The 115,533-nt window shown below is 40.1% G+C and overlaps 1 protein-coding gene across 1 annotated transcript; it reads left to right on the plus strand.

Moving 5' to 3' along the window:
* Positions 1-28,190: 28,190 nt before the first annotated feature.
* SHB (SH2 domain containing adaptor protein B) lies at positions 28,191-89,706 on the plus strand. Its single transcript, XM_054651964.2, has 6 exons — positions 28,191-29,085; positions 41,786-41,903; positions 63,925-64,140; positions 70,240-70,411; positions 74,592-74,711; positions 83,684-89,706. Exons 1-6 carry the CDS (start codon positions 28,498-28,500, stop codon positions 83,865-83,867), a joined length of 1,398 nt encoding a protein of 465 aa, XP_054507939.1. The 5' UTR covers positions 28,191-28,497; the 3' UTR covers positions 83,868-89,706.
* The last annotated feature ends 25,827 nt before the right edge of the window (positions 89,707-115,533 follow it).

The raw sequence follows: 115,533 nt of genomic DNA on the forward strand, positions 1-115,533 counted from the left end.
CATGAAATACAGAAGTATTGAAACATCATTAGAAGTGACTGCTCTGGGAAAAGTAAAGAAGTATAAACATCTTCAAGAACAAATTCAATAACTAAAAAATGCTACAAATATTGTATTTATGGGTTTTCCGCTTGGCTCATGTGGGAACTGTGAACTTTGGAAGGCCCTGGTTCTCTCCAGCTTGAGGAGAGAGGACTGCCCATGCTTTGGTTTTCAGGGCACTTTTTACTTCTGTGGACATTGTGTACATGTTTGCTGGTAAAGCACATAGCATGATATCATCTTAATCTATGTAATATTTAATATCTACATAACATCTCGTACTACTGAGTTTATTGTAGTATGTATTAATACCTATAATGAAGTATTGGTAGGTGACAGTAACACCTACTGCCAAGCCCTGTACCCTCAGAGGAGTTGCATCATGAGAGACAAAAGCTTGTGATTATGGCTGAACATCAACAAAGAGCCATGAGATTGAAGGTGAACACCATGATCCTAAAGCCGCTGCGATCCTCTTGGCATTAGGGAGGGATTGTATGTAGAGATGACAAAGGAATCATGGTGTGATATATCACATACCATCAATTTGGGACAAAATTTTTCTGATGTTGATCAAAGTGGCCAGGCCATCTGTACTTAACTTGGAAAAGGAACTTACATAAATTATTATGTGCTCAATACCTAGCCTCCTTTTTGACTTGCTTGCCCCCTGCTCCCTTACAGCTATGCTCCTGTTATCATCTGACTGGCTACCTTTTTTTCTTAACACAGGATGATTTTTGGGAAAGGAGAAAATGGAAATTGATTACTCCCAAAGAACACAAATTTAATGTCCCATATTTATTTTGAAAATGAAAAAAAACATTGAGGTGAGTTGTCCAGGGATCCACAAGAGCCCAGGCGCTGTGCAGCCCTGTACCTCTTCTCTGTGTTTCATAAACTGAGAAGTGCCCTTTTTCACACATGATCATGTTTCACAGACTTAGTTATGGTGACAACCTTGTAGCACAATCTAGGTCAAAGTCATGTTTCACACTAAATCCTTGGGGTTTAACACTGGCTTTAATGTCAGCACAGAGCTAGGTGAGTTTTAATAACCATTTATGTATTCTCTTAACATATCACAACAGCCCATCATAAAAAAAAAAAAAGAATTTAAAGAAAAACTTCTTTAAATTATTAAATCACCAAATCATTTCTTTTAATAGGATGACAGGTCTCTAGATCTTTTTTTTCAAAGCACTAACCCTGTCTGGCCTATATTTAAATATATTAGAGAAACATTACCTATGTAGCTAACTTTGCTGGGTTTCTACACAGTGTTATCCAGAGGCTGCAGAGAGACCTGAATGGTGTGTTTTTGAGCACCTCATCACATGCTTTCACCATTCTTCCTTTCTGCCAATCAAAAATCCTTAATTAGTGTAATACATCTTTGGGAACTTAAAAAGCTAAAATAAGATCATGGTCTATTACATGTGCAGAGATTTCCATATTGAGATTTTCCTATTAACATCAAAGTTTTAGATAATACAGTGGGAATTAGTCATACAGAATAAGTCAGGTATAGAGCTTATTTCACAGTAGCACTGCTTGTACTATAGTAGAAGAATAAGGGTTTCATTGTAGTTTTGTATAACATCATTCAGAAAAAAAAAAAATGGATTTGGTCCATCTTTACTTGTGTTGGTAAAAAGCTAGAATTTCTACAAAAAGATTTTCTTAAAAGTGCCTAAAAGTTACAGGTCCTTTCCACTATAAAATATACCCAGTTTTTAGTTATAGCTTGTGAGTGATTTGTAGAAGTGAAGAACTTTAAATTGTTTCTTTTTCAGATTTTAAGTCAACTATTACCCCAATTTTGCTCTCTTTTTTTTTTAAGCAGAATAAAACATTTCTGTTATTGCTCAAAACCCTAAATATATCCTTAGAGCACCTGCAATAACCTGTATTGTGCGTTAGTTTGGTAGCTTCCATTCAACAATATCTTAAGTGAGACCTTTCCATGGGTTAAAATATGTTTGCCAGCAAACCTGCACCTTTTTAACTTTGAAGACAATCCATCTCTAAAGAATGCTTTAGGTCTTCCAGCTTTTAGACACCTGGAAATATGACTCAGGCTGTCTTTTTGCAGTTTATTTTTCTTGTGAAAGGCACAGAGATTTCATGAACAGTACAAGTGTCAGTAGACATGTAGGTTCTTTTGACCCAGTGGAAAGTCTTCAATTGTTTTTAACCAGATCTGCACATCAGAAGCAACTGCACACAGTAAAGCTTTGTAGCTGAGAAGTTGCCAGGCCTCCAGGGGCTGGAAGGAGAGGAGGGTTCATCAGTCTTGCTAAAACATGTCAGAAGTAGCACAGACTCAGGCATAGAACTGGTTTCATTTGTCTGACAACGTTAAAATACGATGAAAAAATTGTCCCAACAAATACTTGTCCCTAAAGCTTGAGCTGAGAGATAGAGAACAGGGAAGTTCTTTTTATTCACTGACTGAAATGGTTAATCCTACTGATTAATTTGTTAACTTCTTCCTGAATGTGAGGTTTTGTATTTAAAGCCAAAATTGTTTCTTTGGTGTACACACCAAAGAACAAACTTGACACCCTCATCCCCTGTCAGCAGGAACTACAGCCACTTGTAACCACTTTTTGCACAGAGTACTGTCCCAAGCAATCCATAGCACTGTGTTTGCAAAATAAATATCCTTATCTATGTGTCTGTCTATTTCTACAGGTGTAACCAGTTAAATAATTAAAGTAAATAATTTTGTGAATGGCAGAGCTAAATGAGGCATGATTGTTTTCACATATCTTATCTCATTGCAGATTCTTGCTGGAAGAAGCAGCTGCTTCCACAGAAGTGTCATTGCTATCTGCTTTGTGTTGTCTTACAACCTACCTTTCAGCAATACTTCCTAGATATACGCTCCTCTTCTCAATAGAATGTGGTTAAGTTCACACTGTTACCTTGCCTCTGCATCTGTAATGCTACATTACAGATAAAAACCCACAAGCTATTGTAAGGAAGAGTCATAACAGGTTAGAACACTGGAGCATTTTATTGTAGTATAGTGACTTCACCATAAAAGCTTTTCTTGCTTTGCTGATTTTGTTTAAGTCATAAAAGTTAATAAACTACTGTAAGCACTTTGAGGTCCTAAAATTAAGCCAGTGTATTTTTATCTTTCTCTTGGAATATTGTTAGCATGTTTGTATCTGGGTTCTAAAGACCTACATCTAGTGTTTCATTTCTTTAAAAAAGCATGTACTAGCTAGAAGCTATCATGTAGTACAAACATATCCACCACGTAGCTCAGAAGTAATTTCCCAGTTTTTGTGGCTGGAATGCTATGGGGCATGATTCAAAAGTTGCTTTTTCCACAGGAGAATTTAGGATACAGTTATGTGTGATGATTTAGGCAGATCTAACAACTTGCCGCTTCCCAAAATGGCAGAGTCCTTTTCCCCTGCTCAGTTCTTGCCTCATGTTTCACTGCTTACCTTACGCCAACTCTAATGCTTGTTATATTCCTCTACAGGCTGATTTCAGCTTTTCAGCTGCCTAATCTGGCAGAAAACTAGTTCACCAAAATAGTGGATAATTTAATTTTGGGTCACAGAGTTTTATTGGAATCTGCAAAGTATCTGGATGACAATAGCAGCCGGAGGGCTCATAAATATGCAGCTAAGCAACCTCAGCTCAGAATTCTCCTTTGCTTCCATTAATAAACTGTCTCTATGCCAGTCTGCCCCTTAGGGCTCTGTTCATCAGCTGATCCATAGATCATCCCTAGATTTGTCTCACTTTCCAGTGATTCCATTCTCAGCTCAGCTCAGGAAGCAGTCATTTCCTCTTATCCACCATAAATTGAAGCTATACAGTATTGAAAATAAACATTCTTATAAACTGAGAAAAAATGGTAGCAATTTGATTCACTAAGACAGAAGTTTTATAAAGTAGGAAGTCTGCCCAGAATAAATCCACGCTGAGCATTTTAAAACCACTTAGTATTGACAAGACTTATTTCTTCTTGAAATCAACACTAAATGACATAAACAGTAGTAAAGCAACAATGGTTATCGATTTTTGAGAGCTTCAATTACTGTTCTTAATGAATAAGATATAAACAGGATGATTAATAAATAAGATACAAGCATAAGTGTCCCATTTTTTATAACCAGGATAACACTGAAATTTAAGAAGTCATCTGTGCTCATGACTCATATCCGAAGTACTCCATTTAGCAATTGAATAGTATTACTTTCTCCTTTTCAAACTGGAGAGCTGCTGAAGAGCTATGATCTGAAATTATCAGGCACTTATCAGATGCAGTGAAAAACTAGCACTATCTATTTCACGTATTTTTATTAATGTATTTGTTAATCTTTGTCTGGTACTACAAAGTTAGTGAACCAGGCAAGTATTGAATATGAGAAATATGAGACTGATGAACCATCCAAAGTAACTTTGCTCCTGATACACTGAGTTTGGTGAACACGCCTACCCTAAGGTACTAAGCTAGTTGATGTGTTCTTGATCTTCCATAAAGCAGAAGTAAGCACAAGGTGTAGTGGAATGCTCAGTGCAAAACATCCGTATTATTACACATACCTCTCTGAAGTGTTCAGTGTTGACACCCTTAATTTGATTCTATTTGCATTCAGGCGAATGAGGGCAAAACCCCTTGCACCCGTTAAAAAGATTATAAAAGGAAATTGTGCAAAAACAGTGTGACTAATACTTCTGTAGCAAAATAGTAGTGATGCTCTCTCATAATCTTAAATTATTTAGTAAATTGTAGAACTTTTACTTGCAACAAAAATGTAGCCTTCAGTTATAGCATATGTTAAAAGATAGAGAACATACCATATGCTAAACACGGTGCACATGCCAGGGGCATCTATTAAGCCATGGTTCTCTAACTTAAACCATCTCAAGACAACAAGAAACAAAAGTCTGGCCAATGTGTTTGACCTCTAATTCAAGTATATATTCAGAAACTAGAGTTCTTTCCGTTTGCCTGTGGTGAATTTTTCAGTGGTGTATTTATTTCACTGAAAGTATATCCCCATATTGGCAGTGTTCCTTTAAGAGCAAATCTTCAAGAAAGGCAGGTAGCAAATGACTTGATAACACTGTGTTGAAGAGACACATCCTGGCTTCTGATCAAACTTTGTAATTACTCTACTAACTTTTTAAATAAAAATTGAAAACAATTTCAAGTATTAATACAATCCTTTTATTTTCTTTCTTTTAAGGAATAATGCTTAAATGGTAATGCTTTCATGCTAAATGCTAATGCTTAATTCTTAATGCTTTTAGCCCTTTTTTATTCCTGTTATCCATTCTAAGCAGTAGATTGAACTTAATGGGGCTTTTGTGCTGTTGCTTGATGGTCGTTATGTGCTATTGTGAGAAACTAGTTATAGAATAGTTGCTGATATTAAAATTATCTGTCTGCATCTGTCCTTTGAAAAGTCTCTGTTCACACATTTTATCCACAACCACATTAAGAAATACTGATTTCATGTGATTCTTCATATTAGACTAGCAGTATGTTTACAAGATTTATGCAGAGAAAGTAAATGCAGTCTGAGTAACAAAATAATGGCATGAATCCTCATGGGTAAGAAATATGATCTTACACACACAGGTATGTGAAATTTGCAGCTGATGGCAGATGGGAATGATAGTTCTAGGTGGAGTACAAAAACATTAATTTAAAATCAACTGGCCATTTGGTCAGGCTAACTTTGACCCAGTGGATGATATACATGTGCCCTGATAGACAATCCAAATAGCTGAAAAGTAACATCATTTACGGGACAGCTACCACTATCAGTTAGAAAAACTTGATATGGATTAGAAACTCATAATCCTCCCACTTCTGGCTCCAAATGCAGGGAATAATTACCAGTAGTGAAAGCACCATTAATGTACAAAACTGTTTCTGGGCATAAGACATAGTACTGAATAATGACATTTTTTCTGGAATACTTTTCAAGTATTGACAAGCCCTTGAACTAAAAAACCAAGTAATTTTGTAGTTCAGCATTCCTGAGGGGATTTATCTGAAGTTCTTATGCACTATAAAGAGGTTGGTGCTTCCTTTATTTTCTTCACATCTTTCACTGTGGTAGTTCCTTTAAGACTGAGTCATACAATAAAACAAGATATTGTTGCAGAGGAAAAAAAAAAAAAGCCACAAGAAAGAAATAGAGCATAACTTGTTTAAGAATCAAATAATAATAAAGGTCAGCCTAAGGACTCAGAGTTAACTAGTCCTGTCTACTTTTATTCCTTTATGCAATACTTTAAATATATCAGTTTTTGAAAACTTATTAGATAGACTGCAGTTCCCAAGACTGTGCATATACTGTAGTGTTAACAAGCCACACTGCTGATATGATTGGGTAGACTGATGTAGCTCAATTGGCCCCCAGTAGTTTTACAATTATTTATGAAAGCTAATGATTTAACTCCATAATTTCCAGACTGAAGACTAGCTTTCCCATTGACTCGTATGGGAGAGTAAAAAAATCGCTATCCTGAAAATTGCTATTCCTGAAAATGAAACCATGGGAATAAAACATACGACCTGCACACTTCTTGAAAGATATGCTCAGTTCTCACTCAGATAATTTCTATGCAAGTGTAGAATCTTCATCACTATGATGCAATAACATGTCTCCAGGATAGCTGCCAGCCAAGGAGAGGAGAAATAGAGCTCTACATTTCACAGTAATTTTAATTATCATAGCCAATGCTATGATAATTAAAATGCTTAATTATCATGATTTGGTGAACTAGGATAGTCCATTGCACCAGTACATTTCCAACTCAGGAGAAGGCAAGGCAAGGCAAGGCAAAGCAAGGCAATCATTCTCTAGAACAACTAACTGCTAGTATACTTAGGCAATTACTAACCTGATGTTGCAACATCCTAGCTTGTTTTCCAAAATACCCACGGCATGTCTGCACTTATCAGTCCCTATCATAATTAAAATGCCATTCTTTCTATCGTACTCTCTTCACCCATTTCATTAACCTCAAGAGCATAGGAAAACTAGACAGAAAACCTAAGCTACTGTTCAGAAACCTTGGACCAAGCTCCGAAGAATGGTGTATGGAGAACATCTCACTTGAAGCCTACAGCTTTGAACTTTTCACATTTAACCCTGAGTCATCCGCAGTGATGCAGCAACAACAGTGACCAAATAGTGGTTATAGTCACTTCAACAGTCTTAGAAAGGACATATCTATTGAAAATAGGATAGATGGTTGTGAGTAACATCCAAGAGTCTTGCAGTCCTGTTTCTGAGGAATTCACATGACTTGGATTTTAAGTGCAGCAGCCTGTTTGTGCTCACTGTTCTGATAAGTTTAGCACTCACCAGTGCTACCTTGGAAAAATATCAATTTCTTGAAGGAGGAGAACTGTGTAAAGGCTATAAGAAGGCTTGTAAGACTATGCTGTAGGTGAAATTTTCAAAGTACTTTGCATGTCTGGAGGGAATTTTACAAAACCCTCATGAATACCAGGAGATGCAGGCAGTATTAGAACAGGATGATGCTTGATAGGATGTCTGTCTGGAATGCAGAGCATGCATTTTGAAACAGCAGTGTTCTGTGAAGAGATATAACACTAGGAATATGCAATATAATCAGCACATAACAATGTCAAGGGTAGTCAACTGAACATCCAACAACTGCCTCAAATCACTGAGTTCTGATTCACAGCAGTATGTTTCAAACATAGATAATGCTTTACAACTGCCAAATGTGAAGACAAACTGCAAACAAAAAGAGTCACATTAATATGAGAAGGCTACTAAGGAGAAAAAAGTCTCCATAGGCAGCAGACAAGATGTCACTTCCATATTTAACAAAAAATACTGTGAGACGAGTGTGTGCCTGAAGAACGCTGGTATCTAATAATAGCATTGCCTCACACGATCTCTTTCTATGGCAAAGGTTTCTGGGCACACCCCATGAGGAGAAATCTGAGCTGATCATAAACAAGCGAGGCTGGGGCTGGGAAGCAGCGGGAGCATACTGCCTCCCCGAGACAGTCATCTCTATGGTACTAATGTGGCACCTGAGCTGAATTAAACTCTTGGACAAAATTCCTCAGAAGGCACTGGAGTCTTCTACAAAGGATTTTTCTTTCATCCGGATTCCCCTTCAAAAGAGTCTTGCAAACACAGGTGTTTAGCTTCTTACAAATCCAAGTGAAAAAGAAGTCAACTAGAAAGACCTTTCACATTCTTAGGCATCTGAAAGGTGTGAACTCTCTATGTATGATGAGATGGTTTTACACACACTCTTTATATGTGATGTTAGTTGGTTTTACAGTGTGTATTTGTTTGAGATTTGAACATACTTAGTTTTATTTAATTTTGCTTCGATTGCAAAAACTGCCATCCAGAAAATTCCATCCTACCAAAAAACAAGTGCCAAGCAAAGGCACAGAACTTTTTCTCCATTCAGTTTTGATAAGATACCATAAAGAAGTTGGATTAAAGAAACTTAAAAAAAAAAACCCTGAGGTTATACTAGCAAGATGAGGTGATGTCATGATATCACATCAGGGTTTTTTATATCCCCCTTTCAAATGCTGACTGATGAATTACGGCCAGAAGTACAATATTCTTAGAACAAATTAATGTGTCATGTGCCTGATAATATTGAAATATTCCTACTTGCCTAACTACTTTTGAGATCCAATTATTTGGTACATTTCATCTTATGGACAATTTCTTTAAGCTACAGAAAAAACTGTAGGCTTCAGCTTTTAAAAAAATAGGGGTACGCTGACATATGTCTTGTAGTTTATGCTTGGAAATACTGGAAGTGATAAATAGCAAAATATGAGAGGAAAACTCAGGCACTTCCTAGAACCAGCTGAGAGCTTTTAGAGTACAGTATATAGTTTGGAAAAGTATTGCTTGCCAAACTGCAATTTTCCCCCAGAATATGCTGTTAGCAATAAAATGTTAGTTGGCAAAGTGTTTTGACATCCGATGTGGAATTCCTAGATGGATTTAAAGATAAATTAATCTAATTAATTACTTTGCAGTTACAGTAGTCGTCTAAAATGCAGGTGTCTTAGGATATTTCTGCATTGGCTATTTAACTCAGCCTGAAGAAGGCAGTCTTTGTCTGTGCTGAATAAGAGGTACCAATGATTTGTTCTGTCCCTGTTAGGTTGTCCACTCTGTTCTTCTTTCTGTCGTATCACTATGGGCAGAAACTGGGGAGCAGGATAACTGGAGACAGAGAATTGTAGAACTTGGTTCAGCCATGTTCTCTGGTTTAGGACATGCCTGTAAAATACTCACAAATTACTCATCGTAAATCTAAAGAGTCACCTGATCCATCAAGATGTTACTGAGATATGGTGCTTAAATAATATATATCAGACATCATATCAATAATTTTTAACTTGGATTCAGCAGCTGGTCTGAGGCTGTTGAGATTTTTGCCCAGCTATCTGATGCTGCTAATGATGATATCTAATGATAATCCCATTGATTTACAGCCATAATCCATGGTTCTCCAGAGGCTTACAGACAACTAAATAAAGACATGTCAATCAGTGCCTGATCTGGGTCAGCTTTAGTCAAGCACCTCTACCAGAAGAACATTTTCTATCAAATACAGTAGACAAGGTAAACCATGACTTTAAAATATGTAACCACACTTGTGAGTTTTCCTTATCCTAACTTCTAAGGCTGTGCATGAGGAGAGGATGTATCTTCCTAATCAGTGACGTGTGAAAATTCGTAAGATCACAGGAGTAAAGTAAGCTTGTTTTTCTGCAAAGCAATGCTCCAGCCCATTATGGCTCTTATTTATAAGTTCTGCTCATGTCTTTTGACTACCTCGTTCTTGAGATAGGTTTTATATCAAAGAACAGAGGATGTTATCCTGTCATGCAATAGAGCGCCTACTGAGTTTTGTATAACTTTTTAATAGTCATTAAAATAACTCATTCTAGGGCAGTTTTCTCAATAAGAAATTCACTTTGATTTTAATAAGAGCTCACTGGTGTAAAAATTACATTTGGTTTTAAATCCTTTGGCACAGTATATGGTCCCTAAAGGTAGCCCATTTCCAGTGCTTAATAAATAAGTATAGGAAACAAAGGAATAAATACAAACACGACTTTTCAGCTTCCAGAGAACTTGTGCAAGACAGTGATTATTGATCATATGCATGTCCGTTTTGTGAGCTATGTATATTTTCTAAAGTAAAGCCTGAACACAAACACAATTATCAGAAGATTAAATCTCTTTCTGTATAATTTAAAAAGGGCTACACATACTGCAGTAGTAGGAAATACTGGCTATGGCGATACATTTGGAAGACACTAGCTCATATTATACTGCAGAGATGAAGACTGAACCAACAGAGACTTTGTGCTTAACTGTTACCCTTGATTAGCTAAATATCCAAACATCTTTCCTCTAATCATGCAGTCATGCTCCAATACTCTTAGACACAAATTTAGTGGGATTAATTGTGGTATTCTGTGCTTTTGGTTTTTTGGTGTGTGTAAACATCTTTGAACTCACCCCCAAGAAAAAGTAAAATGCACTCCCAGAATAATTAGTTCTAACAGAGAGAAAAGCTGGTTCAAATGTGTGAAGATGAATATAAATATTTTTCAGCAATAATTATAATATTGGAACTGTATCCTTGCAGTGTTTCTCATAATTGAGTTTCTTTTTAATTTCCTTTTATATACGGCAACATAATTCTAATTAAAAGCACTTCTTTACCATGACAGCCAGTAAGAGTGACTTGTTAGACAAAGTTTTTGTAAAATTAATTAATTTGTTGTTATTAGAATAATTACTCTATATTAGTTTGATCTCCCTGTAAATTAAGTTGAAACTGTTGCCTTTATCTAATTCTTTGTTCATTTCCCAGAAGAATATATGGACTGAATGCTTATGTTTCTTCTGCAGTTGCAGTAGATAATCACCCATACTTTCTATTTTATTTCTCTCTGCCTCTATGATAGAGACAGATCCTTGGTCCTGACAGCTGTTTGCATTATGAACTGCTATTTTTAAAAGTGCAAAAGAAAAAAAGATGAAAATACAGTTTATTAAACTGACTTACCTTGAAAAAAAATAAAGCTGGAATCACATTGAGAAGCACTTCTCAGTAGTAAATCTGGCTAGTAGCTAGCTCAGTAGCTATCTGTCTGTCCCAGAAGGCTGATGCAACTTGGATTACACTACATTGCTTGTCAGAGGTAATCTAAGGAGAAGAGAAGCACCTACAGCTTCCTCAGAGTTTCATTGGAGAGATGAACACCGTCTGTGATAATCAGAGCATTATCATGTCAACAGGATTTTAGAGATTTGACATCATTTTAGAAACCTGTATTTGCAAGTGTATTTTTCCTTTGAAGGTTCAAAGAGCTGCAAATCACTTAAATCAGGTGAGAACATATGCCATTGAGGACTACTTACTGAGCAATTCAAAGTACAGGCTGCTTATTGGTACTAGTCATCTCCAGCATTTTTAACTCTTTTGAGCTGAAGGAACAAGAAGCATACAGTATTACAGTAAAACATCTGTCAGGAAGTAAAAAAAAATAAAATTACTGAAATATAAATGAATTGATTTAGAACAAGTCACACAGAGACCAGAGACACAAAGAAAAAGGGAGATTCCCCTTGTTAAGTCACAAGTTTCAGAACAGGTCACCTTCCTTTCTCAACTTCTTATGAATCCTAGGGAGGGTTAAGTCCAATCTTAGTGTTGGGTTTATGTGCAATGAAATTAACCTATGCAACATTATTATTATTATTATTATTATTATTATTATTATTAATCATCATCATCATCATCATCATCATCATCATCATCATCATCATCATCTACATGGATTAGCAACATTTCATTGCTATTAAATCAGCATTATTTCAATTGCTTACCAAGGATCTGTCAAATATAAGGGATCTCTCCACCTTGGGTAAGAAAGGCTATCCTAGTCCAAGGTAAGGAATTTCAAACCTCATGAGGCATCCATGCTGAAGAGGGGAGTCACCTGCCATTCAGTTCAGCTACAGTTCAGGGAGAGCTCAAATTGGGCCCATCCTGACAGTGATATTTGCAGAATGAAGTAGTTGGCTGCTAGTCAGTAATAAAGACAAGACAGATGTCTTCATTTTCGCTGTACCATCTTGTTCTGTGCTTTAGCTGTCATGTAATTTTGGGGTTTGAAACCATCTCTGGAAATATTATCATGAGGCATTTTCACTCCTTTATACATGAGCCAGGAGCTTAACAGCATTCAAGTTCATCACAGGGCATGAGGCCTCTTGCTCCTTAGTCAATCTGAACAAAGGCATGGGTGAGGGTCAAGTGTGTCTGTGACAACCATTTACATAATATTTGCTATGATTTTGTTTAATGCACTTTAATGTACTTGATATTTTTCTTTTATATTGACTTTGTGGTGAAGCATTATAAAAGTCCATCTTTGCATTCAGAAAATAGCTTGCAGCGAGATGGCTGTCTATGATTTTGTAGGATTTTTCATGAAAATAATATGAAAAAAAATATGAAAAACTAAAGAAAATACTCAGAATTTTAAATCTGCAAAGTAAATATTTCACATGTATATAATAAGGTCATACTTTCACTCATTATTAATCTTCCATTGCATTTACACTTGACTAATACAAAAGGCAGCCAAGTTTTCATGTTAGGAGCTAATGATTCCAGTTCAAGTCAATAGCTGAATGAACACACATACTGCATTTTTTCAAGGAGATGGAAATCTAATATACAAGACAGAGATGATTTCACCGGACATTTATTGCCCTGCCTTTCTGGCAATCTGTCCTTCCTGAGCAAGCTAATTGTTAGCAGTGGCACTCACTGCTGAGCTGGGGTAGCTTATATTAACACATGAGCTAAAGCCTCTCAGTACATGAGATCACAGGAGCAGGAACAGTGTTCTGGTCCATTAACAGAGTGGTGGACAGAAGAAAATACCTGATAAGTTTTCATTGCTCACCAAGCAGCAGAACTGCTACACTGTACTATATAAACATACCAGGTGGCAGAATCAAGGAATAAGAAAGGTCAATGAAGGCATTTGCATTCCTATACTACATAGCAAGCATAAGAACTGCAAATCAGAGAGATATGGTACATTGGAACTGACCTTGTTTGACATTATTACAGCTGACAAGCATCAGATGGGACAAAATAAGACTATACCTAAGGATAAACTGTTATTAAATATTAACCAAAATGTCAGTTCCTTTACTGTAACCACTCTGGGAAAGTTCAGTTTACTTTCTAACAGAAGGCAAATGATTTCCTTGCCTAGCTGACCAGATGTTAATTTTTCTCTTTTCTCTTTTAAAATTCTTATTAACAAGTAATTTTCTACTTGCTTTGCCTTTTGTGATTATTTTGCCAGGCATCTGTTACAATCCGTAGTGTACTAATGAGAAGAGTAGCAATATGGTTAAAATCCATGTACTTTACCTTAACGGAAAAATCCACAAACCATAGGAAAAATACCTAAGAGGAGGAATACAAGAATGCATGACTTCTAAGAGCAGCCGCAGTTTGCAGATGCAGGGCTGAGGTAGCAGATCTTGGTTCAGCTCCAAGGAGTCACGTGTGATGTCTGTGTAGTCTCTTTCCAGTCAAGTACTCCACATAATCTGGAAGAGTTTTCCAGAACACGGGAAAGCAGGAAAGAAAAAATTATGAATGGAAAGAGGGAAATTGCTAAAAAGTATTTGATAATAATATATGAAGTTTTGATCTAATTGTAATTAAGACACATACCCAAAGGTATTTCTCATTTGTTTCCTAATAACACATCTTTATGACTGCTTGAAAAGTAAACCAACTAGAAGGCCTTATTTCCCACAATTTCCAATCCACTTACTGAAAAAAATAACTTTTTAATTAAAAAAAGAATGAGGGAGAGGAGAGGAGAGGAGAAGAGAGGAGAGGAGAGGAGAGGAGAGGAGAGGAGAGGAGAGGAGAGGAGAGGAGAGGAGAGGAGAGGAGAGGAGAGGAGAGGAGAGGAGAGGAGAGGAGAGGAGAGGAGAGGAGAGGAGAGGAGAGGAGAGGAGAGGAGAGGAGAGGAGAGGAGAGGAGAGGAGAGGAGAGGAGAGGAGAGGAGAGGAGAGGAGAGGAGAGGAGAGGAGAGGAGAGGAGAGGAGAGGAGAGGAGAGGAGAGGAGAGTGAGGGGATGGGAAGAGTGGGAGGCAGGGGGAAAAGAAGAGAGTGAGGGATGGGGTGGAGGTGCAGCACACCCAGAAATTTATGATATGCTAGAGGATATTTTAACCCAGAAAGCGTGTCATTAAGAAAGACAAGAACTCATAATTGGTTTGGCAGAGCTGAATAGCTTGAGAATTGTCCAAGCAAACCTTCAGGAGACTGTTTGTCACCAAACCTCTAAGGCAGGAGATGCGAGAAGACTTGCATTGGTTTTGATTCAGTTAGTGCTCATGTACTGGGATTGTGTGGCCAAACTTTGGTAGTGGGAGAGGTACAGTCACTTCTGTGAGAAGCTGCTGGAAGGTTACCCTGTGTCTGACAGATCCGAAGCCATATGTCTCCAAGACAGACCCACTCCTGGCCAATGCTGTGCCAATAAGAAATGGTGGTAATGCCTCTGTGATAACATATTTAAGAAGGAAAAGAAAGTTATTGTGCAGATGTAATTGTGGATAGAGAAGGGAGGGGTGAGAATATGTGAAAGAAGTGAGAATATGTGAGAGGAACCATTCTGAAAGCACCAAAGTCAGTGGAGATGGAAGGGTAGAAGATGCTTCAGATGCTGGAGCTGACATTCTCCTGCAACCCATGGTGCAGACCATGGTGAAGGAGCTGTTCCCATGCAGCCCATGGAGATCCATGGGAATGTAGAAATTCATTTGCACGCCATGGAGGAGCCCCACGCTGGAGCAGGTGGAGGCTTGAAAGGAGGATGTGACTCTGTGGGATGCCCATGCTGGAGCAGGGTCCTGGCAAGGACCTGCAGACCCTTGGAGCGAAGATCCATGCTGTAGCTGGTTTCCAGGCAATATTTGTGATCCCATGGGGGACCCATGTTGAAGCAGGCTGTGCCTGAAGGACTGCATCCTCTGGAAGAGAGACCCACATTGCAGTGGTTTGTGGAGAACTGTTGCCTGTGGGATGGGCTCACATTGGAGAAGCTCATGGAGAGCTGTCTTCTGTGGGAGGGACACCAGACTAGAGCAGGGAAAGGAAAGGATGCCTGTCCCTGAGCAGCAGCAGAAAGATGTGGTGAACTGACCACAACACCCATTCCCTGTCTCCTTTTACCTTGGAATGGGAGGAGTTAGGGCTGGGAAGGAGGGAAGTGAGGGAAGGTGTTTCTAAGGTCTTTTTTTATTTCTCATGATTGTGCTCTGATTTTGTTAGTAATAAATTCAATTAATATCTGTAATTCAATTCTGTTTTGCTTGTGATGGTATTTGATGAATGATCTCTCCCAGTCCTTATCTCAACTAATAAACTGTTATATTTTCTCTCCCCTGTCCAGCTGCAGAAGGGAGTGAGTGAGCAGCATTGGTGGGTGACTGGCATCCAGCTAGGGTCAACCCATTACAAAAAAACTTCATATGAATACTACTAACATTTAGACCTTCTCATTCTTACCAGTTTCCCAGGCAAAAATGTTGTCCAGCCAGGTGTGGTATTCAGACAGACATATATAAAAATGTGAACTGTGGCAAGTTCCTGAGGTCACCAAAGTCTAGTTCTCAGCTAAAAAAGATAATCATGTTACATAATTACTTCAATCTCTAGGAAGAAAAAACTTCTGCAGGAAAATATGGATTAAGTCTGTTTCTTTTCTCTGTAATTTTTTTAATTAATATTTTTACTCTTTGAAAATAGTTTTACGCCAGTTATGCCATATGAAATATATTTACTTACCTTATTTGCTAGTTATGGTAAGGTTGAAAACAACCTTAAAGATCATCCAGTCCCAAGTCCTGCTGCCATGGGGAGGGACACTTCCCATATACCAGTTTGCTCCAAGCCTTATCCCACCTCACTTTGAATAGTGCCAAGAACACCCACAACCTCCCTGAGTAACCTGTTCCAGTGTTTCATCTCCTCACAGTAAAGAATTTCTTTATAATATCTAACCTAAATTTCCCCTCTTTCAGTTTGTACCTATTACTTCTTGTCTTATCACTCTACTACCTTATAAAAAATCCCTCTCCAGCTTCCATCTAGGACCCTTGAGATAATGGAAGGTTGCCATAAGGCGTCTAAACAGCCTTCTCCAGGATGAACAGGTGCATGTTTCCCAGCCTGTCTTTCTGGGGGAGGTGCTCCAATCCTCTTTCCTACTTTATGGCCCTCCTCCGGTCTTGTGCTGAGGACCCCAGAGCTGGATGCAGTGTTCTGGGTCTCCCCAGAACACAGCAGAGCAGAGCAGAGGGCAAAATCCCTTCCCTTCTCTGCTGGCCACACTGCTTTGGGTTCAGCCCAGGATCCCATTACCTTTCTGGGCTGGGAGTGCTCATGGCTGGGTCATGTTGTGTTTTTCATCAACCATCACCCCCCAAAGTCTTTTTCCTCAGAGCTGCTCTCAATCACTTTTCCATCCAGCCTGTAGCTGTGGCTGGTATTGCCATGACCCAGGTGTAGGACCTTGCATGGCAAAGTAAATAACCCACCTTTCACCTTTGATATTTCAGGAATGCTTTGGCTTTTAATGATGATTCACCAATTATATAATTAGGAAATGCCATTGTTTCTTATGAAAAATCTTCTCTTTTCCTCCCCGTTCTTTTATTACTAGAAAGGCAGCAATTACTTTGACTGCAACAACACATATACTGTTGCAACTGTGCAATTATATGAGAATACTTCTTCCTCTCGTAATACCACATCACAATTTGGGAAAGTAGAAGATGACTATATGAGATTACAATGAGACAGGATTTTCTTTGTTTTTTTATTAAATTAAAACAAATATTCAGACTCTATTAGAATGACTGGGAAATAATACAACTTAAAGACATAAAGGCTATTACATGCCTTGAGTTAAGTAAGTTTATGGTCATAACTGAGTAACTCCTCGAAAACAACTGTCTGGACTCAGGGATTAAAAGGATATTAAGGGCCAGGGCCAGGAATTAAAAGGATATTAAGCTCTGGTACCTGAAATAATAGTGTTTTACTGAGTCAGTATAAAAGGCAAGTTCATGAGGGAATGTCATTTCATGAGTGAAAGAGTGATAAACAAATTGGTTAATGTGTTGAAGAAGTTTACAAGTTGCAGTCTTGAAAAATAAATATATCTATACTTTCTAGTTAATTTTTATGACAGGAGTTATTCCTCAAAGCTGGGTTCAGTCCAGAGACTTGCACATATGATGCTTTTTTCAGCAGTAGGAAAGTCTGTGCCAGGAACCTCTGTAGTGTTCCACAATCCAGACATACTCTAAAATCCTACCAAAACCTTTGTGATGGACAGAAAGCAGATTCATAATCCCAGCCACCACTGTTGTGCTTCTGAGCACGTGGTCAGCCAGCTTTCCAGTGGCCTGTGAGTAGAAGTGTTGTTGAGGAGAGGAAAAGTGCGGTGTGGATGCAGAACATGCCTTTTCTTTAGCAGTGCTGGTGCACTCTGGTGCTAGAGTACAGCAGATCCATGCTGGAGCAGGTGGATATGTCTCAAGAAGGCTGTGACCCTGAAGAAAATGTGCAGTGGAGCAGGCTCCAGGCAGGACCTGTGGAGAGAGGAGCCCATGCTGGAGCAGGTTTGCTGGCAGGACTTGTGACCCCATGGTGGAATCATGCTGGGGCAGTCTCTTCCTGAAGGACTTCATCCAGTGAAAGGACCTATGCTGGAACAGCTCATGATGAGCTGTAGTGTGTGAGACATTAATGAAGAACTGCTTCCTCTGCAAGGGACCCTACACTGGAGCAGTGAAGGACTGTGAGGAGTCCTTCCTGTGAGGAGGAAGAAGTGTAAGAGATGAGTGAAGAACTGACCTCAGCCCACATTCCTTGTCCTTTTGTGCTGCTAGGAAACAGAGGAGACGGAGAAAATAGGGAGTGAAATTAAACTCAGCAAGGAAGGAGGAATGGGGGAAGGTGTTTTAACATTTATGTTTATTTGTATTTATCTTACTCTGATTGGAAATTAAACAAATTTCCCCATTTCAATTTTATTTCTAATGGTAATTAGTGAGTGATCTCTCTCTGTCCTTATCTTCACACATGAGCCTTTGGTTAGTTTTCTCTCTTCTTTTCAGCTGAGAAGCTGGGAAGTGATAGAATGGCTTTGATAGGCACCCTGCATGAAGCCAGGCTCAACCCACCACACTGGCTACTGAAAACTGAGGAAGCATCTGTATACACTTGAGATCCCCTCTTCCAGGCAGCTGCATTATGACCACAGTTGTGACATTGTCTCCTCTGGGCAACAAATGGCACATTTCTTCTGTCTGTTCATGTGGGAATAGTAGCAAAGTCTATTCTTTAATTCATTTTGCCAGCAGATGTCAAATAATGTCAGAACCAGTGTCACAGATAAGGCTCCATGAGATTCACAGCCTGCAGAGAAAGTTTCTCTGTCAGTTCACTTTGAAAGCTTCTGTTGCACCTACTCTCTGCTTCCAGAAGATGAATGATTGTTTGAGAAGCTAAGAATGAGTAAATTATTTGCTGCTTCAGAGCAATGCAGAGTGCATGTACACTCTTATCTCATAGTTTCTGTCCACAGAGCATTATGTCTCATGGCTAGCAATAGGCGAGTAGAACTCCAGTTTTGGTAGGTCTGTTCCTTCAAAGTGGGTGACTGTTAGCACTGACAAGATGGAATTTTGCCAAGTTATAATAGCTGATGTAATACTTCTTGCTTACTGTTCCATACATAATATTTTATAGGGGATTGAGATAGTTAAAGAGATGCAGTCCTTGGGAAAATTTTTGCAAACACTGTTTTTTTTTTCCCTTTGGTCCATTCCAGAAGTGATCAGTTTGAACATAGCTCTGAGCAGCTTCATCCAGTTGAAGAATGTCCCTGCTCAGATGTGTTGCAGGGCTGAGTTGTACTGGATAACCTTTAAATGCTCCTTCAAACCTTAACTATTCAAATTATTCTATACCTCATGTTGTGTGGTTGAAGAGGAACATCTAATCTGTATTCTTTCAATGTATCATTTATGTTTCGAGGTGAAAGAACACCCTAAAACTGTTTTTTATATTTAAAAGACCACTGCATTTCACCATTCTTTATTAAAAGTAATCACAGACACCAGCTGACAGACATTCTTCACTCAAATTTGCAATGAAAGTTTTAAAGGGAGATAGCAAGGGTCACCAACACTTTTTCGCAAAAATAAATATTTCTTTGCCAATTATGGACTGTTAAGAAGTCCTCAGTAGATAATCAGCAGCCTCTGGTCTCCTTGTGGTTCAAACTATGAATATTTGAAAACTTGGTGAACTCTGGGGGTTTCAAGGTAACAGTGATATGGTAGATTGACCTTGTCTGGGACACAGGAGTCCACCAAGCTTATCTATGATTCTCCTCTGCACAGTGGGAGCAGAAAGAAAATAAGATGGGAAACAAACTCACATGGGTTGAGATAAAGTCAGTTTAAGAAAACAAAAGAGAATGTTGCATGTGTGCTAGCAAAGGGGAGAAAAAAACCAGAAAGACTTTATTCTTTATTTCCCATCAGTGAATGATATCCAGCCACTTCCCAGGAAGGAAAGCTTCAGCACACACAGCAGATGGTCCAGAAAGCAAACACCATAAGCAATGAAGGCCACACCTTCCTCCTCCTTTCCCTTAGGTTTTGTACCTGCACAGACATCCTATGATGTGGAATTCCCCTTTGGTCAGTTTGGGCTGGCTGTCCCAGCTACGTGCCCTGCCAGGATCCTGCCCACCCCCAGCCTCCTGGCCTGTGTGGGATGGAATGCTGGAGAGAGAGGCTGGTGCTGTGCCAGCACTGCTCAGCAGCAGCCAAGGCACTGCGATGTTGACAACACCTTTCCAGCACTAATGCAAGGACAGAGCTGGGGGGGCTGCTGTGGGAAAATGAACTCCACCTCAGCCAGACCAAACACAAGTGTAAAGGCTGTAATAGGTGTGTGCAGAAGTCTCTGGCATTTGGGTGAGCTTTATTATTTGTGTGAGTTACATTATCCTAATTGAGAAGTCAGCCATTTGACTGCATTTGAACAATCTGATTCTGTTTAAAGCTCCTTTTATGGTTTCTAAGCATGCTAAAATGCAAATATGCATCTGGATTACTTGCAAGGCAATTGCAAAATTTCTCATTATGTAAAATGGCCACATTTGGACATCCATAAGCCAGCAAACATTAAATGGGAGCAATTAACCTTATATTGAGTCCAATGGAATGAAATGTCAGAGAAGAGGACAGTGACCCAAGGCATAGGAGTAATTTATTAAAAAATCAGAGCTGTCTTGGTTACCTTGCAGCATGCACCAGTATACAAGTCACCAAACTATCTCCCTCTATAGAATCAGAATTTCAGGCTTCAGCAACTACTGTGTGTATGCTTCCACTGTAGGAGCTTGATTATTATGAAACTCCTCAGTATTTGGTTTGGTTACAGATAATTTTTCTCTTTTGTACAAACTACAGAAGAAAAATGACCTAGAAAACGTACTTATAGGAAAGTGCAGGTGTTGAGAGGCAAAGTCCTTTTTGTCAACACAGTGCAATCAGGAGCTACGGTTTGTGTTCCTGATGGATATTCAGGACCTGACAGGAAAACTGTGAATCAGGGAACTTGTGAACCAGACAAAGACCATAGAACTGTTTAGTGCACAGAAGAGCACAAAGACAGACAAACGTGTTGTAAATTACTGTTGCTGGCCCTCAGAGGCTGAAGCAACAATTGACACAGATTATCTGGAATAGAATTCTTCTTCATTAGATCCACAAACAGCAAGAAATCAACAGCAAAATCTGCAGGCCCATCTTCCAATATCAGTATTAGGGTACATGTATGGCCAATCTGAAAAATTGAACTGCAGAACTGTTCCTCTTTCTATGATAATGAAAACCTCATAAAAATGAGGTAGGACAAGACTTCTGAGAGTCATTAATTCATTGTTCTGCTTGAAATAGGGAAATGTTACAACATAACCAATAACATAAGAAATACTCTGTCTGCACTGTAGATTTGGAAATGTTAGAAACTTAATTCAATATCTTATTTGCAGTTGCAATGGTTTAGCCTTTAATTTCAGAATTATGCTTTGTGTTTTCATGGAATCCAGACTCAATTACTGCACCAGCTGTATGGATTGCTTGTTGGAAGCCTGTGTTCAATATTACTTTCCTGCTTCATACAGACCAATTTGAAAAGAAGATTATGAAATTTCTCACATCTCTTGTCCCAGTAGTTACCACTAATGTATTTCAGAGGTATGATTACTGCCCATTTGGTGAGTACTCACTGTGCTGCAGTGTCTGCTTCAGCCTTTCAGAGGAATATTTATGGGTGCATGTGTTAATTTCCTGGAGTCTCTGTACTTGAGCTATACCTCAGTTCCCTGCAATTGATCAAGGCAGTTAAATATCTTTTTAGCATGCAGAACTGTCTCTGCTTCTGTTCTAATCCTCTGCTGAGAAGCTCATTATGAAAAAATTTTTCCAATCTTTGACCAGTGAAAGTTGGTCATTAATAAATGATGAGGATTATCCTGACGAGGAATTATCCTGATGCTCTGATATCATTCTGATAATTTTCTTGAGAAGTACACAGGTTGATGCCTCTGAAGTACTATTTCTTCTTCATTATCATTGAAAAAGTAATTAGGTATTCCAAGCCTGATGTGAACAAGAGTTAAAAGGAATGGAGAATTTTTTCAGCAAATCTGGGAGCTCTTTGTTAGTGTCCAAATTGCTGCTTCCACACATTAGAACAATATGATGTGAAACCCTTTAAACCAGATGTGTTTCCTAATTAGAAAACCTATTTAGTCCACAGAAACTAGAAATAAGTTCAGAACAAAGGGGAATTTTTTTATAAATTAATTTAATTTTTTGTTACCAGAAGGCTCTGGAATTTAACTGTAATGATTTTAAAATTATGGTTCCTGAACCATGTATACCTAAAGCAATGCAACAATACCACTGCCAGCAGGATCTTACATCTATTCCTGTGCTGTATCAAAATTTTCCCTCATTATTGAATCTAGGGGTCTGTTCTTTCCCTGCACAATTTCTGGTGCCCCACTCCTGTGCTCCTGACACATGGCAATATGGCTAGCATTACTCATGCCATTTAATTTGGCAAAGAGCTGTTCCTGTGACTGATTGGTCACGTGTCAGCTCCCTTCCTCCCCCTTATCAACTCTTGAAGATACCACACACCAGGCAGACTTATCCACCTCCATGTCATCCTCAATGTGCCTGGGCACAAGCCACCTTCTCACCTCCTTACAGCCTTGAAGGTCTCAGGCACCTGGACAAAGAAGTTGTAATGACTCAATCACAGAAAAATGTAACACCACACAGAGAGAGAACTATAAAATGGAGAAGTTACAAGCCCCAAGTGGGACTTGGCCCACAGCTGCTTTTTGACAGCAAAACCCATGATCCCCCAGTGGCCAGGGACTCCTCCACTGTTGTCTGCTTCCTCTGAAGATTGACTATAGATTATGATTGTTTTATTTACACTGCAATACAGCCATCCAATCTGCAGAGAGTCCAGGTGATTAAGAAGCATCAATTAAGATGTGATTTTAAATTTGGTGCTATGATACTTATAAAATCGTGCTACACTGATACCATTTACAAAAAAATCCTGTGCTACAATGATCATAAAATTCTATACTATGCTGATCATAAAATGATGTTTTTAAAAGAGATATTTAACTGTAATTACAATCTAGTGCCATCATTACCTGAGGTTCTCCAAAGGAATCTGTTTGTCCTTACAGTTGGTAAGTGGAATTATAGGACAACCATTTTCAATTTAAGGTTGAATAGTGGCATCTCAGTGGGGTAGAAATCAGGCATATTCATATGGAAAATTGGCCTGTTGTGCCAGTGAGGGCTTTTGGTCTGTATCTTGCCTTATGCAGCACAGGAACACAAGAACTGGAAAGAATATGGGTAGGAGAGCAGCTTCATTTTAGTTTGAATGGAACTTCCAGATATCTCTGGACCACTGTCTTGCTGAAAGCTGGGCCAGTCTAAATCTGGGTATTCAGGGCCCTCTCTATTTGAGGTCTCAATTTCTGACAATGGAGATCACATTACCACTCTGTACCAGTCCTCAACTTCTCTTCACTGTGCGGGAGGCCCTGTTACTACCCCAAGGTTCTGCGTTGCACTGGAACTCAGAGCAGGAAGGTCAGAATACTGAGATAATTGCACATTGCAATGTGTAACCGCAGGAAAAAAAAAAACCCAAAAAAACCCCAAAAGCAAAACAGAACAAGGAAAATTGGTTGCACCAAAATGACTCCTTGCACCATTTATCTGCTTGAGTTCAAGCTAATTCAAGGTCCTAGACAAAATCTGCAATCAGTGGAGAACACTGTGCTGTTACAGCTGCATCTTTGCCAGAATTTGCCATTGTCATTTGCCTAGCTACTGAAGAGTAGCTGGGATTGAAGTACATCATTCCAATGGCTACGCACTACCGGTGCTCAAAGCAGATCTATGATCCAGATCATAGTGGTCACTTGAGTCAGAGCTTTCCAGAGGGGCACTGAAAAATGCAAGAAAATGACAAATGGAATCCAGCTGGCTTTATGAATCTGCTTTTGCAAATTCTGCAGGATATCTGTAGGTGACAAAACCCTTCAAAATCTGATTTTGAACAGCCCATGTGGTTTAAGAAAACTAAAGATGATTGATGTGAACTGGTTCTTGGAGGCAAAGCGATCATCACAAAAGTAAAATTCAAGAGGAGTGTCTGGTTAGGTTTTTTTCCCTGCAGCATGAGAATACGGGACAAATTGGTTGGACTTAAATAACTAACACATGCTCACAGTATAAGAATTTCTCCTTACTTGGGAATAAACTAATTGCAGGAAGATGTCACCCTGGAAAGTAGAAAAATCAGAACTTTCTAATAATCATATTTTTAGTCATACATATGAACAAGAAGGAAAACATTCAGCATTCTCATGGACTGTGGACAACAAATTGATCTCTAATCATTACCTGGGTATGATTTTTGTGATGCAACATACACAAATAGGAGGAATCCGAATGTGTTATGGATGCTACATACCCTTTCTGAACTATCTGACACTAGTGACTAGGAAAGAAGTGCCTCAAAAAAGAGAACATTTCTCTGTTTTGTGATGGCTTAACATGGTGCATTTGATTTTTTTGTTTTTTGCGTAGCCGAAAGCCATATTAACAACATGAATTATCTGCTTTCTATGTTTCTTGTGGATATCTCAGTGTGAAAGATTGATCAATACTAAAAATTTTGGACTTATTTTCTTCGAAGATAACTGTAAAGTTAGACTTTGCAGCACTGCTTGAGTGTTTATTAATACAGAAAATATTTTGCTCTGCATGTTACTTGCTACTTTTTCTTCTTTATCCTAATTTAAAATGCACTGCATGTACTGCAACTCCTATTATACATGGAAATCAGGAGTGTGAGAGGAAACAGGACCTTATAAATTCCAGATTAGATGGTACTTAACTTCATTATTTAATTAAATTAATATGATTAGGAGTGTGAACATTAGCACAAATTAGTGACTTGTGTGCAAGGATATGCCTGTATCAAAAGGTAAGAGCCTCTTTTTTACTAATTCCCTAAGTTGAAAGAAACTGTGAAATGCAGATCTGAGAAGAAGTAGATTTTCTATTCAGATAATAACATTTTAGGATTTGTTATTTCACAGAAAAAGTTCACTTTCATAATCACCCCTTCCTCCTAATGTTTGGCAAAAAAAATATGCTGGAAACCTGCCAAGCAGAACTTAAAAATGTGGTCAAAGTTCTAGACAAAAAAAGACAAAGCCTGTTTCCTTCAAAAATACGTGTGAAAATGACTCAGAGCAGGGACTAGGAGTCCTGCAGGTGTAGGTGTACCCTGCATGAGCAGACTGAGATTGGAAAGCATCTTGTGCACATGCAAAAATATTGTGGGCCTTGCAGATTTGTATTGGAATAATCTCTGAGATTAGAGAGACAATGGAATTCTTGATTTTACTTCTCTGCTATGTTGGTTTTACAGATTATTCTGTAGGTCTTCATATTATTAATTCGTAGGTATTTATCCAGGTTTGCGTGTTCCTAGGGTTATCCTGTATACCCATAGTTCCTATCCTCTCACACTTCTGAGTGGCAACTTTAGACAAATTCTGAAGTATTAGAGAAGCTTCCCTGCATCGATGTGCTTTTGCTCGCTTGTCCCTTCACAAGGTGCCTGTAAACGCCGGGAAGAGAACGTCGTTCCTCACTGAGCCACAAGGGACACTATCAGGCTGAGTTTGGAGCACTGCCGGGGCTTTCTTGCCCCTCCCCTGACTGGCAGAACAGGAATTAGGGATCTGCTAGACTTCTGGGTAATGAGATCCTTTGAGTTTTAAAGAAATTGAGACTCATCTTGCCTCAGGGAAAAAAATCGCTCTCATACAAGGGGCCTAAAATATAGCATTCCTGAATCAGCAGCTACTGGGAGCCTTGCAACCCCTGAGAGACCCAGGTCCTAGCCAGTCAAGAAACAGGACACTCACTGCTCAGACTCAGGCTGAGAAGTTGCTCTGAGAAAAAAAATCTCTGTAGTCAGATAGGATGAATATGCTGAGCAGAGACAGGAGACTAACACTAAGGATGTAAAAAGAAAAATTTGCTAATGACAGTAAAGGGAGCATGCAACCCTCCTTTCCACACAACCTGATGAAAATATTGCAGGAAGGAATTACAATTGAAGCCTGTGCTTACAGGGGAGGAGGTTTGTTCTCAGGTGCTCACTAAAACATACAGATGTGCCTGTGTTGAGCAAACTGCAAGGATAGTGCCCAAACTCAGAGAGAATGAGGTATCTTACACAGAAATGTGTAGCCAAGAGCAAGGTTAAAAGGGTACATAAAACCAGATAAAAACTTCATATGTAAATCCAGTCCATCTTTATTTCATAAAGAGAATTAACTCATGAATATAGCTGAGTCCATTTTGCCCTCATAATTCATGACTGGCTGTGGGTGTGCAAATACATTGCAGGTATGTGTCTGACATTGGGCTTCAATAATGCCAACAGGGAGCTAGACAGGTGTTTGCCAAAATGCAACAGGGCAATACAAAGATGACTTGTAGTAACAAGTAGATAAAGATTTCCTCTTCCCCTCCCTCCACTATTCTGATTATAAAAAGGTTAAAAGAGCTGCAAGTCCCAAATAATTAAAAACAACAGTGCAAAACATGACTGTGCCTGACATCTTCACACCCCTCTCCAAACTGTGCATGACATTGCCTTTCTTATCTTCAAAACAGGTTTGCATCTCAAGTCTAATTTTCAGCCACCCTTCTGTGCAGAAAGCATGTTAGGGAAGACAGATGTTAACACTCTGAACATCTTCTTCTTCTCCCCCTTCCTTCTTCTCTCCCCAGTTTTATATGCTGAGTGTGATGCCATATGATATGCAATCATATGGTTGGTTGAAGTCAGCTGTCCTGGGTTGTGCCATCCCAAGCTTTTGTTCACCCCCAGTTTGCTTGCTGCTGGGGTGTTGTGAGAAAACAAGGCCTTGGCTCTGTGTAAGCACTGCTCATCAGTAACCAAAACCACCCTGTATAAATAATGCTGTTTTCAGCACAAATAGCCCTGTAATAGCTATTGTGAAGAAAATTAACTGTACCTGAGCCAAAACCAGCACATCATGTCCACAGCTCCTAGTGAAACAGCAATGCTGTTGTGCAAATTTTTGAACTATATGAAAAGGGTTCCCCTTCTTGGTCATCTCTCTGCATTGATGGACTTGATAAAGCAATGGCAAAATGATGCTTCACATAAAGGTATAGCTCTGGAAAACTCTGTCACAGATTTGCATTGGGGGAATTAAAAACTTTTTTATTTCTTTTATTGATAGATCTGAATTCTGATTTGCAGAAGATTTTTAAAAATGCAATTGTGAGGCATTCTCTATCTCTTCACTTGAAACTGCATTCCACTATGCAGTGTAGACAGAACAAAACTGCAACAAATCTCTCCTGTCACTGATCATAATGCACAACTGAAGCACCACAGGCCAAGCTATCATCTGAGTAGTTCTTCTGTTTGCTTAACTTTTTCATTGTGGCAGAGGCCAGAGTTAGGCCTGGAGAGATCAGCCTGCAGGTATTCCTATCCCCACTTGAACATCCATTCAATGCCTGCAGCATTCCCTAAAACCAGACCAAATCAGCACTAGGACGAGGACTAAAGATATAGTGAGACTATCACAGCTGGGCAGACAGAGCTTGGGAAAACCTGCTGTAGTATATGTTTACCTTTGGGCAGATGGAGAAAGATTAAAAGAGCAATACTAAGTGGCTGCGACTGTGGTGGCCCAGCTGACAAATCCTTCTGGCAACACACAAGCTGAGCAGCACGATTCGCACAAGTATCATCTCTGCATTTGATTTACTGTATCCCTTACCTAGGAACACACATGGGAAAAGTACCTACCAAAAAATATGCAACATCCTGTTTGTTTAGGCTCAGCCCTGGCCAAAACCAGGGCTTGGTTCATTTTTAGGCGCCAGCTGGAACCCTCCTACCCCACCACGGAGGGGAAGGGGCACACACAGGTAGCAGTACTAGGGAATTCAGAGTTCAAACTGTGCAGGTGTTGGCTGCAGGTCCCACGGCCCCTCCAGACGGCAGGCGGAGGCACCTAGGAAAGGAACGGGAAGGCACCTCCGTCCTCCTCACGGCGGCAGCTCCCCTCCCCCGCCCGTTAGAGGGCGCAGCGGAGAAGCCCCGGCGGATTCCGTCGCGCCAGAACGCGAAGGGAGGCTAAGGCGGCACCGGCGGCGGCACCGGCGGCGGCGCCGACCCCGACACCAGCCCGCGCAGGGCCGGCCCATCGGCACCGCCCCGCCGGCACCTGGCGCGGCCCCGCCCGGCCGCGGCGGTGGGCGGGCCCCGCATGCAGATGCGTCCCCCGCCTCTCCGGTGCGTGCTGAGGTCAGGCTGGGCTGCGCTGCCAGCGCGGAGCAGCGGGGTTGAGGTCGCGGCAGACCCGGAGCCGCGGGGGCGGGCGCGGAGCTACGGCGAGTGCCTGGCTCGGGCCGGGAGCGGCTCCCTCCCGCCGGGAAGCCGGAGGGCTCGGCGGGGCCCTTCCAGCCGCTGGCAGCGGGAGAGCGGGGAGTGCGCGGAGCGGGGCGCCCGGCCCGCCCCGCCGACCCGCTCCTCCATGCGGGCGGCGAGCGGGGCTAGGGCGCGGGGCGCCGGGGGCAGCGCGCAGCGGTGCTGAGGCCGCGACCGGGAGAGACGATGGCCAAATGGCTGAATAAGTACTTCAGCCTGGGCAATAGCAAGACCAAGAGCCCTCCGCAGCCCCCGCGGCCCGACTACCGGGAGAAGCGCAACGGTGCCGGCAGCGCGCCCCGCCCCGAGGGGCTGCCGCACCTCCACCTCCACCACCACCACACCTCGCCCGGCTTTTCGCGCCGCCGTCCGCGCGACGACACCAGCGACCTGCTCCGCGCCTACCGCGCCCAGAAGGACCGCGACTTCGAGGACCCCTACAACGGGCCCGGCTCGTCTCTGCGCAAGCTGCGCGCCATGTGCCGCCCGGACTACTCGGCGCCCGAGGACCTGGGCGAGGGAGCCCTCAAGGCTTCCTCCTCCTCCTCCTCATCGTCGTGCTGCGCCACGCCTCCCACCACCGGGTCCCCGCACCTCTTCCGCAGCCACAGCGAGCGCCGCCCGGCGACGCCACCCGACGTGAAGTACATCTCCCCCAAGCACCGGCTGATCAAGGTGGAGAGCGGCGGCGGAGGCGGCGACGGCGCGGGCAAGAAGCTCAACAAGGGCTCCAAGCAGCCGACGGTTGCTGCCCCCTCTGCCATGAAAGATAAAGTAAGTGTTGTGCTCCTGTTCCTGCCCCTGTAGGCTAGGTGGTAGGGCTGGGCCTACGTCGGGCCCTGGAAGGACTTTTGGCGAGGGGACTAGCTACTGTCCATCTGGAGTTGTCTCTGTTCTCAGCCATCCTTCATTGGGTGGCCTGGCCCTCTTTAATGCTTTAGGTCATGCGGAGCATGTGCAGGGGTAGCACGTGAAGTGATGGTGCCTTGTCCTTATGGCTTCAAGCTCACTTTCCTTGTGATGGGACACGTTCCCAGGTGTGTCTGGCCCTCCTTTGAGGCACAGTTCACTGCCAGCCTCATGATGGGTACCAAGGCTCTTGTTGCGACCCTGCAGAACAGGATATGAATCGTTAGGGGGATGCTTGGGGAGTGCTAAAGGCCCTTGAAAAGCCTTGTGCTTGTGACCCCAAGCTGAGGCCTCAGCGCCACTGCGTGTGGTATTGGACAGTCATATATAAAAAATAAACTGGTTTTATGGAGAGGATTTGTCATTTGCTTATTTATAAACTTCTTACCTCCTAGTTCAGTGTTAAAGGTGGTTCAAAGTCCTGTGTTACAATGGCAGGGCAACTTCCATGATAGCTGTGTTTCCAACTGGTTTGTAGCTGAAGCAAATTCCATAGCTACTTGCCCAGTTGCAAACGTTATCCTGTCTTTTATTGGTCATTCTCTTCAAATTTTAACAAAACATTCTAGACACAACAGTCGAAAGTACTGGCCTTGGGAACTCAAGTTAGAGAGGGCATAGCATTAATTGTTTTTTAAGAACAGCACATCCTCCTGCCTGTGTTGGTCTTGGGAGTATAGTTCAGTTTCTCTCATGTATTGGAAATAAATGTTTCTCTATTTTGTTAATTGGCATTTTCAACTCCAGGATAATAGTGACATCACAGGAATTTCAGGTATGTTCTGAATGTTATCAGTCTAAATGATCTCTGTATACATGTTTAAATATGTAACATGATTGCATTGCCACACTTCCATGACAACTTGATAAATTATATCTGTCCAGGTGGAATTCCAAAGAAATCTGCTTGTGATGGTGATGATATAGGGTGAAAAATCTAGGATTTATTCTGTTGTCTTAGTTGGTGTTCCTGACTGGAAGCAACGTTTTTTGTGGAAGTGATTGATTAAAGGCTAGCATCTCACTATGTTTTCCACTATATGTTAGAATCTATTCAGTCTTCTCTAAATTTCCTACATTGATATTAGGTATCCTCTTTTAGGGAACGCCTTTCAGCAAAAACAAGTGCTTGGGGCCGAATGTATTTTTTCTTTTTTTAAATTCTCTGTTCAATTTTAGACCCTACTGAAGCAATTTTTATCAGGAAATACGTATTTGTTGCTAGGTAACATGCTGCTTTGTAATGGTCATAAGTCTGTATGCTAATCCCAAGCCCTTGTTGCAGGTTCTGAAACTTGTAGGCAAAAATTCTCATATTTAGCGTTTTTTTTTCCAATTATTGAGAGAGAAAACTATATGTGACAAGCGGGAAATGCGAATGTATCTGAGAAAAGCCAACTGTGGCTGCCTGCAACAGCATTTTTATTCAACATAGCTTGCCTTTTGTTCAATTGTGTTAGTTGTGTCAGCAATGGATGTGAAATCTCATTTATTTCACAGCCCCAAAATGTAGAGTTTGACAGGTGAACTTGGTAAGTAGGGGTCATAGTGTGCCAGCAAGGAACTGCTTCTCTTCTACACCTGTGATTCACTGAGGAAGAAAAATTGGGAATTTAGTTAACTGAGTGTCTGTAGCTCATTAGCGAACAAAGCAATTGAAAATAAACTTCTCTAAGATATAAGAAGACAGTAAAGATGGAATAAAACCCCCCAAAGCTAGAGGTCTGCTGTTCATAAGAATTCACAGACATGCTAAAAACATTTTAAAAACTGGGTTTTTTATGCTGTGTGTAAGATAGCATAAGCTAGTAAACAGTTTAGGAATAAAAAAAATAACTAAGGGCCATATAGTTCTGTCTTCACAGAAGTATGTTGGTGTTTAATGATCCAGTAATGCCTGTTAAATGTTTGTGTTTCATTCCAGCATCACTGATTCAGTGTTTTGGTGTTTTTTTTTTTCTGAATTCATTTACAAGGATAGAATGCTGTTTTCCTTTATGTGTTGATGGAGAAGTGAGAAGCAGGGGTTTCAGCAAATTCAGTGAGCAATTTTATATCTTCTGTGATTTGTCATCAGTAAAGAACTGGATGAAAATCTCAGTTTTGTGTCATACTTGAAAGAGTTACTGGAATGGGAAGGGGATTCATGGAGGTGCTTGTTTGGTGTGGTTACTTATAAAGGGCAAATGGCAAAGTACACAGAGTGGCAGATTGGTTAGCTGAAAATCCCAGAGGAAAAGAAAAATTGTAAACTAGCTGATTCAGGGAGTAAAGGGGATGGAGATTTAAAGTGGTGGCAGACATGATTATATTATGTAAGATTTTAGACAAAGGCTGGTAAAGTAGTCAGAGAGATATAATCTATCTGGGATTCAGGAAGTTTTGATATGTAGCAGTGGAAATACCAATTAAAGCTGAAGCAGACAAACCCAAATTGCCATGCACCTTTTAGTAGTGAGGTGACTAACCTCTACAACAGATGCAGTGAGAGTCATCATTTCCAGATGTCTTTGAATTCAAATTGTTGGGTGGATTTTTTTTTTTTTTAATTTATGTAGGTAATACAATTAGATGGGTTTGGGGACTTAAACTGTGGTGTTTACCTTCAGACAAGGGAGAGCAGGGTGTGTTACAATTAATGGCGGAAGCAGTTCGGGTCCTCCAGTATGGTGGATAAGGAAATGATTGGCTTCCATCTTTAGTGCTGGCTTGTGAGAGCTTAAGTTATTTGCTTGCAACAAAGAAGCTAGGGAGTTTGGGCAAGTTGAAACAACATGTGGTTTTATTCTGGATCAATCTGGCATCTCCTGTATTTGTGTAAGCATAAACACAAGACTTTGTTTAAGACCAGCTCACTAGGCAAACCACTTGTGAATGGAGATCAAAAGAAATAAGCTGAAATCTTTCTTAGTTACTGTCTTCTATCTGGATTTACACACACTTTGTGTGTGTAAATCCATGACATAATAACTGAGGGGGAAGTGTCTGTGTGAAAGAATACTTCAGATATGTTTTCACCTATTATGTATTTGAACCTAACCATTTCTCTGCCAGGTTTAGCAGCTGAAGAACCTGGGATATTTCCCAAAAACAGCTGCATCATACTTCATCACAGGAAGTTCTTAAGATGTAAGCCTGGGTTCGTAGCACATTGTCCTTTAAAAGACATTTATTTCATAATGAGCAGCGTTTTGCACTATCTCTGTCCAGTGGAGACAGAACAATGTAACAATTCTTTATATTGAATTCAGAAGACACTGCATGTTGCAAGATCCATTTCCACAGGTGTTAAAGAAATTTTTGACATTAATCTCCCTTCTTTATTAGATAGGTTTGTTGGCACAGGTCAGTTGTGCTATCTGGTAGTGCCTCAACACAGGGACTCTGAACAAATAAATCCCTAGGCAATTATACACTTACAAACCAAACTCCCTATCCCTCACATGACAGTCTGGACAAACAGCAGCATTGGGGTCTGGGGTCTTCTTACTTCTGGTTTTCTGGTTTGTTACCAATTGCTTGCTGTATGTTTAGTTGGTTCTGCCATCCTTGTTGTAATATGGTTGTTGCAGTCCATAAGCTGTGATCTATTATTTTTTAACTAATATTTAAAATGCTAGTTTTGTCCAGTTTAATTATTATTAATGTACATATTGTTAGCTCCATTATAGCTGTACTATAATCTCTGTTCAACTTAGACAACATAACCTTATAGTTCCAATAAAGTTCAACCTACAGTCTAACAATTCTAGCTATTTTTGTCAAGCAAGCACTCAGCTACTTTCAAATAGTACAAAATTTTGAATGGCAAGACAGGATGTGTCTGATGCAGTAGAGAATAACTTGATTCTGCACAGTCAGAGTCAATCTAGTGCAAAATCATGTGAATGTTGGGCAGCAGCAGCAATCAACCAGGCGCCTGTTCAGGACAGCAGAGCTGCTGACTTGATGTACAAAGTTCTGAAAACACTATGCATAAGAAACACATGCCTTTGCAGTAGACTAGCAAAGTACCTTTTTGAACTTCTGACATCTTGCATAAAAGTGATTAGACTCTGTACAACATTATTAAGATCTTTATATTATTAAAATACTGTTTTAGGTTTGAGCAGATGCTTGTCTTATTTTTGTATATGGAAGGTCTATATTTTATTTGATCTTTAAACTGAGAATAAGTCATGTGCATTTAAAAGAATCTTGCAGCTGGTATTTCAAGGTGAAATACTGAGAAAACACTTGAAAGATGTCTAAACAGTGTTGGGTTTATTTGTATCAGAGAATATTATTTCTAGAGATCCTAAACTACAAATGTAACTCAGTGTCTTATTCCCATGTTTCATCCATTGCAGCAGAGTTCCAAGCTGCCTCTCCATATGGTTGGTTCTGAAATAATCCTCCTCTCTACATGTGGTTCCCATTGTTATATGGCTCTGTCTTTGAGTGAAAGCAAAAAAATAGTCATGGCTGCTGGTTGTGCATTAACTGCTTAGGCAAGGCCATACATAAAGGCAGGAAGTTATAGTTTTTCTGCATATCTATGTTGTTACAGGGCAGCTATAATGCAGCTAGAAATGCAATTTTTTCTCATATGTCAGTCTTATGATTAAGGGACTACAGCAGTCTTGCAAAGAGGAGGATATTTAGATACAGCCTGAGACTTTGGAGTCTTGGCTTCAGAACTTTTTTGGAATGATGTGGTAGGCTGTTCAGTTACGAGTATGCCTGGCATCTGCACTGTATGCACTGCTTGGAACGCTCATGGCTTTGGAAGCTATCCAAATTGTCAGACTTCTGGGCACAAAGAGATACAAGCAGAGAGAGACTATCAGGAAAGAGTATGAAGGAGTTGGATGACGTGGAAATTTAAGAAGGGAGTGGTAGACTTCTGGAAGAATGTATCATGTGTATGTCTTTGCAGTAAGCATCTCAACTCCATTGTAAGAAAGTTCCTCAGATACTGCCTTTGAACAAGGGGATGGACTTGCTCTTCTGCTACAACACTGGGGTCACCATAAATGCAGCTTTCTTACTACTGCATGATAGCACACATGTTACCTGTAGACTTTCCTTCAGAACTGTCCAGATGAGGATAGACTACAAGTACTACATTATTTTACATATCCAACTTTATGTAAACTTGCACACCAACTGTTAGCATTAGACTGTTGTAATGTGTATGTGGCAGTAAAACCTTCTATAGGCTAAATAAGGTTATGCAATTTACTATGATTCAAAGGGTATTCTAACTCTAAATGAGAAATTAGGAACAGCAAAAATTGTATGGGAATTCAAGTAAGTATTTTAGCCTGATTAATGAGGAGAAAGGATCTAGAAAAGAAAAAGATGAAGCTGTGTTTCTCTTTTTAAACATTAGGTTTGCATGTAATCTTGTCGTTTGCTATCTGATCTTGTGGCTAGTTTACCATTTTATTGGCTTGGATCACTGAAGAAATGTCTAGTTTTATAAGATTCTTTGCTCTCCAGGCTCACTGACAATGGTGTAAGAGATATGTTTGTGTCTCTAAACACCTTTGTATATGTCCTTGCTTGTGCTAACCACTGCCTGGTGGCAAACAATATGGTTTGACTTTTTACTCCTTTGCTGTCCTGTGTCATTGTGGTTGTATCCTTAACTAACAGTATGGTAGGCATGGTTTGGAAGTGAAGTGATATGAGACTAAGCAGTTGAAACAGCATAATGGTGGATTCTAGCAAGAGATAGGAAAAGACTGTGGTGCAGATCTTCCTGGGTAGGCCGTTGTTTTTATAAATGTTACTGTTAGACAGTCTATTTGCAAGGAAACAGACATAAGGTGTGGTTTTGGAGTAGTTGTGCATAGTCCAGGAAGTGTGAAAAATTGTTTAATTGTTTTACAAAATATATTCTCCTAATGACATAAAAGGGGTACAATTTTTTTAAGCTTTTTTTAAAAAACTTTGTTTTCTAAAAAGAACAAGATATCTTAATTTTTCTGCTTGTCTTTCCTTCAACAACTCTTAGATCTACTGAAAAATCCTCAAAGCTGTATTTTCAGATTTAAAATACTTTAATGGATGGGTCAAGGAAGCACTTGTTTCTTTCTGAGGGGAAAGGTACAAATGCATTTTTAAACTTTGAGCAGGAAGTGCTGCATTGCCTGCCATGTTAAGAGTGGTGTGCATTGCCCTTTGTGAAGCAGTGACACATATGGGATAGCAGGGGACTTCAGTTACTGCCTGGGAATAGAGGAGAGAAATGGAGGGCAAGAAGGCAAGAGCTGTTATTTGTATCAACTTATTAGCAGTTCAGTTCTGTCCCTGTGAGTGTGTGGACTTATAAAAATTGAACAACAATTCACCTTCACTGAGCACCAAACCTTGTATGTGGAAGAATAGCTCTTGAAATCTTGTTATTAAAAACTAGGGGTTTTTCCCCCAGCACCTCACTATCAGTTCACAACTCTCTGAGAAATTTAGGCACCACATTCCCTAATTTGTGTTTCAATTTTAGATGAGATCTGTCATTCTTTGGAAGTCATCGCTATGAATGAGGTCTGTGATTCCTTCTGGGGTCAGAGCTAATGTTGGTCTTTCTTAATACCCAAATTTAGGACTAGGAGGAAAGGCTCTTTATACATTTTATCTGTAGAGTAGTCCTCTAGAATCATACCCTAAATTTCTGACTTGGTAGCAAGGTATTAAATGCCCTTGATTTATTTTTCCTGATACTTTCACGAATCCGGCCATGTACAGATCACTCTATTAGCATGTTTTCCAAGGCTGTGAAATTTATTTTTAATAAAAAGTGGTACTTGGGCTACAGGGAGGGTTGTCCAACAGGTTCTTGAATTCAGTGCTTCATGGAAGAAAAGTGGAAGTCTTTATTAATATGGAAAATAAATCAAGACCAAACTTCACAGTCCTGCTGTATGCAGGCTGAGCTTTGTCCAGGTTTCAACAGCCAGAGATGTCTAGTTGCCTGAATTTTACATGAAACTATAGTTATTTAGGAAACATCTGCTTAGGGCATGTTTGGGATGTGAGACCTGGAGGTTCCTTGGGGTCAAAGAGAAAAATCTGGAATTTGTCAAAAATATCATGTTGTGAAAAAGCTCCAAACATACCCCTGCAAAAAATCCACAACCAGTACGACACAACACCAACCAAACAAAATAACAACACAACTGTCCCCATTTAATATTGTTAATCACTGTTGGCCACCATGATGATTAGATGGATAGAGCACCTCTCGTATGAGGAAAGGCTGAGGGAACTGGGGTAGTTCAGCTGGGAGAAGAGAAGGCTTTGGGGTCACCTAAATGGAGCCTTCCACTATCTGCAGGGAGCCTACAAGAAATCTGGAGAGGGACTTTTTTACAAGGGCATATAGTGACAGAGCAAGGGAGAATGGCTTCAAAATGAAAGTAGATTTACATTACAGTTTAGGAAGAAGTTCTTTACTGTGAAGGTGGTGAGGCCCAGGTTGCCCAGAGAAGGTGTGGATGCCCCATCCCTGGAAGTGTACAAGGCCAGGTTGGATGGGGCTCTGAGCAGCCTGGTCTATCTAAAGGCATCCCTGTCCATAGCAGAGGGGTTGGAACAAGATGATCTTTAAGGTCCTATCCAACCCAGGCCATTCTGTGATAATTTAGAGTGACTTCTACTGTAGCTAGGGACTAGTCTTTTGTGAATACAAATTCTCAGAGAGGTTTAAGAATTTTCATTACATTGTGTTAAATGTGTTAACTGTGGTGTTTCAGAGATATATTCACAGTTTTTAAGTGCCCTTGTCTTCTGTATCTTTGCTGATAGACACATGCTGTTATCTGCGATATTGGTGGGCTCAATTGCAACTCACAGAAGTTGAAAGAGGAATATATGGTCTGCTGTTATACAGTTATTTAAGTATGTGCCTGCCCATGGCAAGCAGTTTGGAACTAGAGAATCTTTAAGGTCCATTCCAACCCAAACCATTCTATTATTTAATACTGATAATATAATAATATATATTATTTAATAAAAGAAATCTTTAAAGTAAATGTCCCCTAATAAATTCCCCAAAGGCCTGGTGGACAGGAAAAGTATTTTAGATTTTTTGCTACATGTTGTTTATTATAATTTCTCTTGGATTCTTCTAGAACAGTGTGTCCTTAATCACAATAGCCACTAAATTAGGGAAATAGCTAACAGTTCTGTGGTGATGTTGGTGTTTTAAAAATAGCTTGATCTTCTGCATTTCTGTTCAATTAAAAAAAGAGATTACCTCTATTTTTTCAGAGTGGTGAGTTCTCATTTGTTTCCTTCTTTTTCATTCCCTTGAAAATGTTGGGTTTAGTCAGATAGAGACACCTGTGAAATTATGCACTTAGGTGTGTTCTTTGGTTTCTTCCTGTGGCTGCATATGCAGATTATGCTTTTGTATGCAAATACTCATTTAAACTTGTGTTTAATATGATAATATTTGTCAGACTTTTTTTAAGACTGTAGAAGAACAAAGACTATGCATCAACAGTGAAGCTTGCAACTTAGTTAATATACAATAGAAGGATAAACCAACCGCAATCTCAGCTTATATGTAATTTTCTGGGAGGTGGAGTGATTATTGGGCTTTTGATCTTGTATCTGCTGATGAACTTTTTAGCTAGAGTTATGGTTTTTAATTTGTCAACTTGTCTGGTAACTGAGCTGTACTCTTTTTCTCTATCTTCTGATTTCTAACTAGCAACCTGCAAGGAAGAGCCCCTGTGAGTGTTCTTTAAATGGTTATTGACTTCTTTCAATAACTGTACTTCTATTTATGTGTTAAAGTTTCTTTTGCTTGATATTACTGATGCCTCGAAGTACTACATCTACATATATACAAAAATAGAAAATAGTATCATATGGGATGTCGTAGAACAGGCTTGAATAGAGCAGGAATCAGTAGTTGTGGGAGCTCCTAGTCCACACTCAGAATGTAGATCTGGCATTCTCTCAAGAGATAAGCCATAGGTCTTTGACAATAACCCTGACAAATGCAACTGATTTTGACATTAATTTGGAATCTGGATGACTGCCTTCTGGGGATTCCTGATAGCTGTGTTTTCATTTTGACAGACTGGACCTGTGAGGAAGGTGGCTGGATTTGGCAGAGCACGGAGCCAAATTAAATATGTCCTGCTCCAAAGGTCATCCTCTGCGTATGAATGCTGTCTTTAGCTGTGCATAGAAAATTTCAACATGTTGCCATTCCTCTGATTATGTCCAGGGTAGATGTGGCAAGTACAGCATTAGATCCTGGATAATCTAATTAGCTGAGACTTCTAGGAGGGATGCATTGGTAGACATGCATTGGTGGATGCTGTCCATTATCTTCTACCTCCTGTCCAGTGTTTGTCAGTCAGTAACATGAAAGATCAGTTTGGAGACCAGTCAAACAAGTTTCGCCATTTGCCTTCGAAGTGCACTAAATCAAAGCTGTGGAAGGGGCACTGCATGCAGGCAGTGAGATCTCCTGTGCTCGCCTTGGCCTCTGGACTGTAGAAAACAAATGCCTGACTGAGACCAGTTTGCTGGGCAGAGGTTGAAAGGTTGTTGGGAGAAATATAAACAAACAAAATGCCTCTTTCTGGAAAGCTAATGAGCTCTGGTGAACACAGGAGCACATTGGTTGTCGCAAGACCTGCTCCTACATGCCTGTGGGGAAGAGGTGACAGCATGGTGTTCTCACAGTGGATCTTCCCCATGTGGCACAGAGGTGATCAAGATAATGATCTGCAGAGCCCCCACTGCATATGCAAGGCATGTACCTGTGATATTTGTTTAACATTGGAACGCTTTTTCTTTCTCAGGATAGCATGAAAGCGGTATGAGAAGAGTGTATTAATACCATCTGTCATGAAGCAAGTGTTTTGTTTAACTAGAAAATTCATGTACTCAGAACCTTCTATTTCATCAAAAGTTTTTGTCTATACTTTGTCTACCAAGCATGGAGGCTTGGAAGGTGAGCTCATTAAGCTAAAAGTAGCTTATGTGGAGATGGCAAAAAGACTTGCAGAGTAGGAACTCTTTTTCTGCTTGAGATCTCTGAAAACAGGAAAAATAATCCTCTGAAATAGGGTTGTCAAAAGCAGTTCAGACATTTACAGTAAGTATGTTATAATAAAACTGGCAGTCATACTCATTTGAGGATTTTTTTGAAAGAAGTAGAAATACTTGAGATTTCCTAGAAGTGGAGAATTTATAGCTGTTAGCAAGTATAGAAGAAATCAAATTCTGGCACTGGCCAGCTGCTACATCTAGGCTGAGAATTACTGAATTTTAGTATATATGGTAACAGTAACAGTCAGCTGGGGAGTCCTCTGACAGCTCAGCATTGTAAATCCACTTGTAATAAGATATACAGTTCCAGGAATGGTAAAGCAGGTTGCTCTTTCTGCCTGAGTGCTGAAAAGTGGGTTTGGTATTTGCTGTAAAAGGGTGTTGTTTAGGTTGGAAGTTTTTGGGTGGCTTTTTTTTGGGGGGGGGAGGTGGGGGGGGGTCTTGTTTGACAGCATCTTTTATGTATAATTTTCCTCCTAGTATACTTTGGGCAAATGAAGAAGAAGAAATGTCAAATAGCTGTGCTAAGTCTGCTTTCTGTTTTGTGTTCTAGTACAGTTGCGCAAAGGATTGGCAAGTACTATGTGTCAACATTTGCAAAGGAGAGCAGCACAGAGCACATGCAACCACCTAGCAGCTCTTGACAGGCTCGGGCAGAAGGCAACATGGATGGCATTTCAGCTGCATCACTTTTGGAAATAAAACTGCCCTTGTGACTAGGAGAAATTACTTACTACGTGATACACGTTGTCCTCTTTGTCTCAAGGGTGTGCAGCTGCTGTCACTTGATTTGCTCCTTGGGCATATGTTGCCAGACAGGGGGGAGGGGACTTTTCCCCTTTGTGTTAACTGTTTTTAGAAATAATGAGGGAGTAATTTTGGACACCAAGTGAAAGAAAGAATTATGTTTTCCTCTTTGATGATCCATGTCAGTCTGGTGATTTCTGGTCAAAAAAAAAGCTTCCAGTCATTTTAAGCTCTGAGCGGAGAAAAACACAAAAAACCCATAATTAAAACGTCAGTCTTGGTAGTAAAATAAGCAAAATAAGTAGTATAAAATTGCTATGTGCCAGTGTTACGGGGCCTGAGTAATGACTCTGAAGTGTGTTAGATGTTTTGTTTCCTAATCTTAAAGGAGATCTGTCTTTCCTAATAGAGTGCTCATTTATTCCATGGCACTCGTGCAGGTGTTTGATCTGTGAATACTTGTGTGTCCTGTTTTTCTTCTCTGACTGGTGGGATATGCTGGCAGCAGGAGACAGAAGCAGATGCAGCCTCAGTCTCTCAGCTGGCAGTGTACTCCTGGTTCTTTGTTGAAAATACTGAAACTGTTGGAATAGCACTGTGCTGTAACTCTTACTAGTGCTTGTCTGAAAAATGTGAAGTAACTCAGTTGAAAAATCCCTTGCAAATAAAGTAAGCAGTCAGGGCAAAACCCTTTAGGCTTGCCTTGCTTTGAGTGATGAGTTGGATAGGGTGATCTCTTGTGGTTCTCTCCCATCTGAATAATCTTATGGTTTCATAGGGATTCTGATGTTGAAGCCTGCCTCTGCCTGCTTTTGTTTGCTTCAGACTCTTTTGCCTGCTGTAGATTCTATCTCTGTGCTCTGCAGTATTTCTCATAGGAGGATTTCTGCCTTTTCCCCAGTCCGCTTGTCACATCCCAGAAACAAAGATTAGCTCTACCACTTCAATTATAGGGAGGAGTGATTCCTGTGACTTCAATTGACTGATAAAAAACCCATAGATAGATCCTACACAGCATACAATGATTTTGCAGTTGTCAGGAAAGCAGAGTAATGTAAGGTCAAATGTGAGATTATCAAACCTTGAGATTTTTTTAGTCTCCTAGTGGAGAAGAAAATGTCTTCTGACAGATAATTTCTTTTTGCTATCTTTTGTCTCAGTTCACAAAATATAAATAAAATAATGTTCCTTCGAGCGAAAGAATGGCACAGATGGTTTTGGGGGTGTAACTTTAGCCAAGAAGTTTATTTTGTGTCTTGTTTTTTTCAAGACCTAAAATTAAAAGGCTTCTTATTAATGCAGTGAAAAGAGTAGCTTTAGAATATTTATTTTAAAAGTTTCTAGGATTATTTTCAGTTGTAGTTCATAAACCTTAAAAGCAGAGGAGATGAAGTATGTGCAAGGGAAGGAATTTTTTTTTTTCCTGAATATTAGCAGACTTCTCTGATAAGATTTGCACTGGATTGAAGTTGCTGACTGGTTGGCTCTTTCTAATCTTGTGCTAGTCAGAAATCCTTTTGACATGGAGTCTCCCTTCATGAGGTTTCTGGTATAAATAGGCGCACATTTGTATTTCAGTACCATTTAGTAACTAATCTGTGGCAATTGCGTATTTATTTTCTGAACCAAGACTGTACTTTGAAGATGGCATAGGATGCAGCCGAGTGAAGGTGTTTTTATTTGCTGATAGGATGTCATTGCCTTCTGCTTTGCACATCTCACTGGAGACTTTAGTAACAGGCTCCTTCCTGTCTTTCAGGTAATGATAGCTGATGACTACTCAGATCCGTTTGATGCCAAAAGTGAATTGAACAGAATGGGAAAAGGGGAGAACACCGGCTATATGGAGCCATACGAAGCCCAGAGAATAATGGCTGGTAAGAAAAGACAGTTGCATGTGTGAGCTCCAGTTGCATGGCAGTTCACATGCATATTATAGCTGCTGTGAAACAGAAATGTCCTTTGGCATGGAAAACCATGTTTCTGAAGATGCTTAGGTAGGCAGCAGCAAATGCCATAGAAGCACTGCATTTTCCTGCATATGCCTTTATACCTAAAAATACTGCTCTGTACCTCGCTTTTAAATATAGAAGTTTTGTACTGTCAGGTGATAAGACGAAAAAATAAGAGCAATGGAAGTTGGAGTGTGTATTCCTCTTCTCGGCAATGTGAAGGCTGTCATGTGTATGTGGGTGAGATGGCCAAAGCATGACATTGTGTTATTCCACTTAAAAACAGTTGAACAGCTTGCTAATGGACTTTTTTCCTCAATCAGATTTGGACTTCTTGGTGTTGGAGGAGGGCTGCAGATCTACATCTTTCTGTAACTTCTTTCCTTCCTTGCTTCTCTGATGTTTTTTTATCAACAGTCAAAATGAGACCCTATAGGATGCCTGTGAGCCTTTAATTGCTCTTCTTGATAGTGTCCTTCCTTTTCTGTTATGTAGGAAAATGGTTAGTGGTGATCTTGTATGCCTTTGAACTATTTAAGTCTCTGGTACCAGCATTGTGCAACTCTATTTTCTGTGTATTTTCTTTATCAGAATCAATATCCTACTTGTTGGCTGTGCAGTCTGTAAAATGTTCTGAGGTATTGGGCCATATGTTTTTAATTTGTGATGATTTGACCAGTCAATACATATCTTTGTGCAGATCAAATGTACATTTCTTGGATTTGTACAGCAGGTCCTTTTTTTCTCATTTTGCGGTATAAGTCAGTCTTGTGCCCAGTTAAGTTGATTGTATGCTTTCCTTTTCTATTGGCAGCTCCTGTTTTGGGCCCTCAGGAAAGATTAATCAGTGGGGGAAGATGAGGCTGTTGGATGCAAAGATCCTTTTTTCATGCAAGTGTTCCTATTTTTCTTTTCTTAAAGCATTTCTGAAGAGAGACACAGGAAATGACATGGAAACAGTTCTTTGGAAGTTTTCAGTACCTTATAGAAGGGATGGGAGCTGTTACTTCTCATTAGTGTAAATCTATTAATTTTAAGTCAAGGAATTTCTCAGAAAATCATATTAGTCCAAATAATTTCTTGCTCTTTATACAGCAGTGGTGAGCACTTTTAATTTAAATTATTAAGCTTATAGTGCATTGGCTTGTTTCTTCCTGCATTTAGGACTGGAGTTTGTTCTCTCTTCTTTTTCAGATTAGTCATAACAAATGAGATATTTAGTTGGACTATACTGGATGGCTTATCTGCAGAAAGGGACAGTAGGTTCATGAGCCATTGCAATTACGAGACATCCTTTTGCCTAATTGGTACTTGGTGCAACTGATAAGCTGTTGTATCTGCTCCATGTCATTATAAAGGAAACATGAGGAGGTCTTCAAGATTTTAAAGGCACTTTTGAAAATAGGGTTTAATTGATTATAATGATAGAGCAAATGTTCTGAATATTCATGTGACTGAGCAAGTAGAAGATGATTGATATACCTGTGAAGATATTTTGTGTTTTGAGATCGGGGTATTTAGTTTCCAGTCATCTTGTCCTAATGTGGATAGAGAAGGTCTCCCCATAAACCTCCATGGCATCAGGCTATGTTGACTGTATTCAAGCACATAGTTTTATGTGTGGGGATTTTGTAATTGCTCAGGTATTGCCTTTGCACTTTACTTAAAAAATGAAAATCCAAAGGCATCTTGTTGGAGAATTTTTAAATGTTCTGTTTATACTTACTGAGTGAGTTCTATTATGTACCTGCTGCTACTGAAGAAGGCCTTTTGACTGAAGTTTGACTTGCCTCAAAATATTTACAGCTTTGTTACGTTTGTTAGTTTTGTTATCTGGTGAATAGAAGAACATCAGATAACAAAACTAACAAATGCCATCAGATGCCTATCCGTTTAGCCTGACTAATCTGATTAAATCCTTCTGATTGCATTTAAAGTGGCTTAATCCTAGAGAGCACAAATTTGCATAATCCAGTGGAATGCACTGTAGGAGAGATAGAAAATAAAACAGCTTTTTATTAGTTATTCCATGTTTACTGGTGTACCTTAACTCTTGAACTCTGGGGACCCAGTGTAAGGGTCGTTGAAATATGACTCTAAAACTTTTGTGCATGCTATGTGTTCCTTGAGTTAGTAGAGGATTAGGCAAAAGCAGGTGTCCATATGAAATAAGACCTTGTGATTTCAAGATGAGAAAGTAAGCTTATATCTGAATAGAAATGTATGATGTCTGAAGTAAGTAGTATTTTCATTCAGAGTTTATCCTTTCTTCCTAAAAGTTCTGTGGTCTTGCAGTTGTCAGGCAGTTTGTTCTGAGCTGATGTTTAATTTAAAAGAATAGGCAGTCCCTGAGTTGATTTACTTCAATTAATTATTGAAATAAATAATTTTATCTGTTCCCATGCTGTCTGTGGTTAGAATTGGGTTCTGTCAGGCTTGAAGTTTCTTCTGCTGATAGTGCTCCCCAAAAATCTGCAGATTTGTGGTTGTGATGACTGGAAAAAAGGGCAACCTTTATGACAAGGTTTAGAAGGACTTCTCAAGAAAAGATTTGACCTGAGGCCAAAGTAGAATGTGTTGACAACATGATAAATGCATGTTGATAAGAAGCTATCATCTTTTGTCAGCTGAACACATCTGCTGTGGTATTGCCATTCCTAAGTGTCTGTCTTTGTCTTCAGGAAATCCATGCCAGAGGTTCAGAGAGAATCCCTGGCAATCCAGTTCCTGAAGTGCCGTGTGGTGGGAATCTCAGCTTGGCTGGGTGTGCATGCAAAGCCACAGCAACAGTTGTTGCATCTTTGCCTTGACCACAACCTCTCTGGAGATTTCATGTCCCAGAGTAACTACATGAGTATATTGGAAGTTCTCTGTGGTATATGATGTGAAGTATCCTGTACTATGCATGGAATTGGCTGAAGATTGTGGACTGGCTGCTATCAAGCATGCAGTGATAGCAGATAGAGATAGCTGATTTCTAAGGATCCTGAGTAGTAGGTGGACCTTACTTCTCCCCTGGCATCAGTTTGTAGCTGCTGCAGCGGCATGTGGTCTGTCACAGAAACAAGCCTGTGCTGCTTTACCTAGGCTGTAGCCAAGCATCACTGCTTGGATCAGGTGTAGTATGTTCTTCATGCTTGAGAGAGAGCTCTGCAGAGAAGCAGTGGCTGGAGATGCTGCATTTGAACATTCAAAAAGTGAATGGCTGAGATACTGTCAGGTCAGAGTGCTGGTGATCATAATATCCAGGCTTCTCTGTCATCCATTTCTCTCAGGGAATGCTAGGAGACGAGAAGTTATTTCCACTTGAGTATTTACTCTCATCAGCCTGCACTGAATGTCAAATCCTGAAGAAGGGTCTGTTTGTTTTCTGTGGTAATCCCTTACCTGAGAGGAGAGAGGTTTCCTTAGTTCATGGATATGACTATGGCAATGGTTGGGGAAAATGTGTGCATTTTTTTCACCTTAAAATCCCCTAAAAGTCAGAAGGCCCTGTTCCAGCTACAGCCTTACAGCCATGCCTTTCCTCTTTCTCCTGACAGCTGTGCATGTTGACATAACTCTTCCAGGCATCTCTGCCTTTCAGAAAGAATTAACACTAGTCCTCAGATTGCATGAAACATTTGCCATCAAATGCCAGATCAAGGCTGCCTATACCACAGCCTTCTGTGTGCTGCATCATGGAGTGCATCTAAAACTTGCCTTTGGAGAAGGATCCAATTTTGGATCATCATTCAAATGGAGATATGCTGATAGGCAAATTGTTGCACAAACATTGTGTCATTTTAAGGTATGATAAGGAATACTGCCTTTAGAGATTGAGATAATATAATAAACTGCATCTGTTGTCCTAATTGGTGCTTGGATTTGAAGAGAGCATCTTGCTTCCAAAAGGAGATATTTTATGCCCTGTGTAACTTCTAAAGTTACCCTCATCAGCACAACTTATGATCTCCTGAGTATGAAGCACCTAGCATGATACATACTATAATATATAATTCAGCTTACTCAAACCACCATAAAATTAAGGTCATTTAAAGTCTCAAAATAATTTGAAACATAATGAAAAATGGCTGGGTAAGGGGCAGGGGTGTTTGGTGAGAGAGGAAGTAGAAAGCATTATTGGGATATGAGGCCTACCCTGAGAAAAGTGTGTTGGCAAAATCAGTTCTCTTTTTTCTGGATCAGGAATTGTATCTTCTGTTCTGTAGAATGGTCAGGGAAGGAGAAATTAAGCCCTTGAATTAGAGCAGTGATTGGAAAGGCGAGATAAGCATGTGGTGCATCAGTGCCCTGATTACTTAGAGATCTAGGAATGCCTCAGGTCTATGCCCTGGTAGTCTTGATGTACATCACGTTTTTCCTTTGCTTTTATAGATATGACCTAGGACTGTGCCAGAGACATCAGCCTCTTTATGAAGTTCTGGCCTCTAGTTCATGCATCTGCCTCAATGTGGTAGCCAGGGAGAAAACACTCTTCTTGTGTCTCAGAATTCAGAAGATTTAAATGGGTAGCATTACTGCAAACAGTTGATTTCCTTGAGATGTAACATACCATGTGGTATTCCTCATGGAGCAAATGCTATGTTATGTGCAGACTTAAAAAGGCTGCCATAGCACTATGGATAAAACATACACTGTGCCTCTGTTCTGATCTGGGTAACTTGAGAGGTTCCTCAGGGCATAAAAGATCTCCTTTTGGACAGTCAAAGTAGGTGTTACAGGAGGAAAGAATTCAATTTGTTATTGATGTATTTCTCACAAGAGTCTAGTCACACAATTGTCCTGGGGACTGGACATGTTAGATCTTGTAGGTGGGATGTGCCAACCCATGAGATTAGGGAAAGTGCTCACTGTGCATTTGGTAAGTCTGAAATTGACACAAAAGCATGCTGCCACTACTCCTTGAACATTGGAAAATCTAAGTCATGAAAAGGCTTCTGGCCATAAATGGAAATCTGAATGCAAGTTTCAAACTGAAAACATAAGCTTGTATGCTTGCTCCAGGGTTAGGTGAGTGATGTAGCAGAAGGATCTGTGTACTGGACTGAAGACCTGGAGAATCCCTAGAGCTTTTCCTAGGGATTCTCTAGAGCATTAGAATCATGGTACAGAGATACTTGTTTTCTTGCCTGTGTTGTTCAATGCTTTCATCAACCTGAGCAATTACATATTAGCAAAAGTGAGCACAAACTAAGGGAAGCGAGTGATGAGGAAGGGCAGGATTCTCATCTAGAGGGGCTTTAATGCATGTGAGCATTTTGTCAACAGGAGCTCTTTTAAAATTAAACGAGGGGTTATTAGAGAGAATTCCAAAAGAAAAATCACATATTTGTTCATAGGCTCACAATATTAGCATCCTCTTCTTTTCTTCTTTTTCTTTGTATTTATCATCCTGTCTCCATATGCATCATCCTGGCCATACCATAGAACAGCAGTGAACAAGTCTAACTAGCTCATACTTAGAGATTTTGTGCTGGGCTTCTTTCTCTGAGGATGCAGAAAGCTGAGACTCCTCTATAGGTGCAGACAGTGCTAGAAGAGTAAATGCCTTCTTGCACTTCACTACTTCTTTCTAGGGACTGAGGTAAGAGTCCATAGCTGCATCACAATGGAATCTCTAATGCATGACAGGCGGCCTAGCAAAAACAGTGCACCTGCCTTAACTGGGAGCTTCCCATGGACATGCTGGGAGAAGTAGCTCAGTCTTCATGCAAGCTATCACAGAAATGCTGGGAATATGGAGAAAACAGCATTCCCATGAACCTGGACCTACTTCAAAAGGTCTTGGGTGTCAGTTTCCCTTGTAACTAGAAAGGCTGTCTTTTTGTTCAGACATGTAACTTCATCTGAATAGTCACTAGAGCACATTGGTGGTGAGTCAGATCTTGTAAAATTCTTTACCAGGTGGCCTCTGGCATGTTGCTTGTTGGCACTGGGTTTGCAACTGCAAATAATATAAGAAAAGCAATGATAACTACTTTGATAAAGGCTTTGATTATGATGCCTGGATTAGCACGTACAGATGGGAAGTTTAGGAAGAATATTTTTGGCTTATTGAAAATCACTAAGCCTAGCAAGCTAACCAGATCTCTAAGCACTGTAGTGGCTCTGTGTAAGATTTGCTGTCTGTCTGTACGTGAGCATGGCAGACAGCTGTAATGAACACAGGATAAGCAGTGTATTTGTCCACTAAGCTCAACAGCTGGCATCATTTTCAAAAAGCTTTAAGCTCCTTCTTGTGTTCCTACATTTATGTGTTTCAAGTCTAATTCTCTTTGAGGGTCTAACAATAGGCTAGCCATGACTGGAAATGAGCCCCAAATGAGAATCAATCCATTGTGAATTCTTCATTAGCACTATTATCATCCGGTTTCCAGATGATGTGAATAGACCACATGATGGTCATTCTAGTAAAAAAATTAAGATTTTTATTTTTACCTTTAAAAGTCTAGAAAAGTGCAAGGTAACACTTCACTCTTGAAATTTAATGCGCATGTGCTCTCATCTCAACATTTGCAATGTGGAGAGCCACTGGGTAGGATTTGAAGATCAGCAGCACACCAAAGTAAGTTTGTGATTGATAAGAAGATAGTTTTATTTGGTGTTGGGAGTTTCCTTTGGAGCAGCACTGGAAATCTTGGGGAGCTCTTCCTAGAAGTGACAAAGGAGGGATGTCCGATGTGTTCTGAGCATTCCCATCATTTGGAGCATAGTGCTAGTGTTACTGTCACCTGCTGCCATCCTGTAGTGCAAAACTCCCTGCAGCTTGTGAGAAGTGAGGACATATGCTCTGAACAGCTGTGCTTCTTCTTTAAAGTATGCTAGATGCAATTTTAATTAGAAACCTCCTGGGCTTCAGCATCTATTTCAAATTGTTTCTTACTTAATTTGGAATTTGGACAGACATTCCATTGGGCAATGATTTAAGGGAAAGAAATTGTCTAAGAACAATTACAGAAGAGAACGTCTTCCTTGGCATTAGGTCTAAAGTGCATGAATTGAGTGATGTTTGAAATAGTGCTGGACCTGCTTCAACACAAGTCCTTGCGTTCTCTGAGCAAAGCAGCGTGCTGTGAAACCCTACCAGTTTAGAAGCATGTCCAGTTGCCAGGATCATCAGTACTTCTCTTGCTGTCTTCATGAGCACTTGTACCCCATCAGTGACTGTGAGAAGATAAAGCCAGAAAGGGGAGAACCTAGTTTCTCATGCAATGAGAGACTGTGATGTGCAGTGGTTGCTGCAGCTGGGTGCATCACTGGGCTGGAAACCAGCTGTGCATAAAATTATTACAATTTCTTTATGTTTAAAGATGTTTCCTCCCTAGAAAGATTTAAGGCGGTCTCTCTAATGTTTAATACTACAAGTTTAATTTAATGTTGGTTTTGTTTGTGTTTCTACACCTTCACCTTGTGCTTTTGATTTGATATAGTTTGGAAATGGAATAAATGTGAAACCTGAATCACAAGCCTGAATAAAAATTGAGTTTTTCACAGTTTCTTGACTCTTGTTCTCATTAAGACAAAAGTTTATGCCCAAAATAATGGAAACAAGATGTCCAGAACTTTGGAAATGTACATCAGAATTATAGTAAACTATCTGAGGATGCTTGTTGAAGGACTGTAACTTCATTCATTCAATTTCCTTGCTCACTGTCTGATGAACGTCTACTTGCATAAAAAGCAAAGTGAAGGAATGGATGTTTGGGAAAAAGAAACCAATGAGGTCAAGATGCTATTTAACCTTTGCCTGCAATCTGGAAGACTGGTGTTGGCAAAAAAGCAGTCATTTTTAGACACTTTCGATAAAGATGGTTAGTTTGACAAAACCTATCTGCTTTCCTAATATAAGCAACGTGTGTAATGTATGCAGGTGCTTTTTCCTTCGTGCCTACCTGTGCTTTGCATGCAGTGTTGCCTGTGGCATAGGGAGTTAGATTTGTGTTTCTTAATATGCTGCTTTGCTTCTGTGTCTGTTTTCACCTGCCAGTTACCACAGGGCTTCCTTCTACTCCATCCTTCTCATTCCCAGATAAGTTTCACGATTTTGGACTGTTCTTCTTAAGAACAATGATACTTTTAATATAGGATGTGAATTGCCTGTCCTTTCAAGACAGCAATGCTTCTGGCCGCAGTTTGAGTAGCACTGAGGTCTCTGTGGTCGAAGAGGATCTTTAATTGTAGGACTCCAGCAGCTGAGTCTTGGAAATATGAAAAAGAGAACTGTGACCCTAAAGTGAAAACAATTCAGTCAATTGGAATATTGGTATTCTTTTGGTTACAAAGGTGAAAGAGCTAGTGTTTTTTCATTTTGTGTCCTGCTGACCTGTTCAAATCCTTTACATCTCCCTCCCATCTCCCCTCTACTCTCCTCTCCCCAACTCTTACCCTCTAGTACCACGTATGTTTAATTTGAAGGTGTCTCACTTCTCTGGTCATCTATTTCATCTTGGTACAAAGGATTCTCTTAGGTAGAACATGCCTGAATGAGAAAGTATATGGACATGAAGGGATCCTCTGCCTGCCCTGTAGAGATTGGTGTGAGTTGTATAAACCCTTAAATTGGATAAAGTAAATAAAAAATGAAATTGTTCTGCATTTTCCCTTGTAATCAGACCTCTGTAGACTGTGATTCCTTCCGATTTAATCAGTGTTCCATCTGTTCTTTCCATGCCTGGAAAGGCTTAGAGACAGTGAACACAAACTGAAATAACAGGTTCATTGAATACAGAGGGGGGAAAAAAAATCTCACTATGAGGACAGTCAGATTGTGGAGAAGGTTGCCTAGTGAGATTTTGTAGTCTCTGTCTTCAGAATTTTTCAAGACTGGACTGAGAAACCAGAATGTGAGTAACCTTGTCTGACTCTGTAGCTAAAACCTGCTTTGAGTTGTACATTGAACAAGATTGCTTCCACTTCCTGAGATTTTGTTTAACCTAGCTTATTTTATGATCCTGCAACTGATTTGTGAAAGTGAGAAGTGGCTGTGAGAGTCAGCATATGCCAGACTTGATTGCTGGAACCCGTGTTTGTTTAGTCTCAGTTGATTTCCAGCTTCATACCATGACAGTATGTTCCCAATACTGATCCTTTTAAACTTTATCTCTGGGAAGACCAGACAGGTGACTGTGAGGCACAAGGACACAGTCTGCTGAGATGTAGCTTGAGCAGGGGCTCATGCACAAATACTCTGGTTTTGTGGAGGTAACCCTAGAAGGGCAGACTCCATGCTGAAAGCATGCTGTTGAAGCAAGGAAGTCTGACTCCTGACAGCTGTTCACTATCAGTTTGTGGGGGGGATGGAGCAGAGGCTGAACAGATGGGTTTCCAGACTGCACTCAGCCTGTACGTGCACTTCTGGACTCTGTTGGCAGGAATTGTGCTTGCTTTCCAGGTGGAGATTATGATGGAAGATTGGGTGACTGATGCCATTGTGCCCACAGCAAAGGAGCACTGTAAACTCATTTTTGGTCTGACTGGGAGGAGTGTTATTTTATTAGATAGGGGGACATCAGAGGTACATCTTGCCAGCATATCATCTCTCAATCTTCTCAAGCTGGTGCCAGCTCTATTGCTTCTTGCAACATGGCTCAAAAGCAGAATGTGGAGAATTTGTTACCTGAATAATCAGCAGTGTATGGGAGATGTAGACTGTTGCTGATGAGTTTTACAGGGCTTTGTTATATGGAGATGTAATAGTGATATTAAAAGAAAAAATGAGACATGCACTTGGGACAAAAAGTGATATAAAAATCCCTTGTCACTCTTGTATGTATCTTCAATTATGCTTTGTTTTCCTTTTCTCTTTCATTCTTTTGCAAAGAGGCTTTTAGCCAAAGGAAATGTGAAAATGTTTAAGAGCAGCATGTTAATAAACAAGCTAGTGTCAGGATGACGAACCTGGGAATAGATATTTCTAGCCTAACCCTGCTTTATTGTTTTTTAAAGGCAACTACTGGACTTTATGCATGCTATCAAGCCAGAAGGAATTTCTACCCTTTCCCTAGCTAGCTGTGCTCAACTCAAAGGTCCTGCTTGGGGGTCCTTCCCCCCCCCCCCCCACAAACTAGTGAGATTTTTTTCTCAGAAGAACTTTCCCAATCATCCTCTTTCATATTATACTCTCACTTACTCAAATCACTTTGGGTTTTTTATCTGTGCTGTACAGAAGAGTTAAGTAGGCTCAAAAAAGCTGGTACAGGAAGTATTAGTTAAGCATGAGGTAAACAGAATAGTTCTTTGAAGGAACAAGATACCCTTTCAGCCCTGATATGTTGTCATCTTTATTGTGCTTAGCTTGCTAGTAAATGAATAAAATTTTTGCCTGCTGTTTTTGCTTCCAGACTCTGGAAATCCCAAGTGGCAAAAATTTGAGTGAAACCTTCAGTAAATTAGGTCTGTTTCTGACATCAGCTGTAATGTAGTAGCTAGTATGCTTTTTTCAGTTAGTAGGCGCAAAACAGAGGAGTGCTTTCATATCCTTAGAAGTAAATGACGCTTGAAGATTCAGCCGGTTAGTTTTCTGTCTGCTTTTGCCACAGAGACTGTACATCTTGCCACATCAGTTTACCAACAGTTTAATGTGGCTTCACAGCAGTGTCATAAAACAAACTTAAAACTTCAGTGAGAAGTGGTGAGAAACATAGTTTTTGTGCTCTTTGCATTTTATGTTGGGTCGCAAAAACGTACAGCTTCTCTCTTTCTCTGATTTCTGGCTATGAAGAACTCTGGTTGAAAATGCTCCTTTGGAGGAGCTCAAAAATCTATGCAAATCCAGCTGTTCATTATCATTCTGGCTGCTAAAATTATTAGAGGCAGTTGTCTGCAGGAGCAGCCTGTTCCTTCTGGCTGAGGTCAGGTAAGCTTCATCTGGTTTTGGTATGTGTTGGTGTGCTAATATGTCCATTAATCTTTGTTATCCCTACTCAGGTAAAGACCTAGGACACCTTCAGTGTGTTTCTGCTTGTGATGGACTGTGTTGTGCTACTGTGATTAAATTTGTCGAATAATACCAATGTACAAATAGAAGATGGAAATATTCAGTCTTCATCTGGGCTTGAGCAAGGCTATTCATTGTTCAGTTTCATGTGTAGGTGTCTTGGGAGAGTCCACATACATCTTGGTTTTATGAAGCAGGATGTAAGCATGCAAAACTGATGCTATAGCAGGTTACACTAACAATTAAGAGCAACACAGGTAAACCTGGGGGAAATTAGGTTTGCCCGAAGGAACTCAGCTTGCTTTCTGCATTCATTTTCTGTGGATAATTTGAAAATTCACTGATGAAGTAGTGGGTTTTCTGCTGTTCTGATTCTTGTCCTTTGTACAGTTGAACAACAGTTGCACTTGTCTGGGATGGGCTGCAAGACAGAAAAGCATGAGCTTTTTCTAAGCAAGTCCTGCAGCAGCAGTTATGGCTCTAATGCAGCCTGAGATTGCTGTGAAGGTGTCTGTGCTGCTGCCTCAGTTGAAATAGAAAGGGAAGAGTGAGATGAAGTTTAAAAAAAGGTCATGTCTTTCATATATACTCTTGATTTTGCCTTATATTTTTGTAGAGTAGGACATACTATAGCTCTTTCCTTTGGCTGTGACATACACCATCACTGAGATCCTGGCATCATGGTAAAATAATAGAGCATAACAAAAGACAGCCGCTCTTAACTATTCTTAAAAGATCTTTTTGTATCCGTCTCTTAAAACAAATAACAAAAAAAAAACCAGCAAAAAATAAAGCCTTCCACAGTTGTCTCCATGGGTGTGGTTTTGTGCATGGTAAATGTTTCCATGTTCACTGTTGAGTGGTTTAGAGATGCATATTGAAAAGTAAGAGTGTAAATTCTGGAAAATTTACCAGAAAGTGTTGACTCAGTTGCATCAGGATCAGGATTGCAATGAATTTTTATAACCTGACTTTTTCTCACTTGACCTAATTGGAAAATATTAAATATTGCTCTTCCAGATTTGTGATACTTCCATTGCAAGAAGTGAAAAAAGTACTGATTTATGATGTTTGCACATGAGTGTCATTTGCTTTCTTAAAGCACCTGTTCTTAACGATTCTGTGCTGAATGCTAACCAGATTTATTTGCTGTTATGTATCAGTGTAAGCACAAATACTCTTGAGTGATGATGTGATAGACTGTATACGTGCAAACACTGCTGCATGTTCTGTACTGTTGTATAAGTCTTGTCCAAGGGGAAAACCCAACACTGTGTAAATGACAGATTACTCTGCAGGTGGGCTTCTAACTAGGAGTGGACATCCAATCAGGGTTTACCTGAGTAGTATAATAATTACAGATACATCTGGAAATACAGGCAAGGTGCTGAATATTAGCAGCTGCACAGCTCAGCACAGAGTATTTGAAACTTCCAAATGCTTGACACAAGTTTCTCCTTCCATCAATCCCTTGCTGACCTACTTGACATAATGAGTAAAGAGATCATAGGCCAAAGAGGATGAATTTTCCCAGTAATTTCAGTGTTCATATCCCTGTCACTTTTTCTGTGCTGTCAGCTGTCATTTAATGCATGCAAGGCATTGGATTGTGATAAGTAAAATCAATGGTTGCATGTAATGACAACCGAGCAGCTTTCTTCATCTAATCATGGGAAGGTAGAATTTTAAAGTAAACCATTTTTTCTCCAGGGCTGAACAGCAAATGCAAACCATTTTTTATGTCTACATTAATGATCCTTATCGCATGCATGTGCAGAACTGTGCTAGATTTTAAATTTACATTGGAGTTACACAGTCGGAGTTATATTTGGAAGCTTGTATGTCCAAGAGGTGGTGATTCATCTTCATTAGGTGCTGAATACAGTTGCTAGATTATCCCTGTAACTCAGTTTGAATGGCAGAACAGAAAGATTCCAACTAGGACAATACTTCCCTTGGGGAAAGCGTGTAAAAGTGGGGAAAATTGCAAATAACCACAGTGGCTGATCTCTGCTGCTTGCAATTTGCCATTTGGAAAATTGCAAATGGTCACTGTGGCAAATAATCACTGTGGCTGTTCCTTGCAGTGAACAGGAGAAAAACCAGATGGTTTAGCGTGCAGATGCTGTGTGGCTTTTAAGTCCTGCCAAAGGAGGAAACAGTACTGATAGTGCCTGCTCTTCCTGGAATGCTGGTTGGGGAAAGAGCTCTTACAAATGCATCAGATATTGCTTCCAAAGCTTTGACTTCTCTTTGTTTTCTTAGCATTTTTCTTTTTAAAAATTACTAATAAAGATAAAATAATGGACATTAGTCACCAGGAAAGTTTCAGGCTATGTTTTCAGCTGGCAGTTGTGGGTTTTGGGGTTTTTTTTGGTTGGTTGGTTGATTTTTTTTTTAATCATGGTGATGCAGTCATTCACAGGCTGGATGAAAACAATGCACGATTCACATTTCTGTGTTCCTCTTGATGATGTGGCCACCAGGTCTATGGAATAAATCTGTTGTAGGAATTATTAAGAAGCAGTTCTTCTCCTTGCTTCTATGGCAAATGCTAGCAGGCACCTAAAAGAAGATAACATGTCTCATCTGGCTGAAAATACATCTCATCTGAGTTTGTTAAATCAGATATGGCATTTCTTCTGGCTACAAAAATCTACTGCCTTACTGTACCATGTAAGTTGTACCTGTAGGGAACTTCTTCCCACTACTTGTATCAAAGGGAAGAAGTCTGGAGGGAGGCCTCTATCTACTTATCCTTCTCTGCCCTCTCCCACATCCCTAGGAGGCTGTGCTCAAAGCCAGTAACATGGAGAAAAGAGAACTCCTTTCTGCATAATCTCATAGGATTAAACCTGCAGCTCTCAGGAAACAGTTCTCTATTTTGTCTTGGTCATATAAACTCCCTTTTGCTCCCATCTGGTTATTCCTTGCAACATCATCCTGAATATATAAATATATATATTTATACTCATTAAAAATAATTTTGATCTCATTTGATAATTTGATTCTTTTGACTAAGCTTTCAGCAAACAGAGACTCTCACAGGCAGACATGATGCAAGAAAATATCTTCCTTCTGTGTGAGTCTTGAAGAGCATTTAAATTATGAATGGTTTCTTCTTCCACTCCTGCCCTCTCTCAAGGTAATTCCTGTGAAGGTGAGATTTTTTGTTTGTGAAGAGCACTGGCAAGGGCATAGGGGGGCATCAGTAGCAGTCATGAGCAGAGCAGGACTGATCTAATTTCAGGAAACAGTCATATTCACTATAAACTTCTCTGTCCTGACATGGGACAGCTTTAGCTTGTTTAAAATACTCATTTAGATGTTGGTGTTAGGATCGCTTTCAAGGAGAATTTATTCTGTTTGTGCTAATCTTAAAACAAATATTTTGGGACACTGTAGTTCGTGTCCTGGGCTGATGAGAACTCTTGTACTAACTGGCGTACGTGGAAATTCCAGCACAGCGTTCTGTTTCCCAGAGGGCTTCTGTTCCCTCTTACCTCAAGAAATGAATGGTCTTTTACACAGCTTAGAAGTTTCAGAGTATGGAAAGGGGATCTTGAATTTTTTGGTTTGCACTGTTGCCACTTGGATTGCTCTGTTTAGGCCATGAAACAATGATTCTTGAATCCCAAAGATCAATACTCCAGGCAGGTCAAGAAAACCTACAAACAAACCAGAAATGTGAGGTAACTGGCTGTAGCAGCATCTGAAGTTGGCTCTTGGTTAAGCAGCAGTAAATGTACAGAGTTGCAGAGTTTTTTGGATTCTTTGTCCCCTTATCTAAATAAAAAGGGCATCCCTGCTCCTCTTCTGTCTTACTGAAAAATGTGCAAGGAGTAAGTAGGTCAGCAGCATCAAAGCACCTCCAAAGAGGCAAAGTCTGCAGAAATCAAGAATTTAAAACTGACAGTTAAACACTGCTTATTTATCAGAAAATATGGTGTTGAGGTGGAAGGCTTTATAGAATAAATTTCTGCCTTCAGGGAATGGGAGAAAGTTAATTTTTTTATTTCTTTGCCTCTGCCGAAAGAGAAATACATCTCCAAAGATAATTTTCATGTCCTTTAGAAACAGTAGGCTGTCCTTCCAGGCCACCAGGATTTCGGTGTTCTTCCCATGTGTTTTGTTTTTTTAATCAGCATCCTTTGACTCCACCAACACCCACCCCTCCTCTTCCTCACCCTTCCCACCTACAAAGACAAATGTGTACTTCCTGTCTTCTTGGGCAGGGTAGTGGTTACTTGTTTTAATTCAGTACATACCTTCTGTGGAAAATATTAATGGGGGTTTTTTGCTGATTTATTGATACTTATCATAAACGGTCTTCTCCCTGCCTGCCCCTACTCTGACTGGCCTAACAACTTTTCTTTATCAGGATTGCTGGAATGTAATGTTGCTTTGAATGCTTTTTCCTGGGGTAATGAGTCATACTTGGACTTTAGTAGTATTTCCGGCGTGATGCAGGCAATGTGAAGATGTTGGTTTTCACATCATGTGGTTATGCCAAGCCTTCACAAGGAACAGGGGAACAAACGTCTGTTCGTTCCTGGAAAGTGGCTCACTTCTGAGTCATTTGGCTTCTGTTTGGAAGAAAAGATGAGGGAAGGAAGATCTTCTCATATTCAGCTTTTCCTGTAGCAAAATCTAGAATAATTACCATTGGGTGGCAGTTGCTGCAGTCTCAAAGCAAAACAGCTCTCCCTGCCACTGGAATATAATTGGTGCTCCCTTGTATCCCAGCAGTTGGAGGCATCCAGCTGGATCTGGAAGCAGAGGGAAAAGCAGTTTGATTTCTGGTGACCTGAGGGTAAAATTTTGAACAGAGGTAAAACTTAGCTTCTCTAATGAATAGGCTTTGTAGTAATAAAACAAGAATTCTGCATCACAAGTCCTAAAATATTTTCATATTGTCTTTCCAAAATGGATTTGAAAAGAAGCAGTAATGGTGAGGCTTGGATAACTAAGCAATTGGCTGAGTATTTTGACCTGTTTATCTGGGAATTAATTCAATGGAAGCAAATGTTTGTATCAGGGTGATCTTTGCATTAATCTGTCTTATGCCTGTGGCAAGTTACTGGTTGATTGCTGCCTGCCCATACACCTGGACCAAACAGCTCACTGCTCTTCAATGTGATTACTTGCCAGTTCAGTGATTTTCCATTAGAGGCCTCAAGAGCAGAACATGTGTAAAGCAGAGGTTTGAGCATTTCAGAAAAACTTACGCCTTGATAGCAAGCACTCCTGCAGATGGGTCTTTGATCAGATCTGGCCCTGATGTGACCTTACCTGCTAGAGATTGCCACGCTGTCAGGATAATGTCGGGGGGGAAATGCATCAGATGCTCAGCGATACCTCTCAATGTGAACCTGAGCATTTTCAAATTTCTTTCTGCTTCCACTGATAATTTCTGGTTTTCAGTGGTAGGTTAGAATACAAGAAATCAAATTGGCTATTGTCCTCAAACAGGCCTTGTTCCTGAGTTATGTTCTCACGTTTTTTTTTTTTTTAAATATGCTATTTTATTTTTCCCAGACTTATCCACAAAAAGCCAGCGTGCTTATAGCAAGTTCTCCAAACACTTTGTGGACTGCCCTTTTAGGGCTTTTGAATATAAAGTGTTTGAATCCACATTCCACAAGTTCTGCTGTTCATAATTCTGCTTTGACTATCCTACTTAAAGACAGGTTAGCCTGTTCTGTCATTGCAGAAACATTCCCTCTCCCTATGGGGAATTTTGTATATATAGGAGGAAAAGATGCAAGAAGTTGACTCTGTTAAGGCTATAGTTGCTTGCTTGCTTGCTTGCTTTAATTAAATACCTGTATCTTTCTGATGATAAATCTTTGGTCTGTCTGTGTGCCTTGAAAAGTTTTGTTAGTTCCGGATAAAGTCGCTTCAGTGTTGAGATCCTTGTCACTGGAATTATCTGGTAGATTTGAGTATTCAGTGAGAATAGCAGCACAGTATATGTTGTTCGCTGCAGGCTGGTTACAGTTTTGCTTGTCGTCAGTAGCAGGTTGTGTTTTTATTTGGTTAGTGGGAAACTAAATCCAGGTCAGTGGGATTGAAGTTGTTTAAATGCTGACTTCTGGAAAGAGAGCAGAAAAAAAGGAGCCATCTGTAGTCTGAATCCAGAGGTAGGAGGACAGAAATTCTTCAAGCTGACAGCTTGACAGCTGTCCTCTGTACAATCTTATTCTAGCATAGTGTTTACATGTTAATGGGCGTTAAATAGATGAATGAAAAATCTACTGGGCTTCCTGCAAATAACTATGTATTTGAACAAATTTAACTGCATGCCAAAATGACCTTGAAAATCATTATACTTATATTAAAGGGTTTCTAGCAACAGCTGCTTGTTGGAGTTAGGAGTATTTCCAAGTATTTTGTTTCATGCTTTCTGAAATAGGATGAAGATTTATTCAGGAATGTGGCCAGCTAAACTCTGAGTTCTGTACTGCTGAATGGAGTTGAGTGCAGCTAAATGTCCTCTGTAAAATCCCTTCAATAGAATTCTGTTCTCTGTCCTGAGTATTGCTCTTAGGCTTGTCAGATACAAAGGGCTTTGATAACCCTTGTACTTTTCTTGAAAGTCAATTTTAGTGGTAGTTTTTCAAAAGTTGACCTTGCATCTTTGTACTGTTTCCAGCATGAGACCGTCATAGTCAGATTTGTCTCACTAGGACAGGGCTTTTGGCTAGAGAAAGCAGCTGAGGAACTTGTAGGACTGTCATTTTAATTTGGCACTAGTCTTGAAAGTAGCTGAGATGGAGATGGGTCTGGTTTATCACTTTTGCACCTGATATGTGTGGGCCTGTGCACTTTGAAATCTGACATGCTGGCAAGTAAAAACAGCTTTATTGTGCCTCTGTTGATCAATCTGTAAGTTAATGTAACTATATCCAATTCCACTATAGTTTTCCCCGGTTTTCAGTGGAGCATGCATAAATTACAGATGGCTGTCAGACTGATAAAGAACCACCTATGTCTGTCTTACCACTGATGCTGTGATTGGTTGCATGCAATTTGTTTAAAAGTTTTCCCAATAGAATAACAGGGGTTGAAAAAAATCAGGCAATTGATATAAGGCAGGGGTTTTTTCTCCTGCAGGTTTAGACTCTTCCTGCATATTAGATGTAGACAAGTAAGACGTGCTGTTACTGTGATGCAGGAACCCCAACCTACACAGAGTCATTGTTCATTGTCTTTCACCACAAGGAGAACAAAAACTCTTGCAAGCCCTTAACTTCAGGGAACATCTCTGTAACTAAACATTCCTTACGTGATTGTGGCAGTAAGACTCCTGCATTTTGCTTGTCTAGTGTTTCATCAAAAGATATGTTAAAAATGGGCTGTAAATGGCATTGAGATTATTACTGCCTGGTGACATTTACAGATGTGCTTCATTTGGGAAAATGGGCTTTTACATTATCAGAACTTTTTTTAACGGTGCAACTACATTGTTTGACCATTGTTACTGCATGCTTGAGTTTGAGATGAAGGAAATATCTATTGGCATCTGGCCATTATAGAATGGTTGTTTTTTAGTTTGTTGCGACCTTTTGGAAGGCAAGCTGTAGAAGTTGACCTGTTTGGTTTGGTAAGCAAGTAAAGAAATGTTGAAAACACTACTTCGTTGGCTTCATAGCTGTTCTCTTCCCTTAATGATATATCCCCTAATTCTCTTCAAACTATTTTCAGAAATATAGTGCAATTATGTGTAATCCTGTTCAGTTTTTTAGGGCTATTAAGGTGTTTGGTGTAGCTGACGTGGCTTCATGTCCTGTGGAGCTCTGTTCTGTATGTGAGTATCAGAATTGTTCACCAAGTGGGAAGAACAATGTCAAGTTGAGTCTTATATCTCATAGTGTTGTTTCAGTTTTGGTACCTCTCCTAGTCAAGTTCTTGGTTTTATGCAGGAGCCCAAACTTCTGGAGCCTGATTCTGTAATAACTGCTGATCTGTGAGAACAAGAATCATCTGTGGGAGTCTTCCAGACTGCTAGCAAAATTAGTGCTTTCAAAACTTCAATTGTTACCTCTTCTGATAGCTAGTAACTTAATGCTGAATTGTATACAAATGTACTTTTAATCAGCAATAAGAATTCCAATGATATAGTTCATAAAAGTGAATTTCTAAACAAAAAGTTAAATTAACAAAGTTTTTTATTTCCTAATCTTTCCAAGGACTTTAGCCCTTAGAGCTGTCACTTTTAGAGGCTGTAAAATTACCATGAGAAAGGCTTCATCACAAATGTGCTGTTGTCTTCTATTATTCGATTCTTGAATATCAAGTTTGCACTGAGCTATCTGTGTGTATAATGCTAACACTGCTTATGGTACAGATTCAGCTGTGCTGTCATTCATTGAAAGGGACTTTTTCTGATTTAGCTTTTAGTAAAATTAAGTAAAATTAATAAAAGTAAAATTACTTTTATTTACAAATACTCTCAAAGGTGAATTTTCAAACATATTTATACAAAGCTTTACAAAAGAGATTGGAGATATGTGTGTAGAAGTGTGTGTGCATTTGTTTTCATATATCACAGAATCACAGGCTATGGTGAGTTGGAAGGGATCCACAAGGATCATTATTAAGTCCAGTTCCTGGCCCTGCACTTCCCTCCATCTAGGTTGTAGCTTTTCCTAGAAAAGCTTTTCTGTTTTAGAATCAAATATTCATAATTTTTCTAATTATGCTTCCTGAACATGAACCACCTTCTATTTACTGGTAATCTTTACTGTATGGCCTGATGCTTTGGTTTTCTGGGTAAAAGAAAAATGTCAGGCAAGAGTTCTTGTATTGAAATATGCTCACACACACAAAGAGCCAATTGCATAGCTGTATTTGGCACACAAATTTGTGTTTGGCACTTCCAACTGATTCAGCTTCTGTTCCTCAGAAATGCACATTTCTTGGTGTAGCATTGACTGGGTCCACAGTGCGAAAGACAAAAAGATACATGCCACTTTTCTGACTTCAGAAAAAACCAAAATGTTTCTCTTTCTGAACCAAAGTATTCAAGAGAGAGTGTATTCTTTCTATTAGAGTTTTTTTTCTCAATGCAGCATTTTTTCTTGATGTGATTGTTCATAACTAGAAATGAAGAGGATGTGTCTTGCTTGTAGCATCAATTTTGGTGTATATTTCTTCAAAATTACCGTATTTTTAATGCATAAATGAAATTTTTTTTTTCAAAGAATAAGGGCACTGTCATTTTGCAGACTTTTACTTTTCACTGTGCTTTGAAGGGGTTTGGAGAAGTTACTTGATTATAATATTATTGTTGATATATTACTTGATTTATGACATTTGTTGAACTGCTCTAGATCTTTGCTTCATTTGTAGCTTAAAAAGTTCTCTCTCTGAGTCTTTTCATGACTTTGCAATTTGCTATATTATTGGTGTTCTTATTTTGTTGTTGCAGTGATCAGTATAATCACACAACATCTGAAGTTGGAAGGGACCTCTTGATATTACATAATAAAAAAATCCTGGTCAAGCAGATTCAGCTAGAATAGACTGCCCATGACTATGTCCAGTCAGATCTTGAATATCTCCAAAGATGGATACTTCACAGTCCCTCCAGGCAACCTGTTTCTTTGTTTGACCATTATCACAGTCAAAATGTGCTTTCTTGTGTTCAGGTGGAATTGCATATTTTTTGACTTGTGCCTGTTATATCTTGGCCTGTCACTGGGCACGGTCAATAAAAGTCTTTCTCTGTGTTCTCTGTCTTCCATCAGGTATTTATATGCATTGATAATGTCCCCACTAAAACTTGTTTTCTCCCAGCTAGCCAGTCTCAACTCTTTCAGTCTCTCCTCATATGAAAAGTGCTTCAGTCCCATTATTGAGCTTCATGGCCTTTTGCTGAAACTTCCTGCAGTATTCTGTGTTTTTCTTGTGCTGGGCAGATGAGAACTGGACCCGGCAGTCCAGATGTGGCCTCTCCAGTGCTGAGTAGAGGGGAAGAATCACATCTCTTGAACTGCATTCAGCACTCCTGATGCACCCCAAGTTGGGTTGTCCCTCATTCCTGTAAGGGTGGATTGCTGGCTTGTGTTTAACTTGCTGCCTTACAGGACCCAAAGTCCTTCACTGGTGAGCAGCTTTCTAGCCTGTTAGTCTGCCATTTTCCAGCCTCCCTGGGTCCATTTGAATGGTAGCACAGCCACCTGGTCTGTCATTCACTCCACCCAGTTTTGTATCAGTAGATGGAGGACTGTGGCTTTGCCTAACCAAGGCTCTGTAAACTCAAAAGAATGAAGACACTTCCCATGACCTACCTGGTAACCTGTCCTGGGGCTGCTGCTCATAGGAGGGGAAGAAGGTACCCACAATGTATCACTTGGATCTCTTGAGCTGCCTCTTGTGCCTGTTCCTCCTTACTGCTTCTTCTGATTCTGCCCAAAAAGGTTTGGTTCTGACTGCTTTTCGGGCAGCTGAGAGCTGCTGTTACGACTGCTTTGATGTGAGATAAGCTCTAATGCTTTTTTTTTTTGTGTTCTTACTCTAGTTCATTTTTTGCTGATATTCTGTAGGTGTAAAGGCAGACAACTTTTTTTTATCAGTATATACAATAGTACTGTGGGATTTTTTTTTCTGTTCTTTGTGTCTTCAAATTTCACTTTGGAACCATCTCTTCCTGAAGAGCTAACTATACACAAATTTCAGTGTTGTTGGGAATTTATGTAGAGTTGCTTGTGAATGTGCTTTTTAGCAGCTGACAGGGATTGTGTGCTTCCTGCAATCTGGCTCTGCATAAGCTGGGAAATGTTGGTGGAGGCATGAAGCTGCGGTGGTTAACTGGAGCAAACTTTTGCTTCCAGCCAGTTACCAATGTAGAGGTAGAATTTAGAAGTCTTGTACAAGCTTGTCATCTCTATAATTATGTGGCTATTAAGAAATGGGTGGAAGTTGAATGCTCTAAAATTATAGACTGTAATGATAAGACGTGGTTAGTAGTGATTCTGATGCAACTTTCCTCCTTGCCAACAGAGTTTCAACAGCAGGAAGGCATGAAGTCCCATCAGAAAAACATGCAGCTCTATGACACACCCTATGAACCAGAAGGCAGTGGTGTGGAATCCGATTCTGAAAGTGTGGTGAGTCGCCGTTTACGAGAAAGCAAATTGCCACAGGATGATGACAGGCCTGCAGATGAGTATGATCAGCCGTGGGAGTGGAACAAAGTCAGCATCCCAGCTTTGGCAGGTAGGATCCTTAGATCCCAGCCTCAAAATTCCCTGTCACAATTAAACTATATATACTTGCCTTTGGGGTAAATCAAATAGTTATGCTCTTTTGTATATGTGTGTGTGAAGAAATGTCTGTAAAGTGAATGTGGGTCATCTAAATCTTTACCTACTGCAGAAGTACGAAACTGCACTTTTTGTTTGGTATTTCAGCCAACCTGTTGTCAATCATCTTAGCAACTTACTTCATAAAAGTTCTGATTCTCCTGCTCCTTCTCCCTTCCTACATTTTAATGGATGGGATGTAGATAGTGTTTATTGTTGAGTATCTCTGTGGTGAGGAACTTGCTTTGCAGGGTCCTGAAATTGTGGAGCTATTCTCAAAGGGACAGTGTGATGAAGTGTTGGGGCTGAGGCAGGAAGAAAAGAGGTGTGCCTCCGGGACCAAACATGGAAGAAGCCTGAGAGCAATGATTAGTGGGTAGTCAGTGTGCATTTATCCTAGGTAAATCCTGCTTGACAAACCTGTTTGCTTTCTGTGTTAAAACTACTAGATCTCTTAATGGAAAGAGAGCATTAGGTCTCATCTGTGTAGACTTTAGCTTTCAGGATGTTGTGCTGTGGTATCAGCTGTGTTTGGAATGTTGTAGCCCAGATGGGTGGACTAGTAGATCTGCAAAAACCTTTCAGAGTCATTGACCTCAAAGGGTAGTGTTAGTGATTCATACTCTTCCTGGAATCTCGTTACAAGTGTGATTCCTCCAAGGATATGTTCTGAAACCCTTCCTGTTTAGCATAGTTATTAGTAACCAAGAGCCGAAGGAGAGGAAATGCCCCTTATCAAGCTTGGAATAACAGCCAAGGGAGGGGAGGGTGCGTACAAAGCTGCCATTCTGAGGGACTTGAACAGGCTGGAGAAATGGACTGACAACAAGCTTACAAAACCTAATGAGAACAGACCTAAAGACTTGCATCTGGAGCAGACTAACCTCCTGCAATGATATGGACCTAGATCTGATCGACTTGCTGGGCTACAGTTTTGCTAGAAGGGGCTTAAACAGTCCTAGGGGAAGTGGACTAAATGTGGCTAGCAATACTCCTCACCATGATGAAGGCTAGTAGCATGCTTGCCTGTATGAATAGGAGCAAGCCAGTGGATGAAGCAAAGTGACTGTTCCTCTTTACTTCATATTTCTTGAACTATGCATAATGCTGTGGTAGAATTCTGATATAAGAGGGATGTTGATAAACATTTTTGTTAGCATAGAGCCAACAAAGTGACATGAAGAGATGCTGAGAGACCTGGGCTTGCTTAGCCTGGACAAGAGAAAACTTTGGGTGGGTCATAGTGGGAACTTTCTAATGCCTGTGAGGAGATCCTCTATAAGATGGAGCCAGTTTCTTCACAAATGAGCAGGTGTGTGATTGGAAGATGAGATATAAGATGAATCAGTAGAGGTTCTGACTCAAGTTGGTTTTTTCTCTGCAAGAACAGTCAAGTATTGGAAGCAATTATTCAAGGAGCTCTTGCAGTCTCCATTTTCAGGTTTTTTTCATCCTGTGGGAAGAAATGACTGGATAAACAACCTGATCTGATCACATAATTTCCCACAAAAGGTCGGTGTGAAAAGTAACTTTTCTTTCAAAAACCAGCAATTTCACTGCTTAATGATGCTGAGATGCAAGTTGTGGACCAGTATGCATCTGTCTCTAGTGAGATCACATTTCACAAATTTTTCAAATAGTAATAGAGCAGCTACAGAGACTGGATTTTAAAAGTTAAGTCTAAAGAGTCATATATGTAAATTATTATCCTTCATGTATTGGTCATATAATATAAAATCTATGCGTTTTAATTAATTTGGATCTTGTCTTAACCTCTGTATTCATCTTTGTGTCCACTTTTTTGGTCTTTATGAGGTAAATTCTGAAAGAGAGTTTTTCTGAGTTGTTTTAAAATAAAGAATCCTAGTTTTGTTTTTTTTTTCTTTATATCTACTTTTCAGTTTTTATATGTAACTGTAAATTAACAAGGTCAGTCCAATACAAGATTTTATGATTGGCTTATGTGTTAATATTCTTGCAAGTACTGTGCAGTTACGAAAGCACACAGAGCAAAATTTTGCTTTACCGAATTAATAGACTAAAGAGAGGTTTAATTAAATGGTATTATGATATGATTGGTTTACTCACAGGTTCAGCATAGAGAATTGTTATTTAAAATAAGGAGAGTAAACACTTTTTGAGATTAATTAGATTTCTCTCATTACGGCTGCCATTCATTATAGATTAATTTGTTTTAGGTACAAGGTTATTTTAGGTACAAGAGTTTCTTTTGTCACAAAGAAATGTCTAAGGATTGGCCACAAGCCTGATTGCAAGCTGCTGTTTCATCTAGTGTCTCTAGAAATCATCTTTGTCCTAGGAGTAGTAAATGTTTAAAATAAGGAATGAAGAGGTCCAGCTCTGAAGTTTGAAATGGTGGAAAGTTTGCAATGGAGAAGTGTAGACCCCCTGCTCAGATGTATGAAGTGCCCTTCTGACTTAGTCGGTGGTTCCGTAGTATAAATCTGGAAGGGGTTTTTCAATTCTTAGCTGAGGTGGATTTTTCTGAAAAGTGCAGTGTTTGTCTAACTACTAAAAATTCTAGCAATGGGTATGTCCCACTTTACAGGCCCACAATTACCATCTTCCAATTCTGTGGAACTGTGGAGATCCTGGAGAGATCCTCTGCTGAAACTTTCCTATTTTGTGAAATTCATCTGGAGGGAACAACACACACATTTGTGATGAGAGTTGCAGACACAGAGTCTTACGAAGCAAATGTTTTTGATTTGTCAGGTGATAGACTGTGGAAACAAAACAAAATCACCAGCGACACTAGAATTACCATGAACCTAATTACTCATGCAATTACTCTTTGAGGGAAAAAATTGTTCTTCTGCCATGATTTCAAGATTTGTTGCTGAAGCATAGCTAAAAGCTTTTTATCTCTAGCCTGGACTTTGAGATTTGTCAGAATGAAAGTGTGCAGAAGCTATGAAGTGTGCTGAGGCTGAGGGCAGTGTGTCTGTGCTCTGACTCCTAAGGATGAGGCTGAGGCTGGTGTCATGCTGGCATTGTGGATGGAGCAAGATGTACATAGCCTATGGATTTTGCTGTGCTAAGAGATGTGTCCCCGTGTAGCAGAGCTGGAATGCAGCGTTTTGACTGTCTGCAGCTGGAGTTCTTTCACAAACAGTTTTGGGGTTGTTTTATTGGAGGCTGTCCAGCTGAAGCTAAAATGTGTTTTTGATGGCTTTTATGGGAAGCGAGCAGGTCTTGTTAGAACTCCTGCTGAGCTGGGCAGACTGGTTTGCCCAGAAGAGTTGAGACTGGCAAAGCAACAGGAACAAAGTAGCTTCCAGGTACACAAGTCTGGCTGGAAAAGGAGATAGCACCAGGGAGAGCCCACTGGATAGATAGGAGATAGCATGGGCACCAGAGGGCCTATTGAAGAATGTCACACTGACACTGGCTTCCACTGAGTTTGTGAGAAATCTGTCCTCTTCAAACTGTTGTGTGAGCACAGAAAACATTGGGTAAAGGAAATGCTTGTGAAGTCTGTAAAGCCAGTCTTAGTATTGTGTTACAAAAATGTGACCCTCACTTACAAAGAGGGTCTCAATGGTCAAGAGGGCCATTTGGTAGCAATTTCCAGCACTGATCATGTGCTCGTGGAAGAAGGACTTATAAATGCCAAACTTTTTCTGGCTTCTTCTGCTGTTGAATGGAAGGTGCTGCCTAGGACCCTGAGTGAGCTAAAGCAAGGGAATTCTGCCATGCCACTGTCACAGGGGTAGGGCAGGAATAACAGGGCAGTGGAAGAGAGGCCAGATGAGGAGTGTGGAAGTAAAGTATTGCAGTCTATTCCATAACTGCAGTGGCTGGATATACTTTAGCTTTGTTTAAGAGAGGATTCATAGCAGCCAAAACTCAGATTACAGCATTGGGTGGGGAGGTACCTGACTGAGAATCACACTTGTCACTTTAATCTGCTTGCATAGCCCTTCAAGACTGCTTCTTCCTGGGGAAAAAAAAAAAAAAAAAGAAAAGGCCAGAAGTCCAGACACATGTCTGAACTTTTCAAACAGAGAAAAAAGCCCCAACATTCAAAAGCATCTGAAATTTGACTTTTTCCTGTTTTTGGAGAATAGTTCTATGTCTTATCATCATGTTAAGTGACTTCCCACACAAGCATATAAAGATAAAAAAAGAGGGAACATTTTTAAACTAAAAGAGGAGACATTTAGATTAGATGTTAGGAAGAAATTGTTTAGTCAAAGATGGTGAAGCAATGGAGCAGGTTGCTGTGTGTGAATTGTGGATAGCCCTTCCCTGGAACTGTTCAAAGCCAGGCTGGATGGGGCTCTGAATACTGTGGTTTAGTGGACAAAATCACTGCCTGTGGTGGCATCTCTTTGCTCTTGGGGTTTTGCGACTAGATAATCCTTAATATCACTTCCAGCTCAAGCCATTCTGTGATTCTGTGTTATAATCACAAGTTATTAACCGTCAGAACTGCGTTTGCTATGTGAACGGAGTTTTTTGGCATCTGAAAGGTGCTCCTTGTTTGGAAGGTGACAATAAACTCATTGAGTTTCAGAGAGTACCCAAGTTACATCCAGGTGTTTTTCTTAAAATAATAATACTGCTCGTATATGTCACGGGCAGGTATCCACATGCAGTGTTTTTCCTTGTTATGCTAATCAGCTTTCATTCTCCAGTAATGAGGTTAAATCTGAGTTTATATTAAGAAAGAATCAGCATATTTCCACTATGTATACTTGGAATGTGATTGAATACGTTTGCCTAAATTTTACAATAAAAAAATTGTGCCTACTTTCTCTGAGTAGAGGGGCGATTTGGAAGTGTCCTAAGCTTCATGACAAAAGCATAAACAAATTTTTAAAAAACAGCTCCAAAACATTTTCCTCATCCAACATGTCTCTTTGCATTATCATTTTGAACTTGAACATTGCAGCTGTCTGCTTTAAAACACTTAATACTGTCAGTCACATGCCTACTTGGCTGTTTGTTATAGTAAGTTCACTTTTAAGTGCATGAGGCCTATAAGTGTTGCAGGGAGTTCCTTCAGTTTTCCGAGTAACGTTTTTCTCCAGTATTGCTGTTGAAACTCACACAGGGGCTGATTGAGCTGTTTGTGCTTGTGAGCACTGTGATTTTTACCTCCTGACAAAGTCAAGGTTCTCTGCCTGGTCCTCACTAGATGGCCTTAATATACAATCATTTGCAGCTGGGAATGTTAATTTTTGATGAAGCAGCAAATCATAGAAGGCAGTAAGAGTCAGGAATATGGTGTGGGTAGATTCTTTCACTGTTTCTGTCAACATTCTGTCCTTTAGTATTTTTTTTTAATTGTAGCTATGTGGAATCTGTAAGTGTGGAATGAGAATGCTGACATCATTAGTATGTGCTTAGCTACAGGTGTTGCACTGCTCTAATAAATTACAGCTTTGCAAAATAAGTTGTATTTCTTTTCTTGGAATAATGTAGTTAGTGAGAGAAATGATGAAAGAGTATCTTTCTTTTGTCATCTGTTTCCTAGACTTTAAAGGCAAAAGCTTTGTGCCAGCAGCATGTGAGTGGATGCACTGTTAATTCTTTGCTGCTTGACACTATTTCTGATATGGATGTTAGCTGCCTGATTTGCCCCCAGATCACTGTCAGGATGATACCACATAACCTGAGGCAAACTGATGTTCTCACTTATTTCCTTTTGGAATTATGGCAGGTGACTTAAGGCTCATTACTGTTACTTGTTTAACAGCATCAGCTCTGGAGGATCAAAGTATCACATGTCAAGATAAGCAGTAGTTATTATAAAAAGGTTTAGAAGAGCATGAATTTTATTACTGGGAAAACAAGAGAGTTTTAGGACTGTACTCTGCCTAGTAAGAAACACTTTACCTGATACATATAACTTTGTAGATAAAGCATCTAAATGCTAGTGGGTATATGTTTATTCTCTGTGGGGTGTGACAACCGCTGTAAGTGCTACAACTCTTTTGGTCCTTGCTAACCTTGCCTGGAGAGGTAATTATTGTGTATCTTGCAGCCCAGTTTAATGGAAGTGGGAAACGGCAAGCATCTCCTCCTCCCTCAAATGACCAGCACAGGCAATTAAGAGCACCTGGAGGAGGCTTTAAACCTATCAAACATGGCAGTCCAGAATTTTGTGGGATCCTGGGAGAGAGAATAGATCCAACTATTCAACTGGAAAAGCAGATGTAAGTAAGCACAGTAATTGCTCTCTAGCTCTTTGCCTCTCCATTTACAGGAGCAGTAAGTACCCAGATCCTACTGTCCAGCTTCCCTCCTCAGTATCCCCAAAGCCCCAAAGATTTACTAGTTCTGCAAATTATAAGTAATTTTTGTGGGGTGGCAAAATAGTGTTAAACAGGAAACTCATCTCAGAAACAGTGAATTTTATCTGTCAAGTATTCAGTTATTCCATTTTCAACCTTGTTGTTTATACTGCATTAGGGAGAAAAAAGTTGTATTTCACATATAACCAAATTCTGTTTAAAGCTACATGAAACCAATATATTTGTGGCTGCAGAGGAGCATGTTTCTAATACATCAGATTTGCCTTGCATCTGGCAGTGATTTTCCTCCAGGGAGAGAATGATAAAACCACTTAAACAGCTTTCAGATAAGAGATTGTTATTTCTACCCTTGTGCTATCAAACTTGAGAGTGGTATTTAGATGCACTTCTATCTAATTCAGGTTCCAGGTGAATTCCCTGTAGTAAATTGTCTGGTATCCACAAGAGTGGCCTCTGTCCTGCCTCATTGTTGCCCTTCCTTGAACAATTTGGACAGACTGGCTTGTGGTGGAATGTCCTGTATCATATCAAAGGTGCAGCCTCAGAGAAGGGGCCAGAATTCCTGCTACACAGAGAAAAATCTTGAAAAGTAAAAAAGTAGAGCAATTTACAAAAATTAAAGTGATATTCCTGGTCACTGAGAAGCCAGTGGAGTCATGCAGTTAAGTGAAGAAGCTGTGTCTTGAATCCCTGAAGGCAGTCCACTCCAGAAACTGTCATTCTGGGTCAGAGGCAGAATTTATTAGCACTGAAGAGGGAGGGCATAATTTAGCATGGATGTGAGTATGTACTTTGTGAGAATACTTTGTTCCTTAATGCTAGTGGTATTGAAAGGATTAAGAATCCTTTTACTTAAAACCCTCAGTAGGAGGGTTTGAGAGGAGGTAGTTCTAGAAATTGCTTTCCCTTTGACGTTCTATTTTTCAGACAGTATTTGGTAGCATGAGTTTGAAACAGATAATATCATCCACATGTTTTCATGTTCCATCTAATCAACCTCAGCCTTTGAACCATCTGCCCATTCACTGATTGTATGCTTATCTCCAGTAGAGGAAGTACCAACCATTATTGTGAAATCAGTCACTGATACTGTTAGGTAAATAACTAAAAGGCTGTAAATTTAACTGTAGATTTGGTCCTCCAAGTTGGGTAGTTCCAGCTTGCCAAAGTAGCTCGCCCAATCCCAAATATATTAAAAATAACTGCAGGAAGGAGAGTGTCTGTTACCTACTTTTTGACTCACAAATTTGCTGTGGTGTCATTCTGTCTTTTAGTATAACTGCAGTTAAATGTTACAATTGAAAACTGCAGGTCTAGTTTTTCCTTCTTAACTATTCAAATGTCAGTGACATGAGGGGTATTTGTTTCTTCAGCATGATGGATCAAACCTCAAATGAATGCAGTTAACAATGATGCATCATAAAATGAAAGAGTCCCCATTTATTTTACCATAGAATATTCATAATAATTCATATTACTCATTTTAGTAGTGTGAGACATCTCCACAGCACATGCCAAGCCCTTCCTTCTTTTTCTTCAAAAGTGGAGTCTGTTTTTGCAGAAAGGAATACAAGAGCTAAAGAAAAGGATGCACACAAATTGGCAAGTGGATGGGTAGGTTAGGATATTCCCCAAACACACAGAAATACCAAGGTGAGTTATTTTTAGTTACTTGTGACTGAGGAATCTGTAACTCTGAACTTACTAACTCGCACACCCAGGGGAATCAAAGTAATTTGTTCTATTTCCTCAATAACAGTGTAAAGAAAAAGTGTTCTGCTGTTTCCATTGTCTTATTGAAAGTGAATCCCTCCCAGACTTATAATCAAGATCTTGTGGTTTCCTGTTTTGCTCTAACTCAGAAATAGAGTAGTATTGTGCATTATATAAGCTGTAATAACTTAGTATACTTACTGTATAATTGATGCTGCTCTCCTGTCTTCAGTGGAGTTGTGGCCCCTTAGTGGCCGAAATGTGACCATTGACAAAGTAAGGGACGTCAGGAAGAGCATTCTGTAAACCACAATCAGGGTACTTTCAAACCTGGGAGGAGATCCTGTTAAGGGTCAAAGTGTGTGATTATGTTAGAATTTTGCTTTAAGGTTTGGATTGTGTGCATGTATTTTCCAGGATATCTTAGAAGACATTCAGGTTATTCCATACTTTTGCACTGATGTCTTTCACAAGCTGTCATTGCACTTTTTTAAGACCACATCACTGATGTTTGAATTTTTGACCTTTCTTCATAAATGCTTGTATGCTGACATTTCAAAAAATGAGCACACCCAGGACAAACAGACCCAATGCAGCTGAACAGCAAATCTCTCAGGAACTTAAAGCTGATTATCGCACTTTGCTTATCGCACTAGGTAGCTGTAACAGGAGCAATCAGAGTGTCCCAATTACATGGGTATATGACTCACAAGCAATTACACTTCTGGATACTGCTGCTTACTGTCAGGTGTAGCCAAAACAGCTTCCAGGCGTCACATCTGAATCAGATGTCTCATCCACTGTTTACTTTCAACTCTTAAAAGCAGGTTTTTCTTCCTCAAACCAGCCCTGTGTTCTTTTTCCATTTCTCTCTGAATATCAGAGTTCAGTATCTCCCTTCTTTTGGTAAGGTAATATTTCACTTTTGTTTTATTGGCCCTTTGGGGAGAAAAAAAAAATAAAGATAATTGTAGCTAACAGGAAAAGTTTTTAAATTCTCCCAAATCCATTTCTTGATTCACACTTGTATTAATATTATTCTGTCACACTCAGAACGCAGTCTAGTCTTTAAATTCCTTGTTAAGAAATATCCTTCACCAGTAAATATATAATGGGACATGAGGAGGAGCCTGCCTGAAATAATTTGTATCTGTGTCTCCATCTTATTTGTGAAGGGAAGAAGCTGTCAAGGCCTCCCTTTCTAGTCTGTCTTGACTATACAAATATAACCTCTCTTTAGTTCCCTCTAATGCAGACTTTGGTTTTAATCAAGCACTCAATGAATTTTTGATTTGGGCACCAACTTAATTTTTTTAGCATATTCATCAGATTTGACAATGGAGTCACCAGCAAGAGGCAGTTAAGGGAATTATTTCTGTCCAAAAGGTTTATCTGGTCTTTAGTCACCTATCTTTTAGTTGGAGCATCTTTCTTAGAGTAAGAACAAATGGAATGAAACTCTTTTACACAAAGCAAGCAACAGTTCCTGGTAAGAACAGACAGAGAGAGCACTTCTGATGTGTTCATTCTTGCTTAGGCAGACGTGGTAGTGTCACATAATGTTTCAAAGTGCACCTGGCAATTGCAAGGAGGGAGAGATCTTCCTCAGAGCCACGTTTGACACAGGGCCAGACACGTTACATTGCTCTGGAAACTTAGGGAAGGGTCAAAGTGCTTACTCCTGGAGTCTCAGATTTTGAAAGCTGATACAGAGCAGCATGCACTGAGAAGCTTCTTTGTTTGCAGTGGCTAAGTTCAATGAAGGACCCACTCTCTCACCCAATTTCCTTTTTTCCCTGAATTGTTCACATCCACTCTACAGATCCACCAGAGATTTATCTAAAGCTCTCAGAATTCCCACAGCTTTGTTTAGAATGTGCCTTTTCGATAGATCTTCACACTTTATCACTCTTCTCCTTTTTCAAAGATTTATTTTAGCAAATCTTTTCCACTGTTAACTATTCATATTCTCCATGTGTGATCTTCAGTTTCTGTGCTTTTGTTGTTTATTTTGTATATTAGTTTTAAAACTGATATATCCCAGGGATGAAATAGAACAAATTGTATATCATGGATCTGTTTGCAAGACAGATTACAAAGTGTTTCTCTAAATGAGAATTTCTTACATAAACATGTACACCAATCTCATTGCGTGGTTTCCTATCTGAGTTTTCCCCTCAGCTGACAGGAACGAGAAACCTCCATAATTTGTAATAACTTCATCCAGAGTTTTTTATCCATAATATATTAGATTTTAAAGGTATCCATGTGCTATTGGTAGCAATTCACACCTTAAAAAATTAAGTAGTTAAAGCAGTATGAGTGGGAATGTTTATGTATGTTAATTAACCTCTTTGCTTTTTTGTAGATGGTATCATGGAGCAATAAGTCGGACAGATGCAGAAAACCTGTTGCGTTTATGTAAGGAGTGTAGCTACCTTGTAAGAAATAGTCAAACAAGCAAGCATGACTACTCACTTTCACTGAAGTAAGTACTTTTCAGTAAAACATAGTAAATGTCTTTATAAGGCCGAACTTCTCTGGTGCCATACGAGAAAATTACCCAGTTTGTTGCTGCACTGTTTTAGCTCCGAAGGACTGTGTGATGCATAGTTACAGTCACTGAATTAGTATCTTCCTGTCTGGGGATGTTAATAGATTTTTAGTCTTCATTTGGTGTCCACTCAACTAAATAAACTTGGATTATTTTTTTTTCTGGTTCTAATTTGAAATGCTCCTGCTGCTTCTGCTTTTGGCTGAATAAGAAACTGTATTGTTAGGGGATTTTATTCCTTTTGTTTTGTTTGCTTAACTGGAGTAAAGCTCTACAGCATTGTTACAGTTCTTGGAAGTAAAAAGCCCAGGATTGAGGATGAAAGATCTACAGAATTAGGAAATTAGCAGTATTCTAGTCTTAGCACTGCTCTGAATCTGCCTTACCTAGCTTAGGCTGAGTAGGATACATTACAGATGTCTTCAACCGATCATAATACAAATTCATAAACTGTTGGGGTTGGAAGGGAGGATCAAAGATCATCTAGCCCAATTCTCCCACTCATAACAGGATAATGAGTTCACTTCATTTTCTAGCTGAGGAAGATTGCCAAGGTTTTGTGTGCAGGAGAAGAAGCCCGTTTACCTTGGTATAGGCTGTACAGGTGCAAAGGGAAATGTTTCCTTTCTTTCCTCAATGCAGGATAGGGTCTGATGTGGAACCTAACCTTCCAAGTAGTGCTGGGGTACAGGCCAACTTACCGTTTTCACTAGCATTACTCCTGCCAGATTGGCTTTTATACCATTTCTTCACAGGTGTGTTCTAAAAGTACATTTTACTGCTGGGATGATGGTGATACCTGATTGTAACAAACACTTTTATAAATAGCACCAAAGTGGATCCTTTTTTTTTATAATTTTAAAATTCCATTCTAGGACTTGAGAAGAAAAATATTTTGTGGGAGTGTATTTTAAATCACTATTCCTCTGCTATTATTTTTGGGATCTCTCTGTAATGCAGAGGTTTGCCTTGATCTGGAACACATCTGCTTTAGAATTGTGGTTGAGTTCCTGTTATCTCTTTTGTAATTTGATCTCTGTATACTCCGATATAGGTGTCTTCTAGATATTTTCAAACACTGAAGCATTAATGGCACAAGCTTTGGAATAAATTTTTCCTCAGGCCTTAACTGTCCCTTAAATTCAAAGTCTTGGAATATGGCCTATTTTTTAAAGTATTTCACTTAATTCTTGCATCAGCCCAGTGATTTTTGTTATTCTGCCAGAATAACAAAACACACATCCAGATGAAAGGTGACAGTTAAAATTATATTTTGCTGTTTTGGACAGCTGCGTTCATGCCTTTAGTATCCTTTTGTAGTCTCTTTGGACAGAACTGTGATGTTTCCATTGCCTGTAAAGGTTTAGTACCATGTGTGAGTCAGCTTTTTTTTTTTTTTTTTTTTTTTTTGTTAAGTGTTTCATTTCTGCTTTAGGGGAAAAAGTAATACTCACATCCTGATTTTGTACTGAGATTAAGTAACAGTGATTTAAAATCTATTCTTCTGTTTCATGTGACAAGCTTTTTCTAAAAACAAAACAGAAAGCAAAAACCAAACTCAAACCACTTCACTCTATTTTTTAGTTTTCTTTTCTCTAATATCAAAAGATTGTTTCCCAAAACACAGCAATGAGAATCTACCCAAATATTACCTGTATTTGAAAAGTGAAAAGATGGTCGAACTTGGTCATTTTCTTTTAATATAGTTGAATATTTCATAATGGAGACATCTCTGAAGACCTTTTTTTTTCCAATAGCAGGAAGTCTTTTTATGTTCTGTGGACATTGAGAGAGTCAGACAGGCTTGACTTGCATGGGTAATTTGCATGAGATATCTGTCTGGTTCAAAATCCAAAAATTATCATTCCAAATATAATGAAATGAGTGTGAAAATAGCTTTATTGCTAAATTAAACTGCATCTGTGTATAAAACAGTCATTGAGGTAGTTTATGTTGCTCATGTCAGTGTTTGTCACTTTGAGATGATGTAGTTTACACAGTCAAATTTAATTGCATGTGGATTAGCTATCTCTGTGGGCATCAGAGAAGGTTTTATTGAAGTACACATTTATGTTGCCCAGCTCAGTTAGAAACAAGGAATTGGTGTTGTTAGTGACAAGTGTTTGAAGCTAAAAGCATCTTTCTATGGATTGGGATCCAAAATGGATTGGGATCCAAAGACCTAAGCCTCCTTGTCAGCATTGTTTAAATTCTGCACAGCAGAAGAGGAAAAAAATATGATCTACCTTCCCAGAACAAAATGATCCCAAAGGCATGAGGAGCAGCTGTACATTCTCTTGAATCTCCTCTGTCAGCCCTGGATTGTTCCTTGTTTCCTCTTCTCTGCATTCCTTCAGGGTTGTACATATTTGGCTTCCTCACACCCACCCACTCTTTCTTTAAACACAATTATAATTGCAGAAGGCTGGGTAAAAATTGCAGACCCATACTCCTGATAACTGTGCTGTGACAAGAAATTCCTTGCTGCTATTGAAATGCCTAGTTTTAAATTCCTTGTCCAAGACCCGTTCTTTACTAACAAGCACTCTGGTGAAAAAGGTAGAAGTAGGTGTGCAAATGAAAGAGGGAGAGTCATTTCTTACTTATAAATGTTTTAGGTGTTCAGCAATTACTTTATAACATTAAGCTCACAGAGATGCCTTTCTGATGTAGCAATAGAACAGGATCTCAGGATGGGGTTATCATATTTCAGTCTTGCTCAGTAAAGACCAGGCACCAGCTGGGCTCTACTAGCTAATCCTTTCAGTCAGGATTTCCCCCTCCCAAGGCTCTTGCAGCAGTGTGCATCATGCCCACACCACTTCATTTCCTGACTCACATTTCAGTTTTGGCAAATGTGGCTGTTCTTAATTTTAGATAGGGACTATCTCACAAATTAACTAAATGTGCAGTCTGTGAGCAAAACAGTAATGGGCATTGCTTTCTGATTTGTCAGATAGTTCCTGCACAATCACAGCCACTGGAAGTACAGAGCTGAATTCAGAGAGGGTGGTGCCTTTTGACATCCTGATTCTGTGGATTCGTAAACAGGCATGTGGTTTCCCTGAATAGCAAAGGAAGCTGCAAGCTATGGGGTTTTTTGTCATTACAGTCTGTAAAAGTGGTCCTGATTTCCAAAGTTGAGTACATAAGCTTTGAGTAGTTCTGGGTTCTGGATAAATGCTGGATTTGCACCTTTCTGTTAATTTTTGTTCTTGGAAGTAAATCTCATAATATTGTAAAAATAACAAGTTTTTTCCTGTCAGTAATTTACAAAGAGGTCATGGGATTTTTGATGGGTCTCTAAATTAGCAATTGAATAAAAGTATTTAAAAGTGTATTACTAGTCTATTGTTAGCCTAAACCATAAAGATAAGGTCCTGGCTGTTAGCAGGAACTATGGATTCTGTCACTTCTATGGACAGCCCAACAAGCTGAGGGTTCTCATTACCTTCAAAGCAGTAGATGGGAACTGGTTATAGAGGATGGAGCCTGGGCTTAGTCTTAGTAGTGATTTTCACACATTGGGTGCAAATGAACACTTGTACACTTTGTTTGTTTGTAGAGGAAGAGATGTTTATTTTATCATGGAGACATTGCCTGATTGCTGTCAGGTGTAGAATGACAGTGTTGTGTACAATATGCTTGAAAAAGCAAAGCTGAAGCAGGGAAAACAGTTAATAGGCCAGCCTCTTAGTGTCACCAGTAAATGATTTTTCAGTGTTTTTTGGGGTTTTTTTTGGTTTTGTTTTTTTCTTCTTTTTTTTTTGTGGTTTTTTTTTTTTTTTCTTGGTCTGGCTTTAAGCTGTGAGGTTTTATTTTATTTTCTTTTTGCTGTACATAGGGTTTGTTTAAGTTACAGCATGTAACACAAGTTAAAATTATGAAATGGAAAATCATTTTAGAGTGGAAAAATAACACAATATATATTTCCTACATTGCTAGAATTTTTTTTCTGATGATATTGCAAAGTTGTTGCTTTTTTCTTTATGCAAGTGATGTTTCATCAAAATTAATGCAGAAAAATCTGTTCTGACAAAACAGTGCTTTTTTCAGCAAAAATAGGGTTCAGAAGACTAGGTCAAACTTTCTGATTGTGAACACTGAATCATGTTTCAAAGCCATTAATATTTCCTGGAAAAAATACTAGGTTTAATATCTAATTAATATTTATTACGGCTGCTTTTATCACACTTCATGCATAAGATCAAAAAAGCACATTCTAATTAAGTGTCTGCCCAATTCCTTTCTCATCCTCACTGGGTTTTGAAAACTGAAAGAAAATATGTGGGGAGGTTGCAATTCCAAGTCTCTTGGTATTATGGTTGTGTTGCCAAACATTTTAAGCAAGGTGTGACTGACTATTAGTCATGTATCAAGTTTGTGTCTGTGTAAACATCTGTGCTTGAGAGTTCCAAAGAAATTTGGTGCAGGGATCAGCAATTAGCATTTTTTTCTGTGTTTGAAACCCATGGGAATGGTTGCAAAAAGGAAAGAAAGGGTAGAATATTGTCTCTAGTAGCACTGTTTTGTCACTGTCAATTGAATGAAAATGTGGTGAAGAGTTGTTGCAACATTTGAAAAAACCACAATGGTACTTAGAATTCACACAGTAACAATATCACATGCTGTAGTTCAGGTCCCAGCACCTTCTCTTACAAAATGTGTATGTCTTGTCTCTTCAAGGCACTGGCTCTTACCAGTGTTCACATATGTGAACTTGGGATCACTATTTAGGTTCTTTTCTTTGAAAACCTTGGGCCTGGCAGGTTCTAATAGTTGTTGCTGAGCTGAAAATAGGCATTCCAAAACCAGGACTACTGAGTAAGGCACTTGTTCAGGTGGACTCCAAAAGTGCTTCAAAAACTGAGCAGAAACTTATTTACAATTACTTCAACCATGGAGCTTTTTTCCCTCTCATTACCTGAAATTTCAGTAATCTCTTTGCATACTAAAATCAGCATTTGGAGGACAGGAAGAGAGAATATGACTTCCAGGTTCTTTTTTCACGTGGTCCTTGTAATTCTAGTCACTGGTCTAGAAGCATTGGTGTTGTTAATCAAGTGCAGATGCATCTTGCCCTTACCTGTCACTAAAGGCACTGATTCTCTGAGTCCAGGCATACCAGAAGAGGGGAAACTGTGAGACAGATTTTAAGGACAGATAGAGAAGATGAGACAGCACAGAAGGATTCTTAGTGTAGATGTGAATAGTTTCACAGAATAGTTTATAGTTGAAAGGGTTTAATTCAAGGGCATGATTACAAGGTGCTAAGTTGACTTTCTTCCAGCTTAATTTGTTCTACATTATAGAAGATGAGAATTGTCTTGTTTTGATATGTCTACTTGCAACCTGTGATAGTTCATTTGAAACAGGGATGGGCAGATAGCACATTCAACAGTGTAATTTTTGGACACTAAAAGAGGGTGGAAAGGGAGTGAAGAAGGAAAATATTTGAAAACATAATCTTTGCTTTCATCCACCAGTAAGCCTGAAACAATGCTCAGTTTAAAGAGTTCTGAACATCCAGAAAAGTAGCCAGGATAGAAATCAGGTCTATCACTAACAATGTGGTATTGGCTGCAAACACTAGCAGTAAGCAAAACCAGTTCATTGACTGAATGTTCTTGTTGCCTCTCAGTTCTCCTCCTTTACGAACAGAAAATTTGTGTGTGAGACACTGCAAAGATTTGAAGTCAATTTAACATACCTTCCATTTGCCTAGAGAGATCTAGTTGCAAATGGATCTCTGGAGATGCCTAGTCCAATCCCCTGCTCCAAGCAGTTCATGCTTTTTGCAGTAATAACCTGTTTCGGCTATCCCAGTTCCTTTCCCAGGTGTGCCAATACGCCCTCCCTTCCCCTCTCCTTGCCTCCTGCTGAGAGCTGTCCATCAGTCTCATATTCCAGCAAGGGTGTCGTATGATTGGCAGAGTTCAAAAGATGCCTCTCAGCCCTGGGGACTTTGGGCCATCCAGGTGTCATTTGTCCCCTGAGACTTCCCCCCCCTCACCTGGTTGGTGGCACACCTACCCCTTCCCTCTCCCTCTCCCCAGGCTTAAAAGACATGGGGACCATGCGGTTTGTGGTTCTGTTGGAGCTGTTGCAACATTCAGAGGTCTGTGTGCTATGAATAAAGCTCTGGATCAAACCCTCCAGCAGGACCCGTCTCCTTTTTCCTTCACCATCACCTAAAGCCTTTTCACCAGAGGTAAACCTGGGTTCCTGCATGCCTGGACCTGTTCCAAGCGCCCAGCTGCAGCATCCAGCCAGCCAAAGGTGTCTCTGAGGTGAAACACCACAGCGCCGCCTTTGGTCCAGCAGCAAGGGTCAGACGAACCCAGGCACGTTCCATCCGGCAGTATTGGGATCTAACTCCAATACATGCTTATCAGGTTGCTGAGTGCTTTGGAAAACTTGTGAGGATGAAACCCTTCAGACCTGCCTTATCCTGGTTTCTGGGCTCTAGGACTCCTACGAAGAAGAGTCCCTGTGTCCAGTGGGAACTCCCTTGCAGCTTGTGCTTGTTGACAGAGAAACTTCTGTTTTCTCTGTATCTCTCTCTTTTAGGCAGTGGATGATTGCAACCTGACACCCTCCATCTCACCTTTCTTTCTCCTGAAGACTAAACAGGCACAATTCCCTCAAGCCTATCCTCATACGTCAGATATTCCCATCCTTATTCCCATCCCAGACTATGCTTAGTAGTCCTGCTCTGGATATGCTCCAGTATTGACATCTCTTTTATCATGGGACACCCTCTCACCAGATATGGGTGCAGCCTCACGAGCGCTCTGTAGAAGTAGTAGTCACTGTCTTCCAGCAGCTGGCTGCACTTTGCTGTGGAACTCAGGGCTGCAGTAGGTCTTCATGGGCAGACCATTGAATCATTCTCCTCCCCACCATGTGTCCTCCCTACCATAGTTCCTCTTCAGGCCTGTTGTGCCCCAGCTTGCACAGCTGCTTGGGTTTGTTCCATCCCAAGTGCAGAAGCTATGTATTTGCCTTGTCTACATGCCATTAGCCTGCTATTCATAACTTTTAGCTCACATTCTTTTTCCCTCATCCTCGCAAGCAGTGTGGCCATCCAGAAGGCTCACCTGTCAGGATATATTTCCAGGATTCTTTTTGTGTGAGCTCAATGATTATGTGCTACACAAACCTGAATGTATACATAGGTCCTTCCTGGGTATGCAACAGCTGTCATGAATACATGGCTTGTAACAATTTGTTCATACTGTCTGCATTGTCCTCCTGTTCAAAAAAAGGCTTGTGCTTTTCCCTTCTCTGCACTAAAGTGCACTTAAAAGATTGTTCTTCAGTCCTTGTCATACTTCTGAAATTAGCATGCACCTGATTCCATTAATATATCTGCACATTTTCAAGTCCTTTTGTGGCAAAGCAGATTCATAGTCAACTGAAGAAAGAGAGCAATACATCTGTCCTCATAATAAGTATTTAAAGATGTCGCTCTTATTTAAGGAAAATAATTTAGAGATTAATTATGACTTGAAAGAGATATTTTCCCACTAAAAAATTGATATTTAAAGCACGACTTTAAGCATGTAGAGCCATAATTAGAGTGCCTGCTATAGTTTCTGCGCACCAGGTTTCTCTTCATCAGGCAGTTGTTGAATACATTGAAAGATATGAGCTTGGTTATGATACAGGCACTTACAGAAGGAACTCTGCACCTGCTAACTAGCATATGGCAGATTTTAGAGAAGCTGGTTTTAAAATAATTTTGTTTTTCTGCTGCAGCTTTCTGTGTCATCTTGAATTGGGTTTTTTTGCTGACACAGGCCAACTCCAGTTTTAACACTACTGTCTCTGCCCCTGGACACACCTAGAAGAAACAATGGCTTGGAGCCAGAAGATTAGGGACTGGGACATCAAACAAGCTGTAAAAACCTTCTAAGCCTCATTTAAGATCTTGATGTGTAGGAAGTGTTCTTTGCACTTGTGTTGCCCTAGCTGACCTCTACAGTCTTAAAGTAGCCTATATGTTATGTTGAGACAGCAGACACTGAAAGGTCACTTCTGGGAAGAGCTGAGGCCAGCTTTACCTCTGGTGCTGCGTGGCAGTATGGGTGCTTTCTATCAGAGTGGAATTCTGTTGCATGGGTTGCTTTCCTGAGAGCAGGCAGGGCAGTTCCATGAGTTCCATGACACTCTTCTCCTGCCTGTGTAATAATGAGCCTTCCTCAAAGAGAGTGCCTGCAGAAAGACAACAAGACAGCAGCCCTTGCTCAGTATAGCACGCAGTCTGAAGCAGTACTGTGCCATGAACCTTGGGAACATGCTCACCTGGAGTAGCTTTCCCACCTGAAGCCACCAGATTATGCACAGAGATCTGTTCTGGGCAGTTACTGCCCGAGTGGAATGGGTGAGGTCTGCCCTGAGGCAGCCGCAGGGTAGAACAGGACAGGTCTTGTCTTGCCTAGCTGAACAAGGTTCATGGCCTGCTTGTGCCTATGAAGGAACCCTCAGGCCTCTGACAGGCCAACACCACAGATATTTGGGTCCAGATATAATGACTAGCTATAGTGAAAATGTGTTCACAGGAAAATATTGCAGGGGCTGGAGAGAAGGGCCATGGGAAGGAAATGGATTGTTTACTGGTACACCTCTGGATCACTTTCTGTGTGAGACAGCCATGCATGTGGATCAAGGCAGCACAGGTGCTGAAAACTAAATACTGCCTTAGGCTGCCTTTGTGGTGAACTGTCCATGGGGGTTGCAACCAGCAGCTGGAAACAGTCAGTCTGACCACTGTCTTGGCCTGCCCCTCACCAGGTACTGGCATTTTGTTCTCCTACTTTCCCCTCCATGAGGAGAGCCTGTGGTGGTGCTGCACCCCTCTTCCCTGTGCACAAGCATGAACTTACACTTTGCTTTCCTTGCAGGAGCAGTCAAGGTTTTATGCATATGAAGCTGACGAAAACCAAAGAGAAATACATCCTGGGTCAGAACAGCCCTCCATTCGACAGTGTTCCTGAAGTCATCCACTACTACACTACAAAAAAGCTGCCTATCAAAGGAGCAGAACACTTGTCCTTGCTCTACCCTGTGGCTGTACGGACTCTCTAATAATCTAGTCTTACCCCTTCCTGTGGATGGGAGGTGAGAGATAAGCCGGGTTGCACAGAATTCATTGCCAGAATTAGGAGCCTGAGTATATGATGGAGAGAAGCAGCATTTAGTCTTGTGAATGTGGGCTCTCTGCAGAGTTGTCTGTGGGACTGTGTGTGTGACACACTTGTGCTGCAGCATGCCTCTAGAATTGTATTGCTGCGTAAGAGAAAGGACACTTATTTTAATGCAAGGAGAGCAGATAGCCTTCCCACATCTTCTGTGTGAATGAAAGTGCTTCCCAATAAAAGTTCTTCCTTCGTGCTTTGAGAAGAATCAACAAGTTCTTCTCAGCAGTAAAAAACGAACAACTTGTATTCTCTTGCTACCCTGAGAAACTTCTCCATGAGAAAGAGTAACCTTACTCTGAGGGACCCTAGGGTGTTCTTGATGGATCTGAGAAGGAGCTGCTTAGCAAGCAAGTCTCTGGCTCTGGTCACATAGTTTGATGGGTTTGGGATTTTTTTAATGCAGTTTCTTGGGGTAGTGAAATATTGAACTTCTATTAGACACACAATCTTAAAATAGTTTTGTGAGAGCAAATCATGGTCAATTACTTATGAATAGGGGATGTAATTAAACAGTAGTTTGTTATATATTTTTATCCTTTTTGGTACAATAATCTCTTAATGTTTACTGTCTTCATTTGCAAGTTTCATTTGTAGGTACAGGCAGCTAATTCTGTTTGGGACAGTTACACCATAATGTTTTAAGTAGTTAGGATAAGTAATTTTGATATGTGGGTTAGTATTTATGCATGAGGGTGGTCAAAGGCTTTTATAAAGCTTTAGTAGGCAAAATCTTCACTTGCTCATTCATGTGGATCAAACAGCTGTCCTACTCATGTAGCAGGCTAACGTGTATCACACTGCCTTTCCACAAGATGGCTTTTGCAGCTGTGAGAATTGCAGTATGTAGCAGAGCAGAATTTTGTTTTTCTGGTCTACCAAGGCATTCTTAAGCCATAGCCCTGTTGGCATATACCTTCTGGCCAGTGCTCTTTTTCACCATGAGCAGAAGCCTGCCTCCTGCTGTATTTCAGTTGCTGTCAGCCAGAAGCACTGTGGAAGCTGCTCTGTATCTTAGTCCTGCCAACTCAGTGCCCATGTACTTGGGTCATATTTTTTTACATGCTCTGTGTGCTCATTCAGTGAGATAAGTGAAAAATTATAAAATTGTACACAAGCTGGAACTGGGGAATCTATAGCCTTATAGTCCTCATGTTGTGCCATCTCCCACATACATCTAGAATGTTGTGCATTAACCCATCAGCTGGTATAGTAGCAAACTGGTTATATGCAGGTTATGTATTTTACAGACAGCAATAGGACTGTGAAATTGTGTGCTATTTAATTCAGCTTTCTTAGCTACTACTATTTTTTTATGTATGCTTAGAAAGAAGTGCAAATCTGAAAATTGTGATGGAATAACCACTTATTGCCTGTAAAAGTAGTTCTTCATGGTATTGTTTAATCTGTTAAGAACCTCAAGGATGACCCATATACTCTCACTGGTGCTAAATATTGTTTCCTTTTAAGCCTGCCTTATTCTTTAAATGGCATCCAATGCAGATTGAACAGAAGTTGATCATATGTGTGTGAAGAGCCCAGTGTCATTTTGTGCAGCAGTGGTAATGGGTCAAACTGTCTGTCTTACCCAGAATCGGAAGTTGCATTGAAATAGGTTTTCCAGTTTTCTGAGGAGGGTGGCTCAGTGGAGGACAAAGAGACAACATGCCTTTCCAAGTGAAAACAAATATCCCCTTTTTGTGTACTTGATGCCTTGAGAAGGCTGACCTAGAACAGAGGCTAGATAGAGTTAAAGAATAAAGTAGGTATTTATAAAAGGCCTTAAAGGATACACCGTGGGCAATGTAAGAGCCTGGCCAGGGCTACACCCAAGATGAACCCAAAATGGTCACAAAATGGATGACCAGTCACAAGGTGTCACACTTTTATAAGTTTTGGTCCATTAGCATATGGGAGTTAATTGTCCAATTATAGATTGAGGTTATGAACTTCCATCCTCCTTGTTTTCTCTCTTCAATTCACCATTGTTTATACTTTTTGGGCCTGGAGCTTGTAACAGTTGTCCTTGGTCAAGCTGGAAAAGGAATTGTTTTGTCTATCTACCCTGAGAAGAGAACTTACCAACACTTAATATGAAACTCAGAGCTACACACTAAAACAGCACAGAATCTGAAAAATATGAAAGCTGAAACTTAAGGCATCATATTACCTGAATGCTTTTTTTATTTCCCTAAAGTCTTTACTCTCTTAACATCACTCAACTGACAAAAGCGTACAGGCACTTTTAAGTTAGTATATTCTCTCACCAGAGTAGGAGTTTATGAAGGTGGCATAGTTCACACAAATTAGAAATCAGGTGATATCTGCTCTGAGTCTTGGCCTTTGTGAGCTCGAGCAAAATTATCATGCCCTTTGGGACAGAAATATGTGTTATTTCTTCTTTTGTGTGTTGAATCTGGCATGATTGCCGTTCCATAGTCTGTTTTTCTTCTTTAAAGGGAAAAAAAAAGTATGCCCCTACTCTAACAGCAATTACCAGTAGAAACCAATAGCATCATAAACCAAGGCCTTGTCTGGCTTCCTTAAGCACTTTGTCTTTAAGTCATGGGGATAACTATTGTACCAGACCTTTCTTGTCATGGGTCTGATCAAAAGTCAGATGAAGCCAGCAAGTGCCATTTTATTGCTGTCTGCGTATTTTGGGTTGGGATCCATTGTTTCATACAAATTATGTGAATGTGCATCATACAAATGAATATACTGCTTATTACAGCTTCAAAGATCAGATCAAAGTTCTTGGTTCAGGAAAAGGAAATCATCTCAGAACGTATTGGTTGTCCATGGGAAGGTTTTTTTATTATTTTTCTAAAAGACTTTTAGAAAGTACTCAATAATTGCAGAATAAATAAAACTAGGATTTTGTTTGCACTGTAATGTTGTCTCTGTTTATTTAAGTGATTGTATGATATTTTTCCAGTGAAGGAATATTCTTCCCAGATTTTTTAATGTACAGTGAAAATGCGGTGTGTTAACAGTGTGTAGTATTGCGTATAGGTGGAAGATCTTGTAGTGATCATGCCTATATTGCACATTAAAAGTTTATTTAAAAAAATATATATAAACCTCTCCCTTTTTTTCCTTGTGTACTCAGATTGTCATGAATAGCTAATAATTGAAGCAGCCTTTTAGAACAACTTGTATTTATTTGTCTCAACTGTGTTGTGAAAGTAATCACTAGGTTGTAATTTGGAGTCTGGAAAATCATGTGTCTCAGTTCTACCCTGACTAATTCTCTTGATAATGTGCACCTTTACAAGGGCCTGACAAGGGTGCATGTGTGAATGATATTGCTGATGGTCCAAGGAATCCAGTTATTGCTGCTAACAGCATAACACTGGTGAGTCACTTTTTGCAGTCTTTGTAAGAGGTGTTAATTTGGCTTCTATTTTGATGAGTATTTCACAGCATGGTGAAGGCTGTGAACATCTGTATGATGTGTAGGAGAGCTTTAGTGGCCAAGGTTGCATTTCACAGCTCCTTCCATAATTGGAAAATCATTTAGGTTTGTGGAAATGCAGTCATCACCGTGGTTTCTCTACTTGATAACAGATTATTGCCTTACTTTGAAATTAAGTCTTCAGAGACAGGATGCAAAGCACAGGGCTGAATTAAGTGCAAAGGTACAAAACAGACATTTTTAGCTTATCAAAGAACATGAGCTGAAGTAAGTATTCCTCTATATTCTGAGGAAAATGCTTACTGCTTGGAGGATGACACATTGGTGTGCTTCTCCTCAGCATCCCGTTGGGTTTTGCACTTTATTTTGATGCCATGGCTCAAGCTGGCAACACAAACATCATGTGGCAATGTTGGTGGAGTCCACAAATAGCATGTTTTATCCAGGCTCTGATTCCATTTTGACACTGCTACACTACTAAGCTGTACTCTGGTTTACTTGGTCCTCTGCTGCTGCAAGTTATTTGTGCTGTCCTTGGGTGGCACCTCAAGTGGTGCCTGAGCAAAACAAACAAGGTCTTAACAGAATTTTAAATAAACAGATTAAAGACCTCACCCCACACACTATACTCTCTCCCTGTAGAGAGAGTAAAACAAAACAGATTTGGAACAGAACTGTCTGTAGTCCTGATATGAGCAAGGAGTAAAGGAAATAGAAAGGAGATTCAACGGATTTTCATACATTTTTTTCTTTTTTAATGATTAGCAATGATCCCACATAAAATACTGCATATTGCTTTCTTTTATTACTTACTTTTGGAGGCCCAAGGAAGGAAGGAAGGAAGGAAGGAAATCGTAGCAGCTGAACAAAGTTGTTGATCTGAAATGAAGCAAATAGAAGTCCTGCTGAAAAAAAATGTTCATATGTTGCAAGGGATGACCATGTACAATCCAGTTTTCTGCAGCATGTGATTTCCCATCTTGAGCTGTGAGCTTCTTCTGTGAACAAGGTATGCACAATCTAGAGATAATGTGGTGACTTCGGTGCTCTGCACCTTGTGTTTAGTTCAGTGATAAGATTAAGATTAGACCAAACATTGCCTTTGCTTTCAGGGTCCCTGAATTGCATTTGTTGCTGCTGACAATTCCAAGACACAAGCTTGGTGAAGCTTGTTGGCAAATTGATTGTATTAACCCATTCCCCAGTCTGCCTCCAAGAAACAATGGTTCTAACCACAGGAGAAATATCAAGAGGATGGCTGGAAATCTGCTGAGTTGCATAAGCCATGGGGATGACTGAAACATGATGATTTTATGAAATTAATATATAGGAAGAGTTACAGGATTGTTTATAGAGTAATGGCTAGATTGTGTCAGGCAGTGTGGGTGGAGCCTGGCTGAAATTTAGCTATGAAAGAATAGAGAAGGATAAGGTAACCCTTTACAAGTAAACAGCTTGTTAACTGCTGTAAAAGTTGTAAAAGTGTCATGGAGAAAGTGTGGAGATACTTTCAGCAAGGGCAGACTGAGTTGCAATGTGGCAGGAGCCAAGTGTGAGATACTGAGAGAATTTGAATACAGGAACCAGGCATTCTCTAGCAGTCTGTAATGGATATTGTCCACTATCTCAAGAGAGACACAGAAGGTACCTACAGGAGGTAGCCTAGACAAAGAGATTATGAGAAGAGACTAAAGAAATTTGATGAGAATCCAGAGAGATTCAGAAGAGATCTCGAACAAAACCCTGGGGAGGAAAAGGGGAGAATTCAGGAATACCCTGGGAGAAATACAAGGGACCCCACATCCTTAGAGACTGCACATGGTAAGGCTGAAACTGCTACGCTGACCCTCCTGATTTCTCGCCCAGATTGTGTGGTCTACCACATAGGACAAGGACTACACTGATCAAACTCACTTCTCTTCTGGACTGCCCTGTGGAACAGGAAGGTCATGTTTCTCATGGTTGTCATCACAGATATCCATGTCTAAAATGTTTTTGAGTCTGACTTCATTTAGACTCTGCACTTTCATTTTAACTTGTATTGCAAAAACCAGCCCTGAACTCTCTATTTCTTGTTAATTAACTATTGCTAATTATTTTCAAATATAAAGTTATGTGATATAATTGGGATAAGTTATTATAATAAAAGGATTCCAGTTAGTAACTTTGTAGGGCCAGGATGGATCATGGTTTCAACCTGAATATTACCAGTTCTGTGAAAATAAGGGTCATGTAAACAATGTCTTTGATTTTTATTGTTTGTTCATAATCTCCTTTCAGCACAAATATAGTAAACTTTTCTCTGATATTATCTTTTTATTTACCTCCAGTAATTAGATCCATTCATAGAGAGGGCAGCCTATAAAACCTTGTCATCTGTCTGTTTTTTCTACACATTAAGACTATTTTTTATCTCCATATAAACATATCTATATAGAATAATTTTGGTCATTGAGTCCAACATTTAACCTGGCACTTCCAAATCCACCCCTAAATTATGTCCTTAAATGCCACATCTTTAAAATATTTCCAGACAGTGGATTGAACCACTTCCTTGAGCAGCCTGGTCTGTGACTCATAGCCCTTTCAGTAGTGAATTATTTCCATATTAATGCAGTCTAAACCACCACTGGTGCAACTTGAGGCTGTTTCTTCTCATCCCCTCATTTATTGGGAGAAAAGGCTTACCCCCACATCACTAAAGCCTCCTTCCCAGTAGTTGCAGAATTGAAATTTCCCATCCAGTCCCATCAGCTGCTCTTCACAGGACTTGTGCTCCAGACCCTTCACCAGCAGTTCCATTGCCTTTCTCTGGACACACCCCAGCATCTCAATGTTGTTTTTGAAGTGAGGGCCCCAGAACTGTACAGAGCCCTCAAGGTGGGGCTTCACCAGTGCCAAGTACAAGGGGACAGTCACTGCCCTGGTTCTGCTGGTCACACTATTGCTGATACAGGCCAGGATGCCATTGGTCTTCTTAGCCACCTAGGCACACTGCTGCTTTGTGTTCAGCCAGATGTTGGCCGTATCACCCCCAGGTCCTTTGCTGGGCAACTTTCCAGACACCGCTCCCCATCTGCAGTGCTGAATGAAGTTGTTGTGACCCCAGGGCAGGACCTGAGACTTGGCCTTATTGAATCTGACACCATTGGCCTCAGCCCATCAATCCAGCCTGTCCAGATCCCTCTGCAGAGCCTTCCTGCCCTCCAGCAGGTCGACACTCCCACACAGCCTGGAAAAATGACTGATGGTATGCTCAGTTCCCTCATCCAAACCCAAACTGGCTCCAGTACTGACCCCTGGAGAAAACACTTGTGATTGGATGGATGTAGCTCCATTCACCACCACTCTGTGGACGTGGCCATCCAGACACTTGGTTACCCAATAAACAGTGCACCCATCCAAGTCATGAACAGCCAGTTTCTCTGAGAGAATGCTGTGGGAGAAAATGTCAAAGGCTTTGATTGAGTCAAGATAGACAACATCCAAAGCCTTTCCCTCATCTATGAAGTGGGTCACCGTGTTCACAGGTCAGGTTGGTCAAGTAGCACCTGCCTTCCCTAGATACTTGCTGGCTGGGCCTGATCCCTGGTTGTCTGGTATGTGCTGTGTGATGGCACTCAGTGTGATCTGTTCCATGACCTTCCCCAGGCTGACAGGTCTATAGTTCCCCAGCTCCATACAGATCCTCCTTCCAGCCCTTGTAGAAGGGCATCACATTGGCCAACTTCCAGTTTCCTGGGACCTTCCTGGTTAGCCAGGACTGCTGCTAAATGACTAAAAATTACTCAATGAGCTCTTCCACCAGCTCCCTCAGTACCCTTGGGAGGAACCCATTTGGCCTCATAGACTTGTGTGTGTCTAAGCCATATTTGATTGTTAATTTTTTCCCCTTGGATTATTAGGCCATCATTCTGTTTCCCATCTATGTCTTCCAGATCACCAGATGTATTGATAGAAACATTTTGTCTTTTACTGTAGTAGCCAAATTAAGTTCTAGTTGAGCTTTGGCTCTTTAAACTTTCTCTCCATGCAAATTTGGAACTTGGTAGTCTTTCTGAGTGGAGACCCACTTTTTCAAAAGGTCATAAACTCTTTTCTTTACTAATTACAGCCAAAACTCTTGCCCAGACTGGTTTTCTTCCCCCTCACCCTGCCCCACTCCCACCTCCACCACATCTTTTGGCATTCAGGGACGGTACTTCTGCACCTCTAGGAGTTTTTTCTTCAAAAATTGCTAGCCTGCCTAGATTCCTTTGTCCTTCAAGAATCACAGAGTCCTTTAGGCTGGGAAAGATCTCTGGACCATTGAGACCAGTCTTTGACTGATCACCACCTCGTCAACTAGACCATTGCACCATGTCCTGTGTCCAGTCCTTTCATGAACACCTTCCATCAAGAAAGGCCGCCCTTTAACAACCCTTTCCATCAAGAAATTCCTTCTAATATCCAGTCTGAACCTGCCCTGGCACGGCTTGAGGCTGTCCTCTCATCCTGTAACTAATTTCTGAGGAGAAGGGGCCAACCCCCAACTAGCTACAATTTTCTCTGGGATTTTTAGAGCAGTAAGGTCACCCCTGAGCCTCCTTTTCTCCAGACTAAACAACCCTAGGTCTCTCAGCCTCTCCTACTAGGACTTATCCACAAGATTTTTATCCAGCTTCACTGTCCTTCTCTGGACTCACCCCAGCACCTCAATACCTTCTTTGAAGCACCTTCCAAGGGACTCTGTCAACTAGGCCAAAGGCTTCCTGACAGAATTCCAAGCTGGTAGTTCTAACCACATTCCTTAATTCTATTGTTTCATGATTACTACAGCCCAGACATCCTCCAGCCATTAGCTGCACCAGTTTTACTGCTGTTAAGGCTGTTCTTCACCTCTGTTAAACAAATTAAACTGTCCCTTCCCTTACTTGTCTTTTGTGCTGTCACCATGTGACTGCCTGAATAATTCTGATTTCAGGGTGCTGAGAATTGGCTGAATGAAAGAGTTTGAGTTGCAGAGTCCAGTGTCTGCTCTGTCACTAATAGGAGCCCTTGTGAAGAAAACTAAAGGTGAGACCATGCTCCTTTTGCACTTGGAAGCTTCATTTAAGCTCAGATTTTGCTACTGACCCCTACCTCTGTATTATCGTTGCTTCTGTAATACATTGCCTTGTATTTCATTGATTCTGACCCTAATCCTGACACATCACCTTGGTTTCAGGCTTAGCTTCAGGCTTTCTACATTCCTATGCACCTGCTGTGTTACTACTGGACTGAGACTGACTTGCTGGTTCAGAATCATGCCGGAAAAACAAACAGGGAGACAAACAAAAAATGGCACTGCATCTTGCTCCAGCTGTAGGTTTTGTTTCTGTAGAGGTCATGTTAAAATGGAGCTTGACAGCAAGAGATAATATTCTGGGATGGCCAAAGCTGCTGAATTGTTCTGTTTTTTACACATTGAGCTGCTGAGTGCTTGCATGTACACCCTTCCTTCAGTTTTTACATCTTCCATTGACAGTTGTGGCCGCCCAGTGTCTGCAGAAGCAGGCTGGTTCATGAGCAAAACAAAATTTTCCTGCTTTCAAAGAAATGGCATGCTAACCAAATCCAGATCAATTATAGTGGGGACTATTAAGATTTCTTAATCTTTTTTTAATCTATGCTAAATCCTAACTTAAAGTTCATCATATCATGATTTTTCTACATATTAAATTTTCTTTTTACTGAATCCTAGAATTTTGGTTATTTGAACAACAGTAACAATGAAAATGGAAAATGTGTTTGGCCTGCTTGTGCCCATTTAGCTTTTTATGTTTGTCTCTCTGTATGCATTTCTTCTTTCCTTTCTTTATCTTAATCTCCCATTCCTCCTCCTTTTGCCTACCTACTTGAAAAGCTGAAATCTTTTCTGTCTGAAAACCTTTTATTTTCTGAATTCTGTCAAACATTTTGGTTTCAGTCTTGGAAAATTAAAAGAAATTATGATACAAAATGAAATTTTGTGGCCACTCCCAGCATATTTGGTCTGGATGCAGCCAGTCAGACAGTGCAATCCCCAGGACTCTGAAGGGGCAGAAGGGGATAGGGCTATGTTTTCTCTCTGCCCCAAACTGCCAACACTCTCCAAGTCTTGATGGCCAAGGCACTAGTGGATTACAGGGAAGGTCCTCCAGCCTTGTGAGGACTGAACACACCCAGCTTGGCCTGAGGTGGGGCCCTCTTCAATATAGAGACAGAGCATAAAGAAACTCTTCCAGAAGTGGATCCCTCCCACAGGCGGGCAGTGATCCTATTTTCTGTAGGCTCACATCCCCCTATCCTGTTCCTCACAGCCTTAAATCCTCCTGTTCCCTGCTGCTCTGTCTCTATGGGACACAACTGTGGCTGTGTAGAGATGCACTCCTTCGACAGGGAGTGCGGCAAGAGGGAAGAGAGATTTCCTTCGATCCCATTCTGGGTTTCAAAGACTGATGTACGGGGGAAATCAACTCACGCTCTCTTTTCCCGGGAACACGGCTCCCTCGTGAGGCAGACTTCAGCAGGGCCGTTTGAGGCTCCAGGTTCATCTAAGGAATATCGCTGCAGAACCACCTGCAACACCAAGGAAGCAGACACACCCATCAAATCTCAGCGCAGGTACAACTGGCAGAAGATGTGTCTTGTAAGAGGAGGCTGGGGAAAGGAGGGTTAGATCCTGCTGTTTTCCAGGGAGCCCAGGTGCCCTGCTGCTCACTAGCCCTGCTTTGCTCTAACTGCTAGTCCCAATTGTTCTCTCAACACCGAAAGAACCCAGACTTCACCTCTTCGCCATACTCTAAAGACTCTACTACGTAATTCCTTAGAAATCAAATTATAGACTCCCACTCCTATAAACCCTGCTGCCCACCCAGCAGGCTTTTTTATCCCACCCGTTGATGTCGTTGATGTATGGTAAATGTTCAGGGGGATCATTCTGGTGACTGTCATCTCTGATCAGTCATGACAAATGGTAGGACTGTGCTTCCAGCCTGGTGCAGTTCATTCTAGGTGTACTGACACCCTGTCACATGCTTCTGCTGCCAAAGGAATTGAGAAAAAAACATTGATAATATCTGTTGTAGCATACCACTTCTCTGTCCTTGACTCCAGCTGGCATAGGACTCCAGCAAATCAAGTATAGCAGCACTCAGCAGCAACGTGACATCTTCATTGAGAACACAATAGTCCCTCTTAATTTCCACCAGACTTCTGCATGGGCCATATGAGATGTTTAAAATAAACTGATCATTCTTTGGGTCTCCAGTGGGTGAATCAGCCTGCAGGTGGGAGCCAGGGAATCTCAGTTACTGCAGTATCACTGCTGGTGCACTGTCATGGTAGCAATCAGCCTGCCATTCATCCACCCACAGTAAGGCCACAACAGAGAAATGTTCTGAGAGGCCAGACAAGCTAGTCAGCTGTTTAACCTTCTCCATATTAATGATGGCTACACTGAAAGCTCATTGGTGCCCTTTTGGGCCCTTGAAGTTCACTGTCCTCAGGTAGTCTATAGCAAGGATACATGAGGCCTCCAGGACTGTCCAGAATAGGGTGTTTTTGCCACAAACCCAAAAATATCAGTTAGTAGTATTAAACAACTCACATAAGGGTGAACAAAAACTGTGGAAGTCTATGAAGTAAAACCACCAACATAAGTCTCAGCAAAAAAGAGGTGTATTCTCTCATTCTGTCTGCAAGATAACTTCCCCAGCATAGTTAAGTGCACGTTTGCATTAACATGCTCCAGAGCTCAACAGAATGAAGAGGTATTCAGTGCAGCCAGCCAGCTTCAAAGAAACAGAAACCTGCCGATTAATGACTGCTATAGCTATGGCATGCTCAATTCAGAACTCCCATTGGCTCAATCCACATGCTGGGTGCCAAAAAGGATGTGGGGGGTTGACCTTGGCTGGATGCCAAGTGGCCACAGCAGTTCTGTTACTCGACAAGGGAGAAAATAAGATGAAAAAACTCATGGGTCGAGATAAAGGCAGTTAAGTGAAGAAAACCAAAGGCTGTGTGTGGAAGCAAAGAAAACAAAAATATTTATTCTCTCGTTTTCATCTTCAGGTGGTGTCCTGGGAAGCAGGGCCTCAGTATGTGTAGTGATTACTTTGGAAGACAAACGCCTTAATAACAAATCCCTCCCACGATCCTTAACTTCTTTTTTTCTGCCAAGTACAACAACACATGGTATAAAATATCCCCTTTGATTATGAAATACCCTCTTTGTTTTGTCCTGACTATGTGTGCTCCCAAACTCTTGCCTACCTCCAGCCTACTGGCCATTGGATGGAGTATGAATAAACAGTCTTGATGTTGTGTGAGCCCTGTTCAGCATGACCAAAACACTGGTGTGCTATCAACACCATTGTAGCTGTAAGTACAGAGAACAGCTTTATAATGGGTGCTAGCAGGGCAGTTGAATCCATCCCAACCAGACCCACTCACCATGCTCGTCTGTGAGTCCAGTGTCACCCAGCTGCAATCAGAATCCCATCTCCCTCCATTTCACCCCTGCAATGTTAGGGAAAGCCCTGTCCTCTGCCATTCCAGGCTGACCCTTGCACTAAACTTTCCCTTTCCCCATAGCAAAGGAGGAGGCATTGAAACCTCCTTCCACGGCTCCCCACAGCTGACAATTGGCACTGCTGGCCACTCTCCACTGTCACGAGGCCCGTGAAGGCAGTATTTTCACAGGAACACACTGAGAGCCCAACAAGCATCCCTCTTTGGCCTGGGCCACTGCCTGGCTGCTTTGGGATACTACAGAGCTAGCTGGGTCTTCCAAAGCTGTGATTCACCTGGAATCCAGCCCTAGATGTGCTGAAGGATCAGGGCCTGGATCCCAAAAGGAACCTCTGAAGTTCCAGTGCCAATGCTGACTCCATCACCCACCTCACAGTTCCAGTTTTGCTGAGAAGGAAATAGTGACAGCACCTGCTTTGCCAGGAAGAAATATTTCCCACTCCTGGAGCTGCTTTGTTGGGCATTTTACCCTGTGGTCCTTGTAACCTAATGCTACCCATTGCAATGGGGGCAGGTTCTTCTAAAGATCCTTTGCAGAATTAGAATGGGTCACAATATTGTAATTACAATTAGATCTTTATTATTACATAAAGTAAATCAATTTCAGACAGAAAATCTTCTGGAAACTCTACAGTAGCATTCCAGATAACTTCAAGCATAGCAGAAATACTTAGAACAGTTGTTTCAATTTCAACAGTACCTGAAGAATTGGAAAAATCTTTTTGAAATTTTGTGGTTTTGAGCAAATTGTCGAGTATGCAGGCATAGCTCCTGAGTCTCACAGTGTAATCAATGAAGAAACAAAATAAAAATGCTGTATTTGATTGGCTTTGAGCTGTGATTAATTTAAGTGGAATTTGGTCATGTGACTGTCTCAAATATTGGAGGGCATGTCATTTCATTAGGGAAGCTTGATGATGCTATGAATTGATTTTAAAAACATAGAATGGAGAATATGTTCCAAACTGAAGACTGGGATTTAGCTGAGATGGTGAAAGTTGCCTTTCTTTATGGGAAAGCAACTGTCTTCATTTTTACACTCTGTTTTCATGAAGAAATTTTCATGAAGCCATAGATCCTTTCCTCTTTCATCAAAAATCTGTTACTTGCAGTTCATTTTCTGCTAGAATATTTTTTCCAGTTTAAATTATTGTAAGCATCATGGGGGGAAAAAATCAGTGAAAATGTTATTTGCAATAATAAAAATGTATCCACCTTAAGATTTTCTATCAAAATAGATGAATCATTCATAAAAAACTCTAATCATAAGTTTTTAAAATTGGGAGGTAGTCTGAATAAAAAATACACATATGAAAGTGCTAGGTAGGAGAAGGGTTTTAAGGAAGGATTGTTACAAGGTCTCCCTGTTTGGCAGAGACTTTTGTGAATCCAGGAAGGTTCTAGCATAATATTAGCTTAAAAACCCAGACTCTAGAATCCACCTAGAAAACTACAGTATGTCAAAGAATAGTTACAGTCATATATACAGAAGGTGTGGAAAATAAAGGTTTCATTAAGAATAGCTTTATAAAAGCAGGTACTTCAAAGATGTAACAGAGAAGTTCAGATGTTGTGAGAGCTTCACAAGATTTGGAAGGAAGATGTCGAAGATGGAATATTACAGGAAAAGGTGCAAAAAAGTTTGAAAATGACAGCTAAAACTTGCACTAAACGGAAAGTCATGCAGAATAGTCAAAGAAGAGTTTTTCCTTGTGAGATTTTCCTCATAGCAATGTGGCCAATAATCTGTTTGGAAGGGTATCCCATCCAATAATTTCCATCTTTAGAATGGCACTCCAGGCAAGTTATGATGATTAGCTTCTGATGGCTACATGCATTTAAATACGAAAAGGTTCTGAATGACGCCCAACAGATGTAAAAAAAATAAGCCAAAGATAGATGCCAAGGAGAAGTGCATGTGGTGCTATACCTTGGACAAATGCAATGTGATCTTTCATGCAGTTAACAATAGTGCAAGAGAAAAGCATGACAGCTCAGATGGCTTAAGTATGGTATAAATCAGACTAGTGGAGGTACTGCATTATTCTGCAGAACTAAAAATACCTTCTCCTGGGAGTGATGCCTGCCCTATTAAATGCCTCACAACTCTGGAAAACTCATAAAATCTTCTGCATCCCAATAAACATAGGAACACCGTGTCAAGTTAACATTACTGTAATTTCATCAAACCCCATTGCACTGCTGGAACTGCAGAGGCAGCTGAAGAGATAGCAGAAGAAGGTAAAAAGGGCTTCTAGCCATCTAGTACTTTCAGGCCCTGTTGTGAGGGAGAAAGGGTATGTGGATCTGCCTAATTACTACATGCTTGTATAGGGAAAGACCACTTCATCTAGGCCAATCTGCAAGTGGCATGGATATCACTTAACTGTTTTACCAGGAGTAAACAACCCATGCAAAATTATCCCTTCCAGAGGGAAGTCACGCTGTCAGTGCAGGGGACACCTTTCCCAATTTGTTGTCATTTTGCAGTGAAACCACCCTTGACAGCAAAGCGCTTTCGTGCTGCCATCAAGAGGGGGCAGCCTCTGTTAACTGCATCGCTGCTCCTCACAGCACAGGGCGTGCCTGCCTTTCCAGGGTGTGTTTTCCTGCCAAGTTCTTGTCGCATGGCCTTCTCGCCTGTTTGCTGAGCTGTCAGTTTTGTCAAAGCCGTTCAGGACCCATACCTGATACCATGTTCTGGACTGAGCTAGACCGTGTAAGCATCCCAGGTAATGGGGGTGATGGGGTTGGTGGCAGTTCAGAGTTACCTGACTAGTATGGTTTGTAATTAGGGCTGCTTTCGTCACACAGAAACCAGGACACTGATACCAGTAAGAACCAGAGCTCTGACAGAAGTTCTCATAAACTTTGGTTTTCTTCAGTCAGGTTAAATTAATCCCAACTAGGTAGAAGTCTTCCATCTGATGATCTTACAGGAGTGTTTTGGATCACGCTGGCAGGTCTACATAAGCAGTGAAAACTGGATCTGTTACAAGGCCAGATATCACCTTTGCCCATTCAAGATTGTTTTCCTTCAATTGTACGTAATAATTATCTCCTTTTTTTTTTCTTGTTTGAATACTGACCTTGTATTTCTAAGGCTTGAGTTTCAGATTTCAGTGGGAATCCTGATAAAAGTGGCATAAAAAAAACTTCATCCAAGGACTTATGAAATATACTTAAAAGTTTTACTGCCTTTATTTATTTATGTAGAAGACCCTATTTTTTATTCTAAGGATCTGGGTCATAATTGAATAAACACAAGATAAAATTCATCTCCCTGAAGTGCAGAGGTCAGCTTCAGCTTATTAGTGATCAGTGTGGGCTCACCAACATTTCCACTGAGCTCGCTTTCTCAGAGTATGTGAGAAAAGGATCAGGGAACTTTTAATGAAAACAAATGGGAAAGTATCTCAGCACTAAATTTAACCAGAAATCTGTATCTCTTTGGGGTTTTTAACTCAAGAAGAGCAAAGAATGAGGAATAGTGTGTCATCAGATGCAATGGATCTTAAGGTCACTGCTCTAAAAAGTGATACACAGCTGCCACCCCTCAGAGCTCTGCAAAGAATGATAAAATTTGTTACCTTTGTACAGCATTCAGATACCCTGCAGTTAGAAACCTAACATCTTGAGAAAACATAGAAATTACTTCGCCAGGTAATGGTGAACAGATCCAGGGGTTTGCTACATCTATGATTGCACTCAGTCATAATCCAGAATCTCAGGTTTGCAATTTACCACATTCTTTCTCCCAGTTCAGTGCTATTGTTGGAAAATTTTACTGAGTTATCCATACTTTTCTAACATGGAATGAGGCATACAGCAGTGATTTCAACAAGCATTAACAAGTGCCTGACAAGCATGCTTGTTTGTTGTTGTTGTTTTAGTGGCACAAAATGCAATGCAACACATTGGATAGACTGGAGAAAGCTCACAGGTATTTTTCATTTCTTGACAATAATGGAGTCTGGTGTGCTATGTCTCTTCAATGAAAAACAATGTTGATGCTGGATTTCTGCATGTTATCTTACTTAGATTATGTAATTTTTGTCGTTTTTCCTATGTCATATCATGCAGCCAGTCTAATTGGCTGTAAACCAAGCAGTATAGGTGCAAGTGCATGTGCCCATGTCTTTACTAAGGAAAGATATTTCTTCATCTGGATGAGATCCAGGATAATATTAGGAAATGGAGAATAAAATATTCCCAAAGCCACTGGAGGACAAATGGTAGTGTTCTCTGAAATGCTTTAAAGCTGTGAAAGAATTCATCTTCCAGGTAAAATTAGTCCTGTTTATATAGTTGTCTCAATACTTCTATCAACTATTATCATATTCATGCCCCTCTGCTCCCCCCAGAGGCCAGCTGTGAGAGAAAGCTTCAGGAAGCACAAAGCTAGTTATTTGCATGAATAGCATTTTCACACATCCTCTAGCAACAGCATCTGAAAGCCTTGGGCACAGAATGTTTTCAAAAAGAGGTGTCCTCTGAACCTCAGAGGCTATGAACCACGCATGGCATCGTTAGGGCAGTAAGAGGCAGGAGAAACAAAGGGTGAAAATAGAATCACCACCATTGACTCAGCACCTCCTTCTGCTCAGAACAGCTTCAGCACAGCTTTTGGTCTGTCTTTCCTAGGGTGGCTTTTGCATAGATTAAAGTTGAGTCTTAGTATATGGGTTGGATTTATACAATGATTATGCATTTTGCAGAACTGGGCACGGAGATGAGATCCGAAGAAGTTATTAGATTGACTTTTTTTTTGTGTTAAGGTTGAAAAAAATTTTAAGGAATTCCATGCAACTGCTCATGCCATATATCCTGTCACCCAGATAGCAGTGGTGAGGAATTTATCCTCCACACTGCCTGAAAGGAACCTCATTTTGCATTTGAAGTTCTCTGGATGGTTTTGATTGATGGTTTTATCTTTTTTTTAAATAGGATGGCATATTCTAGAGATAGATGTTTATACTCCAATAATGACTGAGTGTATGCTTTTAAATGCATTTTTATGGATTACTAGTACTAATTGTTACATTCCTGGATTATTTGCCTTTTTTCCCCTGGATATTCTTATTCCCTGGGTTTTTTTCTATGAATATTTCTAGAAGTCGAGAGTTTATACTGCAAATTTTCTTACTAATTCTGGAGGGATGAATATGCATATAATTTATCTGCTTACAGTATTTCAGAATACTCTGAATGTTCTGCTTCATTTTGCCTTTGTTACATTTTGCCTTTGTTACAATCAAAGGAACCCCTTTTCCAAGTGCGTTTTCTGCAAGCTTCTGGCTCTGTCTGCCTACAGTAGTTCACTGGTTCACTGATGAACCAACAGCACATCTGCAGCATGCATGGGATCTTCCTGTGATGAGATAACTTCAGCTGAGCAGGTGCAAACTGTGTCAAACAGTTGTAGTGGGTTAACCCTAGCAGGCAACTCAGTACCAAGGAGGTTTTTTTCCAATTCCCATGGTGGGATAATAATAAGAATTGGAAAAAAGAGGCAAGACTTGAGATAAGAACAGTTTGATAATTTAAACAAAGTAAAGACAACAACAATAATAGTAGGAACAACAACAATGAAAACAACAAAAGCAGCAACAGTAATAAATAGGAGAGAGAAAAAAGAATACAACTGAAGAAAAATAAGTGATGCCCAATGCAATTGCACACCACCTGCTGGTTGGTGCCCAGCATGTCCCTGAGCAGTGACTGGTGACACCTGCTCAGCTCCCCTCAGTTTATACACTGACAGGACACTCTGTGTGATGGAAAATCTCTTTGTCCTGTTAGCACCAGCTGTTCTGGCTGTGTCCCCTCCCAGTTTCTTGTGCACCTGATCATGTGGCCGAGCATGGGAAACTGAAAACTCTTTGATTTAGGGCAAGAACTACTTAGCAGAAGCTGAAATATCACTGTGTTACCAACATTATTCTCCTACTGAATCCAAAACACACTGTACCATCTATTAAGACAAAAATTAACTCCATCCCAGCAAAAAACAGGTGAAGATCCATGTCTTATCCCATTTTTATCATGCCAGGTCCTATGCTGCCCATCACCTTTCCTATCTTTTGACTGATGTACCCACTGCTGTCATTCCTTAAGTCTATGAAGCGTCCCTGTAAGAGTCTGTTGAATTCATTTAGTCCATGACCCTGGACCATCACAACATACAGGCAGGAAAGATGGTGTGTAGTGCCCAGCTGGTGCATGTTGTAGACATCTCTGGTTCCATCACCACTGTGCTCATTGAGTTCCACTGAAGTCCATTCCTCACTAACATGGCGATTGAAAGTCTAGAGTTGTGGAGATGGATACTGTGAGGCACCCAATGTGATGAAGGGTGTGAAGGGTGGACAGCAGTCATAGAAATTATAATATACAGCATGTATTTATTTATTTATTTATCTGTATATATGCATATAGCAAATAACATCGTACTGTGACAGTGTTCATAGGGGTTTTCAGGATGAGGGAAGAGATGTAGATCTGACTCCACATTTCAGAAGGCTTGATTTATTATTTTATGATATATATATATTGCATTATAACTATAGGAAAAAGAATAGAAGGAAAAGTTTCATCTCAGAAGGCTAGCTGAGCTAAGAATAGAAAGGAAAGAATAACAAAGGTTTGTGTCTTGGACAGAGGGTCCAAGCTAACTGGGCTGTGGTTGGCCATTAGTTGTAAACATCCAAGATGGGCCAATCACAGATCCACCTGATGCATTCTACAGCAGCAGATAACCATTGTTTACATTTTGTTCCTGGAGCCTCTCAGCTTCTCAGGAAGAAAATATCCTAAGAAAGGATTTTCATAAAAAGATGTCTGCGACATCATACCATTTAATTCATTGGCTATTCTCACCCAAAATGAAACCCCCTTGAGGTACACACTGGACTTCCTCATACCTCCTGCATTATCCACCATGTGCACCTAGGGTCTTCAGAAAAGCATCCAACAGATGGGTTTGCCTATGCTGAAGGCAGGGACAACCCAAACTGTTACATTATCCCTTTTGGGTCGGTATATATGGCACAGCCCCACAGATGTGGAAAGCCCTGGGCCACAGCATAAACTCAGACAGTTCCATCCAACTGGAATTGCTGTTTATCCCACTTGGAAGTAGCAATTGCTACTCCTGCCTTTAGAAATGTAGAAAGATGCTTTCAAGTGAACTTCATTACAGTTTTGGCTCTAGAATTAATGATAATAGAGCTGATCCTTGCAAGAAAAACCTGTAATTGCTTGAAATTCCATAAAGGGATTGTGTCTGCAATGGGCCATTCCTGCATGACATGCTGCATGTTGGAGGCTGACTGATCTTGAGAAGAAGAGATTTGCAAAGTAAGCAGTCATGAAACTGAAAATTATCTCATAAGTCATGTGACCAATAGCAATACATAATTACCAAGTTTCATGGAAATCAGAATAATTTATAATTAATTGAAACAAAGACTTCAGTGACATTTAGAGCCCAGTGAAGGTATATTTTATCAGCTGGAATCCCCAGACATGAATTTGTGCTCTCAGGTTAATTTCCATTTGTATAACTTGTTTTGCAAATACACTTAAAGTTTATGTGGTTTTTTTCTTCAGGTTTTTTCTTGACCTAAGATGATTTAAACATTGGGAACTCAAGAATCTTTGCTGTATTCTAAGTTCAAAACTCTCAGCCAAACAAGAAGCAATATGGCCAGCATGGAACCAGGACAGCTTCAAAGGGGAAAGGGCAAACAGTGAAAATAGGATTTTCTACTCACTAACCATATCACATGATTGAGTTAACTTCTCAGTGCTTATGATTAGAATTTGGCTTTCAATAGAACTCAAATTATGTTTCCCATGCCTAACTAATTTTTTTTAGATCATTTAGCACTGTAGACCTGGACATGGACTCTATCTTTCATCATTCTGAGGAAGAAAAGAATGAAGGGGAGAGTCAATTTGCGGTGGCTAATTTATGGAAAAGTTCAAGGGGACATGATTTGTAATTCAGTAATTCAGCTTTGCAGGAGTATCTCATGACTTGGGCTGTGCCTTCACTAAAGGCTGCCAAAATCAGCAAGGATGTAATAGTTGGAGAGCTCTGGGCAGAAAAAGTCAAAGTGCAAAAGCCAAACCGTTTAAGGACTGAAGGTCAAGGCATCCATTCTGCACAGTGAAACATAGCACTGTCCAGGATCTGTTCAAGATAGTTGTTTTGTGGATCATTAGCTCTGAACAATAATCTTCTGTTCAGGATCACTACAGTGGCTCATTCCATATTACTGAACATGTCTTGAGTTTGCCTAAGCACATAGCTGTAGAAAAGGATCTGAGCTGTAGGATAGAATCAAGAATGTGAACATAATTAATTAAATATCATTGACATTTACCACTTCCGTTTCCAATCTAAATTTTTGCCTGGTGTTATCACTTGTTTCTTGGATGGCTGGTCAAACCAGAATATTGTTGTGCTTTATAAAACTAAAAAAAAAATTATAATTCTTGCTTTAATGATCTAATACAATAGGACTAAATAACATAGTGGAAAACCTATCTATGGAACAAGAAAATACAGAAGGTAGAAGTTAGTATAGCAACAAAACCCTGTCAATATCTGACAAAGCCCAAGCAACTGTTGTTCATCCTGAAATAATATAAAAACCAGGAAATAAGCCAAAGAGAGTGAGTTTCCCCAGAGCAAATTTCATGTGAAAACTCTTAGTTCAGCTCCTGTATTCCTATTCTCAAGTTTCCACTCATTTAATGGTACTTTATGTTCCAACTTCCCTAGGAAGGCAAAAAACCTGGCACAAAATTAACAAAAGCCCTGGAGCCAGTCAACACTTTTGTGAGCTATTTACTGTCTTGGTGCCATGGAGAAGCATGAGAGCCAACTGGACAGGTTGAGGCACTGCCTGTGCTGGTGGTGGTGGTGCTCCCCATCAGCCTTTCCCCTTGCTACACACATGAACTCTACTTTGAATAATGCAATCAGAGGACTTGAGTTTGAGCTAGCTATGTTACTGAAAAGTTCAAGTGAAACTTCACTCCAGGACAGTATCAAAAGAGCAGCTTTCCTGCCAGGTGCACCTCGTTTGTGGGGAAATTTACTTATTGCCTCTTGGCCCCTTTGTTACAGCAGTATGAATGACCAGCTCAGTGGGCAAACTTTCCAGCAGAGGCATGCACTATAGCATTTCCTGGATCACAAAAGTTTTGGGATAATTTAGTGGATGTATTTGCAGGACCAGGGAATCACTCGTAAAAAAAAGAGTTCTCAGTTTACAGAACTCAACTTACACCACAGTGTTTAACTCAGAACCTAGCACCTCCCACTCAAAATAATGGAGATTCTTCCTTCGTCCCCCATTCTCGGGAGAAGAAAAGGTGATACTATAATGGCCAGGATTTTTAAAATCTGGATGTCAGTGTATCTCTGGGTTATTGTTTTTATTGCAATTGCTTGAATAGGAGAGAAGATACTGTTTTCCAAAACGGTATCTTCCTTAGTGAGGAATAGAAGACCTGTAATACCAGGGAATTAATACTACAGTGATAAATTATTTTATTTGTTTTTTCCTTATTTTCATTCTCTTTATTCCATATTCACACTGTACGAAGGATAAAACCACAGATTATTCATATGAATGAGGTTATTAGCCAATATACCAGATTACTTATACAAAATACATTTCCAGATGTGAAGCGGTGTAATTTAGTTTTTCAGTCTTTCAGATTTCTGATACTTTCAGATCAGCTAATCAGTAGCCCATTTAAATTCACCATTTTAAAAGAGACTTCTAGCACATGCGGTGGTGCATTCCTGCTATCTCCTAGATTGCTTTGAGATCTCAGGAATTCTTGTTAGACTTTGTCCTTGATAAATTGCTCTCGGGTGATGAATCTTCCCTTGAACTTATCAAAAACATCTTATCTTGGTCCATAGCAGGAAATTCGGTTGCCTAACCAAGGAAGGGGACAAGAGATAACCCTGCAAACCTTGGAACTTAACTTCCCTGAATCATAGCCCAAGTGGAATAATATTATTGTTACTGAAATTTTGAGGAAAATTACTGGTCTGGATTGAGGCCAGGATGGAGACTGACTGATGACTGAAGCCAAGAAACTTGCAACCCTATGAACAACAGTCCCAAGTGAGGCCCTTTGAGCTCTCCTGTGCTGCAGCGGCTGCACCTGTGTCTTGTGCAGGGTCTCTTGGAGTTCCCCAATTCACAGGTTTGAGAACTCAAAACAGTAAGTGAAAACTGAGAACAGGGCCTGGGTGGGTACCCAGCTCCTTGAGTCTCAACCCTTCATCCACAGAGATGCAAACACATTTGGTGTCAATCTTAAACAGGTACCTTTTACACATCCATATACACATCTGTGAATTCATTTAAATATCCTCTATAAAGTATAGCATGAGACTGCCATCTTGAATCTATTATCAAGTCACTGTTGTAACTGTAGTAAACCCTGTTGCTTCTCTTTCTAAACGTTAAATTTGTCAATGATTGTGCACTGCCAAATCTTTTATACATAAACCATTCACCAAGGGACTGGGACTAAGATTGTGCTTAGCTGCACCTAGGCTCCATCAGGAGTTTAGAAAGCAAGGGACTCCTCACTGAACTTCATGGCTCAACAGAAGGGTCTCATTTACTCTTTTACATCCTTATCATTTTGCATCTTCAGACTATGTGTGAATCATTCTAAACTGATTCTAATCCAATTATGCCTTGGATTCTAATCCAATTAGTCCAATAATGCAATTTTTCCATGTATGCTTCATCTATATGCTAGGTCATAGAGTGGACCTTGCCACCAAATTTTTTAAGTCATGCTTTCACAAATTGAATTTGCCAATATCTTCAATGGTGATTCCTTAAATGATCTAAATGACTCATTTGTGACATCATTGAAAGAAAACAGCTTGTTCAAAATGGAGATATAACTGTTTCTTCATGTCACTCACACACCCCAGAGTATCCTGGATACTGAAATATGAGAAAAGACAGAAAAATTCAATGGAGGAAAAGGCAGTTACAAAATTGAAAAACACAGCATGAGGCTCAGAAACCTCAGTGTATAGCCTGAAGCAAACCTGGTCTCAAACAATTCCTAATACCTCCTGTACTGCCCAATGCTACAGCCAGGGTTCTGGGCAGACTCACAGATCTTCTGAAAGAAGACAAAAAGAATATGGTTGTTTCTCCCAGTTAAGAAAAGGCTTGAAGTCACTTGATTACTTTCTGTAAAAATATCTGATTACAAAATGCTGTGTTGTATGAGGAAGTTTTTGAGCTAAAACCTGATGTTGGTCTAAGAATAAATGGATACAGATTTGTTTATCAATAAGTTTAGAACAGACATTTGGGAAGGTCACTGGAGCAGCAAGGTTCCAGCATTGCCAGCCCCCAGAACTGATAGAGAGAGGCTGCCAGTCTGGCTTTTGAGAGAAGCAGAGCTGAATTTTTCAGAGGGCAGTTTGATGAGGTGCCAGAAGGAATGAGGCCTCCTAAGCCAGGAAACAGTGCCAGTCTGGGCACTGTGAGGCTTTACCTCAAAGCTTATCAGCAAAGGCATCTCTTGACTATAAATCATTTGCTTGGCACTCCAATATATGGCAATTTCTATATTCAGAATACATTACTTAAAGTGGAGGTGAGACGCTGCTTCCTTGCTCTCAATTTGAGGACTTGAAATAGCAAGTTTATTTTCCAAGAATTATTAACTGGAAATGACACATACAAGGGATTTTCACACATGGTTTGTCCTAGGTTGTATTGCTAATAGCAGCCTGAAATGGAGACCTCTGACCACTTCTGCTGCCTGTAGTCTGTCCAGCTACTGTGATCAGCCATGAGGCAATGCTCGCAGCTGACATCACTAAAGGTCAGGCATATTTTCTGTCACAGAGATGTGCTTATCCTTATGTCTTCACTGTTATTTTGCAAATCTTCTGTCAGAGTAGCTACAGGATTCATACCATCAATCTGTAAGGGAAAACAGCAGAAGAAGCATGACAGAATTTCTCTGATACAAGCTTTGAAACCTCCCTGGGTAAAAGGACTACATTTCTTTCAACATTTGAGTGAAAAAGTGTTTGTTATGCCCCTGTGTGCATGGCACAACTGCGTATTTTCAGTATTAAGAAAGGAAAGGGATGCTGATCGGTGTGCGGCCAAAGTCTGCCTCTCTTCTCTGCAGCAATGTGAGCACAACAGGGTACAGCTCACCTCACACTCCCTTTCATGGTGCAGGTTTCTCATCACGTTCTAAAAGTGAGATTTCCACAAAAAGCATTGCCTCTAAAAACTTTTTCTTACAGGTGATGTGCGAGGAGTGCGCATCCTCAGGATGGCAGTATGAATCTGAGAGGAAAACTGTGTCCTTAGAGTACCAGATGGCCTCACTCAGGAGCTGTGCTTACCTCAGGCAGGCACCAGATCCTGGGTCCTTAGGCTGTGACAGCTGAAGGTCTGATCTTGGAGAAACAGCAGTTTAGAAACTGCTTGGAGAAGCTCCAAGTTTCTTTCTCTCTGTCTGACTGCTTGTGACCTCAACACTTTTCACTTCCTCAGGCATTGTGCCCTTTCTGCCAGCCCTGGCTGAGTAATCATAGTTATTTTCTCATCTCAAAACACAGAAGGGGAAATGTTAGTTTTCTGCTTACAAACTAGCTCTCCCTAAGTTGTTTTTCCTTACAGACCTGTAATGTGTAATAAGGAACTTACTGGCTAAGAAGACTTACATTGGAAATCTCCTTCCTCATACTCAGGAAAGGGTTTGCATGAACCTCAGTGAGAACCAGGCTAGCAGGACAGATGAAGGTTGACCTTTATGCAAAAAGTTTCTAAGTTAATCTCACAATCAGGGGCAAAATCTCCAGCTTGCAAGATCAAAGTCACCACTACCAGATATTTCCACCCCAAGCACAAGTAATGCAACTAGAATGTGCAGGGCAAAGGCTGACACCAAGGAATTGGTCACATATTTTCCACTTTAATTTTTTGACAGCCCTGAAGCAATCAGAGTTTCTCCCACCATCTGGAATGATGGAAAAAAATTTAGAAAATTTCCAAACTCAAATAACAGCAATAGTCCTTAGGTGGTCCTTTCAGATCTATGCCAATTTCCATGGAAGTAATTGGTAAATATCCTCTTGACTAAATCAGCAATTACACTTTCACATATAGACCCTAGCAATATAATTTCTCAATTCTAAGATTGATTAGTCTGTTTGAATATTTCAAGACAGAACTAGCAGATTATAAGTAAGAGGAAAAAAAATTAGGTGAAGTTCCAATTTTTCTTTTTCTAGGGAAAAAATGGGGGAAAAACTGAAATAGGAAATTCACCACTCATCTGAGACTAGGATGTTACTCTTCTGAGGACATTCCAAATGTGAAAGTGATGGATTTGATAAAAGAAAGCAGTGGTATTTTCATTCAGAAGTTGAAATGCAAAAGTTCCAACTTCTTACTGCTCCAAGATATCTACAGCAGCAGTATTTGATTGATCATGTTATTATAACAAAAGGTTTTTGCAAAAGTACTAGGAAAAAAGATACATATAGATAGAGAAAAAGAAATCCCACCTGGAATGTATGTAGCATTTAATAGCCAATGCTCTAGAAGGAAAAGCAAAAATTTAATATTCTTATGAGAACATTCTATTTTTCTAGAAGAAATGGGTGAGAGGTTCTATGTAAAGTGACAATCATCTGAGGAAGGCTGGAGTACTGTTGTGTGATTGAAGGTTTTGGGCTAAACTTTGCATGGCTGTATTAAAACAGAGAAATATTGCAAAATTGACTTGGCTTATAATTTTCAATGGCATTCACATTAAAAAAGGAACTGTACTGCAGGTTTTGTGCCAGACTGTGGGTGGTTTAAACAACATGTATTTCTCATTCCGAAGGGACTCATACTGGAAGACTTTGCAGCTTGCAGTTCAATCCTAAGTATCAATATGGGAAATCAGAGATATTGTGCCATTTTCTATTCAGGTTTTTTTCTTATAACTAGAGAGAGAATCTAAATATTTATTCAAAGTTGGAACATGAGCACAAAAGGAGATCCAGTACCACAAGCAGGCAAACAGCTACCAAACCTCACTCAACTTATTACTTCTTTTGTTGCTCATTGCCAGAAAGTGGTATCTGTATGCAAACAGATGTTTTTAATCAGCCTCATTTGCTACCTGTAATTTACAGTCTCTACAACCACACTCACTGATACAGTACAGACAGCCCTCAGGCTATAAAAGCCACTTCCTCTGCAAGGGGTGAGCAGACCAATCAGATCTATTTAGAGTAAGAGAAAACACTATCTCCTGGTGTAGGAAACTTGACTTACAGTGCTGTGTTTTGCTGCAATTGGATAATCATGGCAATTCATGCAAAAATGAGAATGAGCTGTTTTGGCCAAACTCTGAATTTTGGGGAACATTTCTGCGTTGCTCTTCGTATATGTAGATCTAGTACAAGAGTTTCTTCAAGACTGAACAGGTAAACCTTCTTATGAGCACTTTGTTTCACTACACATTTCAGTTTCTTCTTTAGCTACCATGATATGACAGGAGAGTCTCTGAGTGACTTGTACTCAAGGAGAAAAAGCCCGGGTTTAAAACAGCCCAGGTTTAGTCTGTAGGGGTAAAAGGAATGAAATTTCATTTTGTTGAATTTCATTTCAACAAAAGGAAAATGTCAAATCAATTTTTTTTTGGTAGATATACTGAAATAGTATATCTAATGGAAATTATGGCCAGATGAAAGACATATCCCAGAGTAAGACCAGCCTGAAGCATCTATAAAAATTGACTCTATCTTGTTGATAGAAGTTCAGATAATGGTGGACAATAACCCAGGAAGGACCAAATTTTAAAACAAATACCAAGGTGACTGTTGATCATTACTCTCTGAAGGCAGACTGCTCCTGCATGGCAAAAATTCCCACAAGAATACCAACATCTAAAATTCTTCAACTTCCTAAAATTCAGTTTAACATGTAGCATCTCTTCAACATCTAAACCATGTTCTTCCAAAAACTGTAATATATGAGAAAAAGTTCAAACCAGCACTACAATCCTAAACAGGATTATCTTTTTTTGGTTTTGGTGTTTTTTTTCAGGCTTTCTTCCTCCGAAAGACAAGCATTCAAATAGGTGGTGACATTTGTGTTTTTTAGAGGCAGATAATGAAACAGTTTGCAAAGAGTACCATCTCTTCTAGAAAGCACAGGCTTTATACAAATAAGTATCCAAGTATACAATACTTTATGCAGTATACAATCTGCAACCTTCTCAGTTTCCTAAAAACTCAGTTCTCTAACATATGAATCCTTGGTCTGAAATTAATGTGTTGTCTAAGAGCTTGTTATTTCAAAAGTCTAAAATATACCTGATCTCCTTAACTTTTCTTGCTGGAAGAATAATCCTCTCAGTGTTGTTGTCTACAGAGAGCAGGTGGAGAATCATGAATCCCTGACTTAAAGGTATGCCCTGGAGTTGTTTCCCAGCTGACTTCCTACAAGATCTGACCGTGGATTCAAATTTATGGTTCTGAGCTATTGGGCAGAAGAACACAGGTCAGTTTAGCTAGGGGCAAACTGCCAGACAACCATTAGACTCATGCAACACAAGACCCCCAACACAAGAAAGAATCAGGCCTGCTGGAATGAGACTAATAGGGGCACAAAGATTATCAGAGAGACAGGGCACCTTCTCTGTGAAAATAGGCTGAGAGGGTTGCATTTCTTAGGCCTGGAGGAGAGAGTTCTCCAGACAGATCTTACAGAATTTTCTAGTACATAAAAGGGCCCTATAGGAAAGCTGGAGAGGGATTTTTTACAACAGCATTCAATGACAGGACAAAGGAGGATGGCTTCAAATTTACATAGTAAGTTTACATATTACATAGTAAGTTTACATAGTAAATTTAGATAGTAAGTTTAGATTAGATATGGGGAAGAAATTCTTTACCATGAGGGTGGTGAGGCACTGGAACATGTTGCCCAGAGATGTTGTGGATGCCCTGTTTTATCCATGTGGATGGAGCTTTGAGACACCTAGGAGGTGTCCCTGCCCATGCCAGGGTGTTGAAACAAGGCAATCTTTAAGGCATTTCCAACCCAAACCATTCTATGATTTTATGAAATCCTGAGATTCCAGGGCCTGACGAAAAAAATCAGGTCCGCTTTGAAAAAGCGGGCACATTTTTGAGAAACATGACATTCACATGCCAAGGGGTCCAAGAGCTGATAGAGAAGCTGTAAGCCTCTGCACTATGCAGAATCAGTTACCAGTCCAGTGCTTAGGGCAGTCTGCATGATTTCCTGCAAAGTCTCCACTGCCAGTATGTGACAGCATCTGCTCCAGGGCTGTGAGCGGATACCAGTCCTGACTGTGATGCTGGATCTGCCCAGAGGTGTTTGTGACACATATTGTGTCTATGCCTGGTTTTAAACCCATGGTTTCCAGGCTTTAGTTGTCTCTCATTTATGGAGCACAGTGCACTTGCTGCCAGAAGAAGGTGTTTTTCATCTCCTCTTCTGTACAGCAAGATAGGAATGTGGCCTAGCAAGGTGCTAAGCCTCCAAGTTGGGAGCAAAAGATACCAAACCATTATTCCATCAAGGCAAGCACCAGCCACAGGCGTGAAAACTGCTAACTTTCAAGTTAGTACATTGGCAGATGGCTTACCCAGGTCTATAATGCCAGTGTGGGTACTGTAGATTTTGCATCTTTTTAAAAAGGGACCAGACTTTCAGTCACGTCTGGCTGACTGCTGTGTTCACATCTAATGTTAAACAGCACATTGGCAGTGGGAATACAAGAACTGGCAATTAGTTTATATCAATAGCTACTTGTTTTCACTTCTTTTGTGATAAGAATCTCAGGATGCAGAGAATCATATTGTGCTGAACCTGCATTTTCAATGATCTCTGAGTCTTGCTTCCTGCCTAGTTTGTGCAAGAATTCATTGCAGTTTTCTCTTATGCTGAGACATTTCTGTGAAAATACTGCTGTACAGCTATTGATAGTATTGATAGAGAAATACTCTAATAGACTAATGAAATTACCAGCTGTTTAACATTTGAGCCAAATATCCAATTTTCCCCTGAATGCTGTTAGTAGAATAAATGTAGCTGTTATTAGACTGAAAAGTCTATCTTGTAGTCAGTGTTAGGCTCAGGTAAAATACTGTTTCACCAGTAAGATTCTCTCCTGTCTTTGCCACTTCCTCTTGCATTCTGTGGTACTACATCCAACACGCAGGCCAGTTTTGGAAACATATCTTCTAAGAACTGATCTCTTGTCTAACACTGGCAGCTCACAACTATTTGTTGCTTGAAGCAAATTTTCAGCTTAGCAAGCACAGCTTGTAGAAAAGTTTGTGGTTTATTCCAGTCTTTGATTTGCTGATTGGTTGTGTTTATCATAAACCGCAAGGGGTTGTGAACTGCCATGCACTGAAGATCTTCATTTATATTACTACAGCATCCAAATAACAGTGTGGCTTCAAAAGCCTCCTGTAACATGTAATCCACAGTCTAAGGCATTTCTACTCTATTGCTGAAGAAAATGTAGTAATAAAGTTTTAATGGATTTAGGCAAAGTCTGACCACTGTAGAGGAAAGTATATAATAGCTTTACATACTTCTGTATATAGGTGTGTTCATGCTCAATAATATTTCTGATTCAGCCTCCCATTTAGTATCATTTCATTAATTTATCTCTGGGCTCCCACTTAAGGAAAAGTACAGTTCCACCAAAGAGTTTTTTATATGCTGAAGGCCCACACAACAGTGTTCTGTAATCAACACTAGATGTTGAATAAAATCAGAATCGAGAAACAGAAAGAAACAGGGAAAAGGCAGTCCCTAGTACCAAGGGAAATTGTACCAGCATAATCAACACTCATCCTTAGTAAGGAGTGTGAAAGTGATGGAGAGGAAATGCAAAATGCTTTATACAGCTTCCAGTGCCAGCTGAGCAGCTACATATAAATTTCACAATATTTCTTTGCCTCCAAGATATTATCTGTTCAATGAAAGTGTAAAAGTATCTCTGCTGATTAAGACAATGCAGATGTTTTGCATTGTGTTGTTAATATTTTTAATAAGAGAATTGAAGTTTTGTATAACAATGGTAAAAACTGACAAACATGCTGTCATAACCTTTTTTTTTAAAAAGGGTAGGGGGGTGGGGAAACCACTATTCACACCCAGAGCACATCCATCATATATGATGAAGAAGGTTAACAGTCTATGAGAAAAAACCTCATCTCATAGTGACAGACAGGGCTGCAATGTACTTCTGTACAGGGCCAAAGGAAAGGTCAGTGGTGGGCAGAGCACACTTCTAATGGCAACTTACACAGGTAGTGATAGGACAAGGAGAAATGGTTTGAAACTTTAATTTTTTTTTTTTTTAAAGCATGCATGTGGGGAAATTTAGATGAGATGGTAGGAAGGAATTCTTTATTCAGAGGGTAGTGTGAAACTGGAACAGATTGCCCAGAAAAGTTGTGGATGCCCCATCCCAAGGCCAAGTCAGATATAGCCCTGAACACCTTAATCTAGTGGGTGGCATTGCTGCCCATGGTGAACAGGTTTGGAACTGAATGATCTTTTAAGGTCCCTTCCAACCCATGCCACTCTATGATTCCATGATAATGCTGAGGCTAGCAAAGATCAATTCCCAAATTTTAGCACTGCTCATTTTTGCAGGATTTTGTCATTAATAGTTTAGTCATGCCTTGAATTTTCAATCTGTTTAAAGGCATTAAATATTTAATTAACATTATTAATTCCATTTGTTACAGCTCCTCAAAGCATGATTTCTGGAGGTGGTAAACATTTAACATTGTTTTGCTGAATGAATGTCCTATATAGATTTTTAAAATACTGATAACTTATAGATAACCATGAAAAGAAGTAGTAGAAAGTTAATTTTTTTTTTACTTTGAGAATCTCAGTTTCACAGAGTCTTGTGAGATTCCTGAAGGGCATAATTTTAATGCTGTGCATTCATCTAGCCAGTGGGATGGCACAATCACTGCTCAAATCTCAGCTTGGCACATGAAAGCTATTGAAGATCTGGACCATAACATCTCGGAATAGGACTTTGATGCCTGAGTCATGCAGGCATTTAAGCATTTCCATCTAAACCTTTTACTTTTGAAAAAGGTATGCAGGCCTATAGAGCTCCCTCTTGGTGAATCCTGAGTAAGTAATCCCACTATGTACATGGAGGTACTTGTGGAATTTTCATTAGCAATCACACTGAGCCTCAAGGCCCAACAGATCATTGTGCCACAAATGCTAGATTTCAGGGTCCCCTGCACCTGTGAAGGAATTGAACTAATAATGCTGATGAAGAAGATGTGAGTGTGTGTGCCATTGTTCACAAGAAGCAAGAGAAGATGCTACTTTGTAGTCTGGACCTGTGTTTTTACCCAGGAAAACACCTCTGACTTTGCTTGAAGAATTTGGAGCCAGTGGTTTGCCAGAATGTCACCATAGCTCCCCAAGTGTCTGCAGAAAACAGCCACAGTTCCTGCTTAGAAATTACAGGCCTGCATTAAAAGTTAAAATTA

The sequence above is a fragment of the Agelaius phoeniceus genome, chromosome Z (genome assembly GCF_051311805.1).
Source record: "Agelaius phoeniceus isolate bAgePho1 chromosome Z, bAgePho1.hap1, whole genome shotgun sequence".
Classification (NCBI taxonomy): Eukaryota; Metazoa; Chordata; class Aves; order Passeriformes; family Icteridae; genus Agelaius; species Agelaius phoeniceus.

Coding starts and splice junctions, on each gene's coding strand:
- SHB (XM_054651964.2), top strand. CDS start 28,498: ATGGCCAAATGGCTGAATAAGTACTTCAGCCTGGGCAATAGCAAGACC. Junction 64,141..70,239: donor CAGCATCCCAGCTTTGGCAG/GTAGGATCCTTA, acceptor TGTATCTTGCAG/CCCAGTTTAATGGAAGTGGG. Junction 70,412..74,591: donor ATTCAACTGGAAAAGCAGAT/GTAAGTAAGCAC, acceptor GCTTTTTTGTAG/ATGGTATCATGGAGCAATAA.